The 144,179-nt window shown below is 45.9% G+C and overlaps 1 protein-coding gene and 1 long non-coding RNA gene across 3 annotated transcripts; one reads left to right on the top strand and one right to left on the bottom strand.

Moving 5' to 3' along the window:
- The first annotated feature begins 13,915 nt into the window (after positions 1 to 13,915).
- Positions 13,916 to 87,933, top strand: PRKCI (protein kinase C iota). 2 transcript variants are annotated; one of them, XM_029064226.1, is made up of 18 exons: positions 13,916 to 14,085; positions 25,616 to 25,737; positions 52,354 to 52,443; positions 57,952 to 58,002; positions 59,892 to 59,977; positions 60,848 to 60,988; positions 61,769 to 61,859; positions 64,950 to 65,008; positions 69,352 to 69,528; positions 70,005 to 70,102; positions 71,980 to 72,066; positions 74,493 to 74,628; positions 77,390 to 77,477; positions 78,077 to 78,202; positions 78,439 to 78,518; positions 82,009 to 82,098; positions 83,252 to 83,367; positions 85,228 to 87,933. In XM_029064226.1, the coding sequence occupies exons 1-18, from the start codon at positions 13,952 to 13,954 to the stop codon at positions 85,313 to 85,315; spliced, it is 1,860 nt and encodes a 619-aa protein (XP_028920059.1). In that variant the 5' UTR covers positions 13,916 to 13,951; the 3' UTR covers positions 85,316 to 87,933. The 2 variants fall into 2 exon arrangements, with proteins under 2 accessions (XP_028920059.1, XP_028920060.1); XM_029064227.1 differs by having other exon boundaries at positions 61,769 to 61,823.
- On the bottom strand, positions 16,950 to 29,093 carry LOC114811429. The gene is made up of 2 exons (XR_003759136.2): positions 29,023 to 29,093; positions 16,950 to 17,282 (listed from the first exon to the last, which is right to left on the bottom strand). It is a non-coding gene; the product is annotated as an uncharacterized LOC114811429 (long non-coding RNA).
- Positions 87,934 to 144,179: the final 56,246 nt, after the last annotated feature.

Here is a 144,179-nt window from a genome sequence, read left to right on the forward strand (position 1 = left end):
CGCTCCGGTCTATTCTTCACTCCGCTGCCCGGCTCATCTTCCCGCAGAAACGATCTGGGCATGTCACTCCCCTTCTTAAACAACTCCAGTGGTTGCCCATCGACCTCCGCTCCAAACAAAAACTCCTCACTCTAGGCTTCGAGGCTCTCCATCACCTTGCCCCTTCCTACCTCTCCTCCCTTCTCTCTTTCTACCGCCCACCCCGCACGCTCCGCTCCTCTGCCGCCCACCTCCTCGCCGTCCCTCGGTCTCGCCTATCCCGCCGTCGACCCCTGGGTCACGTCCTCCCGCGGTCCTGGAACGCCCTCCCTCCTCACCTCCGCCAAACTGATTCTCTTTCCCTCTTCAAAACCTTACTTAAAAATCACCTCCTCCAAGAGGCCTTCCCAGACCGAGCTCCTCTTCCCCCTCTACTCCCTCTGCCATCCCCCCTTTACCTCTCCGCAGCTAAAGCCTCATTTTCCCCTTTTCCCTCCGCTCCTCCACCTCTCCCTTCCCATCCCCACAGCACTGTACCCGTCCGCTCAACTGTATATATTTTCGTTACCCTATTTATTTTGTTAATGAATTGTACATCGCCTTGATTCTATTTAGTTGCCATCGGTTTTTACGAGATGTTCTTCCCCTTGATGCTGTTTAGTGCCATTGTTCTTGTCTGTCCGTCTCCCCCGATTAGACTGTAAGCCCGTCAAACGGCAGGGACTGTCTCTATCTGTTGCCGACTTGTTCATCCCAAGCGCTTAGTACAGTGCTCTGCACATAGTAAGCGCTCAATAAATACTATTGAATGAATGAATGAATCAAGTAGCCACAATGCACTACGTGCTATCGAGAACATTCTAAGATAATTAGGCGCTTAATACAGGCCTCTGCACATGGTAAGCACTCAATAAATATCACTGATTTTTTATGGTATCTGTTAAGCGCTTACAATGTAATACTAATAATAATGGTATTTGTTAAGCCTTCATTCATTCATTCAATCGTATTTATTGAGCGCTTACTGTGTGCAGAGCACTGTACTAAGCGCTTGGAAAGTACAGTTCGGCAACAGATGGAGACAATCCCTGCCCACTGACGGGCTTACAGTCTAACTGGGGGAGAAAGACAAAAACAATAGCAATAAATAGAATCAAGGGGATGTACATCTCATTATAACACTGTTCTAAGCTCTGGGGTAGAACAAGCTTATCGGGTTGGATATAGTCCCTGTCCCACATGGGGCTCACACCCAGCTCTGCCACTTGTCAGCTATGTGACTGTGGGCAAGTCACTTCACTTCTCTGGGCCTCAGTTCCCTCATCTGTAAAATGGGGATTAAGACTGTGAGTCTCACGTGGGACAAGCTGATTCCCCTGTATCTACCCCAGCGCTTAGAACAGTGCTCTGCACATAGTAAGCGCTTAACAAATACCAACATTATTATTAAATAGGAGGAAGAACAGGTATCGAATCCTTATTTATACAATGGAGGAAACTGAAATAGAGAGAAGTTTAAGTGACTTGCCCAGGGTCATATGGCAAACAAGTGACAGAGGTGAGGATAGAGCCCAATTCCTCTGACTCCCTGGCATGCGCTCTTTCCACTATGCCATACTGCTTCTGTATTTAATAATAATGTTGGTATTTAAGCACTTACTATGTGCAGAGCACTGTTCTAAGCGCTGGGGGAGATACAGGGTCATCAGGTTGTCCCACGTGAGGCTCACAGTTAATCCCCATTTTACAGATGAGGGAACTGAGGCACAGACAAGTTAAATGACTCGCCCACAGTCACACAGCTGACAAGTGGCAGAGCCGGGATTTGAACCCATGACCTCTCGCTCCCAAGCCCGGGCTCTTTCCACTGAGCCATGCGGCTTCTTGAGTTGCTTCCCGCCCCAGCCTTCGTTGCAGGGGATAAAGGTTTAGGTCAAGCGGGGCTGACATTCGATATGGAAATACAGGAATTCGATAGGAAGTAGTTGGAGAGGAATTGGAGGAAATGAGGCAGGCCTCCTGGGAGAGAGAGAGTCTGCTGCCATTCTCCCTCGACTGTAAACTGCTTGTGGGTACCCATTCTGTTGAACTGTACTTTCCCAAGCGCTTAGTAATAATAATGTTGGTATTTGTTAAGCACTTACTATGTGCAGAGCACTGTTCTAAGCGCTGGGGGAGATACAGGGGAGTCAGCTTGTCCCACGTAGGGCTCACAGTTTTAATCCCCATTTTACAGATGGGGTAACTGAGGCCCAGAGAAGTGAAGTGACTTGCCCACAGTCACCCAGCTGACAAGTGGCAGAGTCGGGATTCGAACCCATGACCTCGGACTCCCAAGCCCGGGCTCTTTCCACTGAGCCACGCTGCTTAGTATTCATTCGGTCATACCTATGAACGCTTACTGAGTTCAGAGCACTATACTAAGCGTTGGGGAGAGTACAATATAACGTAATAAACAGACACATTCCATGCCCACAACAAGTTTAAAGATCAGCTTCTCAAACAGTAAATGCTCAATAAATACCATTGATTGATTAAGAATAAATCCCGTTGATTGATTGTTTGATGAAGAGGCCCTCTTCAGTGAGGCTTAGTTGAAATATGTGTACAGATCTGTAACTCTATGTATTGAGAAGCAGCGTGGCTCAGTGGAAAGAGCACGGGCTTGGAAGTCAGAGGTGATGAGTTTGAATCCCGGCTCTGCCACTTGTCAGCTGTGTGACTGTGGGCAAGTCACTTAACTTCTTGGTGCCTCAGTTACCTCATCGGTAAAATGGATTAACTGTGAGCCTCAGAGCCTCACATAGGACAACCTGATGACCCTGTATCTACCCCAGCACTTAGAACAGTGCTCGGCACATAGTAAGCGCTTAACAAATACCAACATTATTATTATTATTATTATTTATTTTGATGCTATTGATGGCTGGCTACTTGTTTTGTTTTGTTGTCTGGGTCCTCCCTTCTAGACGGTGAGCCTGTTGTCAGGTAGGGATTGTCTCTAGCTGTTGCCAAATTGTACTTTCCAAGAGCTTAGCACAGTGCTCTGCACACAGTAAGGGCTCAGTAAATATGATTAAATGAGTGAATGAATGAATGAATGAATGAATGAATGAATGAATGAATGAATGAGCACAGGATTGGGAGTCAGAGGATGAGGGTTCTAATCCCGGCTCCACCACTTGTCTGCTGTGAGACCATGGGCAAGCCACTTCACTACTCTGTGCCTCAGTTCCTCATCTGTAAAATGAGGATTAAGACTGTGAGCCCCAAGTGGGACAGGAACTGTGTCCAACCTGATTAACTTGTATCTACCCCAGCGCTTAAAAAGTACTACTATTATTATTGTTATTAAGCAGCATGTCTTAGTGTGAAGCAGCATGACCTAGTGGCAAGAGCATGGGCTTGGGAGTCAGAGGATGTGGGTTCTAATCCCAGCTCCACCGCTTGTCTGCTGGGTGACCTTGGGCAAGTCACGTCGCTTCTCTGTGCCTCAGTTACCTCAACTGTAAAAATGGGGATTAAGACTGTGAGCCCCACGTGGGACAACCTGATTACCTTGCATCTACCCCACCGCTTAGAAAACTGCTCGGCACATTGAAAGGGCTTAACAGATTGATTAGACCGTAAACCCGTCAAACGGCAGGGACTGTCTCTATCTGTTGCTGACTTGTTCACTCCAAGCGCTTAGTACAGTGCTCTGCACATAGTAAGCGCTCAATAAATACTATTGAATGAACAAATACCACATTAATAATTATTATTATTATTCCCCTTCTCAGCATTAACGTAACACATCCCAAACTGAAGTCCTCATGTTCCCACTCAAACCCTGTCCTCCCCCTGACTTTCCCATCACTATAGACAACACCGCCACCCTCCCTCTGTGACCATCTTGACTCATTTCTCTCATTCGACCCACTTATTCCATCTGCCCCCAAAGTCCTGTCAACTCTACCTTCACAGCACCTCTAAAATCTTTTCTCTCCATCCAAACTGCTCCTACACCATTCCAAGCACTTCGTATCCCACCTTGACTAACGCATCAGCCTCCTCAGTGTCCTTGCTGCCTCCCGTCTCTCCCCTCTCCAGTCTTCACTTCACTCTGCTGCCCAGGACATTTTTCTAAAAACAAAACAAAAACAAATAAACGAAAAAATACATTCAGTCCACATGCCCCCACTCCTCAAAAACCTCCAGTGGTTCACCAGCCACCTTCCACGGGAAATAGAAACTCCTTACCGTCAGCTTTAAAGCACTCAGTCAGCTCTCCCCCTCCTACCTTACCTTGCGGATTTTCCACTACATCCCAGCCCATGTCCTCCCTCTGGCCTGGAATTGCCTCTCTCTTTATAACCTTTCCCCACCTTCAAAGCCTTATTAAAATCAAATCTCCAAGGGGGCTTCCCCAATTAAGTCCTCATTTCCCCTCCTCCCTCTCCCTTCGGCATTTCCTACGCACTTAGATCCGTATACTTTAAGCACTTGATATTTACCCCACCCTCAGTCTCACAGCATTTATTTATATATCCATAATTTATTTTAATGTCTGTCTCACTCTCTGTCCTGAAACTCCTTGTGGGAAGAAGATGTGTCTACCAACTCTGTTGTATTGTACGCTACCAAGCGCTTACTACGTTGTTCTGCACACAGTAACCACTCAGTAAGCACAACCGATCGACATTTTTACCCACCGCTCTCCAAGGAGCTTTTATTTCTACTCCTCACAGGGACGAGTTCTTTAGGGAACATGGGAGAACAAGACACAATCTCAGAATGTTTTGTTTAAACCCGCTTCAGTTTCCTCATCTTGTTAAGCGTACTTGTTAAGCATTTACTTTGTGCCAGGCACTGTACTAAGCACTAGGGAAGGTACGAGATGATCAGATCGGACACCATCACTGCCCCACGTGGGGCCCGCAATCTAAATCGGAGGGAGGAGGATTTAATTTTTATCCCCATTTTGCAGAGGAGGTAACTGAGGCACAGAAAAGTAAAGTGGCTTGCTCAAAATCAGCAAGTGGCAGACAAGTGGTAAGGATAGAATTCGAACCCAGGTCCTCGGACTCCCAGACCCGTACTCTTTCCGCTAGACTGTGCTGCTTCCCATTTACTCGTAGGGATAACTCGTGAGGTGAGCTGCAGGCTGGGGACGCTCTTCAACTTGTCTGCTGTGTGACTTTGGGCAAGTCACTTCAGTTCTCTATGCCTCAGTTACCTCATCTGTAAAATGGGAATTAAGACTGTGAGTCCTGTGTGGGAGGGGACTGGGTCCAACCTGATTAGTTGGTATCTGCCCCAGGGCTTAATACAGTGCTTGGTACATAGTAAGCGTGTAATAAATACCATTTGTCATTATAATTATTACTCCTTTGCACAATATCGTTATTATTATCATTATTTCACCTGGAGAAATTCGAATATTCCTAAAGTACCATGCGACTGAGGCAATTTAGTCAGTAATCCCCCTATTGTCATAAATTCTCTGATGAGGGAAGAGCATTCAGGAGGGAAGTCCCTGAGCATAGTAATGGATCAACAATAGAGTTTTGCTTTGTTTTTCTTGTTTCTTTAGTTTCTGCAGCATGGTGTAGTGGTTGGAACAGGAGCCTGGGAGCCAGAGGATCATGGGTTCTAACCCCAGCTCTGCCTCATGTGTGCTGTGTGACCTTTGGCAAGTCACTTCACTTCTCTGGGCCTCAGTTCCCTCATCTGTAAAAAGGGGATTGAGACTGTGAGCCCCACCTGGTATAGGGACTGTATCCAACCTGATTAACCTGTATCCACCCTAGTGCTTAGTATGGTGCTTGGCACATAGTAAGTGCTTAACAAATACCATAATTATTATAATATTATATTAATTGTATTGATATATTATAACACTATAATAATAATGATGATGATTATAAGTGAACCTCACTGTCAGTGGTGTTTTCAAATATGAAGGACATACATGTGTACATACATGTATGTATGTATATTCATTCATTCAATAGTATTTATTGAGTGCTTACTATGTGCAGAGCACTGTACTAAGCGCTTGGAATGGACAAATCGGTAACAGATAGAGACAGTCCCTGCCCTTTGACGGGCTTACAGTCTAATCGGGGGAGACGGGCAGACGAGAACAATGGCGATAAATAGAATCGAGGGGATGAACATCTCATTAAAACAATAGCAAATAAATAGAATCAAGGCGATGTACATCTCATTAACAAAATAAATAGGGTAATGAAGATATATACAGTTGAACAGACGAGTACAGTGCTGAGGGGATGGGAAGGGAGGGGGGAGGAGCAGAGGGAGATAGGGGAAAAGAGGGAGTAGAGGGAGAAGGGGAGCTCAGTGTGGGAAGGCCTCTTGGAGGAGGTGAACTGTAAGTAGGGTTTTGAAGAGGGGAAGAGAATGAGTTTGGCAGAGGTGAGGAGGGAGGGCGTTCCGGGTCAGCGGGAGGACGTGGCCCAGGGGTCGACGGCGGGATAGGCGAGAACGGGGGACGGTGAGGAGGTGGGTGGCAGAGGAGCGGAGTGTGCGGGGTGGGCGGTGGAAAGACAGAAGGGAGGAGAGGTAGGAGGGTGCAAGGTGATGGACAGCCTACACATAATATAAATATAGTGTACATATATATACAATATCATTATTATATATACCTATATCATGATCAATTAATGGTACTTATTGGGCACTTACTAAGTGCTTGGGAGAGTACAAGTGGGTAAGCTCATTGTGGGCAGGGAATGTGTCTGCTTATTGCTATATTGTTCTCTTCCAATCGCTCAGTACAGTCTTCTACACACAGTAATCACTCAATAAAAATGACTGAACGAAAGTGGGTAGAAATATTCCCGCTCACAAGGAACTTATTACAATCAAGGAACTACATAAACAGGCACATTCCCGCCCACAACGAGCTCAGTCTAGATGGTCTAGGGTCACGGACAAGTGCACAGACAAAGCAGAAAGGAAAGGGAGCTGGGGAAAAGAGGCCTAAATCAGGGAAGGCCTCTGGGAGAAGATGTTACCTCAATAAGGCTAGGAAGATGGGGAGAGTGGTGTCCCGGTACATGTGGAGGGGGAGGGGGTTCCAGGCTACGGGGAGGATGTGGGAAAGGAGTCGGTGGTGAGATAGACGAGACTGTGGCACAGTGAGCAATCTGGTGCTGGAGGAGCAAAAATGTGTGGTCTGGGCTAAAGTAGGAGATCAGGGAGGTGAGGCGGGTGGGTGCAATCCGAGGGAGAGCTTTAAAAGCGTCGGTAAGTAGTTTCTGGTTGATACAGGGGCGGATGGGAAACTGGTGGAAGATCCTGAGGAATGGGAAGACATGGATTGAACTGTTTTTAAAAAATAGGGATAGGATAAGTGCTTGGAATAACATCCCAACATCCCATCTCTCATAATATCCCGACTGGATTATTGCATCAGTCTCCTCTCTGATCTCCCATCCTCCTGTCTCTCCTCACTCCAGTCTATAATTCACTCCGCTGCCCGGATCATCTTTCTACAGAAACGCTCTGGCCAAGTCACCCCCCTCCTCAAAAACCTCCAGTGGTTGCCTATCAACCTTCTCATGAAACAAAAACTCCTCACTATTGCCTTCAGAGCTTTCCATCCCCTGGCCCCCTCCTACCTTATCTCCCTTCTCTCCTTCTCCAGCCCAGCCCGCACACACCGCTCCTCTGCCGCCGCTAACCTCCTCACTGTCCCTCATTCTTGTACATCCCACCGTCGATCCCTGGCCCACGTCCTAACTCTTACCTGGAATGTCCTCTCTCCTCACATCTACCAAACTCTCTTCCCCTCTTCAAAGGCCTACTGAGAGCTCACCTCCTCCAGGAGGCCTTCCCAGCCTGAGCCCTCCCTTTCCTTCTGCCCCTCCTCCCCTCTCCACTGCCCCTACTCCCTCCCTCCGCTCTACCCCCTTCCCCTCTCCAAACCATTTGTATATATTATTTATTACTCTATTCTATTAATGTTGTGTACATATCTATGATTCTATTTATCTACTTTGTTTTGTTTTATTGTCCGTCTCCCCGCTTCTAGACTGTGAACCTGTTGTTGGGCAGGGATTATCTCTATCTGTTGCTGAATTGTACCTTCCAAGCGCTTAGTACAGTGCTCTTCACACAGTAAGCGCTCAATAAATACAAATGAAAGAATGAATTACATGGTAGCAGTTTGGATGGAGAGGAAAGGGTGGATTTTAGCGATCTTGTGAAGATTGAAATGACAGGATTTAGTGATTGAATATGTGGGTTGAATGAGAGGAGTCAACAGGAATAGAGTGAATAGGCAATAAGTCTATTTGTTATTATTATTAACAATGATAATAACATTAGTAATAATCATGTGGTATTTGTTAAGTGCTGACTAGGTGCCAAACACTGTACTAAGCTCTGGGTCATATAAAAGATAATTAGGTCCCTCATGGAGCTCACAATCTAAGGAGGAGAGAGACCAGGCATTGAATTTCCATCTTGCAGATGAGGGAAATGAGGCACAGAGAAGCCAAGTGACTTGCCCTAGGTCACAGAGCAGAGAAGTGGCAGAGCTGGGATTTTTCATTCATTCATTTAATTGTATTTATTGAGCGCTTACTATGTGCAGAGCATTGTACTAAGTGCTTGGAATGTACAATTGGGCAACAGAAAGAGACTATCCCTGCCCAACGACAGGCTCACAGTCTAAACGGGGAAGACAGAGAGCAAAGCAAAACAGAACAAAGCAAAGGAAGACAACATCATCGAGATAAATAGAATCATGGAGCTATACACCTCATTAACAAAATAAACAGAGTAATAAATAATATATACAAATGAGCACAATGCTGAGGGGAGGGGAAGGGGGAAGAGCAGAGGGCAGGAGAGGGGTAATGGGGGGAGCAGCGTGGCTCAGTGGAAAGAGCCCGGGCTTGGGAGTCAGAGGTCAGGGGTTTGAATCCCAGCTCTGCCACTTGTCAGCTGTATGACTGTGGGCAAGTCACTTCACTTCTCTGGGCCTCAGTTCTCTCATCTGTAAAATGGGGATTAACTGTGAGCCTCACGTGGGACAACCTGATTACTCTGTATCTACCCCAGCACTTAGAACAGTGCTCTGCACATAGTAAGCGCTTAACAAATACTAACATTATTCCTACTGAGGGCTCACCTCCCCCAAGAGGCCTTCCCAGACTGAGCTTCCCCTTTTCCCTCTGCTCCCTCTCTGCCCCCCCTTCACCTCCCCTCAGCTAAGCCCCCTTTCCCCCCCCTTTCCCTCTGCTCCTTCCTCTCTCCTTTCCTCTCCCCTCAGCACTGTGTTCATTTTGCTCATTTGTATATATTTTTATTACCCTATTTATTTTGTTAATGAGACATACATCGCCTTGATTCTATTTATTGCTATTGTTTTTGTCTGTCTGTCTCCCCCGATTAGACTGTGAGCCCGTCAATGGGCTGGACTTGTCTCTGTTTGCCGAATTGTACATTCCAAGTGCTTAGTACAGTGCTCTGCACATAGTAGGCACTCAATAAATACTATTGAATGAATGAAAGGTGGAAGAGAGGGAAAGGTGGAGGGCTCACACTGGAGGACGTGAGCTCTCACGAGGGCTTTGAAGAGGGGAAGAGAGTTAGTATGGCGGGGGTGAGGAGGGAGGGCGTTCCAGGCCAGAGGTAGGACGTGGGCCAGGGGTCGACGGCGGGACAGGCGCGAAGGGGGGACCGTGAGGAGGTGAGTGGCAGAGGAGCGGAGCGTGCGGGCTGGGCAGTAGAAAGAGAGAAGGGAGGAGAGGTAGGAGGGAGCAAGGGGATGGAGAGCTTTGAAGCCAAGAGTGAGGAGTTTTTGTTTTGTGCGAAGGTTGATAGGCCACGACTGGTGATTTTCGAGGAGGGGAGTGACATGCCCAGAGCGTTTCTGGAGGAAGATGATCCGGGCAGCAGAGTGAAGTACAAACTGAAATGGAGAGAGACAGGAGGAAGGGAGATCCGAGAAGAGGCTGACACAATCCAGTCAGGATATTAGAAGAGCTTGTACCAGTTCGGTAGCAGTTTGGATGGAGAGGAAAGGGCGGATCTTGGCGATATTGTGAAGGTGAGACCGGCCTTGGTGACGGATCGGATGCGTGGGGTGAATGAGAGAGCCGAGTCAAGGATGACACCGAGGTTGCGGGCCTGAGAGACGGGAAGGATGGTCGTACCATCCACAGTGACAGGGAAGTTAGGAAGAGGACAGGGCTTGGGAGGGAAGATGAGGAGCTCAGTCTTCCTCATGTTGAGTTTTAGGTGGCGGGCCGACATCCAGATGGAGACATCCTGGAGGCGGGAGGAGATGTGAGCCTGAAGGGAGGGGGAGAGGACGGGGGCGGAGATGTAGATCTGCTTGTCATCTGCGTAGAGACGGTAGTCAAAGCCGTGAGAGCGGATGAGTTCACCGAGGGAGTGAGTGTAGATGGAGAACAGAAGAGGACCGAGAACTGACCCTTGAGGAACTCCAACAGTTAAAGGATGGGAGGAGGAGGAGGCTCCAGCGAAGGAGACCGAGAATGACCGGCCAGAGAGGTAAGAGGAGAACCGGGAGAGGACGGGGTCCGTGAAGCCGAGGTGAGATAAAGTGTGGAGGAGAAGGGGATTAGAACGCAGATCCTCTTGCTCCCAGGCCCATAATCTTTCCAATAGACCACACTGCTCCTTAAAGACTGGTGGCTGTTATCATACCTGAGAGTATCTTTTTCGAAGCTCAGGTCATTTTAAACTCCTCCGGAGAGAAGATACTTAATACAGTATCTTCATGCTTTTGACCGTTCAGCGTGATGGACTCCGTTCTACCGATTGCCTTCTTCCCCTATTGGGACTTGAAGAAAGTTTCCTTTTCAGAGTGATTCAGAATCAGCTCCGAAGACTCGCCAAGCAGCTTTCATTTTCAAGCCAATTCACCAAATCGGCCCTCAATTCCAATCATCTCATTTATTATTAACGATTATTTAGACAGTACAGTTCACTGATTTTGGCACAGTAGTGAGGCTTCTGAATCCCAACCTACCACTGCTAATCAACGGATTCTTCTTCTTTTACTAGAAATAGGAGCAGCATCGATTGAGCATCTACTTCATAATAATAATGATGGCATTTGTTAAGCGCTTATTATGAGCTGAGCACCGTTCTAAGCACTGGGGTGCATAGAAGGAAATCAGGTTGTCCCACGTGGGACTCACAGCTTTAATCCCCATTTTACAGATGAGTAACTGAGGCACAGAGAAGTTAAGCTGCTTGCCCAAGGTCACACAGCACACAGGTGGCAGAGCCGGGATTAATAATAATAATAACGTCGGTATTTGTTAAGCGCTCACTATGTGCCGAGCACTGTTCTAAGCGCTGGGGTAGACACAGGGGAATCAGGTTGTCCCACGTGGGGCTCACGGTCTTTATCCCCATTTTCCAAATGAGGTCACTGAGGCCCAGAGAAGTGAAGTGACTTGCCCACAGTCACACAGCTGGCAAGTGGCCGAGCCGGGATTCGAACCCATGACCTCTGACTCCAAAGCCCGTGCTCTTTCCACTGATTAGAACCCATGACATCTGACTCCCAAGCCCATGCTCTTTCCACTGAGCCACGCTCCTAAGTGGTTTTCAAAGGGGAAGGCACACAATCGAAATCTGTCCCATCTTCAAGGATAGACTATTTCTTCTAAAGAGCCCGGGCTTGGGAGTCAGAGGTCATGGGTTCGAATCCCGGCTCAGCCGCCTGTCAGCTGTGTGACTTTGAGCAAGTCATTTCACTTCTCTGGGCCTCAGTTACCCCGTCTGTAAAGTGGGGATTAAGACTGTGAGACCACGGGGGACAACCTTATCACCTTGTATCCTCCCCAGCGCTTAGTACAGTGCTTGGCACATAGTAAGCGCTTAACAAATACCATCATTATTATTATTTATTATTATCTAGCAGGAAATAATCACAAACTGCACAAGTCTCACAATTCTGCCCAGTCTAGAAAGCAAAGCAAAAAAAAAACCCACCTAAAACCTTATAATCTACATTCCTGAAGGCTTTTCCATTTTGTGCTCCTTCAACTCAAGTGGGCAACTTTGAGGCAGCCTGATCTAGTAGCAAGGCGCTACAAAAAGGACCAAAAGCATAACAAGCAGCATGGCTCAGTGGAAAGAGCCCGGGCTTGGGAGTCAGAGGTCATGGGTTCGAATCCCCGCTCTGCCGCTTGTCAGCTGTGTGACCTTGGGCAAGACACTCAACTTCTCTGGGCCTCAGTTCCCTCATCTGTAAAATGGGGATGAAGACTGTGAGCCTCACGTGGGACAATCTGATTACCCTGTATGTCCCAGATACACGCACTGTTCTAAGCGCTGGGGAGGATACAAGGTGATCAGGATGTCCCACGTGGGCTCACAGTTTTAATTCCCATTTGACAGACAGGGTAACTGAGGCTCAGAGAAGTGAAGTGACTTGCCCAAAGTCACACAGCTGGCAGGTGGCAGAACTGGGATTCGAACCCATGACCTCTGACTCCCAAGCCCAGGCTCTTTAGATGAAATAGTCTATCCTTGAAGATGGGACAGATTTAAATTGTGCGCCTTCCCGTTTGAAAACCACTTATGGGCGTGCTGCCAGAGAAGCAGCGTGGCTCAGTGGAAAGAGCCGGGGCTTGGGAGTCAGAGGTCAGGGGTTCAAATCCCAGTTCTGCCGCTTGCCAGCTGGGTGACTTTGGGCAAGTCACTTCACTTCTCTGGGCCTCAGTTCCCTCATCTTTAAAATGGGGATGAAGACTGCGAGCCCCATGTGGGATGACCTGATTACCTTGTCTCGCCCCCCCAGCACTTAGAACAGCGCTTTGCACATAGTAAGCGCTTAACAAATGCCATCATTATTATCATAATTATTACCCCAGCCCTTAAAACAGTGTTCTGCATATAGTAAGCGCTTAACAAATGCCAACCTTATTATCATAATTATTACCCCAGCCCTTAAAACAGTGTTCTGCATATAGTAAGCGCTTAACAAATGCCATCATCATTATTATGATTATTACCCCAACGCTTAGAACAGTGCTCTGCACATAGTAAGCGCTTAACAAATGCCATCATTATTATGATTATTTCCCCAGCGCTTAGAACAGTGCTCTGCACATAGTAAGTGCTTAACAAATGCCATCGTCATTATTATTATAACAATCCCCCGCGCCTGACAAGAGTGCTTGTCTACAGCGTGGCTCAGTGGCAAGAGCCCGGGCTTGGGAGTCAAAGGTCATGGGTTCGAATCCCGGCTCTCCCCATTGTCAGCCGGGTGACCGTGGGCGAGTCATTTCACTTCCCCGGGCCTCAGTGGCCTCATCTGTAAAACGGGGATGAAGACTGGGAGCCCCACGTGGGACCACCTGATGACCCTGCCTCTCCCCCAGCGCTCAGTACAGAGCTCTGCACGTAGTAAGCGCTTAACAAATACCAACATGATTATTATTAGATGGAAAGCGTTCAATAAATAGGTCCGGTGGACGGCAGGCCAGCGGGCGAACGAAGCCTCGAAGGGCGCCTTCCCCCGCAGCCGCGTCCCGCCCAGGACCGGCCCGAGGGACTACAATTCCCAGCATTCCGCGGGGGGAGGGTCGGGGACTCCATCTCCCACAATCCCCCTCGCGCGGCCCCGACCCATTCCCGGGCGGGGCCGGCGTCAACCATCTGGGGCGCGGGGGGAGGGGGACCGACGCTGCGAAGAGCCGCTCCGGCCACGGCCCGCCGGGTGACAAGGGTAGATCCGCGAGGACGGGGTGGAGAAGACGGGACAGGGGACGGGGCCGCTTTTTCCCGTGCGCGCGGAGCGGGTCTTAAGGGCGTGTCGGAAGGTGGGGGAGAGGGGGATCCCCCCCGTGATGGAGATGGTGTGTCCCCGGCCGCCCCCCGCCGGTGGAATGTGCGGGCGGAGGGGGGCGGGGCTGCGGAGGCGGCGGCGGGCGGGCGGGCGGAGCGCGCTGCGGGCCGGGGGCCGGGGGCCATGCCCACCCAGCGGGACGCCACCGCCGCCGGCACCATGACCCACCCGGCCCCGGCGGGAGGAGGAGGAGGCGGCGGCGGCGGCGGCGGGGGTGACCACACGCACCAGGTCCGGGTGAAAGCCTACTACAAAGGGTGAGTGCACGGCCCGCCGCACCGCTTAGGGCACTGCTCTGCACCCACGGGCTGCGCTCGGTCTTGATGGGGGCGGGCGTGAGCCCCGGCCCCAGCGTTGAGGGCAGGGCTCTGCACACTGAGCCCGGGAAGGGGCATGGAGGGGGAGCGGGGGAGAGTTGGAAGGGAGGACTCGGTGGGGAGGTGGAAGGGTGGGGGAAGGACTGGGTGGGAAGGAGGGAGGCTGGGGGAAGGACTAGTTGGGAAGGAGGGAGGCTGGGGGAAGGACTGGGTGGGAAGGAGGGAGGCTGGGGGAAGGACTGGGTGGGAAGGGGGAAGGTTGGGGGAAGGACTGGGTGGGAAGGAGGGAGGCTGGGGGAAGGACTGGGTGGGAAGGAGGGAGGCTGGGGGAAGGACTGGGTGGGAAGGAGGGAGGCTGGGGGAAGGACTGGGTGGGAAGGTGGGAGACTGGGGGAAGGACTGGGTGGGAGGCCAAGGGAAGGATTGAGTGGGAGGGTGGGGGAAGGATTGGGTGGGAAGGTGGGAGGCTGGGGGAAGGATTGAGTGGGAGGGTGGGGGAAGGATTGGGTGGGAAGGAGGGAGGCTGGGAGAAGGATTGGATGGGAAAGTAGGAGGCTGGGGGAAGGATTGAGTGGGAGGGTGGGGCAAGGATTGAGTGGGAAGCAGGGAGGCTGGAGGAAGGATTGGATGGGAAAGGAGGAGGGTAGAAGGGAGAATTGGGTGGGAAGGTGGAAGGGTGGGGGAAGGACTGGGTGGCTGCTTATGAGAAGCAGCGTGGCTCAGTGGAAAAGCCCGGGCTTGGGAGTCAGAGGTCATGGGTTCTCATCCCGGCTCCGCCACTTGTCAGCTGTGTGGCTTTGGACAAGTCACTTCACTTCTCTGAGCCTCAGTTACCGCATCTATAAAATGGGGATTAAGACCGTGAGCCCCATGTGGGACAACCTGATCACCTTGTATTCCCCCCCGGAGTTTAGAACGGTGCTCTGCACATAGTAAGCGCTTAACGAATGCCATTATTATTATTACTGGGTGGGAAGGAGGGAAGCTGGCGAAAGGACCGGGTGGGAAGCTGGAAGACTGGGGCAAGGATCGGATGGGAAGGTGGGAGGCTGGGGCAAGGATTGGATGGGGAGGTGGTGGTGTGGGGGAAGAGTTGGGTGGAAAGGTGGGGACGTGGGAGCAGAGTTGGGTGGAAGGGTGAGGGCTGAGTTGGGTGTAGGGAACCCTAGGTGGGATCGTGAGGGAAGGGGAATGCTGTTGAGCGGGAGCCACATCATGGGGAAATGTGGGAGTTGGGATGTGTGAGGGCGTGGCCTTGAGTGCAGGGGTATGGAGGGTGAGCCCCTAGTTTGGCAGGAACTGGAGCTGACATTAAAGCCAGGAAATTAGTGAGCGGGCAGTGAACTTCTCAACCGGACAGGCTGGGGGAGGCTTGGGGACAGCTCCAGGTCAGAGCAACTTTTTGGGCACGCAGAGCTTCTTCTGGGGACCGGTGAGGTGGACTGGAGACTACGTACGGCGGGTATTGAAAAGGACCGATGAAGATAGATGGGGATTATCTTGATCTACCCCAGTGCTTAGAACAACACTTGATACATAGAAAGCGCTTAACAAATGTAATTATTATTATTATCATGGCCACTGAAATTGGCTACCGGGGTATAGAGTGAGAAGAGGAGTCGGTCAGGCTCCATTCCAGAGACTCTTAGCATTCGTCCCTCGCTAGACGATGGTTTCGGCAGGAGTATGGCCTTGAAGACATTTTGATAACTTACTCCTGCAACTCCTCTTTATTGTATTTACTTCTGATCTGACCTTGGAAGATTGAGTGAAGTGTGCTTGAATGCCTTTCTCTGGTAACCTTTTCAGCAACTTTGTTTTCATGTGAAACGATTGAGTTTTCTCATGTGTTAGATGTTTGAGTCTCCTCACGGTTCCTCTCTCCCCTGATTTTAGTGAGACCCTCCCTGGCACTGTTATGATTCAGGGCTTTGGGATGAGGAACCACAGGGTAAAAAGGAGAACAACAGATATGCCTGGTGTGGGATGTAAATTCAATGTCTTGTTTGCAATTTTTTTGTCTGGGTTGGCATCCTAAGTGCTTCCTTACTTTCAAGAAAAAAAATCCTTATTCAATATATTTTATTAGGGGGTATTTTTACATATTATGTAGATTTATGTGTAGGTTTTTTTCCTTCTCTTAAAATGGGGACCTTCCCACAATTTATCACCTTTCTTCAGATGACAGTTTTGATGTTTTAGAAATTGGAAACTTTAAGAGTGTCATACAGTGACATAAATTTAAAATATTTGCCGAGTGCAAAGCGCTGTACTAAGTGCTTTTTTTCATGGTATTTATGTGCCAGGCATATGGGATTAGTTGATCTACCCCAGTGTTTAGAACCCTGAGGTAGATACAAACTAATCAGGTTGGACACAGTCCATGTCCCACATGGGGCTCAGAGTCTTAATCCCCGTTTTACGGATGAGGTAACCGAGGCACAGGGAAACGAAGGGAGTTGCCCAAGGTCACACAGCAGAAGAGGTGGCGGAGCCGGCATTAGAACCCAGGTCTTTCTGACTCCCAGGCCCATGCTCTATCCACTAGGCCACACTGCTTCTCAAATGCGTGAGAGAGTAGTACAGAGCCAAAGTACACATCCCCTGCCCTGAAGTAACTTAAATTATTAGGCTAGGGAAGCTTATAACTTACTGTAGAAGTTCATTGGAAGGCAAAAAAAACCATTGAAAGTACACTGCATGGCCCCACATTCCTGAACAGTTCGGTCAAAGTAGAAGGGAACTTAAAGTGCACAGGAGAATCTCAAGTTGCCTATTATAAAATAAATAAGAAGCAATCAGACTCCTCAGGAAAGGGAGTGGTTTAATATTCAGTAATCCTTCATTCTATCATTTTGCGTGATTGCCCGTTGATCCCGAGTTTGATTGTCTTTTGTTGCGGGGGGGGGGGGTAGTAACTGGATGGACAGTTTGATGACTTTTCTGTCTTCGGCATTGGGAGCTGCCGGCCTTTAGTTCCATTCGTAGAGAAGTATGCCAATGCTTATCCAAGAAGCCAACAGCCGCATGTCTTCAGTGATGTCTATACCTGACCTGAGGGCTTGGTGCCTACATCCAAAACGCAGATGTTTCAGAGTCTAGTCTTGGTCACGTAGCAGTTTGGGCAGTTCTTGGATCTAGAACACAACAGATTTCCTGAAAACTACATCTTAAGTCAGAAGTCAGAACCAGGTTACTCATAAGAACAATGTTACATGTAAGGGATCCGGTCTGTAAACCCATTAAATGGGTTCCTACCGACTGCTCAATGGTTCTCTCCCCAGCACTCAGTACAGCCCTCTGCACACTTAAGAGCTCAGTAAATACCATTGAGCGACTTAACGAAATGTCTTATGGGCATATTATTAAGGATTCTCGTGCCTACAAGTGGTTGCCATCTAGAGGGATGGGGGTGGGTCCTGATGAAATTTCCCAGTCCTTCTGGCGATTGTCATTGGTTTCCCTCCAGACTGTAAACTCGTCGTGGGCAGGGAATGTGTCTACCAACTCTCTTCTATCGGGCTCTCCCAAGTGCTAAGTACAGTGTTCTAGACACAGTAGTGCTCCTTAAATACGGTGGACTGTACATGTCTACCAACTCTGTTACACTGTAATAATAATTAATCATGGTACTTGTTAAGCACTTACTATGTTCCAAGCACTGATCTGAGTGCTGGGTTAGATACAAGTTAATCGGGTTGGACACAGTCCCCGTCCCACATGGGGCTCCCACTCTTAATCCCTATTTAACAGATGAAGTGACTGAGGCCCAGAGATGTGAAGTGACTTGCCCCAGGTCACAGCAGAACTGTGGCAGAGCCGGGATTAGAACCCAGGTCCTTCTGACTCCCGGGCCCGTGCTCTCAAACGCTTAGTACAGTGCTGTGCACCCAGTAAGCGGTCAGTAAATATGATTGATATTTTCATATTTTCTTTTTTTTACCAAAACTTTATAGAACTTTATACTCAATCACAGATGAGAGCTACTTTAATGTATTTATCGATTCAGAAAGGTTCTACGGTAGTGTAGCCAACTTTTACTTCATTGGAAAGTAGATAGATTTGACCCTCCTGATCGTTCTTTCAAATTGTTTCCCCTTTTCCATGGCACTGATGTGGCTTTTCATATTTAGAAAATATGCCTAGAGAAGCAACGCCGCTCAGTGGAAAGAGCCCGGGCTTGGGAGTCAGAAGTCATGGATTCTAATCCCGGCTCCGCCGCTTGTCAGCTGTGTGACTTTGGGCAAGTCACTTCACTTCTCTGTGCCTCAGTGACCTCATCTGTAAAATGGCGATTGATACTGTGAGCCCCATGTGGGACAACCTGATTGCCTTGTGTCTCCTCCAACGCTTAGAACAGTGCTTGGCACACAGTAAGCGCTTAACAAATACCATCGTCATTATTATTATTATTTCCCTGCAGCTCCCATGAACCTCCCCATTCTTCATGCCCCTAGAGCTAGTACAGTAAAGGAGGCCAGTCTTGTAAAGTTGAAACTGTTGTGCGGTGAAGTCCAAACAGGGGGTAAATTTAGGAACCTAAATCCACTTTTCTTTTGAAAAGAAACAAGACGTGTGTTCTTTCATTTCAGTTACTATTCTTGTATGGTGTTGGGTTCAGGGTGTTCGTTTATGAAATGAAGCCATTAAAGTTCAAGCTCTTTAATAAAAGTTAAATTTCCTTTCCTCATACTATGTTGTAGTTGTGAATTTTTTGCTTAGGACAGAAGCGACCAGTGCAGTCTTGAGCTTGGCGTTTTGGTCATTGATTTCGTTCCTTGACATCAGATTTAAGATAAATCAGAATCCGAAAAGACTGAAGTCGAGGACGGCCTGTATGGAAAAGATTCGCCCCCTTTTCTTTAGCTGTTCACTCGACTGATGAAATCCCGCACTCCATTTTATGTAGCAGTCAGTGAATGAAGTTTAAAGAGCATGAAATGAACCCCAGTAAATGGCCATTTTGAAGAGGAAAGCTGATGAGTAACATTCAGATTTTATATGCTATCACTTTTCTTTTGAAAAGAAACAAAACGTGTGTTCTTTCATTTCAGGTACTATTCTTGTATGGTTTTGGGCTCAGGGCGTTCCTTTATGAAATGAAGAAGCCATTAAAGTTCAACCTCTTTAATAAAAGTTAACTTTCCTTTCCTCGTACTGTTTTTTAGTTGTGAATTTTTTGCTTAGGACAGAAGTGACCAGCATAGACTTGAGCTTGGCGTTTTGGTCGTTGACTTCATTCCTTGCCACCAGATTTAAGAATCGTGCTGTTCTTGTATTTTCAATTTTAAGATCCATGTGTTCATGTATTAGTAGTAATCTATCTGAACCCGGGATTTTGCTGTTTCATAGTCAGCTGTTTGTTACTACTGATGAAACTAAAATGAGTCATGAAGGGAGTTGGTTAATGATCGCAGCATAACAGGTTGGCTAAGTAGAACACCTTTGACCTCATTGTAATGTAATGAATTCTTCCTGTAGGAAGAAACATTATTTGAATGAGCACCCGTATTCGCATTTCTTCTCCCGAACCCCAAAGGTTACTTTTTTTAAAGGTAACTTTCTTTCCAGTATCTGTTCTTGCTCCTGGTAGAGGGAGATGGAAAAGGGGGAGGAAAAAGACAATTGAAAAGGGACAGTCACCTTCTTTCCCAAAGCAATTAAATTAAATTCAAGCTTCTGTCAATTGGGACTTTGTGGAAGTCTCTCTATACTGTAATCTCACTGTGGGCAGGGAATGTGTCTGTTATATTGTAATACCATACTCTCCCAAGCGTTTGGTACAGTGCTCTGCACACAGTAAGTGCTCAATGAATTCCGTTGATTGATTGAAGTGTTTTAATCACAGATAGATAAAAAGCATCTCCAACACTCTTGCCCTGGATTATTTTAGAGATTCAAATAGGCGACTGTAAAAATATTCCGGTGAAATTGCAGAAGTCTGCCTAGAAGTAGTTTTCCTAGTCGTAGTTTTTTGGGTTTTTTCCCCCCTCCTTAGATAAGAGCATTTCCAGAGAGTTCTTTCATTATTTTAGGGTAGGGTAGGGTTTCTAGGAAGGGAAACAAGTCATTTGAGTTAGTGATATATTACCAGTGTGTACATGTCAGTGGTAGGCCTTATCAGTAAAATTCCTGTAGAACTATCAAATTTATGGGAACTCACAAAAAGCCTGCAAAACTATTTCTCTGGACACCGTTTAAATAGTCAAAGTGGGCTGAGAATTTAAAAACTGAAGAATGAGAGAAATTGGTGTGCTTTAGGCCAGGGGGACTGATCTTGGAGAGAAATATGACAAACATTTGGTAGTTGGCAAGTCTCGGCAAGACTGCTTTTTAAGGTCCTTTCTAGAATATTTTGGAGTTGTCCTCTCGAGATAGGAGAAGCAGAATTCTGTCTTATGAATGAATCTTGAGTGAATTTAACACAGAACATATAGAACACGCATAGAACTGTTCGTGCATGTAACTCAATCAGTAGTATTTGAGTGCTTACTATGTGTGCAGAGCACTGTACTAAGCACTTAGGAGAGTACAGTGCAACAGAATTAGCAGAATACAGCAGAATACAGGCCTGAATAATATGGTATGTAGAAATACTATACATTTATTTTTATTAATATCTGTCTCCCCTTCTAGACTGTAAGCTTTGGGTGGGGAGGGTGTCGGCTAACACTGTTGTAATGTACTCTCCCAAGCGCTTAGTACAGAATTCTGCACTTAGTAAGAACTCAATAAATGCCATAATTAATAGGTAATCAGTGTGGTTGAATCCTTTTTCCAATTAGGTCATTCCAGGACTATCATATCTTCATCAAATTGCATCTATGAATGACCTGGATGTTAAAACTATATTGCCAAACTGTTCTGCCATTTGAATATTGATACATCTTGTCATGTATTGCCAACTAAAACCTACCACATAAAAGTTCTCTGTATATCTGAGTAAAAAGTAATCAATTTTAGAAGGAATTCTTTTTCTTTATGTATTTCAGAAATATGTTGCAAAACCTTTCCTGAGCAGAAGGTTTCTCTGGAACAAATCACATTAGATACTACCATAAATAGAGATTTCTTTGATATTTGCCTTTGGCCATGTATCAGATTTTTCAGTGAAACAGTTTTGTACTATAATGGAGCAGCGTTTAAGGATAGAGAAAAGTGAAACTCGTCAGTGAAACTTGTCAGATTTCCTTACTCTTTGGAAATCTGAAGACAGATACTTGTTCAGTGGGGGAAAGCAGGAATGGTCTCTAGATGAGGCAACTAATGAGGGGAGGGTATTCAGGGTGATTATCTTGTGTGCTAATTATTTTATGGTACTTATTAATAATTGGGGTTTTTGTTAAGCACTTACTATGTGCCAGGCACTGTACTAAGCGCTGGAGTGGATAACAAGCTAATTGGGTTGGACACAGTCCCTGTTATTCATTCGGTTGTATGTACTGAGTGCCTACTGTGTGCGAAGTACTGTACTGAGCGCTTGGGAGAGTTAATTGTGCATATACATATGCTCAGTATTGAACACAGCGAATACCACAGTGCAAGTTTTCCGTAAAATAGGGGTTTGCTAGAATGCCATTCCCACATTCTAGGAGAGAACTGTTCAGGCATGTAAATCAATCAGTGGTATTTGAGCACTTACTGTGTGTGCAGAGCACTGTACTAAGCACTTGGGAGCGTACAATACAACAGAATTAGCAGGCTTGTACCTTGCCCATCCCGAGCCTAAAGTGGTAGAATACCATAAATAGAAACTTATTCTCGGTATTCTAATTTCACTTTTAGTCATAAGGATCCGATGATAGTGAGGTTACAAGCATATCTTCTGCCAACTACTCTGTGCAAATGTTTATATAAAACACCCTTGAATGTTTTCATTCCTGGAACTTAAGGAGTGGCAGAAGAGATAAACAGAACCTCTGCAGTCCGGGTTGGCAACTTTCATAAGCCTCTTAGGGGGTTACTCAGACATGATTTTTCTTTAGGTTCTTGGATTCCAGTAATCATGGTGGTATTTGTTAAGCGCTTACTACACGCCAGGGTAGATACAAGATAATTAGATCCCACATGGGGCTCACAGTCTGAGTAGGAAGGAAAACCGGTTATTGTAGCCCCATTTTGCAGAGAAGGGAAGTGACTTGGCCAAAGTCCCACAGCAAAGTGGCAGACCTGGGATTAGAACCCAGATCCTCTGACTCTCAGCACCGTGCTCTTTCCAGTAGGCCAAACTGTTTCCCTTGAAATGGGTAGATTTAGTCCCTTTTACCCTTATCATCAGTATTTGGTTATTTTTTCTTTGCACTTCTCCCATTTGACTTAAATGCCTTATGGGCAGGGGGCAGGTCTACCAACTGTATTATATTGTACCCTCCCAAGTGCTTAGTACAGTGCTCTGTACCCACTAAGTGCTCAATAAATACCAAGGATGGATCAATTTCAAAGAAGGTATGATGGACTGTAGCCTTATAGAAAGGGTGGCTGTCTAGGGTACCTCAACAGTAGGTAAATGCCTTCCTCTGACTGATGCTTATTAAATTTGAAAAAAGAAGCCCCCTCCTCAAATCCCTTTCCTTAAAACACACACACATACATATATATATATATGGGATCATACATAAAATCTCCCACCTAGTGTTTTTGGACAGAGTCTTTCTGAGTACCACACAGATTTCCCCCTTCCCCCCCATTAAATATTAAAGGATATGAAAGCACTGCATTTAGAAAGAGATAGCAATATAAGGAGTTGTTAAAATAATATCGCTTGTCTCGTAGCAGCCACCCAATACCTTGTGGATATAGCTCGTTTCAAAAGTTGGAGTTCATTTTTAGTATCCATGAGAAGTTTTTGCCTCCCTTCAACTCGTTTATTCCTGTGAAATATTTTAGGTTTTTAAAGAGAGAAAATCTTTATTAATATCATAGTCTTTTATAGGAATGAATGTGTCTCATTGCTTGAACTGTGAGAAATTTTTTAAAAAATCAAGCGTTAGTGATTTCCTAATTTCTTTGTTAAAAATTTTGCATTATAGCTGTTATTTTTCTGGAAGGTGAAATTCAGTAAAAAGAAATCTAACCAAGTTTTTTGGGGTTTTTTTACTTAGAATATTCTCTCCAAAATATTCATTCATTCATTCAATAGTATTTATTGAGCGCTTACTATGTGCAGAGCACTGTACTAAGCACTTGGAATGTACAGATCGGTAACAGAGACAGTCCCTGCCCTTTGACGGGCTTACAGTCTAATTGGGGGAGACGGACAGAAAAGAACAATAGCAATAGCAAGAACAATCCCCAAAATATTTGGGATTAGCCCACACTTGTCAGTAAAGCTACCCAAACTACTGGGGAGTATTTGAAGAAATACATCCAGAATTTTTAAAAAATACCCTGAAACATTGGAAAAATTATTCCTCCAACTTTTGTCCCCTTTTGTAAAATAAAAATAATGCTGTGCAAGATGAGACTGAGGGTGTTTTTTGAAAATGGCATTTAAATAATTACTATGTGCCAGGCACTGTACTAAATGCTGGGGTAGATACAAATTAATCAATTTAGACATAGTCGCACATGAGACTAACGGTATTAATATTTGGAACCCCTTTCCTTTAAAATAAAATGCTTCCCTTTGTCTCAGTTGAAAAAAAAATGTTTCATTTATGTCACATTTTGGGCCTGAAAGTTGAAAGGACACGGGTCCAAAGCCGCTCCACTTGTCTGCTGTGTGACCTTGAGCAAGTCACTTAACTTCCCCGGGCCACTTCTCCATCTGCAATGGTTCCGGTAGCGAATCCGTAGAGTTTTCTTGGTAAAAATATGGAAGTCATTGAAGTCTGTGCAGTAAACTTGAGTCTCCACCCTCGACTCTCTCCCGTGCCGCTGCTGCCCAGCACAGGGGAGTTTTGATTTGTAGCAGGTAGCCTGCTGCTCGCTAGCCACTGGTCAAACTGGGAATGGAATGGACAGGCCTCTGCTTGACTCTCCCTCCCGTAGTCGAGACTGGTCGTGTCTTGGAAACTCTCCAGGTGCCACCCTGAGAGGGGGATTTGAATTAGACCTAGTTGTTTTATTTAAAAACAAAACTTTGTAATAATTATAATTGTGGTATTTGTTAAGCACTTACTATGTGCCAGGCACTGTACTATGCATTGGGGTAGATACAAGCTAATCAGGCCAGACACAGTCCCTGTCCCACATAGGATTTATCATCTTAATCCCCATTTTACAGATGAGGTAACTGAGGCCCAGAGAAGTTAAGTGACCTGCCCAAAGTCACTTATTGAATTATTTATTGAACACTTACTGTGTACAGAGCACTGTACTAAGCGCTCGAGAGAGTTCAGTATAATGGAGTTAGTAGACCCGTAGAGAAGCAGCATGGCTCAGTGGAAAGAGCCCGGGCTTGGGAGTCAGGTCATGGTTCGAATCCCGGCTCTGCCACTTGTCAACTGTGTGACCGTGGGCAAGTCACTTCACTTCTCTGTGCCTCAGTTACCTCATATGTAAAATGGGGATTAACTGTGAGCCTCACATGGGACAATCTGATGACCCTGTATCTCCCCCAACGCTTAGAAGAGTGCTCTGCACATAGTAAGCGCTTAACAAATACCAACATTGTTATTATTTCCCTCCCTATCTCCTCCATTGTTAAGTGATTAGTACAGTGCTCTGCACACCTAAAGGACTCAGTAAATACAATTGAATGAATGAATGTAAAGGAATATATTTAAGCACCTGGAAAATCGGATGCATTAACCAGTTTCCCTAAATTTAGTATTCTTATTTGAATACAGCTCCCGCAGATCTTTTCTCATCACCCTTTTCAGCTCGAGCCCCATTTTTAGGTTTCTGACCAGGAAATAACTTCACTAGGTGTTGACTTAAAAAGGAAAAAAAAAGTCAAAAGCACCAGACTCCTCCCCAGAGCACTAATGCTTTTTTATCCATGGGAAAACAAGAAACTCCTTATATGGGCACCCAGCCTACACTTTTAAGCTGCCAGATCTATTACTAATTAAAGCAAAATGCTTAGGTGTTTAGGTAAATGTAGTTGGACAGGTCCATTTGACTGGATAAGGAACTCACAATCACTGGTAGTAAATTAAGGCAGGTACAGATTAAATGGAAGTTAGATTCTCCGTTTCAAAACCCTTTTCATACACCTTCATTCGCTCAATCGTATTTATTGAGGGCTTACTGTGTGCAGAGCACTATACTAAGCGCTTGCAAAAGTTCAATATAACCGTAAATAGACTCATTTCCTCCCCAGAGTGAGCTTACGGTCTAATTCTGAATTTTGAGATAAAGTTCCATAATTATCATACTTTTGTCATAACTTTCTGACTGCATTATGAACAGTATTCTAATTATGGAATTGCAGCCATGAGCCACTTATGTTTTCACTTGTATTCAAAGGATATGCCGCAATAGAGAGATAAAAATCCAAACTAATAATTCTTTTATTCTTTCCCAGGGACATCATGATCACACACTTCGAACCTTCCATCTCCTTTGAAGGGCTTTGTAATGAAGTTCGAGACATGTGTTCCTTTGACAATGAGCAGCTTTTCACCATGAAGTGGATTGATGAGGAAGGTGAGATGGGATTATCACTTCGTTTTTTGATGGTCAGATGTAGTGTTTCTATTTTCAGCGCAAAATTTATATCCCACTAGGGAATCGAAGAAGAAAAAGTGCATTGGGAGTTTATGTTGACTGCAGTAATTTAAAGTTGGCCTACGCTCCAAAACGTGAATGGCCTTTGTGTCGCAGGTACAGTCTCTATTTCCACCAGTTGTCCCATGCCTGTTACATCAGGAAACTCAAAAATGTTGGACGGGAATGATGAGGAGTAGCACAGGGGTTAATCCAAAGTGAGAACCTTTCGTGTTCCGGAATATATGTTTTCGGATTGCACTTTGGGTAGAATGTGAGACACAAGTAACGATCATTCTTCTGACCGTGTACTCCTTTCCGGATGGAACGCACCGTGGTGTTCAAAGAAATGGTTGTGTTCTTGAGCACGGCTTCAGATTCAGGGTGATACACAAAATGTGAGTTTTCCATAATGTAAGAGTTCAGGAACAGCAAACTGTGCATTCTAAGAGAAATGGCTGTGTTCTCGTAATCGGTTTCTATAACTAGCAGAAAGAACTCAGCTTCATATGCATGTGTTTGGCAGAAATTGTGTTTTTTTAAAGATATTTAAGTGCTTACAATATACCAAACACTGTACTAATCGCTGGGGTAGATACAAGCTAATTAGGTGGGACACAGTCCATGACCTACATGGAACTCTCAGTCTGAATTCTCATTTTGCAGATGAGGTAACTGAGGCACAGAGAAGTTAAATGACTTGCCCATGGTGACACAGCAGACAAGTGGTAGAACCAGAATTAGAACGCATGTCCTTCTGATTCACAGACTCATGCTATATCCACTAGGCCATGCTGCTTGACAAGTTTTATTTATACACACACACACACACACACCTGTATATAAATGCATATATCAATGGAAAGAGCCTGGGCTTCGGAGTCAGAGGTCATGGGTTCGACTCCCGGCTCTGCCACTTGTCAGCTGTGTGACTATGGGAAAGTCACTTAACTTCTCTGTGCCTCTGTTACCTCATCTGTAAAATGGGGATTTAACTGGGAGCCTCATGTGGGACAACCTGATTACCCTGTATCTACCCCAGCGCTTAGAACAGTGCTCTGCACATAGTAAGCGCTTAACAAATACCAATATTGTTAATATATATATATACACACACACACACACTATAAGGGATAACTATGTATATGTGTGTGTGTATACAAATGCATATATATAAATATATGTATATATGTATACACACAGTCTATAAGGGATAACTATAGATTTATATGCACACACTCCATAAAAGGGATAAGTATGTATATATTCAAGCGCTTAGTACAGACCTCTGCATACAATAAGTGCTCAATACATATGATGAATGAATGAATACACACACAAACACACTATAAGGGATATCTGTATATTGATGTACACACACTATAAGGGATAACTATATATACTCACAGTATAAGGGATAACTATATTTATACACACACTATAAAGGATAACTGTATTTTTACACATACACACACACACAGTAGAAGAGATAACCATATATTTATATACACACACTATAAGGGATAACTATATTTTTATACACACACACACACTATGAGGGTTAACTACATATTTATACACACTTTATGGAGGATAACTATATATATATATGTTGAAGATACCCCTAGAAGTGATATTCCCACATGACTACATTTGTAACCAAAAAGACCAATGCAGTTCCCACAGCGTGGCAGTATTTTTCCCACACGGAGTCTGTCTCATATCATGTTACCACGTTTGATGTTTGCAGCACCTGGCATTATCTTCTCTTTCGCCTCCTCGACTCTCATGCCCCAAAAAGCCTTTGCTCGAAAAGAGTCATAATAATGTTGGTATTTGTTAAGTGCTTACTATGTGCAGAGCACCGTTCTAAGCACTGGGGGAGATACAGGGTCATCAGGTGTGTCACGTGAGGCTCACAGTTAATCCCCATTTTATAGATGAGGTAACTGAGGCACAGGAGTCATCCCTTGCTTGTCGGCAGTACGTCCGTCCCCGCCAACTGACTCCCGGTTTTCCTCCGGGATGCAGCATTGTCTAAGGATATTTTAACAGTGACCTTAAAGCCCTTCCTTGGCCCTGTTTTTGGTTTCCAGTTGGAGTTCTCCATTCAGCAGCTCTCTGGGTATCCTGCTGTCGTCCGCTGTCCTCACGTGCCCCACCCAGAGCAGCTGGTTGAGGTGAACGTAGCCGGGACGTTAGAGACCGGCTACGCTCCAGAACTTCATGGTTTGCGGACCAGGCCTAGTTGATAGAGCATGGGCCCGGGAGTCGGAAGGATCTGGGTTCTAATGCCAGCTCTGTCACTCAACAACAATAATAATAATAATAAAAATGTTATTTGTTGAGCGCTTACTGTGTGCCGAGCACTGTTCTAAGAACTGGGGTAGATACATGTTAATCAGGTTGTGCCGTGTGGGGCTCACAGTCTTAATCCCCATTTTACAGACAAGGTAACTGAGGCCCAGAGAAGTTAAGTGGCTTGCCCAAGGTCACACAGCAGGCAAGTGGCGGGGCCGGGCTTGAAACCCACATCCTCTTATTCCCGTGCTTTTTCCACTAAGCCATGCTGCTTCACTTGTCTGCTGTGTGACCTTGGGCAAGTCACTTCACTTCTCTGGGCTTCAGTTACCTCATCAGTAAACTGGTGATTAAGAATGTGAACTCCACGTGGGGCAGGGATTCTGTCCAACCTGCATATTCGTTCATTCGGTCGTATTTATTGAGCACTTGCTGTGTGCAGAGCACTGTACTGAGCGCTTGGAAAATACAATTCAGCAACAGATAGAGACAATCCCTGCCCAACAGCGGGCTCACAGTCTGAAAGACTGCATATCATATATTCACCCCAGCTCTTACTACAGTACTTGACATTAGTACATACAGGTATTATCATAATCATCATTATTATTATTACTATTACTACTACTACTAATAATAGCGGTATTTGTTAAGCGCGTACTCCGTGCCAAGCAAATACTTGGCAGAGCCAGAATCAGAACCTAGGTCCTTCTGATTCCCAGGCCTGTGTTTTTTTCATTAGACCAGGCTGCCTCTTTTTACCTAGTCCATAACACATGGTTCAGAAGTTGAAGAGGAAGAGACCTCCCTTCTAAACTGCAAGGTCATTATGGGCAGGGAATGTGTCTGTTATATCGTACTCTCCCAAGCATTTAGCACAGTGCTCTGAACACAGTAAGCGCTCAATAAATGCAGTTGACTGACCTGCCGATGAAAGAACACGGAGGAAAAGATAGCTGCCGCCGACGGAAGATCCGTTGCTTTTGCTGCCGTTTCTTCGCTCGGAACCTCGAGCTGGCCACCAGCCTTAGGAAACCGTCCTGTTCTTTTAACATCTGCGGGAGGCAGATGGGAGGTGGGGGTCCGAAAGAAGCCCCCCGCTGATTCCCCCCCCCCGTGGGAGGGATGTGGCTCCAGCAGATTATTATGGTACTTTGATTCAGTCTTTGAGTGCCTCCAGAGCGCTTGGGAGAGTCCGATACAACATAAAGCAGGCACATTCCCTGCCCACAAGGAGCTTACTTACTATGTGCCAACACTATTCTAAGCACTGGGGTAGATACAAGTCCATCAGGTTGGACACAGTCCCTGGCCCACATGGGGCCCACCCTCTTAATCCCCATTTTCTAGATGAGGTAACTGAGGCCCAGGGAAGTGAAGTGACGTCCCCAAGGTCACACAGCAGACACGTGGGGGAGTTGGGATTAGAACACAGGTCTTCCTGACTCCCAGGCTCGTGCTCTATCCACTAGGCCACACGGCTTCTCAGAGACCTACGAGGAAGGGAAAGGACTGGCTCTTGTTCCATCAGGGCCATTTTCACTGTAGTCTCACCCCTTCTTGAGGCGGGAGGCAGCAGGTCGGCAACAGTGTAGCCCCTGGGCCTTGGCGTTCATTCAGTCGTATTTATTGAGCGCTTACTGTGTGCAGAGCATTGTACTATGTATTAGGGAGAGTACAGTGTAACAATAAACGGACACATCCCTGCCCCTTACGAGTTTACAGTCCAGAGACATCGTCTTATGCCGTCGAGTCATCTCCGACCCATAGCGACGCCAGGGACGCATCTCTCTCAGAACGCCCCACTCTCCATCTACAATCGTTCTGGTAGTGGATCCATACGGTTTTCTTGGTCAAATTACAGAGGTGGTTTACCATTGCCTTCTCCCGCGCAGTCATTTTGAGTCTTCGCCCTCGACTCTCTCCCGTGCCGCTGCTGGGCAGCACAGGGGAGTCTTGACTTGTAGCAGATTGGCCTCCACTCGTTAGCCACTGGCCAAGCCAGGTTTGACTCTCCCTCCCGTAGCCAAGACCAGTAGAGTACTGAAAACTCTCCAGGTGCGACCCTGAGAGGCGTCTAGAGATATTACCCCTGGCCAAATGGGATTATCTCTGAGGCAGTCCCGATTCTCAAAGATGGTCACAAATCTCAAACACTCAGTACAGTATTCTGCATACAGTATTCCCCCTCAAGACTGTTAGCTTGTTGTGGGCAGGGAACATATCTATTTATTGTTGTAGTGTACTCTCTCCAGCGCTTAGTACAGCGCTCTACACACAAAGTGCTCAATAACTCCGATTGACTGCATACAGTGAACGCTCGGTAAATACCATTGATGTGCACGCGCATATGTGTAAATTCATAGCTCAAACATTTCTAAACTCTTACTAAATGCTTGTTTTTTTTGTTTAACCCAAACTATTATACCCAAGTTCTGACCCTTGGAGAAAAAGGAGATAATTTTGTGGCTATTATGTGTTTAGATGTTTCATTCATTCAGTAGTATTTATTGAGCGCTTACTATGTGCAGAGCACTGTACTAAGCTCTTGGAATGTACAAATCATTAACAGATAGAGACAGTCCCTGCCCTTTGACGGGCTTACAGATCTTCCACTTTATTCACTGGAAATGTGTGCCTACTGTTTATTACTATTATTATTTTGGTATTTCTTATGTACATACAGTGTGTCAAGCAATCTTCTAAGTGCTCGGGTAGATAGAAGTCAATCAGGTCAGACAGTCCTTGTTCCACACGAGTTTTGCAGTCTAGGGACTTAATATCGAGCATTGGTATTTATTAAGTTAATAGTTCGACTTGCTTAGTTTTCTTAACATGCTGGAAGCACAGATGTCACGGATGTGGGGATACCATCCTGGAATAATTATTTTTCTGCCCCAGGTACTAATGCAGTTTGTAACTCGTGCTGAGAATAAAACATTTCTAACTAGAAGAGGAAGTGACAGTGAAGCGGTAGGCTTTCCTAGACCTCTCCCTCTTACCCCACAGTTGAGTTCAGACCAGTTCCGGCAAACTTCCAATCCTGATTTTTCCCTTTCTGTACAGGTTGTGCAGGTGAAATTAGGTGACACAGTTGGGAAATGTTTAGGAGGCGATTTGTCCTGTGAAATATTTCCCCCAAGAGGGCAAAGGAGATCTTAGGTATTTGACTTTTTGACCCATGTGGGAAAGTTACTGTGAAAGCTAAGTATCTCACTCTGGTACTGCATTAAAATAAACGAGGGTTATAGAGCTATGTGATCTTTAAACATATTTCAGAACATTTGCCCGTGTTCCGTGTATATGTTTGAAACCTGTTTTGAGATTTGTCTTCAGGTGAATGCTGAAAAACTGGTTTCCTAATCTAAGCAAGCAATTGAGAAGGAAAATAGGTGCTCCATTTTTTTTTCCCTGAATACCTGCTATTGTGTGGGGTGGGTATTTTCTGGTTTTTGGGGGCACTGAATAGCAAAATGACTAACTTGTTATGGGCAGGAAATGTGTCCGTTTGTTATATTGTACTCTCCCAAGCACTTAGTACAGTTCTCTGCACATAGTAAGCGCTCAATAAATGATTGAATGAATGAATGACAAACCCTGATCTTTTCCCAGAGCATTGATAAATACCTTAGTGATAAAATAATCACTGACCTAGGGGTAGAACTATGGTAATTGTAGTATTTAAGAGCTTACCCTGTGCCAGGCTCTTTACTAAGCGCTGTGGTGGGTAGAGAAGCAGCGTGGCTCAGTGGAAAGAGCACGGGCTTGGGAGTCAGAGGTCATGAGTTCAAATCCCGGCTCTGCCACTTGTCAGCTGTGTGACTGTGGGCAAGTCACTTCGCTTCTCTGTGCCTCAGTTCCCTCATCTGTAAAATGGGGATTAACTGTGAGCCTCACGTGGAACAACCTGATTGCCCTGTATCTACCCCAGCGCTTAGAACAGGGCTCTTCACATAGTAAGCGCTTAACAAATACCAACATTATTACCAGCAAAGCAAGTTGGACACAGTCCCTGTCCCACATGAGGCTCACAGTCTTAACCCCCATTTTACGGATGAGGTAACTGAGGCACAGAGAAGTGAAATGACTTGCCCAGGGTCATACAGAAGTCAAGTGGCAGAGCCGGGATTGAACCCAGGTCCTTCTAAATCCCAGACCCGTGCTCTATCCACTAGGCCTTGCCACTTCTCTGTAATGATTGTTTTTCGAGTGATGAGGTCTTCAACTGGGTCTAGTGCCCTGCAATTGAGAAATTTACCAAAAGTATAATTACTGTCAATTCTCAGTTCCTTTAGTTACGCTGCGGTTTGTGTCCCTGTCATCTCTCCCAGCTACTTTATAGACACTGTTTCTAGTTGTGCCTTTTTTCAGAGGGCGACCTAGGAGAAAGCAGAGACAGCAAAACTCAAATTGATTTGTTTGGAAGCTTGTTGTCGGCATTGATAAACAGATGTGCTGGAGATGAAGGTGGTTGAATGTAAAGGTTTTTTGGAAGATTAACGTGAGGTCAAAGAAAGCTCCCTCAATCAGTCAGTTGTACCTAATGGGTGCTTATTAAGTGCAGGGCACTATACTAAGCTCTTGGGAGAGTACAAACAACAATATAACAGACACGTTTCCTGGCCATAACAAGCTTACAACCTTGAGGACTCTAAAGAACTCTAGACTGTAAACTTGTTTCAGGCAGGGAACTCCACACAGTAAGCGCTCGATTAATCTGATTGATCGATCGATTGAAAGTCAGAACTGGGTCACCCTGGTGATGGACCTGTCTCAGTATTCTGATTCTGAAGGGGACACGATCCTGAGGGCTCCTGAAGGATCAGTGTGAGAAATGCCATCATCTATGTCCCCCATCCACCCCTTGATTTTTTTTTAAGTGTTTTTTAAGCGCTTAGTATGTACCAGGCAAGTGCTAGGGTAGATACAAGCTAATGAGGTTGGACACAGTCCCTGTCCCTGGTGGGACTCCCAGTCTTAATCCCCATTTTACAGATGAGGTTATTTTGTTAATGAGATGTACATCACCTTGATTCTATTATTTTGTTAATGAGATGTACATCACCGTGATTCTATTTATTTGCTCTTGTTTTAATAAGATGTTCATTCCCTTGATTCTATTTATTGCTATTGTTTTTGTCTGTCCGTCTCCCCCAATTAGACTGTAAGCCCATCAAAGGGCAGGGACTGTCTCTGTTACCTATTTGTACATTTCAAGCGCTTAGTACAGTGCTCTGCACATAGTAAGTGCTCAGTAAATACTATTGAATGAATGAATGAGGTGCAGAGAAATGAAGTGACTTGACCAAGGTCACCCAGACAAGGAGCGGAGCTGGGATTAGAACACAGGTCCTTCTGATGCGCAGGCTCTATCTACTAGGCAATGATGCTCCATTTTGTTAAGGATAGTGCTATCTAAACACGTGTAGCATTTCTCTCTAATAATTTTTCCATAGATCTATAGAGTACATAGTGTCCATATTTTGAATTTGTTATTCATGCCCTTTTTGTTGGTTCCCTCGAGGGGGAAAAAAGATCTTTATAAGCCTGAACAGAAGACATTTCCAATTTATGAATGAGTTAAAATTGGTCAGCGGTATTGAGCACTCACTGTAGGCAGAAATCTTTACTGAGAAGCAGTGTGGCCCAGTGGAAAGAGCCTGGGCTTGGGAGTCAGAGGTCATGGGTTTGAATCCTGCCTCTGCCACTTGTCAGCTGTGTGATTGTGGGCAAGTCACTTCACTTCTCTGTGCCTCAGTTCTCTCATCTGTAAAATGGGGATTAACTGTGAGCCTCACGGGAGACACCTGATTACCCTGTATCTCCCCCAGCGCTTAGAACAGTGCTCTGCACATAGTAAGCGCTTAACAAATACCAACATTATTAAGCACTTGGAAGAGTAGAGTACATTGGGTGGACACGATCCCTGCCCACAAGGAGTTTACAGTCTTGTCAGGGAGACAGATGTGGAAATAAATTCCAGATGAGGGAAGCAACCGAGGAGGACAGCTGCGAGTGACGATGATGGCATTTGTCAAATGCTTTCTATGTGCCAAGCACTGTTCTAAGCTCTGGGGGCCATACAAGGTAATCAGGTTGTCCTACGTGGGGTTCCCAGTGTTAATCCAAATTTTACAGATGAGGTAACTGAGGCACAGAGAAGTCAAGTGACTTGCCCAAAGTCACACAGCTGGCAATTGACAGAGCTGGGATTAGAACCCACTCCAAAGCCTGGCATCTTTCCTCTGAGCCAATCTGCTTCTCTGCAAATGCTTAGAACAGTGCTCTGCACGTAGTAAGTGCTCAGTGCATACCATTGATTGATAAGGATATGGACAGAAGTGCTGTGGAGGTGGGGGATGGGTTGAATACCTAAATGCTTAGGGGGTAGGGTTAAGTACTAATAATGTTGGTATTTGTTAAGCGCTTACTATGTGCAGAGCACTGTTCTAAGCACTGGGGTAGATACAGGGTAATCAGGTTGTCCCTCACAGTTAATCCCTATTTTACAGATAAGGTAACTGAGGCCCAGAGAAGTGAAGTGACTTGCCCACAGTCACACAGCTGACAAGGGGCAGAGCCGGGGGTCGAACCCATGACCTCTGACTCCAAAGCCCAGGCTCTTTCCACTGAGCCACGCTGCTTCCCTTAGTACATGGGTGAGGCAGTAAGATGGGTAATTAGTAATAAAACAATAATTCATTAATTCATTCATAAGTATTTATTGAGTGCTTACTGTGTGCAGAGCACTGTACTAAGCGCTTGGAATGTACAATTTGGCGACAGAGACAATCCCTGCCCAACTACGGGCTCACAGTCTAAAAGGGGGAGACAGCAAAACAAAAGTAGTCAGGCATCAATACCATCAAGATAAATCGAATCATAGATATAGACACATTAATAAAATAGAGTAATAAATAATATATACAGATAGACACAAGTGCTGTGGGGAGGGGAAGGGGGTAGAGCAGAAGGAGTGAGTGGGGCAATGGGGAGGGGAGGCAGAAGGAAAGGGAGGGCTCAGTCTGGTAAGACCTCCTGGAGGAGGTGAGCTCTCAGTAGGGCTTTGAAGGTGATGGTATTTGTTAAGCGCTTATAATGTGCCAGACACTGTACTAAGCGCTGGGATGGATACAGTCAAATTGGGTCGGACCCAGTCCCTGTCCCACGTGGGGCTCCCAATCTCAATCCCCATTTTTACAGCTGAGGTAACTGAGGCCCAGAGAAGTTAAGTGACTCGCCGAGGTCACAAGGCAGATGCGAGGCAGAACGGGGATTAGAACCCATGATCTTCTGACTCCCAGGCCCGGGCTCTATCCACTAGGCCGTGCCGCTTCTCGTCAGTAGACTGGGGAGATGAGGTTAGTTAGGGAAGGCTTCCTGGAGGAGATGTGATCTTCGTCGGGCTTCGAAGATAGGGAGAGTCCTGGTCTGTCAGACCTAAATGGAGGGGGAGTTCCAGGCAAGAGGGAGGGTGTGGGCAAGCGGTCAGTGCTGAGAAAAAAAGAAAGTATCTCAGGAAGGAGCAATTGTGAGTGAAGGTGGCACTGTGAGTCATTGGTATTTGGCGGAAGCATAATCAGGAGGGCTGATTCTCTGGAGAAGACACTAATCCCGGGAAAAGTCCAGGGAAAACGTGGAGGAGGCAGACCGGCAGCTAGGTGGAGAGGACGTTGTGGAGAAAATATATCACAAAAATCACTCTGAGCCGGGAACGACTCTGCGGCATTTGATGATGATGGTGTTTGTGGGGCGCTTACTGTGTGCAGAATTCTGTACACTTAGCGTGCAGAAGAAAGTCAAGCACTTGGGAGAGTTAATCGACAAGAGCCCCAATCTCACCGCCGACCCCATCCCGTGTCCTCGTAGCCTGGAACTCCTCTCTTGTCCTCTTTTGTCAGACGCCAGACCACCATACTCACACTCCACATTCAAATCAAAGCGTGCCTTAGTGGAAAGAGCCCGGGCTTGGGAGTCAGAGGTTGTGGGTTCTAATCCCGGCTCCGCCGCTCATCAGCTGTGTGACTTTGGGCGAGACACTCAACTTCTCTCTGACTCAGTTACCTCATCTGTAAAATGGGGATTAAGACCGTGAGCCCCACCCGGAACAACCTGCTTGCCTTGTAACTATCCCAGCGCTTAGAACAGTGCTTGACACACAGTCAGCACTTAGATGCCATCATCAACATCTCGGTAGACTGAAAGGTGGTTGTGGGCCCGGAACATGTTGGCTAATTCTGTTGTACTCTCCCAAACTCTTAATACAGTGCGCTTAGTACAGTGCTCTGCACCTAGTAGTAATAATTACAGTACTTGTTAAGCGCTTACTATGTGCCAAACACAGATCTAAGCGCTGGGGTAGATAATAATAATGTTGGTATTTGTTAAGCGCCTACTATGTGCAGAGCACTGTTCTAAGTGCTGGGGTAGATCCAGGGTATTCAGGTTGTCTCACGTGAGGCTCACAGTTAATCCCCATTTTACAGATGAGGGAACTGAGGCCCAGAGAAGTGAAGTGACTTGCCCACAGTCACACAGCTGACAAGGGGCAGAGCTGGGATTCGAACCCATGAACTCTGACTCCCAAGCCCGGGCTCTTTCCACTGAGCCACGCTGTTTCTCATCAGGTTGGACCAAGTCCCTGTCCCACATGAGGCATTAATCCTCATTTTACAGATGAGGAAACAGAGGCCCAGAGAAGGTAACTGATTTGCTCCGGGTCACACAGCAGACGCGTGACGGAGCCGGGATTAGAACCCAGGTCCTTCTGACTCTGGGGCCAAATCGCTCTCCATTGAATTGTGCTGCTTAGAGGTCAAAAAATGGTGTTGATTGATAGATTGAGCCCTATCCTCAAGGAGCTTACATTCTTGAGAGCTTTCTCTTTCTGCTTGCTTTGACTTATCATCCCCATTAGCATCAAGAAATATAGCGGCATAGTGCCGTACTAAGCAATGGGTTAAAGCAACCAAGGAATTTACAGTCCAATAAAGACAGCAAGGATGCACATAGTATTTTATCAAATAAAAAGGGGTTTTTAAAAATCAGTTTCTTTTTTTCTTTATCGCATCTTATTCACGAGAGCTTATGGGTGAGCCGCAACTCAGCACTGGGCAATGACTAGATTAAAACTATTATTTTTAAGTTTGACAATATAGGCGAAGATCCAGTTGGATGGAATGGGTTTATGTTTTCTGGAGGCAACAGAGAGAACTTAATTCGTTCAAGTAAACGTGTTGCTTCTTTTCCTTTTTTCTTTTTTTTCCCTTTATTGTCTTCATCCCTTTCTCCCAAGGGATTGTGGACAGGGAACTAATGTACCAACTCTGTTAAATTATACTCTCCCAAGCGCTCAGTACAGTGCTCTGCACACACAGTGCGTTCAATAAATACCATCGATTATCTGGGAAGTGCCTTTAGAATAGATATCAAAGCAGCATGGCTCAGTGGAAAGAGCCCAGGCTTGGGAGTCAGAGGTCACGGGTTTGAATCCCGGCTCTGCCACTTGTCAGCTGTGTGACTGTGGGCAAGTCACTTAACTTCTCTGTGCCTCAGTTACCTCATCTGGAAAATGGGGATTAACTGTGAGCCTCACGTGGGACAACCTGATGACCCTGTATCTATCCCAGTGCTTAGAACAGTGTTCTGCACATAGTAAGCGCTTAACAAATACCAACATTATTATTATTATATCGTAATCCACCTTGACTACCGCGTCTGCCTCTTTGCTGACCTCCCTGCCTCCTATCACTCCCCTCTCCATTCCCATACTTCACTCTTCTAATCCCGGCTCCGCCATTTGTCTGCTGGGTGACCTTAGGCAAGCCACTTGACTTCTCTGTACCTCAGTGACCTCAGAGAAACAGTGTAGCTCAGTGGAAAAAGCCCAGGCTTGGGAGTCAGAGGTCATGGGTTCGAATCCCGACTCTGCCACTTGTCAGCTGTGTGACTGTGGGCAAGCCACTTAACTTCTCAGTGCCTCAGTTACCTCATCTGTAAAATGGGGATGAAGACTCTGAGCCTCACGTGAAACAACCTGATGACCCTGTATCTCCCCCAGCGCTTAGAACAGTGTTCTGCATATAGTAAGCTCTTAACAAATACCAACATCATCATCATCTGTAAAATGAGGGTTAAGACTGTGAGCCCCACATGGGACAACCTGATTACCTAGTATCTACCCTAGCACTTAGTACAGAACCTTGGCACATTCATTCATTCATTCAGTAGTATTTATTGAGCGCTTACAATGTGCAGAGCACTGTACTAAGCACTTGGAATGTATACAAATCGGCAACAGATAGAGACAGTCCCTGCCCATTGATAGGCTTACAGTCTTATCGGGGGAGACGGACAGACAAGAACAATAACAATAAATAGAATCGAGGGGATGAACATCTCATTAAAACAATAGCAAATAAATAGAATCAAGGGGATGTACATCTCATTAAAATAAATAGGGTAATGAAAATATATACAGTTGTTAAGCACATAGTAAGTGCTTAACAAATACCAGAATTAAAAGAATGTGCAGTCCAAATTTCCCCTCTCCCAAGAAACCTTCAGGTCTGGCCTGTCCATCTCCGCATCAGATGGGAACCCATTACCGTCGGCTGTAAGGCACTCAATAATCTCTCCTCCTCCAATTTTACCTCACTGACCTTACCTCACTACACACCAGCCCGCACACTTCGCTTCTCTAACGCCACTTTCTCTGTACCTCCGTCATACCTTCTAGACTGTGAGCCCGTTGTTGGGTAGGGATTGCCTCTATTTGTTGCCGAATTGTACTTTCCAAGCTCTCAGTGCAGTGCTCTGCACACAGTAAGCGCTCAGTAAATATGATGGAATGAATTAATATTCTCGCCACCATGGGTTCTAGTCCTGGTTCCGCCACCTGTCTGCTGTGTGACCTTGAGCGAGTCCCTTACCTTCTCTGGCCCTCAGTTCCCTCATCTGTAAAATGGGGATTGAGACTGTGAGCCTCTTGTGGGACAGGGACTGGGTCCAACCCAATTTCCTTGTATCGACCTCGGCGCTTAGTACAGTGCCTGGCACATAGTAAGCGTTTAACAAATACCATCATTATTATTATTATTACCAACCCCTTGGAAGACCCTCCCTCCCAACACTCTTCGTATTTGACATAACACCCCTCTCCCCACCTACAAAGCCTTCCTAAAATCATATCCCTTCTAAGAAGGCTTCCTCGACTTACCTCTCTTTTTCCCACCGTATTTGCCCTCCCTTCTGTGACACCTATGCACCTGGCTGTGTACTCGGCAAGCGGTTGGATATTTACCCCCCACTTACGTACATACTCATCTGTAATTTATTTTAATATCCTATCTCACCCTCTAGTCTGTAAACCCACTGTGGGCAGGGATCGTCTCTACCGATGGCCTTGAACCTTTATCAAAGGTTTCATTTATTGAGAAGCAGCAAATAGCTCAGCTTTTTTTTAAAATCATATTTGTTAAGCGCTCGCTATGTGCCAGGCACTCTACTAAGCGCTGGGCTGGATGCCAGCTGGTCAAGTCGGACACAATCCCCGTCCTGCATGGGGCTCAGAGTCTTAATCCCCATTTTACAGATGAGGTAATTGAGGCACGGAGAAGTGAAGTGACTTGCCCGTGGTACCCAGCACTTAGAACAGTGCTTGGCACACAGTAAGCACTTAGCAAATGCCATCATCATCACATACTTGTCAGCTGTGTGACTGTGGACAAGTCACTTCACTTTTTTGTGCCTCAGTTCCCTCATCTGTAAAATGGGGATGAAGATTGTGAGCCCCACGTGGGACAACCCGATTCCCCTGTGTCTACCCCAGCGCTTAGAACAGTGCTCTGCACATAGTAAGCGCTTAACAGATACCAACATTATTATTAAGTGACAAAGTAGAGATTAGAACCCAGGTCCTTCTGACTCCCAGGCCTGTTTGCTCTCCACTAGGTCACATCGCTACTTGTATCGACCTCTTTGATCCGGTTCCCCAAATGGATACTTCCGTTATTGGATGGGGAAGCTACTTGGGATACCGTCCTGGAACATTGCAATCGATTTGGCTCTCCTTCAGGATTTGTTTCCCGCCTTAAATTATTCATATCTCATACCCTCAATAGTATTTGAGAGCTTACAGTGTGCGTGAAGCTGTAACAGGTGTTACAGCATAGTATCTGCACTCTGTTATTGTCACTTTGGCCAAAATTGGATTTGGTATGTTAAAGGAGAAGCGGTGTGGCCTGATGGATAGAGCACTGGCCTGGGACTCAGAAGGAGGGTTCTTCTTTATCTCGACTGTATATATCTTTATCACCCTATTTATTTTGTTTATTTTGTTTAATGAGATGTACATCACCCTGATTCTATTTAGTTGCCATTGTTTTTATGAGATGTTCTTCCCCTTGACTCTATTTGTCGCCTTTGTTCTCGTCTGTCTGTCAGACGGCAGGGACTGTCTCTATCTGTTGCCGACTTGTACATTCCAAGACTTAGTACAGTGCTCTGCACATAGTAAGTGCTCAATAAATACTATTGAATGAATGAATGAGGATCCTGATCCTGACTCCCCTGTGTGCTCCGTCCGCTGTGTGACCTTGGGAAAGTCACTTCATTTTCCTTCCTTCATTCATTCAGTAGTATTTATTGAGCGCTTACTATGTGCAGAGCACTGTACTAAGCGCTTGGAATGAACAAGTCGGCAACAGATAGAGACGGTCCCTGCCGTTTGACGGGCTTACGGTCTAATCGGGGGAGACGGACGGACGAGAACGATGGCGATAGAGTCGAGGGGAAGACTATCTCGTAAAAACAATGGCAACTAAAGAGAATCGAGGCGATGTACATTTCATTAACAAAATTAACAAAATAAATAGGGTAATGAAAATATATACAGTTGAGCAGACGAGTACAGTGCTGAGGGGATGGGAAGGGAGAGGGGGAGGAGCAGAGGGAAATGGGGGAAAAGAGGGTGAAGCTGCGGAGAGGTGAAGGGGGGGTGGTAGAGGGAGAAGGGGAGCTCAGTCTGGGAAGGCCTCTCGGAGGAGGTGAGTTTTAAGTAGGGTTTTGAAGGGGGAAGAGAATCAGTTTGGCGGAGGTGAGGAGGGAGGGCGTTCCGGGACCACGGGAGGACGTGACCCGGGGGTCTACGGCGGGATGGGCGAGACCGGGGGACGGTGAGGAGGTGGGCGGCGGAGGAGCGGAGCGTGCGGGGTGGGCGGTAGAAAGAGAGAAGGGAGGAGAGGTAGGAAGGGGCGAGGTGACGTAGAGCCTCGAAGCAGAGTGAGGAGTTTCTGTTTGGAGCGGAGGTCGATAGGCAACCACTGGAGGTGTTTAAGAAGGGGAGTGACATGCCCAGATTGTTTCTGCGGGAAGATGAGCCGGGCAGCGGAGTGAAGAATAGACTGGAGCGGGGCGAGAGAGGAGGAAGGGAGATCAGAGATCACTTCTCCGGGCCTCACTGACTTCATCTGTAAAATGGGAATTAAAACTGTGAGCCCTATGTCCAACACAATAATGATACTAACTGTGGTATTTGTTAAGTACTTACCATGTGCCAGACACTGTACTAAGCGCTGGGGTGGATACGAGCAAATTGTGTTGGACACAGTCCCTATCCCACATGGGGCTCACAGACTCAATCCCCGTTTTACCACTGAGGTAACTGAGGCCCAGAGAAGTGAAGTGACTTGCTCAAGGACTCACAGCAGACAAGTAGCGGAGCCACATGATTGCTTTGTATCTACCCAGCGCTTAGTACAGTGCCTGGCACATAGTAAGCACTTAACAAATACCATAATTATTAATGGTTTTTATTACTATTACCCCAGTGTTTAGAACGTATCTCATGTCCTTGTGCATATCTCATGTTCTCCGTAGTATTTGAGAGCTTTCAATTTGCATGATGCTGTAGCAGGTATTTCACGATAGTATCTGCGTTTTATTATTGTCACTTTGTACGTAGTAAGTACTTAGCAAATACCTTAAGGAAAAAAGCCCATAAAAGTCTGGTCTGCAAATAATAATAATAATTTTGGTATTTGTTAAGCACTTACTATGTGCAGAGCACTGTTCTAAGCGCTGGGGTAGATACAGGGTCATCAGGTTGTCCCACGTGGGACTCCCGGTCTTCATCCCCATTTTACAGATGAGGTAACTGAGGCCCAGAGAAGTGAAGTGACTTGCCCACAGTCACACAGCTGCCAAGTGGCAGAGCCGGGATTCGAACCCATGACCTCTGGCTCCCAAGCCTGGACTCTTTCCACTGAGCCACGCTGCTTCTCTGTAAATGACAGTGTGGTGTCCCACATGGGGTTCACAGTCTAAATGCCTGTTTTACAGATGAGGTAACAGAAGCACAGAGAAGTGAAATGAAGCAGCGTGGCTCAGTGAAACGAACCCGGGCTTGGGAGTCAGAGGTCACGGGTTCAAATCCCGGTTCTGCCACTTGGCAGCTCTGTGACTGTGGGCAAGTCACTTCACTTCTCTGTGCCTCAGTTCCCTCATCTGTAAAATAGGGGTTATGACTGTGAACCTCACGTGGGATAACCTGATCACCCTGTATCTACCCCAGCGCTTAGAACAGTTCTCTGCACATAGTAACCGCTTAACAAATACCACCATTATTTATTATCATTAATTGCCCAAGAACACACAGCAGAGAGGTGGCGGAGCTGTGATTAGAACCCAGGTCCTTCTGATTCCTTAGGCCCATGCTCTATCCACTGAGCCATGCTGCTTCTCTATTCGGTGACTCTCCTTCCCTGCAACTCTTAGAACTTCTGGGTGAAAGGCCTGAATTGAGAAAGAATTGACCTCCATAAGGCTTTTTCTTACCCTTGCTCTATAGGTTCATGCTCTTTTCTTCACTTAATTGTATTTGTTCATTCTGTGTCTATTCCGTCAATAGCTCTCTTGTACTGTTTCGATTTGAGTCGGGAAGATTACCCGAAAACAGCCAATACACCTCTGTTTACAGAGTGCCTGACTCCCAGGCGCTCTGGAGATGTAATCTAACTAATCCTTGAAACACCTCCGGGAGTCAGCTGAAAGGAAAATCGTAGCGTATAATAGAGAAGCAGGATGGCCTAGTGGAAAGAGCACCAGTCTGGGAGCCAGAGGGCCTGGTTCTAATCCCAGCTCTGCCAGTTATCGCTGTGTGACCTTGGGCAAGTCACTCAGCTTCTTCCCTGTGCCTCAGTTCTGTTCTCCCTCCTAGTAGGGAGTTCTCCTACTCCCTCTCCCACGCTGGGGAAGCGGCTTGGCTCAGTGGAAAGAGCCTGGGCTTCGGAGTCAGAGGTCATGGGTTCGACTCCCAGCTCTGCCACTTCACTTCTCTGTGCCTGTTACCTCATCTGTAAAATGGGGATTAACTGCGAGCCTCACGTGGGACAACCTGATTACCCTGCATCTACCCCAGTGCTTAGAACAGTGCTCTGCACATATAAGCGCTTAACAAATACCAACATCATTATTATTATTATTATTACTTAGACCACGAATCCCCCCGAGGGACAGGGGACTGTGTCAAACGTAATTAATCGGTACACTGGTAAGAAATGTGGTATTTGTTAAGCGCTTACTACGTGCCAGGCCCAGTACTCAGCACTGAGGGAGATAAAAGCAAATGGGGTTGGATGCAGGCTCTGTCCCACGTGGGGCTCACGGGCTCAATCCCCGTTTTACAGATGAGGTCACGAGACCCAGAGGAGTGAAGTGATTTGCCCAAGATCACACAGCGGGTAGAGAAGCAGCTTAGTGGATAGAGCATGGACCTGAGAGTCACAAGGACCTGGGTTCTAATCCTGGCTCTGCCACTTGTCTGCTGTGTGACCTTGGGCAAGTCCCTTCACTTCCCGGGGCCTCAGTTTCCTCTTCTGTAAAATGGGGATTAAGACTATTAGCCCCAAGTGGGACAGGGACTGAGTCCAACCTGATTAACTTGCATCTACCCCAGAGCTTAGAAAAGGGCATGGCACATAGTAAGTGCTTAACAAGTACGATAATAGTAATTATAATGATAATAAAATGGCAGAGCTGGAATTAGAACCCAGGTCCTTCTGACTCTGACACCTGGGCTCTATCCACTAGGCCACGCTGTTTCCCGTGTTTGAAAACGTAGTGAGCACTTAACATATGCCATTAAAATATAAAGACCTGGCCCGTGTCCTCCCTCTGGCCTGGAACGCCCTCCCTTCCTCACATCTGACAATCACCCTCCCCCCTCAAAGCCTTATTGAAAGTACGTCTTCTCCAGGAGGCCTTCCCCAATTAAGTCCCACATTTCCTCTTCTCCCACTCCCTTCTGCGTCACCCCGACTTGCTTCCTTTATTCATTCAGCGTGGCTCAGTGGAAAGAGCCCGAGCTTGGGAGTCAGAGGTCATGGGTTTGAATCCCAGCTCCGCCTCTTGTCAGCTGTGTGACTGTGGGCAAGTCACTTCACTTCTCTGGGCCTCAGTTCCCTCATCTGTAAAATGGGGATTAACTGTGAGCCTCACGTGGGACAACTTAATTACCCTCTATCTACCTCAGCGCTTCGAACAGTGCTCTGCACATAGTAAGCGCTTAAATACCAGCATTATTATTCATTCAATAGTAGTATTTATTGAGTGCTTACTATGTGCAGAGCACTGTACTAACCCCTTGGAATGTACAATATCCCCCCCTTCCAGCCCCAGAGCACTTAAGCACACAGCTGTCATTTTTGTATATTAATTGTCTGTCTCCCCGTCGTGACTGTAAGCTTGTGGGCAGGGAATGTATCCATTAATTGTTATATTGTACTCTCCCCAGTGCATAGGACAGTGCTCTTACACAGTAAGCACTCAAAAATGCAATTGAATGAATGAATGAATGAATGAATATATAGGAAGCACCATGGCATAGTGGGGAGAGCACGGGCCTGGGAGTCAGAAGGCCATGGGTTCGAATGCGGGCTCCGCCACTTGTCTGTTCTGTAGCCTTGAGCAAGTCACTTCACTTCTTTGCCTCAGTTACCTCCTCTGTAAAATGGGGATTCAGACTGTGAGCCCCATTTGGGATGGCCTGGAGCCAAAGCTTCCTGAGTTTAACCCAGTTCCAGCTCTCTCTGGACTGTAAGCTCTTTGTGGCTGGGCAATGTACATGTTTATTATATTCTCCAAATAGCACTGGACACAGACCCTGTCCCACATCGAGCTCCTAGTTGTCGTCGTCTTTTTCTTCTTCCTCCTCCTCTTCTTCTTCCTCCTCTTCTTCCTCTTCTCCTCCTCCTGTATTTGTTGAGTGATTACTGTGTGCTAAGCAGTGTAATAATAATAATAATGTTGGTATTTGTTAAGCGCTTACTATGTGCAGAGCTGTTCTAAGCGCTGGGGTAGACACAGGGGAATCAGGTTGTCCCACATGGGGCTCATAGTCTTAATCCCCATTTTACAGATGAGGTAACTGAGGCACAGAAAAGTTAAGTGACTTGCCCACAGTCACACAGCTGACAGGTGGCAGAGCCGGGATACTAAGTGCTTGGGAGAGTACGATGTAACAACAAACAGACACATTCCTGCCCACAACAAGCTCACAGTCCAGAGGGGGACACAGACATTTATATAAATAAATAGATATATAAATGAATAAATAAATTACAGATATATACGAATACATATGTGGGGGGTGAGGTTGGGAGGGAGGGTGAATGAAGGAGCAAGTAGGAGCGGCACAGTGGGAGGAGAGGAGGGCTTAGTCAGGGAAGACTTCTTGGAAGAGATGGGCTTTCAATAAGGTTTTGAAGTAGGGGAGAAGAATTTTCTGTCTGATGTGAGGAGGGAGGGCGTTCCAGGCCAGAGGTAGGATGTAGGCAAGAGGTCGCCGGTGAGATAGATGAGATCGAGCTACAGTGAAAAGGTTAGCATTAGAGGAACCAAGTGTGTGCGTTGGGTTTTAGTAGGAGAGGAGCAAGGTAAGATAGGAGAGGGGGTAAGGTGATTAAGTGCTTTAATCCCTATTTCCAGAGGAAGTAACTGAGGTTTAGAGAAGTGATTTGCCCAAGGTCACACAGCAGACACGTGGCAGAGCTGGGATTAGAACCCATGACCTTCTGAATCCCAGGCCCATGCTCTATCCACTATGCCATGCTGCTTTAGCCTCTGGTGTATATGTGTGTCTTTGGGTGTCTGTTGCGAGAAGCAGCGAGACCTAGTGGGAAGAGCTCAGGGCTAAGAGAGGACCTGGGTTCTAATCCCAGCTCTACTGTGTGCCTTCAGGCTTAACTAGAACTCTAGACTGTGAGCCCGTTGTTGGGGTAGGATTGTATCTATCTGTTGCCAAATTGTACTTTCCAAGCGCTTAGTACACAGTAAGCACTCAATAAATACGATTGAATGAACTTGATCAAATCCCTTCACTCCTCTGTGTCTGTTTCCTCATCTGTAAAAAAAGGCATTCAGTACCCCTTCTCCCTCTCCCTTTAACTGTAAACTCCATGTAGGACGAGGACTGTGTCCAACCTGATTACTTTGTGTCTGCCCCAGTGCTTAGCTCAATGCTTGGCACATAGGAAGCGCTTAACAAATGCCACCGTGGTATAACCCCATTTTTCAGATTAAGAAATGGCACCCAATTAAGGGAGGAAATTTAGCCAAGATTGTGGCAATAGGACACTAGAGCGCTAATAATAATAATAGTGATTTTTGTAAGTGCTTACTATGTGCCAAGCATTGAGCTCAATCCTGGGGTAGATAGAAGATAATCGGGTGTCCCACGTGGAGTTCACAGGCCAAGTAGGAGGGATCTTCTCTTCCAACGTCAGTGGAATCATGAGGTCTATTCACACACATTCCTTTCCTCCTTATGTGCCTGAACCTTCCCAAGTCTGTGCAAAATGATTAGACTGTAAGCCCGTCAAACGGCAGGGACTGTCTCTATCTGTTGCCGACTTGTTCATTCCAAGGGCTTAGTACAGTGCTCTGCACATAGTAAGCGCTCAATAAATAAATACTATTGGTTACCACTGATCGAAGTGGTGTTAATTGCCATTGCTTGTACTGGAGCATGAGTGATTGCAGAATCTTTGGACATGAAACGGTTCTCTTGAGTAATAATAATAATAATGATGTTGGTATTTGTGAAGCGCTTACTATGTGCCGAGCACTATTCTAAGCGCTGGGATAGATACAGGGTAATTAGGTTGCCCCACATGAGGCTCACAGTTTTAAATCCCCATTTTAAAGATGAGGTAAATGAGGCACCGAGAAGTGAAGTAGACGGGTTAAATTGGATGACGACTTATTTATATCCAAGGTCTTTTGAGGTGCTTAAAAATCAAGGAACCAAAATATTGAACAAGGCTCAACTCCATTTATTTGGTCAAATGCACAGATATTTTAAATTTTGTTTTTAATGCTCCATACTGCGTTACTTTTCTGCCAAGGAAGACAGTCCATTTTTCAAGCTGCTAGATTTTCATGGTTCTTTATGGTGTTTCAGGCTCTATAGATTTTCTTGGTATACTTCTGCAAAAGCAGGAGAGTGTTGGTTTTTTGAGGTTGGGTTTTTTTGCCTTGAGATATCATGAATATTTTACAAGAAGAAAATATAAGGAGCTACCTAATTATATGACCTTGCATACGTGCAGCAGAATTTGCCAAGTAACTAGTGGATTACTAGTGGTTTAACACAGGCCTGGGAGTCAGAAGGACCTGGGTTCTAATCCCTGCTCTGCCACTGGTCTGCTATGTGACCTTGGGCAAGTGACTTTACTTCTCTGGGCCTTCACTTACCTCATCTGCCAAGAATTTGCCTCTGTATAACTAAAAGCTTCTGTTTCCTTTGGGTCAAGAAAAAATGTTGAAAGCTTTGGCTGCTCTCACGCCTTAGCAGGGTTACTACCGCAAAGGATCACCATAGCGTTCTCTGCTTTCCGTCTTGGGGTAAGGTTGTGGTCCATTTATTTCCAGGATCAGCTTCATTCATTCACTTGTATTTATTGAGCGCTTACTGTGTGCAGAACACTGTACTAAGCGCTTGGAAAGTACAATTCAGCAAGCTTCATGGTTTCAACATCTCGATAAATGCTTTCTTAAAAGATTCTAACAGAGTCGGTGTTTCTCACTGACCGAGTTGGTTTCTCTTAACAGTTTTGAGCCCCGCTTTTCCAAAGTGGTGTGGTTTTTCAGGTGTGAAAAGTTACCTCCACAATCTATCCAACTTTCAGCCAATAAAAAATTACAATATCATAGATAGGATCGTGTGAATGTTCCATTCTAGATATTTGCAAAGGGATTTCTGGTTTAAAATGTCATCCCCTAATAAAATTATCATACATTTTCATGTCTCCCATACCCTAAAAAAACCACTAAAAACACTCCCTTGGTCTCATGACTCTGTTACCTCCTACCATTCCTCTCCAAACTCACTGAGGGAGTTGTTTGCACCCGCTATCTTTTCTTCCTCTCCTCTAATTCCCTTCTTGCCTCCCCTCCAGTCTGGCTTCTCTCCTTCCTTCACTCCACTGAAAATGTCCTCTCCAAGGTCACTAGTGAGCTCCTTGCCAAATCCAGTATCTTCTGTTCCATCCTGATTCTCCTCAACCTCTCAGCTGCCTTTCTCCATGTGGACCACCCCCTTTCTCCTGGAAACATTATTCCACCCTTGTCTTCACAGACACTGACCTGTCCTGTTTCTCCTCCTGTTTCTCTGGCCACGCCTTCTTAGTCTCTTTCACGGGTTCCGCCTCTGTCTCCCACCCCCTAACTGCGGGGGTCCCTGGATTCTGGGCCCCTTTCAATTTTCCTTCTACACCAAGAACATGAGAACTAGAAGCAGCGTGGCTCAGTGGAAAGAGCCCGGGCTTGGGAGTCAGAGGTCATGGGTTCGAATCCAGGATCTGCCACTTGTCTGCTGTGTGACCGTGGGCAAGTCACTTCACTTCTCTGTGCCTCAGTTCCTTCCTCTGAAAAATGGGGATGAAGACTGTGAGCCTCACGTGGGACAACCTGATTACCCTGTATCTACCCCAACGCTTAGAACAGTGCTCTACACATAGGAAGCACTTAACAAATACCAACATTATTATTAATTCAATCCCATGGTTTTAACTGCCATTTCCATTTTTTTTATTGTGTGTGTTAAATGCTTACTGTGTACTGGACAATGTGCTAAGCTAATTGGGTAAGAAACAGACCATGTATTGTGTGGGACTCACAGTCTTAATCTTCATTTTACAGATGAGGTCACTGAGGCACAGAGAAGTTAAGTGATTTTTGCCCCATGTCACACAGCGGACAAGTGGAGGAGACAGGATTGGAAACCAGGTCCTTCCGGACTCCCAGGCCCGTGCTCTATTCCTTAGACCGTGCTGCTTCTTGGCACCATCTCTATGTGGATGATTCTCAAGTCAGCATCTCCAGCCTGACCTTTCTTGATCTCCTCTCTGCAGTCTCATATTTCTTCCTGCCTTCAGGACATCTCTACTTGGATGTCCTGCTGATACCTCCAAGGAAACATTTCCAAAACAGAAGTCCTCATCTTCCCACCCAATCCCTGTCCTCCCCGTGACTAGTCCGTCACTGTAGACGGCACCGCTGTCCTCCCTGTCTCACAAATCTGTAACCTTGGCATTATCCTTGATTTATGTCTCATTCAACCCACATAGTCTGGAACCAAATCCCATTTGTTCCACCCTCACAACGTCGCTAAAATCCACCCTTTCCCCTCCATCCAAACTCTACCTTGTTAATACGATTACTCATCCCATCCTGCTTGGATTCCTGCATCAGCCTCCTTACTGACCTCCCTGACTCCTCTCTCTTCCTCATTTCAGTCCATATTTCACTCTGCTGCCCAGATCATTTTTGTATAAAATTGTTAAGGTCACGTTTCCCCACTCCTTAGAGAACCTCCAGTGGTTGCCCATCCACCTCCGTACACTTAGCTCCTCTAATGCCAGCCTACTCACTGTACCTCGATCTTGTCTAACTCACCACTGATCCCTCCCCCACCTCCTGCCTCTGGCCTGGAACCCCCTTCCCCTCCGTCTCTGGCAGGCGATTTACTTTCCCCATCTTCAAAACCTTATTAAAAGCACATCTCCTCCAAGAGTCGTTCCCTGACTGAGCCCTCATTTCCTCTTCTCCCACTCCCTTCCGCATCACCCTTGCACTTGGGTTTGCGGCCTTTTATTCACCTCATCCTCGGCCCCACGGCTCCTCCGCTCGTCTGCTGTGTGAACTTGGGCAAGTCACTTACTTCTCTGTGCCTCAGCGACCTCATCTGTAAAGTGGGGATTGAGAGTGTGAGCCCCTTGTGGGACGGGGACTGTGTCCAACCTGATTTGCTTGTATCCACCCCAGTGCTTAGTACAGTGCCTGGCACATAGTAAGCGCTTAGCAAATACCATTAATATTATTCTAGCCATAATTTGTTTATATTAATGTCTGTCTTCCCCTCAAGACTGTAAGCTCCTTATTATTCTTGGCAGATGTCATGTGTACCAATTCTGTTGTAGGGTCCTCTCCCAAGTGCTTAGTACTGTGATCAGCACTGTGATCCTCCAAGAGGCCTTCCCAAACTGAGCTTCCTCTTTTCCCTCTGCTCCCTCTGCTGCCTCTCTACCCCCGCCTTCATCTCCCCTCAGCTAAGCCCGCTTTCCCCCCGTTTCCCTCCGCTCCTTCCCCTCTCCTTTCCCCTCCCCCCAGCACTGAGCTCGTCTGCTCATTTGTATATATTTTTACTACCCTATTTATTTTGTTAATGAGATGTGCATCCCCTTGATTCTATTTATTGGTATTGTTTTTGTCTGTCTCCCCCGATTAGCCTGTAAGCCCGTCAGTGGGCAGGGACTGTCTCTATCTGTTGCCGATTTGTACATTCCAAGCGCTTAGTACAGTGCTCTGCACATAGTAAGTGCTCCATAAATACCATTGAATGAATGAATGAATTGGCACACAGTTAAGTGCTTAATCAGTTTATTGTTTGTAGGTAGTTTGCAGGTTGTCCTGAATATGAACAAGCAGAAATTGCAGAAGCCAAGAAGGTTCAAGAGAGATGTAGGTCTCAAACGGGACACTGGGGAAAAAATGATTAGCCAAGCATCTAATCTCTCGATTTTATAATCCCCCTACTTCCATTTAAGCACTTAAACTCATTATGGGCGGGAAACCTGTCTGCTAATTCTGGTGTAATGTAGGCGCCCAAGTGCCTAGTTTACAGTGCTCTGCACATAGTAAGCACTCAGTAAATACCACTGATTTAATTAGGTTGTCACATACACCTCCAAACAATATAACATAAGGCACATGGTCTGCCCACAGTGAGTTTACAGTCTACAGGGGGAGACTGTCCGAGCCTGCGTCTGTCAGGTTCTTGCGTGTACTCTGTCATGTTGCAATCGTGCCTGTCTTATCTCTTGTTGCACCCACTGCCCTGCACACAAGTGGCAGAGATGAGAGCGAGGGAGAAAGCACTGTGCACTCCCGTAACATGATCATCATGGCCTAGTGGATAGAGCACGGGCCTGGGAGTCAGAAGGTCGTGGGTTCTAATTCTGGCTCGGCCACTTATCTGCTGTGTGACCGTGGGCAAGTCACTTCACTTCTCTGGGCCTCAGTTACCTCATCCGTAAAATGGGGATGGAGACTGTGAGCCCCACGTGGGCCAGGGACTGTGTCCAACCGATTCGCTTGTATTCATCCCAGCGCTTAGTACAGTGCCTGGCACATAGTAAGCGCTTAACAGATACCATCATCATCAGTATTATCCTTATTATTATCATCAATTCCTGTAAGCAGCGGCCCAGACCAAGGAGTCTTTCGGACTAATGGTAATAATGGCATTTGTTAAGCGCTTACTGTGTACCAGGTATTGTAGTAAACAATGGGGTGGGTACAGATCGGGTTGGACAGAGTCCGTGTCCCACGTGGGGGTCACAGTCTCCATCCCCCTTTTACAGATGAGGTAACTGAGGCACAGAGAAGTGAAGTGACTTGCACAAGGTCACCCAGTAGATAAGTGGTGTAGCCAGGATTAGAACCCATGACCTTCTGACTCCCAGCCCCATGCTCTATCCACTACACCATGCTGCTTCTACTGACTAGATTGAGCAAGCCTCATCCGTTCTTCAAAACAGGAAATGCCTTTCGTATTTTTTTTTAAATTAAAAACAGGGTTCCTTGCGAGGCCTCTCTACTGTGAAATTTTCTTATTACCATGGTCCACTTGTCTTGTTACGTGTTTTCACGTAGAGCTAACTTTAAATGTGCACTTTTTTTTTTCCACCTTTTTAGGAGACCCCTGTACAGTTTCATCTCAGTTGGAGTTAGAGGAAGCCTTTCGGCTGTATGAACTAAACAAGGATTCAGAGCTCTTAATTCATGGTAAAGTAATCGTAATTGTTTATACTCAAGAATGTTTTACATTCCTGGAATAGCCCCAAGAATTCTTCTTTTTTAAAAAATCCCCTTAAATCAATCTCTCTTCTCTCCCATTCTTTCTCCTCTCTGTCCCCTCGGTCAGTGAATGCCCATGAATCACTTCAAGGGAATGGTTAGGGTGAGGTGTAGGAATTGAATCAGGTAGTGTTTTTCAACAGACAAATGAGAATCTCCATAATTAAACTTCTACTCCCACTTAAATCCTGAAATAGGTTCCCTTCCTTTCTTTTGTTCGACTTGAGCAAGGCTTTTAGCTGCTTTTGTTCAAATACAGATCACGTAGTACTCTCCGTGCCACAAAACCCAGTCGGCTTAAATTATAATTCCAGTACTTCCTCACTGGACTCTATCCTGGCTTCAAGACACCGAGATGAGGAAACTCACTTTGGAGTACACTCAGTTCTGCCACAGCCCATGTTTCATTCCATTACGTGTTTTGGCACGAACGTTATTAGAAAAATAAGGAGGATTCATCCGGCAGCAAGAGCCTCTTTGGGTACGGTGCTTCGTGGTATTGGAGGAAAGTGTGAACGTGCACTCTGTGTTGGAGCAGAAAAGTATTTCAGGGCAAGTTCTTACCTTGGAATTCTGCAAAAACACCACCCCCTCCCATTATTGGAGAATTGGGTGTACTGAAAAAACTTCCAGTAATGTTGGCATTTTACCAACTTAATAAAACTCACCTAAAAATCTTGTGGCCTAACACAGTTATATTGCTTTGATTTTTATTGATCACCTCATTTATTCCCTTTTCCCAAACTGCATTAATGTAGATCACCTGTCATGCAATCTACATTTCACTTTTCTGAAGTGGTCAGTGGACAGAGTTCTCAATCATTCCTGCTGAAGTCTTTTTGATCAAAGGTCAAACTGAGAGGATCATAGTTTTTTGTGTATGTGTGTGGTTTTTTTAAAAAATGGTATTTAAGTTTTTCCTAAGTGCCAGGCACTGAACTAAGCCCTGGTAGATGCAAGGAAATCAGGTTGGACACGGTCCGTGTCCTATGTGGGATTCACAGAATTAATCCCCATTTTCCAGATGAGGGAACTGAAGCACAGAGAAGTTAAGGGTCTCAAGTCCGAGGTCACACAGATGTGTGGAGGAGTCAGGATTAGAAACCAGATCCTCTGACTCCCAGGCCTGTAATCTTTCCACCAGGCCATGCTGCTTCTGTAGATTTATGAATTATCTTCTTCTCTCTCCCATTCGTTTTTTGTTAAGCACTTACTATGTGCCAGGCACTGTTCTAAGTGCTGGGGTAGATAAAACAAAATCAGGTCGGACACAGTCCATGTCCCACCTGGGGCTCACGGTCTTAATCCCCGTTTTCCAGATGACGGAACTGAGGCCCCAAGAAGTTAAGGGACTTGCCCAAGATCGCACCCAGACTGAGCTCCCGCTCCCTTCTCCCCCATCATCTACTCCTCCCCCTTCCCCTCCCCTCAGCACTGTGCTCATTTGTATACATTATTTATGATCCTATTTATTTTGTTAATGAGGTGTACATCCCCATGATTCTATTTATCTTGATGATGTTGTCTTGTTTTTATTTTGTTCTGTTTTGCTCTGCCATCTGTCTCCCTCGTTGAGATTGTGAACCCATCATTGGGCAGGGATTGTCTCTATCTGTTGCCAAATTGTACATTCCAAGCGCTTAGTACAGTGCTGTGCACATAGTAAGCACGCAGTAAATACGATTGAATGAATGAATGAAGAAGTGGAGCCAGGATTAGAACCCAGGTCCTTCTGGTTCCCAGGCCCGTGCTCTATCCATTAGGCCACACTACTTCTCTACTACTCCTACTACTAATTATGGTATTTATTAAGCGCTGTGCCAAGCACTGTTCTAAGCGCTGAGGTAGATACAAGGTAATCAGTTTGTCCCACGTGAGGCTCACAGTCTTAATCCCCATTTTACAAATGAGGTAACTGAGGCACAGAGGAGTGAAGTGACTTGTCCACAGTCACACAGCTGATAAGGGGCAGAGCTGGGATTAGAGCCCACAACCTACTAGTCTCCTCATTCTGCTGTTCTCCAGTCTAAAAGAAGCCTTGGCAGTGCCCAGGGTGGGCTGGGGTGCAAATGCTGGTTGAGGTGACCCCAATATATGACACTGTCCAGAGCCCCCTGTATCCAGAAACCATTCATTCAGTCGTAATTATTGAGAACTCACTGTGTGCAAAGCACCGCGCTCAGCGTCTGGGAGAGTACAATATAACAATAAACAGACACCTCCACTGCCCACAACGAGCTAAAAGTCTAAAAAGGAGCTTCCAGTCTAGAAGCTATCCCAGACCCACCTGACGCACGCACAGTTCAAACGTTGTACACCGCCTCTTGTTCTCAAGTGGAGGTCAGCCGCCCAAAGCAGCTAAAGTGTTTATTTCAGAGCCAGGTGGTTTTTGTGCTTGCTCTCAGAAAACTCTGTGACAGACTGCCTCAAGTCTTCCTTTCAAACTCAGCTTTCTGCCTTTGGCTTTTGGCTAAATTAGGTCACCAAATCCATTTCTTTGCAGTTAGGTTAAATGATCCTAAATTTTCAGATCTTCAACTCCGAGTTTATTTAGAGAGGGGGTATTGATAGATGTATCCTCATATACTTTAACTAGGTTAGTTTCCGTATAAATACGGTACGGCCCCGCTGTGCCCTACTTTCGGTGCAATTATTATTTTAGAATTTCTATAACAGATTTCAGCAACGTTTTTGTGTTTGCGAGCCTGAACCAAGATGGGGTGAGGGAGAGTTGGCTGAGTAAGGGATTTATGGGAGCTGGAGCTTTTGTGCTGCCCTCTCTACTACTTTGAGATCTAAACTCCAGAGTTCCTGATGATAATAATAATATTCATTAAGCACTTATTACGTGCCAAGCACTGTGTACTGAGCGCTGGGACAGAGTCAAGATGATCGGGTCAGCTGTAGTTCCTGATCTAGGAACTAGATCCTAGTAGGGAAGCAGCATGGCTCAGTGGAAAGAGCCCGGACTTGGGAGTCAGAGGTCATGGGTTCTCATCCCGGCTCTGCCACTTGTCAGCTGTGTGACTGTGGGCAAGTCACTTCACTTCTCTGGGCCTCAGTTACCTTATCTGTCAAATGGGGATTAGGACTGTGAGCCTCACGTGGGACAACCTGATTACCCTGCATCTACCCCAGCGCTTAGAACAGTGCTCTGCACATAGTAAGCACTTAACAAATACCAACATTGTTATTATTATTATTAGTTCCTGTCACAAATGGGGCTCACAGTCTTAGTAGGAGGGAGAACAGATATTTTATCCCCATTTTACAGATGAGGAAAAAAAGGCACGGAGAAGTTAACCGACTTGCCCAGGGTCACAGAACAGGATTAGAACCCAGGTCTTATGACTCCTAGGCCCACGCTCTTTCCAGTAGGTCACTCTCCTCAGTCAGAAGGAGACTGAGACCATGTTAAGCCAAGCACATATCCTAACCTGCCTTGATTACCACATCAGCCTCCTTGCTGACCTCCCTGCCTCCTGTCTGTTCCCATTTCACTCTCCTGCCTAGATCATTTTTCTCTAAAAACACTCAGTCCATGTTTCCTCACTCCTCAAGAACCTCCTTCATCATTATCTTTAAAGCTCTCAATCACCTTGCTCCCTCCTACCATACCTTTCTGATTTCCTACCACAACCAACCTGCACAGTTTGCTCCTGTAATGCCAGCCTACTTACCGTACCTCCATCTCGTCTGTCTCGCCGCTGCCCTCTCGCCCACGTCCTGCCTCTGGCCTGGAACACTGTCCCCCTTCATATCCGAGAGACAATCACTCCTTCTACCTTCAAAGCCGTATTAAAAGGCACATCTCCAAGAGACCTGCCCCAACTAGGCCCTCATTTCCTCTTTTCCCACTCCCTTCTGGGTCGCCCTTGCTTGGATTTGCCCCCTTTATTCACCCCTCCCTCAGCCCCACAGCTCTGATTATATATCCATAATTTGCTTATATTAATGTCTGTCTTCCCCCCAGACCAAAAGCTCGTCGTGGGCAGGGAACGTGTCCACCAACTCTTATATTTTCCCAAGTGGTTCAGTGCTCTGCACGTAATAAGCACTCAGTAAATGTGATTGATTGAGTCAGGGATTGACTAAATTCTGCCAAGGATTGCTGAGCCTGTTATGCTGCATTTTGTATTTTGCAAAACTCTTCATTGTTCTTTTTCTCCCTTTGGATATTTTGCAAAGCACGTCTAGGCTGTTGCTTTCGTTTTATGGATGAGGAAACTGTGGGACCCTGAGCGTAAATGATTGCCTAAGAAGTCAGAGAAAATTAGTGATGTGATGGGGTTGCCAGTTTGAAAATTTCCAATCAAACGTCACGTTCTGGTGGAAAGAAAACAGACCTGGGAATCGTAGGATCTGAGTTCTAATTTAAGCTCCACCACTGGCTTACTATGTAACCAGAGAAATCATTTAACTTCTCTGTGCCTCAGACTGTAAGCTTGTTGTGGGCGGGGAATGTGTCTGTTTATTGTTATACTCTCCCGAGCACTTAGTACAGTGCTCTGCACACAAGAAGTGCTCAGTAAATATATTGAATGAATGAGATGGGAAGTTAATACCTGCTCTTCTTCATCCTTAGACTCTGAGCCCCATGTGGGACAAGGATGATTACCTTGTATGTATCTACCTCAGGGCTTAGTACAGTGTTAGATAATAATAATAATGTTGGTATTTGTTAAGCGCTTACTATGTGCAGAGCACTGTTCTAAACGCTGGAGTAGATACAAGGTAATAGGATTGCCCCACGTGAGGCTCACAGTCTCCATCCCCATTTTACGTATGAGGGAACTGAGGCCCAGAGAAGTTGTGACTTGCTCGCAGCCACACAGCTGACAAGTGGCAGAGCTGGGATTCGAACCCATGACCTCTGACTCCCAAGCCCAGTCTCTTTCCAGTGAGCTACGCTGCTTCTCTACATAGATACATAGTAAGTGCCTAACATAGCATATTTAATATTATTATTATTAATACTACTACATGAAAACCTCTTGAATGACTTTGGGCAAGTCACTGAACCTCTCCAAGGATCAGTTTCTTCTTCTGTAAAATGGGGATAAGATGCCTCTTCTCCCCTACCTCTCAGATTGTTAGCTGCTAGTAAGGCAAAGACTGTGGCTGGTCTGATTGCCGTATCTTCCTCAACGGTTGGCGTAGAATAAGTTCTTAGTTTCATAACTGAGGGCAGGGGATGTGTCTACCAACTCTGTTATATTGTACTCTCCCAAGTACACACGGAAAACGCTCAAAAATCATTGATTGATAATAAAGTCATTAAATACAAAATGACCGAAAGCCAATTATCTTCTAGTCAACCGAAAGGGGAGTAAAGTGGAATCCCCCCAATCCTTAAATTCTCAAATCCCTTTTTTGAATAAAGTATATAAACTTAAAAGAATGCTGGTTAATCTATTTTTTTTTTCTTTTTTGTAGTGTTCCCTTGTGTCCCAGAAAGGCCTGGAATGCCCTGTCCGGGAGAAGATAGTGAGTGGATGTCTTTATGTCACTTATACCTCATGTGAAAAGTAATTTCCCATTTAACAACAAGCAAGCAGTCATATATATAGCCCTGGAATTGTTCAGTAGACTGGAAGCCACCTCAAGGGAGCCCATCTGCCTCCTGCAGCAAAGGAGATTTGCCATCTCCCTTGATCTTCTTTTCAAGTGTTTAATCATCCTTCCAGGCCCAAAATTCTTCTTATCTAGAATCATTAAGCTGAAAGCATTTTAAGAGGTCATTCAGTTCACCCAGCCTGCCTCCGGGCAGGTGAATTTGCAAATTGTCTCAACTGGTATTTTTTTTGAGAGAGCTGCAGGGCAGAAATATGAGAACATACGAAATGCCATCTTGAGTCAGATCAATGGTCCTTCCAGTCTCATTTTCTCTCCTTGACAAGTCCCTCCTACTTATCCTGTGAGCCTCACATGTGGCAGGGACTGTGTCCAATGTAATTAACTTGTATCTACCCCAGCACTTAGAACGGTGCTTGACATGTAAAGAGTACGTAACAGATGCCATAAATTTAAAAAAAAAATCTGACTCTATCCTCTAATAGTTTTAACTTTGTTTCTATCACCTCTGTCTTTCTCCTAGTAAACTTTCTCCTCCTAACTCACTCTGCCTGCTTTGGTTAACTTCAGGTGGACTGTAAGATCGTTATGGGCTCTCTCAAGTGCTTAAAACAGGGCTCTGCACACAGTGCTCAATAAATACGATTGAATGAGTGAATCCTCTCAGCCGTTGTGTGTCAGAATGAAGGGTACTTTTTATTCCCACTCATATCTTCAGAGAGAAAGATGCAATTCGGAGAGTAATAATGATAATAATTATGATATTTGTTAAGCGCTTACTATGTGCCAAGCACTGTTCTAAGCGCTGGGGTGGATACAGAGTAATGAGGTTGTCCCACCTGGGGCTCACAGTCTTAATCCCCATTTGACAGATGAGGTAACTGAGGCAGAGAGAAGTGAAGCAACTTGCCCAAGATCAGACAGCAGATGAGTGCCAGATTCGGGATTAGAATCCATGTCCTCTGACTCCCAAGACCATGCTCTTGCCACTAGGCCAAAGTTCAAGCCTGACCGCAAGTTATGATCTAAAGATGGGAGAGTTTGGAGAGAATGTTCCCTGGTTTTAAACGATTTACAGAAATAAAAGTTGACCATTCTAATGAGTGACTGACTCTCTGCCTTTGGATATTTATTTGAAGACGTTTTCTTAAGGGATTGCTGACCAGATCAACTGAGGCAGGGAGAAGAGGAAGTGAGCTTCAATTAAAGAGGGGGAGAAAGAACACTGAATGGGCTTCTCATTTCGGTAGTTTCCACCCCAAAGGTTTTTTAAGAAAAGAATAATCAGCCATCTGTCCTAACCGGCTGAGTCATTTCCCTGCCTGGGGGTACAGAGCTGAACCTGATGATCTTTTGAGGTCCCTTCCAGCTCCTTAGAGTGCCTTTTTAGACTGTTTCAGCTTTTACAGCTCCATTTCCCCAGTAGAAAACGGTAGCATCAGTTTTAATCGTTACAGAGAGTCTGGCCGAGTTTGGAAATGTGTTGTGTGGTTCCAGAAACCCCTAAACTATGGAGGTGGGCTTAGTAGATTTAATCTTCCAAGGGTCACTTTCTTCTGGTGTGTTTCGAGAAAGGCAGTAATGATGTTTTCAAACACTTAGGCTCAAAGGGTGTCATTTGTTCTGGCTCCCTTGAGAATTTTCTGCTCTCCCGGGAGCCAGTAATTGCAGCAAAGCGCTAGTTTTTCTTTATCCTTTGCCCCATGAAAAACCAACTGCCAGAGCGAAAGGGACAGTCATTTTGAAATGTTTATTTTCTCCCGACCAGTCCATTTTTTTTGGCATTTTACGTCTCTTTTCAGAATCCATCTACCGCCGAGGTGCTCGCCGCTGGAGGAAGCTTTATTGTGCAAATGGCCATACTTTCCAAGCTAAGCGGTTCAACAGGGTAAATCAGCCCTTTTTTGTGTTGACTGTACTATTGATAATTTGAGTGAAGTCGGATTTTGCTCTGCACAGTGACACATAGAGGTAGCTTTGTTGCCAAGAGAAATGGACTTTGGCCTTTGTTTGAGAAGAAATGACAGTGGTTCTTTTGTCACTTCCACTAACCAAAAAATAAATCTTCAAGATGTGTGTGTATCAATATATAAAACTCTTTGTAATTGAGTTGAAAATGAATGGTTTCTGTGCTCTTTACTGCGGCGGAAAGTGTTGAGAAAATTGTAAGTTCATTAGTTTAAAAAGAAAACCCTGCACCGTCAAGTATTTCCCAACCCTTTTTGTTTGTTTCCTGTGGAAAGACAGTCACAGCGTTACTGAAATGGCTGGGAGCAGGAAAGGGACATTATGTATTGATCTGCCAAAGAACACCGCTATTGTTTGACCTCTGGACAACCTGTAGGTTTTGTGTAATTGGAATTCTCGTTCTTAATGCTTAATTAAGGTCCCCCAAAATCGTAAGACTTGTAATAAAACACCGATATAGTGGTGAATCTTTGCCATTTTAAAAACTGAATCCTCTTCAACTCTATTTCCCCACTAGCTTTACCCGGGCTGCAGAAGTGAAGATATGGTTTGACATAAAATGTTGGAAATTTGAACATAAGTCAGAGGCTATGACATGGGGTGGAGAGACTCATTTTATATTAGAGTTTCTTTATGCTGTAGAATCCCATTTATGTAGGGTGGCTTAGTCATAATGAGGTCATTGAGTTTTTGTACTAATCTAAATAAGAGTACATTAAAATTATCAATGTTGAATATAAATACATGAAATATAATGATAATAAATCTCTTGTTGAATTGTCCTCTTCAGCGAGCACATTGTGCCATCTGCACTGACCGGATCTGGGGACTCGGACGTCAGGGATATAAGTGTATCAACTGCAAACTACTCGTTCACAAGAAGTGTCACAAACTTGTCACCATAGAATGCGGACGGCATTCTTTACCACCTGTAAGACACCATTAACTGCTAACCCATTTGTAAAAGGATATGACTAATAACACCTGTTTTGGAGTAAATGGGGGGTGTTCCCTCAGAGGCAGTTACTTGTGATCTCGGAGTACGAAGAGGACACAGGAAATAGTACCGTTAAGGGTAGTTAGTTGGAGCTGATTAAAATTTTTGATCATGCCCAGACTCAAAAATTACAGTGATTCATTTTGTTGTTGACTGCAGCTGCGGCTGCTACAGTCCCACGTCAGATTTAAGCGCTTAGTACAGTGCCCTGCCCACAGTAAGCACTCAGTAAATGCGACTGAATACAATACGATTGAATGACTGTCCAAGATTCTTACTTGTTGAAAACTGGTATGGATGGACTACGCTGTTCTTAAGATAGTTGTCAGCCAGTGGTGGGAAGAAGCTTTTATGACTTCGCAGGTTCCATTTGTTCCTCGCTCTTACCTGAAATGAGGACATCAGAGCACAGAAATTGAGAAATGACTTGAACACAAATGAAGAATTTAAAGCTCCAAGATTTCACGTCAGTTCTTAACTTACTTGCCTTTGGGCTCATTTTCTGGTTTGTGAAATAAGAAGGGCATCAATGATCTCCAAAGAGTGTTGGGCGACCTATCTCAGTATTGCAGCAAAATGCCGTGAGAAAGATTTCAATGTTAAGAATTAAGAATTTATTCCAGCTTCTCCCTGCTTTTCTGCATTTAGGCAGTTTCAGGATTTAAGTGATAGCATTTTTAAAACAAAATATTAAATCTTTCGAAATGTTTACAGGAGCCATTGATGCCCATGGATCAGTCATCCATGCATTCAGACAACGTGGAGCCAGGTAAAAATGGTTCTTTTTCATGCCGAAGGGAATCAGGTAGGTGGTAGAAAAACTTCCACAGGCGTTTGTCCAAATGACCTGTTGTAAATAATTGTATCATTTTAAGATGTCCATGAAAATTCTCTGATATGTATGGCTGAGCATTTTAGAAACTCACTAATCGTTTAATTGAGGAATAGTGGTTGTTTGTGTTGGGAGGTACTTTCATTCTTTCAGGCCAACTGGAACTTAATGGTTCTTATATGATATGTAACTAGATCTTTAAATGTTTCAGACAAATTAATGGGCAGCTCAAGTAAAAACAAATTAGTAATTTTCTCAGTGGAAGGTTCAAGCTCAGTTGACTGAAGTACTGTGAATTTCTTTTAATGAAGAAGACAGCTGTCTGCACCTTTTCTCTGTCAGATAGTAATTTCTGTAACTCAGAAGTACCACCAATAAGAAGAATTGTGGTATTTGTGCTAAGCACTATGGTAAATGTTGTGGCAGATACAATACAATTAGGTCAAACTCAGTTCCTGTCCCATGAGGGATTCAGGCTATCATTCTTTTACCCTTTCAAGTAAGTGAAAACACCGAGAACAAGTGTAATCAGACAATTGGTAATTCTTAGATAGGGAGAGTAAAATGTGTGTCCCACTGGAGACTTGAAATTAGTGGACTAGAAAGGAACGATCCACTGATGGTATTTATTGAGTTCTTATTGTGTGCAGAGCACTGTTGTGAGGGCTTAATAATAATGTTGGTATTTGTTAAGCACTTACAATGTGCAGAGCACTGTCCTAAGCGCTGGTGTAGATACAGGGTAATCAGATTGTCCCACGTGAGACTCACAGTTAATCCCCATTTTACAGATGAGGTAACTGAGGCACAGAGAAGTGAAGTGACTTGCCCACAGTCACACAGCTGACAAATGGCAGAGTCAGGATTTGAACCCATGACCTCCGACTCCCAAGCCCGGGCTCATTCCACTAAGCCATGCTGCTTCTCAGAGTACAGTAGAGTGAGTAGACAGCCCTGCCCTTCAAGCTGTATGACAATCAGAAACAGACATTAAATGAGAGGTAATATACAGTTACGTGGGAGCTGGGTTTGTATGAGTACCTACTAAGTGCTTGGAGTTCCAGACTCAAGTGCCTAAGTGACACAGTAGGGAGGAAGAGTTAAAGTGGGGAGATGAGAGACTAGTCAGGGAAAGCTTCCTGGAGGAGATGCCATTTTAGTTGGGCCTCAAAAATGGGGAGAGTGGCGATCTGTCAGATGTGAAAGGGGAGAGAGTTCCAGACAGGAAGGAGGTCACAAGCAAGGGATTCATTCATTCATTCATTCAATCGTAATTATTAAGCGCTTACTGTGTGCAGAGCCCTGTAACTGAGCGCTTGGAAAGTACAATTTGGCAACAGATAGAGACAATCCCTACCCAGCAACGGTCTCACAATCCAGAAGGGTTGGCAATGAGAGACACAAGAGGAAGGGAGAGAGTGGGGCTGGGGATAGAGAAGTGAAGTGTGTGGGCTGGGTGTATAGTGGGAGAGGAGTGAGGTTCAATAGCAGGGAGCGAGCTGATTCAGAGCCCTAAAACTGGTGGTCAGGAGTCTCTGCCTGATGTGGAGATGGAAGGGCAAACATTGGAGGCTTTTGAGGAGCGGGATGACACACGTAGCAGGGTGTTTTAGAATAATGCTCCTCCCAGCAGAAGGAAGTAGACTGGAAAGGGTCAAGATGGGCTATACCCAGTCCTTGGACCAGTGTGCTGGTGGTCTCGATGGAGTAAATTCTGGAGATGTGAAGCTAGAACTGACAGGATGTGATGACTGACCGAGTATGCCAGTCACGAAGTGAAAAGGGTCATGGATAATGCCAGGGTTCCGGGCTTGTGACAAAGGGACGATAATGGTGTTGTCAGAATTGATGGAAAAGTCAAGGGAGGGAAGATGAGGAGTTCAGATTTAGACATGTTGAGGTGCTAATGGAACATCCTGAGAGAAATGTTTCGAAGGCCGGAGGAGTTGTGACCCTGCAGAAGAGGACAGAGGTGGGGGCTCGTGTGGGTAGATTTGGGAGTCAGTCATGTAGAGTTGATAGTTGAAGCTGTGGGAGTGGATGAATTCTTCAGGGGAGTAGGTATAAATGGGAACTAAAAGGGGACCCAGAACAGTGCTTTGGGAGGCCCAGCAGAAGAGTTAGCCACAGAAGAGGCACCATGGGCTTGGGAATCAGAGTGACAAGGGTTCGAATCCCAGCTCCGCCAGTTGTCTGCTGCGTGACCTTAGGCAAGTGACTTAACTTCTGTGTATCAGTTATCTCATCTGTAAAATGGGAATTAAGACTGTGAACCCCATGTGGGACAGGGACAGTGTCCAACCTGAGAAGCCTGTATCTGTCTACCCCAGCGATGAGTACAGTGCCTGGCACCTAGTAGGTGCTTTAACAAATACTGTTTTTTTAAAAAAAAAACTAGCAAAAAAGACTGAGCAGAAGCAGCCAGAGAGGTAGGAGAATCGGGAGAGGACGGCTTTAGAGAAACCAAGTTTGAAGGGTCTGGGAGAAGGGGAGTGGTCTTCAGTGCTCACAGTGGTCAAGGAAAATTACGATAGAGTAGGGTCCCGTGAATATGACAAGGATGAGGTCATTGGCGATTATGGAGACCTTCCAATTTTTCATGGGCCCGTATCCTGAGGAGAAAGAGATCCAAGTATACTTTAACTTGGCATCAAGATGCTTCTCAAATTGAGCTTCATTTTCCTTCTAGGAAGACCCAGAGGGATTTATTTCTAATGTGTAAATGTTTTGCTGCATACTAGTAGCGTACTTTCTCATTATTCTTTCCTAATACAGTAATTATTTTCTATGCATAGGCACAAAAGCAATATTAATCAGTATAGCAATCTAGATGACTTCTACCTAGATAATTTTGAATAATCAAATCAGTCTTATTTAGACAGAACATAAGGAATGAAAATTCAAAAATTAAAGAATACTGGCAGACTCTTACAGTGGAAAATTGTTTTTTTTTAAAATAATGCAGAGTTCTCTATGATTAACATTCTTTCAAAATGTTAATGGTAGTTTAGATGTTTTTCCACTTAGATTGGTGATGGGTTTTCTTGTTGTTGTTTTTTTTAGTGATACCATATAATCCCTCAAGCCATGAGAGTTTGGATCATGTTGGCGAGGAAAAGGAGGTAAAATAATTTGTCTTGCTTTTCGAAGTCCTAATAATTCTATGAAAAGTAATTTTAACTTTTTAAAAAGGTGTTATATGTTTTAAAGCATTTTGAACTGACTAAGTGCTTAGTATCAGTGGTATTTCTTGAGCATTTGTTGTGTGCAGAGCACTGTACTCATATTTTTAGGGAAGCAGATTGTCTTCTTGTTTTTGTTTTTTTTGGTTAGTGCTCATTTGAGTGATTGTCCCTAAAGGACAGCATGACCCAAAAAAGAAATTTGTGAAATCAAGTTAAAACAATATGATTCCTTACTGTCAAGGAGCTTTCAAACAAAGACAATAAACAATGCAGATGGAAAATTTAGGGACTGTTAGAGTCCACTGAGACTTTTCCCTTAAGGAGATCGAACTCTGGACCACTTTGCTGTCTAGCCACAAATGAGGATTGAAATCAGCCCTCCTATATTTAGTTTTACTAAAGAAAGATGTGGAATTAGGAGGTCTGCCCAGGAGCCAGTTGCTCGGGCTGGGTTGGCTGAAGCAGAATCCCAGACAAGACAAGACCAAAGCCGGGATTTAGTTAGTACCACAAGTGGGAAAAGATCACAGCAGAAAATAATTGTGGTATTTTCTTAAGCACTTACTACATACCAGGCACTGTTCTAAACGCTGGGGTGGTTACGAGCAAATCGGGGCGGACACGGTCCCTGTCCCACGTGGGGACCTCTACCACTACGCCATGCTGCTTCTCATTCTAAATGAAGATTTGCCGGGGAACATTTTTAAAGCACTGAAGTCAGTCGTTATGTGGTTGGCTGGCTGAGAGCTTCGCTAAGGGACAAGTCTGGGAAATTAGGGTCTGGCCTATAATACTGTAACCACACTGTGGGCAGGGAATATGTCTGTTTATTGTTGTATTGAACTCTCCCAAGAGCGTAGTACAGTGCTTTGCACAAAGTAAACGCTCAATAAATACAATTGAATAATACCCTCTAGGTTTAGACCAAATTTAGTCGGTTTTTATTGAGCACTTACTGTGTGCAGAGCACTTTACTAAGTGCATGGGGAAAATACCATGCAGTTGTACAGTTGGTTGGCACACTCATGCCCACCAGGAGCTTACAATCTAGAGGGGGAGACAGACATTAAAACAAGCAACAGAATGAAAGGATATGTACATAATAATAATAATTATGGTATTTGTTAAGTGCTTACTGTGTTCCAGACACTGTACTGAGGGCTGGGTATGTACAAGCAAATCGGGCTGGACATAGTCCCTGTCCCACGAGGGGCTCACAGTCTCAATCCCCATTTTACAGATGAGGTAACTGAGGCCTAGAGAAGTAAAGTGCCTTGCCCAGGTCACACAGCAGACAAGTGGAGGAGCGGGATTAGAACCCCTGACCTTCTAACTCCCAGACCCATGCTCTCTCCACTGCGTCATGCTGCTTCTCTTAAGAGGTGTGGGACTAAGGTTAGGGTGATTATCAGATACTTAACTGGAACAGATCCAAGTGGATAGGTGATGCGGAGGGGAGGGGGGAATGAGGGTTTAGTTAGGAAAAGCCTTTTTATCCCAGGTCTACCTCAGGTAGAGAGAGGAGTTTACGACTTGAAGATCTCTTTTGGCTAGGTCTCAGGGAAAGAGGCAGGCAGCACACCTCCCAGCCGGCAGGAAACTTCCTATTCCCTGTCTTCACTTCGCTGTGCCCTTAATACACCTTGGCCCCACCCACGAACATGAGCTCGCCCACCCTTGGCAATGGGGCCAGCCTCCTTCCAGAATGTTCCAAGTAATTCTGGTGAGGAACTCTGCCCTTCTGCCAGGCCCGGGACCTTCCTGCCTAGTAAGCACATACAGGGAAGTGTAAACACATTGTCCAAATACATAAATAGCGACTGGGTTGTGTTCAGGGTTGATGAGTGAAGGAGTTGTGGGAGGTGAATATTGGGAAGAATTGTCACCTTCTGCCCAGGAGACTCCAAGCAACACCCTTTCCTCTCAAGACATTTTTCACCCAGGTCCAGTTTAGCATCTGCTAAACCAGAGATCCATCAATCATTAGTACTGTGTCAGCCTTCTCTCTGACCTCCCTTCCTCCTCTCTCGCCCCGCTCCGGTCTATTCTTCACTCCGCTGCCCGGCTCATCTTCCCGCAGAAACGATCTGGGCCTGTCACTCCCCTTCTTAAACAACTCCAGTGGTTGCCTATCGACCTCCGCTCCAAACAAAAACTCCTCACTCTAGGCTTCGAGGCTCTCCATCACCTTGCCCCTTCCTACCTCTCCTCCCTTCTCTCTTTCTACCGCCCACCCCGCACGCTCCGCTCCTCTGCCGCCCACCTCCTCACCGTCCCTCGGTCTCGCCTATCCCGCCGTCGACCCCTGGGTCACGTCCTCCCGCGGTCCTGGAACGCCCTCCCTCCTCACCTCCGCCAAACTGATTCTCTTTCCCTCTTCAAAACCCTACTTAAAAATCACCTCCTCCAAGAGGCGTTCCCAGACTGAGCTCCTCTTCCCCCTCTACTCCCTCTGCCATCCCCCCTTTACCTCTCCGCAGCTAAAGCCTCATTTTCCCCTTTTCCCTCCGCTCCTCCACCTCTCCCTTCCCATCCCCACAGCACTGTACTCGTCCGCTCAACTGTATATATTTTCGTTACCCTATTTATTTTGTTAATGAATTGTACATCGCCTCGATTCTATTTAGTTGCCATTGTTTTTACGAGATGTTCTTCCCCTCGACGCTGTTTATTGCCATTGCTCTTGTCTGTCCGTCTCCCCCGATTAGACTGTAAGCCCGTCAAACGGCAGGGACTGTCTCTATCTGTTGCCGACTTGTTCATCCCAAGCGCTTAGTACAGTGCTCTGCACATAGTAAGCGGTCAATAAATAAATACTATTGAATAATAATCCCCATTTTGTAGATGAGGTAACTGAGTCCCAGAGAAGTGAGATGACGTACCCAAGGCTCTCGTTCACCCCACACATCCTATCCGTTACCAAGACCTGCCGGTTTCACCTCTACAATATCGCCAAGATCCGCCCTTTCCTCTCCACCCAAACGGCTACCTTACTATTACGGGCTCTCGTTATATCCCGGCTAGACTACTGTGTCAGCCTTCTCTCTGACCTCCCTTCCTCCTCTCTCGCCCCGCTCCGGTCTATTCTTCACTCCGCTGCCCGGCTCATCTTCCTGCAAAAACGATCTGGGCATGTCACTCCCCTTCTTAAACAACTCCAGGGGTTGCCTATCGACCTCCGCTCCAAACAAAAACTCCTCACTCTAGGCTTCGAGGCTCTCCATCACCTTGCCCCTTCCTACCTCTCCTCCCTTCTCTCTTTCTACCGCCCACCCCGCACGCTCCGCTCCTCTGCCGCCCACCTCCTCGCCGTCCCTCGGTCTCGCCTATCCCGCCGTCGACCCCTGGGTCACGTCCTCTCGCGGTCCCGGAACGCCCTCCCTCCTCACCTCCGCCAAACTGATTCTCTTTCCCTCTTCAAAACCTTACTTAAAAATCACCTCCTCCAAGAGGCCTTCCCAGACTGAGCTCCTCTTCCCCCTCTACTCCCTCTGCCATCCCCCCTTTACCTCTCCGCAGCTAAAGCCTCATTTTCCCCTTTTCCCTCTGCTCCTCCACCTCTCCCTTCCCATCCCCACAGCACTGTACCCGTCCGCTCAACTGTATATATTTTCGTTACCCTATTTATTTTGTTAATGAATTGTACATCGCCTTGATTCTATTTAGTTGCCATTGTTTTTAGGAGATGTTCTTCTCCTTGACTCTATTTATTGCCATTGTTCTCGTCTGTCCGTCTCCCCCGATTAGACTGTAAGCCCGTCAAACGGCAGGGACTGTCTCTATCTGTTGCCGACTTGTTCATCCCAAGCGCTTAGTACAGTGCTCTGCACATAGTAAGCGCTCAATAAATACTATTGAATGAATGAATGAATGAATTAGTATTTATTGAGCGCTTCTTATGTGCAGAGCACTGTACTAAGTGCTTAAGAGATGACCTCTAAGAGGAAAGCCAGGCATCTAGACTCCTCGTGCCCATTTCCACTGGGGATCAGCCATTTCCTCACTGGGCTCTTCTCTGTATTGTGCATCTGGACTCATCTTTATTTTGTTAGCTTCTGTACTCTGATGAGGCCTTTTTTGCCTAATTGAGCCAATTTTTCTGAGCCCTCAGTCCCATTCCCTGGGTTTGATATTCTTCTAAACTGAAGGGGGTTCAATATCAGGAAAGTCAAATAATGGGGAAGTCTGCTGGAATGAAAAATAGTAATAAATGACATCTCTAGTTCCAAAACAGTGTGTTCTGCTAATGTTTCCAATCTGTAATAAAATATCACTGACAGGCAATGAGCACAAGGGAAAGTGGCAAAGCTTCATCCAGTTTGGGCCTCCAGGATTTTGATTTACTCCGGGTAATAGGAAGAGGAAGTTATGCCAAAGTACTTCTGGTGCGATTAAAGAAAACTGAAAGAATTTATGCAATGAAAGTTGTGAAGAAAGAGCTCGTCAATGATGATGAGGTAAGCAGCATTCCATCTTTCTTTTCACTTCAAATTGAGGAGAGCAGTATTTAGACCTGGATTTGGAGTGCCTAATGAAATACGAGAATATAGTATCTCTAAATATGTGGTTTTAAAAAAGTGCATTCTACATAGTTCTCTCATTTTTACATGAGATGCTAGATTTGTAGGTTTAATCTACAAACTAAACCATTGTGACAGTAAATAAATAAAAACAACTGAGCCTTGGGAAGAAAGTTGAAATTTATTATAGACTGTAGACTCTTTCCTAGTATAATAACATTTGCTGGTTTGGCATGACTCCTGCCTAGTAATTGTGAACTAAACCAATTTGGGATAAGCTAAATTGCTAAGAAATTAAATTTACCATTTGCATTCGGCAATCTGGTTTGACTATTTTCTATCCAATGCAGAGAATGACGTTCTGTGTGAGAGATCTTAGAATTCTCCTGTCCTTTTTTTTTTTTTTTAATTAGGATATAGATTGGGTGCAAACAGAGAAGCATGTTTTTGAGCAGGCATCTAACCATCCCTTCCTCGTTGGACTACATTCTTGCTTCCAGACAGAAAGCAGGTAAAAATGGAAGATGCTATGAAGGACTTGGTCTCACACATTTCTGGAGTGTTTCTTATAAGTCGTCCCCGAGTTTTATGGTTGTGGTGAACATCAGTTCTGGTTTTGCCGTCTCCAGGCCATTCAGGATTTTGCAAGGCAATCCCTTGTCTACGTCCTCCCTCAGGCCTGGAACTCTCTCCCCCTTCACATGTGTCAGACCACTCTCCTCATCTTCAAAGGCTTATTAAATCATATCTCCAAGAGTCCTTCCCCAACTAAGACCTCATTTCTCTAACTCCCTCTCCCTTAACGCCTGAATCTCTGCACTTGGACCTGTGCACTTTAAGCACTTAATATTCCTTCCCTCCTCCAGTGCCTCATCACTTATATATATATATCTGTAATTTATTATAATGTCTCTTTCCCACACTGAACTGTGCAGTTCATCGTGGGCAGGGAACATGTCTACGAACCTGGCTTTGGAGATCCATGTTAGACTAATGTTTTGGCCTCCTCATTGCCTCCAGCCTCTCCCCACTTGAAACTGCGGTACATTGCTCCTCCAGTCATTCATTTAGTCATATTTATCGAGTGCTTACTGTGTGCAAAGCACTATACTAAGCACTTGGGAGAGTACACTACAACAAATACAGTTTGAATGAATAACTGAATGAATGAACAGACACATTTCCTGCCCACGGTGAGCTCACAGTCTAGAGGGGGAGAGTCATCTTCCCAAAGCACCCATCAGCACTTATATATCCCCCTCAGATGTACCAGTCCACTGCTCCTCAATGTGAAGCAGAAGATCCTTACCATTGGCTTCAGGGCCTCCACCAGCTTTCTCCGTCGTATAGATCAGTCCTGTCTACCCCCTTAGCTGGCATCCGTGGCTTTCCCCAAACTCATTCTTAGCAGTGTGGCTTAGTGGAAAGAGCCCAGCAGGTTTGGGAGTCAGAGGACGTGGGTCCTAATCCTGTCTCTGCCACTTGTCCGCTGTGCGACCTTGGGCAAGCCACTCAACTTCTCTGGGCCTCAGTGACCTCATCTGTGAAATGGGGGTTAAGACTATGAGCCCCACGTGGGACAACCTGATGACCCTGTATCTATCCCAGTTCTTAGAACAGTGCTTGGCACACAGTAAGCGCTTAACAAATAACATCATTACTATCATTATTATTGAGGGTGGCCAGCTACATCAGGAAACCACTTTTTGCCTCATGACGAATTTCCTCCACCCAAATTCACCAGACCATGGTTCCCTGCATCTTCCAGAATCTCCTAAAATTCCACCCTCCTCTGGGAAGACTTCCCTGATTAGTTCTCAGTATCCCATGCATATCAACCTACCACCACTGTTAGCACTGACATATTTCATTGCTTGCATTCAATAAATACTATTGAATGAATTCATCTGTAAAATGGGGATTAACTGTGAGCCTCACGTGGGACAACCTGCTTACCCTGTATCTACTCCAGTGCTTAGAACAGTGCTCTGCACATAGTAAGCGCTTAATAAATACCAACATTACTGTTATTCCTATAGTCAGCAGTTATGTAAACATGTGTATTTTTATCCAGGTATTTATTTTGAACTCTTTCGTCCTGTTACATTTGAAGTACTTCCTGTAATACCTGGTTTCTTCCTTCTGCTCCCATTACCTGTAAATAAGTTTTGTCCATCTGTCCACCTTATTAGATTGTAAGCTCCTGGTAGGCAGCAATCATATGTCGTGTTTCTGCATATTCTCCCAAGCACTTAATATAGTGTTTGGCCTAGAGCAGGTGCTCAACAAATAGCATGGATGATGACGATGAAGTAATGTCAAAAATATATATCCTACAGTCTAGTTCAGAAATGTGGTCTCATGGGTTTTTTAATTTTTATGTTTCAGGCTATTTTTTGTCATAGAGTATGTAAATGGAGGAGATCTAATGTTTCATATGCAGCGGCAAAGGAAACTTCCAGAAGAGCATGCCAGGTAAAGATAGTATGCTTCTTCTCCCCCCTATTAAAGAGCTTTCTCATTTCTCCATTTCTGTTAGCATCTACTTATCTCCAGATCCTTTCTCCAAATAGATGGGAAGACACAGATACTTTTCTCTTGATAACCATAGTCTGTATGATGAGATGATGGCATGATCTGTGTGCTCTTATCCACTTGAAAAGGGTGAGAAAAATAGTCCTATCATTATCGTCCCAGGTCCCCTCCCCACCACCAGTATGGTAACATGGGACCAAGTTGGGGGTGGTTTTGAGCATCGGGAAATAGTGACTTGCTGCTTCCGTTGCCCAGAAGTCAACCTCTTCTCCTAGATATAGATCAGATAATAATAATAATAATGTTGGTATTTGTTAAGCGCTTACTATGTGCCGAGCACTGTTCTAAGCGCTGGGGGAGACACAGGGGAATCAGGTTGTCCCACGTGGTTTTCACAGTCTTCATCCCCATTTTACAGACGAGGGAACTGAGGCCCAGAGAAGTGAAGTGACTTGCCCACAGTCACACAGCTGACAAGTGGCAGAGCTGGGATTCGAACTCATGAGCCCTGACTCCAAAGCCCGTGCTCTTTCCACTGAGCCACGCTGCTTCTCCATAGAGCCAAAGCCATACAGTCTTTTCATCTGGCTGTAAGATCTGGAAATCAATTTTTAGCTCTTCTCCCCTATCTTGGGTGATCTCGGCCAGTTGATCCTGTGTAGAAAAGGAATGAGAAGCAGCAGGGCCCAGTGGTTAGAGCATGGGCAGTCAGAAGGATCTGGGTTCTAATGCCGGCTCTGCCACTTGTCTGCTGGCCTTGGGGAAGTCACTTCACTTTTCCATGCCACAGTTACCTCATCTGTAAAATGCGGATTAAGACTGTGTGAACTCCATGTGGGACAGATATTGTGTCTAACCTGATTTTCTTGTATCTCCCCCAGCGCTTAGTACAGTGCCTGGCACAGAAGCACTTAACAAATACCATTAAAAAATGAGCTGTCCAATATTTGATACGCAGCTTCTCTGTGCAGTTCCCTGCCAGTCAGTGATATCCCTCTCCCTCTTCTCTCTCTCCCTCCATCCCCATGCCCTGTTTCTACAGGAATTTCTGCATAAACTCCCCACAGGATAAGGTTTGCTCTTAGGTTAACAGTTGTAGTAACTAACAATAGGAGGTACCAGCTTTTCATTTTAAGTGTGAGGGCAAACTTTGGGATTGATTTCCAAGAGGTGGGGTGTGAGAAATGATGAGAGGAAGGCATGGGCATATATGGGCCGGGAAGTCGGGTATGCACCCATACACTATAGGGCAAGGGAAGTGGCAAGCGAGACAGACACAAGGCTAGGGAGACGCACACAGAAAGTGGCCTGCTCAGAGCCAACTTGCCATATGGCTGATGGCTGGGCTCCACTGGCCATTCCTTCCTGACGGGGTATGGGACTGGGGGGAGGAGAAGTAACCTACTGGACCTACCACTTTGGATGAGACCCCTCCATTCTGAGAGGAGCCAAGTGGACAGGTCAGAAAGCAAAGATAACTATTTTCTCCCTTCCCATTGTCCCAGTTTTATGATGATCCCTGCTGATCCTAACTTCAGCACAGGTGATCTCCTAATTTTTTTTTTTATGACATTTGTTAAGCGTTTACTCTTTGCCAGTCGCTGTACCAAGCCCTGGGGCAAGTCTAAGCTGATCTGGTTGGACAGTCCCTGTCCCACATAAGGCTCTCAGTCTTAACCCCCATTTCACAGAGGAGGTAATTGAGGCATAGAGAAGTGAAGTGACTTGCCTAAGGTCACAGAGCAGGCAAATGATGGTGCCAGGATTAGAATCCAGGTCCTTCTGACTCCCAGACCCGGGATCTATCCCCTAAGCCGTTACTGCTTCTCAGTTGATCAGCCAACTGTGCTTTCTGAATGTACGTAGCCCTAGCTCACTGGCCCTGTGTTATTATGTAAAGTAAGAGTGGAATGACCACCAAAGAGGCTGGGAAGCAGCTTGGGTAATCAATACAGTGCCTGGCACCTGGTAAGTGCTTAACAATTACCAGAATTATTATGTAGCACCTATCCTGTAGCCAGACTGAACTTTCTGGTTGTCAGCATTGAGAAGAGAGTGGTTAGTCAAATTCATGGCTAGTAGCAGGTAGCTTAAAAGAAACCTTTGAGAACATACGAATGAAAAAAGTGTGGTTTACTGCATGGTGACTTGATGGTTTAAAGAAAGCGATTTTAGATCTCAAAGATGTAGAGTGGTTAATTGCTTGGGATTTTGAATATCAACATACTTGAGCGAAGTCTTTCAATGAAATGTTATGGTATTCTTTAGTAATAGGAAGGGATTGATTTTTGTATCGAACTGTTCCTGTTGGGGACTAAACATTTAGTGTAAGCAAATCAAATGTGACCTCATTTTTTCTCTCCTAGATTTTATTCTGCAGAAATCAGCTTAGCATTAAACTATCTACATGAACGGGGCATAATTTATAGAGATTTGAAACTGGACAATGTATTATTGGACTCAGAAGGACACATTAAACTTACTGACTATGGCATGTGTAAGGTGAGGGGAAAAATGATCAAAATGAATTTTCAGCTTTGGATTTTTCAATATATTGATTTTGTTCCCCAAGTCAACTAATACTCCTGTTGCCTACTGAGAGTCTAGCCCAGTAGTATACGCCGCATTTATTTTTAGTCAATTCTTATCAAATACCAAGTTGTCTATATGTAATAGATCAGTGATAAACACATTTAGATGAAAGTGAAGAAAGAAGACAACGCAGAAAATGACCTTCAGCCAGAGGCAGTTCTGCCATCTTGGGTGGCCACTTATCCAATTGCACAATCATTTTGAGGTCCTGTACATCATAATTGTGGTATTTAAGTGCTTACTGTGTGCCCAGCACTGCATTAAGCCCGGGGGTACATACAATTCAATCAGTTGTATTTTTTTGAGCGCTTCCTGTGTGCAGAGGACTGTACAAAGCGCTTGGGAGAGTACAGTATAACAGACACGTTCCCTGCCCACAATGAGCTTATAGTTAGAGGGGGAGAAGATAATCAGTCCAGACACAGTCCCTGTCCCTGGTCTAAGGGCTAGGGACAACAGGTATCTCAACCCCATTTTACAGATAACAAAGAAATTGAGGTACAGAAAAGTCAGATGACCTGCCCAAGGTCACAACAGAAACACAGCAGATCTACCTCTTCTCCCTCTTACTTAGACTGCGAGCCTGACGTACAACAGGGGCCATATCTGACCTGATTAACTTGGTTTATGAATTTCGGAAAATATCTGTGCTTTCAAGAGGTGACAAGTGAATTTCAAACAAATAAAAATACACAGCATCTCACAAAGCAAGTGCAGTTGCCAACATACCACCACAGACCCTTGCCCAACACAATCTGACCTGATTCATAAATACTATTAACTAATTGATTAATTATGGCAAAGCTGGGAATTGAACCCAGACCCCAAACTCCTTGACCCATGCTGCTTCCCAGTTGCCACGGGGAGTAGCTGGGCGAGGAATGGGGGTTTAAGCCTTGGAAATAGTTGTATTTCTGTCCCGGTTGCTCCCAACTAATCAATCAACCGTATTTATCAAGCGTTTATTGTGTGCACTAAGCACTTGAAAGAGTACAAATACAGACTCTGAGCCTGCTGGGGGCTTTTGAAAGGAGTATTTGTTAGACTTTCAGTATGTGCCAGGCACTGCTCTAAGCGCTGGGCTAAATACAAAGTAATCAGGTTGAACCTACTCCCTGTCCCACATGGGGCTCACAGCCTTAATCCCCATTTTACAGATGAGGTAACTGAAGCACAGAGAAGTTAAGTGTCTTACCTAAGGTCACAGAGCAGACAAGTGGCAGAGCCAGGATTAGAACCCAGGTCCATCCGATTCCCAGGCTTGTGCTCTATCCACTAGTCTGCACTCCTTTTGGGTTGGATACAGGGTGTTGTTGACACCTTTAGGCCTTAGGGCTGCTCGTATTGATTGGAGCACATCTTTTGCTTTAGGGTTAAAAAAAGCAGCATGGCCCAGTGGGAAGAGCATGGGCTTAGGAATCAGGAGCTGGGTTCTAATCCTTGGTCCACCACTTACCTGCTGGGTAACTTTGGGCAAGTCCTTTAACTTCTCTGTGCCTCAGTTCCTTGATCTGCAAAGTGGGGATTCCATACCTGTTCTCCCTCCTACTTAGACCACAAACCCAATGTAGGATCTGATTATCTAGTATCTACCTCAGCACTTAGTAAGTGCTTGGCACTAATAAAACACTTAACAAACACCATTAATTATAATAATAAACAGACTTAAAACTCTGCTTTTTCTTTTTCCGATCTTAGCCTAAGTAATATCCAAGTATTGTTTTTCTAATTTGAGTGGGGTCTTCAAATAGTACAGTGCGTGGCACTAATAAAACACTTAACAAACACCATTAATTATAATAATAAACGGACTTAAAACTCTGCTTTTTCTTTTTCTTTTTTAAAAACTTCAGAAGGTATTAAATTCAAGAAATCTCCAACAGTGATTAGTCTTCTTGTCTTTATTTCCATTTTTCTCTGGAGAGTAAAATTTTTACTTGAATGTTCTAGCTCCTTCCCACCACAGTTGTACGTAGCTCCCACTTACCTCATTGAACTAGCTTCACCCAAGATCATCTTCACAGTCGATAGTAACAGCCAACTTGTGAATCGCATTCCCCATTCACCTAAGTGTTAAAACCTCAGAGCCTACTTGAGAACATTAAAATGCTGACATTAAGCAAGGCAGTCTAATAGTTTTCAAAGAACTTTTTTTAACTGTTTAATTTCCACGATAGAAGAGTATCCTGGAGACACTTTTTAAAAATTTAAACGTGGTATAAACTTCTTTCCGTCGTTCCCCCATAACAGTTCTGGGACATTTGATTCCTTAAGAACAGGAAAAATGCCATTTTGGGTCAAACTCTTGTCTCCTCTCTCCCAGCCCCACAGCATTTATATACATATCTGAAATTTGTGTTTATATATTGATGTCTCCTTGTGAGCAGGGAGTGTCTGTTTATTGTTGTATACTCTCCCAAGCGCTAGTACAGTGCTCTGCACACAGTAAGCGCTCAATAAATATGGTTGAATGAATGTAGCAATTGAATGCTCACCAACATTCAGTTTTGGAAAGGTGGAAGGGACTGGAATACCAGCACACTTAAGGGAGTGTAGGATTTCAGGTGCAGATGTCGGGAATCCCATATGATAGATGAAAATGTTAGCAGAAGATTTTAAAACTGAGTTGGGAATGTGTCACATTTTTTAATCTGTCAATTGTTTTCTTAAGGAAGGATTAAGGCCAGGAGACACAACCAGCACTTTCTGTGGAACTCCTAATTACATCGCTCCAGAAATTTTACGAGGAGAAGATTACGGTGATTATCCGATGGATTATGTTTTGGCTGGGCTGTGTTGGGTTGAAGTTATATTTGAGTCCTTAAACAATACACTAGTAATAGTAATAACAATGGTATTTGTTAAGTGCTTACTATGTGCCAAGCACTGTTTTAAGCACTGGGGTACATACAAGGTTATCAGGTTGTCCCACATGGGGCTCACAGTCTTAATCCCCATTTGACAGATGAGGTAACAGGTACGGAGAAGTGAAGTGGCTTGCCCAAAGTCACAGAGCTGAAAAGTGGCAGAGCTGGGATTAGAACCCACTTCTTTTGACTCCCAAGCCCGGCTCTTTCCACTAAGCCACGCTCCTTCTCTGTAAGCTCCTTTCGGGTTGAGGACGGGTGAACCAGCTCTGTTGTACTCGCAAGCGCTCATCACAGTGTTCTGCACACCATAAACACTCCATAAATACCTTTGGTGTATTGTAATATCGGAAAAGTTAATTTTGAATATTCTTCTATTCCTAATGAGTGAAATAATTCCTGTGGCTTCTACGATGACCCTTTTTTGTTGCATTCTGACTCATTATGTCACTGGATTTAATTTTGCCTGGTGTTTTTATCCTTTTCCAAAGGGTTCAGTGTTGACTGGTGGGCTCTTGGAGTGCTTATGTTCGAGATGATGGCCGGGAGATCACCCTTTGATATTGTTGGGAGCTCTGACAATCCGGATCAGAACACAGAGGACTATCTCTTCCAAGGTGATTAGTATTATTTTGCCCTCCAAATATAACTGACGATCTTGCCCAGACTCTCGGGTATAATTCAAGTGGGTTCTCACAGGATCTCGATCTGGTGCCATTTTTCGATAAGGCCAAGGAAAAGCAACCTGGTCAAATGTGTGGTTTAGGGGAGGGAATGTTGATCCAATATCTGCACTCATGTTTTTCAAAAAAAAGACCCTAATTTTTAATACCATAAATTCTGTCCTTCATAGTAATATTGGAAAAACAAATTCGGATACCACGGTCTCTCTCTGTAAAAGCTGCAAGTGTTCTGAAAAGTTTTCTTAACAAGGTAAGAGTGTGTGTGTGTGTGTAATTTCATCTATATTATTATGACAAGAGCTTGAAAGAAAAAGTGTCTGCAGCTTAAATAAATTTTCCTGCCCATCTTTTCCTAGTACATCAGGAACACAGTTCTTAACTAGAAACTGAGACAGTGCTAGGCAGTTGAAGATCCCACCCTTCTCTGGATTTTAATCCATCCTACTCCAAAACATTTGAAGACAGACACTTTTCATATGTAAATAAGGGATGTGAGACACTCCAGAGAGAGAATAAATTCCCGCAGTGAGCGGAAGAAATTGCCTCGTAGCATGAACCGCAGATACTTCCTGCCCCGTTTTTGATGAATTAATTCCTGGTAATATGCCGCAAGGCATAGTAAAACCTAGTTATAGCGACATGCATGGGATCAAGAAATCAGAACTGCGGGCCAGGAGCCATCATCCCCAAGCGGTTAATCTGTAAAATAATTCTTCCCCCTTTCAAAGCCGTAATGAGGGCACATCTCCTCCAAGAGGCCTTCCCTAAACCCTCTGTTCTTTTTCTTCCACTCCCTTCCACGTCACCCTGACTTGCTCCCTTTATTCATCCCCATTCCCAGGCCCACGGCACTTTTGTATACATCTGTCATTTATTTATAATAAGGTCCGTCTCCCCTTCTAGACTGTAAGCTCATTGTGGAAAGGGAATACGTCTGTTATATTGTACTCACCCAAGTGCTTAGTACAGTGCTCTGTGCACAGTAAGTGCTCAGTAAATACAGATGATTAATTGCCACTTGTCACCCACTGCCACTTCCTTTCCTCTCAGTTTTTCCTTGTCAGACAACTTCCCCCTTCCCCTTTTCCTTCTGTTGCACCCCCTTGGTCCTCTGGATCATGGCAACTATTCCTTGGCAGTGGTAGCCACCATAGTGACGGGAAGAGGATTCAGCTGGGGTGAGGAGAAGGAGGGAGACAGAAGAGACAAAGGGGAAAAGGGACTGGCAGAGATGAGGAGCAGCAGCGGTGCTGGGAAGAAGAAGGGCCAACGGGAATTGAGAGGAAGAGGCAGCTACCAGAGGAAGAGGAGACAAGGAGGTGCAAAAGCCAAAATAAGAACCACGGCTATGCGGGATCACACATAGTTGCGGTAGATTTTTCTGGTGCTTGAAACCAAGCTGCCCCTAAAACAGGATGCTTTGGAATATAAAATAAAGGAGTAAAAATAGCATGCATCTAAAAGGGAATTTAACTAGATCCTGACAATGGGTGGTATTCTGACCAAGCTGAAGGCCTAACCGAGGACGTTCAAACAGGACACGCACACAGACAGACAGTCGACCATATTTATTAAGCACTTACTGTGTGAAGAGCACTGTGCTAAGCGCTTGGGAGGGTACAATATCACAATAAATAGAAACATTCCCTGCCCACAACGACCTTAAAGTCTAGAGGGGGAGAGATCAAAAAACAAATACCAGCCTGGGCTTCTAGCTTTTTTTTTTTTTTTTTTTTTAATCTGCAAGTGGAGCTAAGCCCAAATACAGAAGTAAATGCATTTTAGCGGAAATTAGTACATCAAGACTTCCTGTAATCTGGGTGTTGTGTTTCTGGAAAACTCTCCATGTAGCATTCACCATATCAGTAGCTAATGTACTCGCATAACCCGTTGCTTCCATTTCCACGATGGGCCATATCTAAATATCAGGCAAGTCAGGATACCCAACAGGTGTTTTAATAAAAACACATAGTGGAAGCACGCAGCTTGACAGAACTAAGAGCCCCAGTTGTCTGCTTACTTATGTGAGATAGATAAAATGGAAAGTGTGGCCTTCTTTCCTTGGAATTTGTAGATAGGTAGGCCCTGCGCAAGGGCGACGCTCAAATTCGTGAAGCATTCCGTATTTTTTATTTATAATTCCATTTATTTATACTGATGCTACTTTTTTTAATGGTATTTAAGCGCTTTCTATGTGCCAAACACTGTTCTAAGCACTGGGGGGATACAAGGTGATTAGGTTGTCCCATGTGGGGCTCACAGTCTTAACCCCATTTTAGAGATGAGCTAACTGAGGCACAGAGAAGTGAGGTGACTTGCCCAAAGTCACACAGCTGGACAAGTGGGGGAGCCGGGATTAGAACCCATGACTCCCAAGCCTGGGCTCTTTCCACAGAGCCACGCTGCCTGTTTACTTGTTTTGATGTCTGCCTCCCCCCTTCTAGACTGTGAGCCCATTGTGGGCAGAGATTGTCTCTGTTGCTGAATTGTACTTCCCAAGCGCTTAGTACAGTGCTCTGCCCACAGTAAGCGCTCAATAAATACAATTGAATGAATGAATGAATAGGTTGAAGGCCAGCGGCAAGGAAAATCAAGTAGCGTTTATGTTTGAAGGGGCCGGGCAGAGAGGGAAGGCCATATGATAGTCTCTACCAGGGTAACAGAATTGTAAGATAGCCAATCAGTGGTATTTATTAACCACTTTTGGTGTGCGGGGCACTATTATAAGCATTTAGGAGAGTACAGAACAATAAAGTTGATAGGCATATTCCCTATCTAGAGGAGGAGACAGGTGTTAAATAAATTATGGCTATGTGCAGAAGTGATGTGGGGTTGAAGGTGGAGGGGAATATTAAATGTTTAAATGCTGCATATCCAAGGGCAACACAGAAGGAAGAGGGAGTAAGGGATATGAAGAGTTGGGGAAGACCTTTTGAAGGAACTGTGATTTTAATAAGGGTTTGGAGATGGGGAGAGTCTGTCATATATGAACGGGGAGGGAGTTCCAGGCCAGAGCAAGGATGTGGGCAAGGGGTGAGATAGATGCTAAGAAATCGAGTCTGTGAGCTTTTATATAAATACATCATATGAGGAAAATCTAAAATTGAGTCTTAATTGTTCATACAGTGAAAAGTGAAGGTGAGACGTGTTAATATGTAAATCTGAACGCCTTTCACCAGAAAGGTGAGAACCGGTTCTCATTCATAGTGGTGATTTAGCTAAGTCTATTCACAGATGGTAGCGTTATCTCAGACCTAATGAATTAGACGAATAAAGTCCCACACCGAGAAGAATAGATGGTTGATGTGTACGTGTATAAATAAATAGATGCAGTATTGGGGTCTGCTATTTGGTATGAGCCCATTTTATAGGTAGATTGGTGAAATAGAGGTCAGAGACAGACTCTGTGGAGTGACAAATGTCTATTTGAAGGGGAGGGATAAAGTGTATGGTGCGGGGCACCTGGGGGGGGAAATCAATGCTTATTAAAGTGGCCCAAGATAAGGAAAGGGAAAATCGAGTTGGAATAGGCATTTTGGCATGTCCTCCTGCTCTCTTTCTCCTACTTCATCTGAGGCAGCAGATAAGACTGTTGGGGAAGGAACTGTGGTGGAATGTTGGCAATTGTACTTGGTTTTTGCTTGGTGGGATGCTCTGTATTTTTGTTTGAAATGAACTTGTCACCTCTCGAAAGCATAAACGTTTTCTGAAATTTTGAAACCATTCATTTCCCGCTTTAGGACCCAAAGGAACGTTTGGGTTGTCATCCTCAAACTGGATTTGCTGATATTCAGGGACATCCATTCTTCCGAAACGTTGACTGGGATCTGGTATGTTAGATGACCGATTTGTGGAGCTGTAGAAACATTTTCCGCTCCAATTTTTAGTTCAGGAATAATGATAATAATAATTATGGTCTTTATTAAGGGCTTACTATGTGCCAGGCACTGTACTGAGCGCTGGGTTGGATACAACCAAATCACGTTGGACACAGTTTTGTCCCCTGTGGGACTCCCAGTCTCGATCCCCATTTTACAGATGAGGTAACTGAGGGCCAGACAAGTTAATCGAGTTGCCCAAGGTCACACAGTATACAGGTGGTGGAGCTTGGATTAGAACCCCGGCCTTCTGATCCCCACACCCATGCTCTATCCGCTACACCATGCACAAAATTTGTACTTAAGTGTACCTAAACCTTCAGAAGGTTCTAGAATGGTTCTAGAGTGGGTATGTATAAAATAAGCCATCATCCCCCCCCCCCCAGATTTGCATGTGCATTTTTTTAATGGTATTAAGTGCTTACTGTATGTCAGGCAATGTATTGAACCTGGGGTAGATACAAGATAATCTGGTTGGATACAGTCCATGTCCCACATGGGATTTATGGTCTTCATCCCCTTTCTATAGATGAGTTAACTGGGGCGTGGAAAAGTGAAACGTCTTGCCCAAGGTCACGCAGCAGACAAGTGGCAGAGTCAGGATTAGAACTCAGGTCCTTCTGACCCCTGGGCCTGTGCTCCATCCACTAGTCTGTTCTGTAGGCTGCCCTTATCTGGGGACCTCGATTTTGGCCACATAAGGAAATACTTTGGATAATGTCAGAGGGCAAGAGGGGCAGAAGCAAAAATAAAAGCTAAAGAGATCATTTGAAACACTTCCGTTGGCCTTTCCTGAAAATGCAAGATAATTATTGTTGTATCCAGCACTTCCTGTGTGCCAAGCACTGTACTGTGCACTGGGATAGAGATACGAGATTACCAGATTGGTCACACAGTCACGGGTCACAGAGTCGCTGTCCCACTGTCTAGGAGAGAGGGAGACCAGCTATTTAATACCCATTTTACAGATGAGAAAACTGAAGTACAGAAAATTCAAAGTCACTCGCCTAAGATCCCACAACAAGTGAATGGTGGAATGGGGAAGACTTGATTTCGTTGTTGGAAATGTGTCAGTATTTAACTGTTGACAAACATTTCTTTGTAGATGGAACAAAAACAGGTGGTCCCTCCCTTTAAACCAAATATTTCAGGGGAATTTGGTTTGGATAACTTTGATTCCCAATTCACTAATGAACCTGTCCAGCTCACTCCAGATGATGAGTAAGTAAATACTCTTTTTTATGAAATGGTAAAATTGCTGCTTACATTTTATTCATTCTTGAAGTCTAGCTCCGGATGCCGTGGTGGTACACCTGGGATTGAGATTAACATCCCCCTCAGATTTGAGAGTCAAAGTAAATTTCCCACTAGAATGTAAGCTCATAGTGGTTAGGGAACATGCCAAGGCTTTATTTTGGGTTTCCTAAGCGCCTAGTAGAGTGCAGTGCACCAAATAGGTGCTCAAAAAATGCTCATTCTACTTATCAACTCGGTAATTGTGGCACATCTCCAACCTCTCTCTTCCCCATCCTTTGAAGGCCAGAATTCCCCTCTTACTAGATCTCTTGTAATGACCACCAGTGGTGCTAACTCCAAGTAATAATGGAAACCATTGTCCCCCAGACTTTCCCATCTGTTGATGGTGGGGAAGGGAGTGGAGGCCATGTTGCGGTTTACGCCACAGCTTGTTAGGGGTTGGCCCCTGGTCTTCCTCATTCTATATCTCCAGCAAGACCCAAGAGCTTCCAAGCCAGGCTGAGAAGTCCAAAATTGGTCCTTTCCAATCTGTTTACGCTTCGAAGCGTGCCAATGCAAAACTCATTTTACTTGCACTGGGCCCCCCCGGAGGACCCTTTCATGCCCTCTCCATCTGCAAACAGTCAAAATGAAAATTGGGCATCTGTGACCAGTAAGTGGTAGTAATAATGGTTTTTGTTAAACACTTACTTTGTGCCAAGCACTGTTGTAAGCACTGGATAGATACAAGTTAATCAGGTTGGACACAGCCCCTGTCCCACATGGGGCTCACGCTCGTAATCCCTATTTTACAGATGAGGTAGCCAAGGCCCAGGGAAGTGATGTGACTTGCCCAAGGTCACACAGCAGACACGTGGCAGAGCCGGGGTTAGAGCCCAGGTGCTTCTCTCAGGCCCGTGCTCTATCCACTAAGCCACGCTCTTACATCCATTTTACTTCTCAATCCCAGTCAGTCGGTGGTATTTACTGAGCACCTAGCACGTCGAAAGCACTGTACTAAACACTTGGGAGAGTACCGTACAATAGAGTTGGTAGACATGATCCCTGCCTACAAGGAGCTTGAGGTCTAAAGGCGGGAGGGGAAATGGCAGAGCTTAAACATCTGGACATATGTGCTGTGGAGCTGGGAGTTGGATTAAAATCAAAGGACTGATTCCTTTGATATTCCTCATTCTCAATGGTCCTCTTCATCATCTGCCCCGGCTTCTAAGCTGTGCGGTTGGCTATTAGCCCCGGCTATTTTGGGAGCGGCGCCTAGCCGCTCATCACCAGCCTAGCAGCTGATCACCAGCCTTGACCTTGAGCAAACCTGAAGGCTCTGCTCTCATCAAAGACTAGTGTTGGACTCTGAGAAATGAAACCATGTAGTATGAGTCGAGATGCAGAATACTCCACTTCTAGCTAGATCAGCATAAAATATTTCCCATTGGATTTCATTCATTCATTCAGTCGAATTTATTGAGCGCTGTGTGCAGAGCACTGTACTAAGCGCTTGGAAAGTACAAATCGGCAACACGTAGAGAGCTCTTACCCAAAAACGGGCTCATCGTCTGGAAGCGGGGAGACGGACAACAAAACAAGTAGACAGGCATCAATAGCAACAATGGGTTTCTGTATTTTATTTGTAGGCTTTTGTTTTGGCTACCCCTAGAACTGTTATCAGATGCTATTTGAAATTCGTGCCGTCACACTGTAATTTTTCCCTTGTCATTTCAATTCCTTTAGCTTCCTGTACCCTTGTTTACTAAACTTTACAATACGGTGCAATTAACGATTTATCGCTGAACACTCTCTCAGAAAATGAACTTGTTTTTCTTCCGCCAGTGATATCGTGAAGAAGATCGATCAATCTGAATTTGAAGGCTTTGAGTATATCAATCCTCTTTTGATGTCTGCAGAGGAATGTGTCTGAGGAGGCCTCATTTCTGGACTGCAGCCTTGTTGCTTGTGTTGTTTAATGCATGGAAAAGCGTTAACAATTTGGATGCAATCATAGAATAAGTGACTGAACGTTTTCAAGTTGTCATCTGCTGTGGAGTACGCAATATCTTTTGTCATCGTTATGGCCAGTTAATCCCATTTAACTGCAAGAAGAAGAGGAAAAAAACCTTGAAACTGTAGCTTCCAGAGAAACTTGCCAAAGTTGAGTTATAGCATCTGCTGGGGTTAAGGTGCCTGATTGTAACGTAGTGGACCTTGTATAGCCTGCTGGTATGTAATGTAGTCGTGGCTTTTTTTTAATATATATATATATATAAAAGGAAACACTTGGTATACTTTTAAACAGTTCCTGTTGCATTAAAGCACATAGTCAAATAGTGACATAAGATTCTACTAAGTACAGTTTTCATGGTACAGTTAAGAAGAGACTTGTAGTTAAAGGGTGGCGACGAATATCAGACGCAGTGTCTTCCCTCAGTTTTCTTACCCTCACTCTTCAGGGTTTTAGTATTGCCCCATGTTATCAGTCACAAGCAAACTTAGGCCAGCAGTTTTGATATTGGATAATCAGAGGTAGATGCCATTTCCTTAGCACTGGGAAACATTGGTTTCCACTCCTGAAAGAAATCAGACACATTGCATTAAGCAATCATCGGACTCCAATCCTGACCTGTTTTTGAGAACCAGGGGTAGAGGGGTCATAGTATGTGAATAGAGTGCCTTTCTGAGCCTATCCTTTTCAGACAGAATTGTAACGCGTGACAGTTTAATATGCTAAATAGGAGTTGGAATTCAACCGAGTGTGGGAAAAACTGCCAGTGTATGAGTAAAGGAAAAAATACTCTCTAGTAAAAAAAAATGAATAGCTCAATTTAAATAAGGTAGGACCTTGTAATATTTATTTTCTTGAAAAATGCTATGGCTGCTTTTTGCGGGGGGGCGGTGAAAGTAATTATCTTTGACAGTTTATATAACAAGGAGAGACTATTGATGTAAGACCACCATCCCAGTGGAAGCAGAACAGGTGATTTTTTTTTATATATAATTTAGACTGTAGCAAAGAGGTGATCATCCAGGTATGGCATGGTGATTCTTTCTTAATTGTAATGAATTATATTCGACCAGATCAATGAAGTCTTCAGTGGATTCCAAGAAAAATGAAAATAGCACTACAAGAACCAGAGGAAAATCATAAAGTCACCATAATGCCAACTCACAGTATGGGTTTTACAAATGTTTGTCATGTAGATAGCAAATGTAATATAAAGCACAGAGGAGGCAGAATCTTCAGACTATTTTTGAATAGCTATTGATGAGGAGAATTTATTCCTGAAAAGATGCCAAATGTGTCATTTCATTCCTCGTTTTAAGTGGGTGGTTGGGTTTTTTGGATTTTTGACGGAGGAAAATTGGTAAGCCATTTGAAATAACCGTAGCCCTCTGCATCCGAAGTCCCTAGGGATGTTGGCCCAAATTTAACAGAACTAAATTAAGAAAGACCAGGTGATGGAAGGAGGTAAAGAACTGACCCAATCTTAAATTCAAAAGTATTTAGAAATTGTTCATCTATATTTAGATTAATTCCTCTACCCCTCTTCCTTTTTCTTTTAAAGTTGCCTTTCTCTAGAATCATCATTTCACTCAATCCTGTTGTTTGCACAATTTCATTCTTCACCTACTCTCTTATCTTGGCTTTTGTTGAAAAAATTCAAGAGAAATGAGCAAAAGTGTTTGCCACAATCATGTGTAAATGATCAAAACTTTACTATTTTAAAAACAAGTATCGTTTTCGCCTCACATTTTTAACCTGTGGGGAATAATGAAATCTTATGCCAGGAATTTATTTGTGATCTCAAATTCACAGTGATGCTGTTCCCCTAGGGATATGCACTCGGTCCTGTGGATTAATTTCAGAAAGGGTGTTAATATGAAATGGTTTGGGGAGAAAAATCAGCAGTTAGGTCATTTTCCTCAACCAAACACTTACAAATCTATTTGCGTGAATGGACTCTTCATATTCAGATGTCTTATCTTCAAAGGAAAAACGATCAACTTTCTACTAATAATGTCACAGGTGATATGCATTTTTTTCTATGTAGGTGGCTTTAACCTCAAGGGTGGCCTTTTGTTTTAATCCTTTTTTTAAACTAAATGTGATGTGGGAATTTTATACGGAATTGTCATTGCAAGTATATTTTTTCTTACACATTGAATTTTTTGGACTTTTTTTTAAGGCCATGACAAGATGTGGACTTTTTTTTTTATTATTATTGTTGGCCTAAAGGCTGTCTTAAAATGTTCAGCAGGGAACTCAGTAATCGGGCAGTCAAATTAGGTGGGTTTTTGATTTTCCAGGAAATACGTGATCTATTTTGCGAAAGCACGATATATTTATGTGGAGAAATCTCCTTTTATTTGTATAAGAACTGGACTGTGGATACTCTGCTAGTTCAATACTAATGCAATTGCATTTTTCTTTCACGTGGAATACTGTCTTGGACATCGTTGTGTCTAATCATGACCTGTATTTGTGCACCTTTTTTACTTTAAATTTAAAAACTTTAAATAAAATGTTTCTAATAGCCTGTAGACTGGTGGATTTTAATATGTCTTAGACTTTGTAAGAGGAGAATGAAGGCTTGTGTTCAATCAAAAGGAAAACCTGTTGTTTGAGATTTTAGTATGCCTGTGACTGTTGCAAGCTTTTACTTGAATATTGGATATTTACATGAATATTCTGAAAATCCCTTCGGGCCTGCAGTGCAGCCATACATAAATGGAATCCAGAAATGTTCACTGACGCGCGGAAAACTTGTAATTTCCCAACATCTCTCTTATCAGAATGTGAGTTGGATTTTATTAGAGGGTGTCAAAACAAAGTTCAGGATACAGTACACGACTTGATTGAAAAGGCAGTGTTAAAAATGACAGTGAAACTAAACCATTTAGTGCGTTAGCTTGTTGAAATTTGGGAATTTTTTTGTCTTTGAAGGTGTCATTCAATCAGTAGTATTTATTGAGGGCTTACTGTGTGCAGAGAACACTGTACTAAGTGCTTGGGAACGTTCAAAAGACAACTGGCTAGACTGTAAGCTCGTTATCAATCAATCGTATTTAGTGAGCACTTACTACATGCAGAGCACTGTACTAAGTGCTGCTTCAAATGCCTTCGAGTCGTTCCGATTCACAGCTATTTTATGGACTATTTATCCTTTGAGTTTTCTTTGTAAAAATATTCAAGTGGTTTACAGTTGTCGTCTTGGTTGCAGTTAAAAACTTAAGTCTCTGCCATTTTCTTTGATGGACATTTTGATCATCCGCCTTTGACTCTTTCCAGTACCGCTGCTGCCCAGCACAGGTGAATCAGCTTTGACGCTTCGACTTACACCTCTCCATTATGAGTAACCCTGATGAGAGAGAGTATCTCTCAGGGGCATGGCTCTAAGCTTCATTGCCGCACGCAAACTCTGCTACGGTAAGGCGTCGGTTCACGGGAGAGAATTACAGGAACGTGCTGCTGATTCTGTTGTGCTCTCCCAAGTGCTTAATACAGTGCTCACATAGTAAGAGCTCAATAAACATGATTGATTGATAGCGTTGACAGACGTGATTCTTGCCCTCGAGGAATTCTAGTGGTGGAGCTTTCCATCCAATTACTAGGTGAATTTGGTTCATTCTGCTTGTTATACGGACTGAAAAAAATAATCTCACCTGCCCACGTAAACATAAACGCTACCCAGGTGTATCTTTTCAGGCTTCGTTCCCAGGCTTCACTGCCTTTTGGAGTATAATTTTCTAATTCCAATTATTCCCAAGAGCACATTTCTCAGCCTCATTGCTCTCTGCCCCCCAAGGGGGAGATATCATATAGAGAATCTGTGCTCCCCTGCTATTGAAGCAGTGTGGACTGTCGGAGAGAGCACAGGTCTGGGAGTCAGAAGGACTTGGGTTCTAATCCTCACTCTGCCAATTGCCCACTGCGTGACCTTGGGCAAGTCACTTCACTTCTGTGCCTCAGTTACCTCTTTTGTAAAATAGGGATTAAGACTGTGAGGCCCATGTGACAGACTATCCGACCTAATTAACTTGTACCTACTCCAGCGCTTAGAACGGCACTTAATACCAGAAAAAATCATTTTAAAAAAAAATGGAAGCCCTTCAAGTACAGGAGTACTCCTCGTAATGCATTCCTTGGAAAGGTAGATGTATCGAGAATTGCAACATGTTAAATCTGTTAGAAATGGGGATGAAACACTTGTTCTTCCTCCCTCTAAGGCTATGAACTCCATGAGGGCCAGGGACAGACTCAGCCCGATCATCTTGTAGCTACCCCAACACTTAGCTCACAGTTAGAAGCCTAACTGTGGATGGAGCACGGGCCTGGGAGTCAGAAGGTCATGGATTCTAATCCCGGCTCTGCCACTTGTCTGCCGTGTAACCTTGAGCAAGTCACTTTGCTTCTCGGTGCCTCAGTTACCTATAAAATGGGGATTGACTAGGAGCCCCATGTGGTTCTTTCATTCATTCAATTGTATTGAGTGCTTACTGTGTGCAGAACGCTGTACTTCGTGCTTGGAAAAGTACAGTACAACAATGAACAGTGACATTCCCTGCCCACAAAGAGCTCACAATCTGGAGTGGGGGAGACAGACACCAATACAAATAAATAAAATGACAGATATATACGCAAGTGCCGTGGGGCTGGGAGTGGGGAAAGAGCAAAGGGAGCAAGTCAGGGCGATGTAGAAGGGTGTGGGAGATGAGGAAAAGTGGGGCGTAGTCTGGGAAGGCCTCTTGTAAGGGATGTTCATGGGCTGTTCCAACCTGATTAGCTTGTATCTATCCCAGCACTTAGTACAGTGCCTGGCACATAGTAAGTGCTCAACAAATACCATTTAAAAAAAAGAAAAAACTGTCCTGGGGAATATTGAATGTTTTCCCATAAACTTATATGTAAGTCCATTTTTTTCCCTAAACCTGGAAAAATGATAGGAAATTCCTCTATTACATTAAGCTTCACTAAACTAATATTTTTGAAGTAATTCCAAGCTCAACGTTAACTTTCCGACTGTGAGCCCGTCGTTGGGCAGGGATTGTCTCTATCTGTTGCCGAATTGTACATTCCAAGCCCTTAGTACAGTGCTCTGCAATAGTATGTGCTCAATAAATATGATTGAATGAATAATAATGGTGATATTTGTTAAGCACTTACTATGTGCAAAGCAATGTTCTAAGTGCTGGGGGGGATACAAGGTGATCAGGTTGTCCCACATGGGGCTCACCGTTTTAATCCCCATTTTACAGATGTAACTGAGGCACAGAAAAGTTAAGTGACTTGCCCAAAGTCGCACAGCTGGCAAGTGGCGGAGCCAGGATTAGAACCCATGACCTCTGACTCCCAAGAATAATTGAACTGCAATAATGAATCTTTGCAAAAGGCTTGTTCTGCAGATTGTGGCAGGGGTTTTTTAACTTTGGTGAAGAATGTGCTCATTCGAGATTGAACAACAGCCACCTTCATGAAGTACCTCGGCCGGTTCTTCCTTCACACTTTTAAACTCCTTTCCTGTCAGGTCTGCAGTCATTCAGCGCTTAGAACAGGGCTCAGCGCTTAGAACAGTGCTTGGCACATAGTAACTGCTTAACAAATACCATCATCATCATTAAGCCTCTTTTCCTTAAAATTGAGATGAGGCTTCTTAATCTCGTAATCATAGCTGATAGTGAAGAAATCATAACTTCATCTGTGTAGGCATCTTGCAATGATGTCTTGGATTATTGCAGTATTTTTTTTATAGCATTTAAGTGCTTCCCGTGTGCCAGGCTCTGTACTAAGCGCTGGGGTAAAGATAATCAGGTTGGACACAATCCCGACCCAAACAGGGCTCACAGTTGTAATCTTCATTTTACAGCCTAGGAAACCAAGGTGCAGAGAGGTGAAATGACTTGCCCGGGGTCACACAACAGACAAGTGTCAGGGCAGAGATTAATTTATTAATTATTATTGTGGTATTTGTTAAATGCTAACTTCAGGCCAAGCACTCTTCTAAGCACTGGGGTAAATACAAGGTAATCAGGTTGTCCCACGTGGGGCTCACAGTCTTAATCCCCATTTTCCAGATGAGGTAACTGAAGCAGAGAGAAGTTACTTGTCCAAGGTCACACAGCAGGCAAGTGGCGGAGTCAGGATTAGAACCCAGTTCCCTTGACTCCAAGGCTTGGGCTCTTTCCACTAGGCCCCGAAACAACAACAGCTCTATCTCCAGTTTGTAGCTATCACGTAGTGAATATGTGTAGTACCGGGAAGCCTGTACTATATTGGTTTGGATCGGCAAAAGGTTCTTCAGGTAGTATTTCTTCGATTCATTTCTTCAAGCATCTAGATGGGCCAAAATCGTATTGATTTTAGGATAGAATGGTCTTTGCAAATCCTCGTATGGAAATTTAGGGCTGCAAGCACTTTCTACTAATCAATTTTCTCACCTTGTCCTTCTATTTTATAAATAGCCTATTTCAACTTGTATGCCGCAGGTACCGGGGACAAATTGTAGTTCATTTGTAATTCATCAGAGGACATTTTTCAGAGATGGAACTACGTATTTGAAAGAATCGCTTTCTTTGCAGTGCACGCCCCATTGACTGCAGCTTGTATATTAGACATGAGGGATGCATTCTCTCCTTTGACTAAAGTTTTAGTTTGTACAAGGTATGCACCTAAGTGCCATTCTAGCCATCACTAGAAAAGTGTATTCCTAGGAGATTTTTCTCATATATATGTGTGTGTATATGTGAGCGTTATATGGTATTTAGCGGTTACTATGGGCTAGACACCGTTCTAAGTGCTGGGATAGACACTAGCTAATGAGGTTGGACACGGTCCCTGAGCCATTAGGGGCTCGTAGTCTTAATCCCCATTTTACAGATGAGGAAACCGAGGCTCAGATAAATGAAGCGACTTGCCAAAGATTGCACAGCAGACAAGGGTGGTGCTGGAATTAGAACCCAGGTCCTTCTGACTCCCAGGCCCGGGCTCTATCCATTAGGCCACGCTGCTACTCCATCTGAATCTGAGTTCTGAATCGATACGGTTGTTTCCATCCGTTTGGGCCAATTTCCGCGGGCCTTGTGTTTCCCATCGATTCAGGCTCCGGGTATTCATTCATTCATTGAATATTGAGGGCTTACTATGTGCAGAGCACTGTACTAAGCGCTTGAAATGTACAATTTGGCAACAGATAGTAACAATCCCTGCCCAATGACGGGCTCACAGTCTAATCGGAGGAGAATCTAGCTCTAGGTAGAGCTAGATTTCAGCTTGCAGAGTTGGGAGTCAGAGTCGGGAGTCAGAAGGTCATGGGTTCTAATCCCGGCTCCGCCACTTGCCTGCTATGTGACCTTGGGCGAGTCATTTCACTTCCCTGGATCTCAGTTACCTCATCTGTAAAATGGGGATTGAGACTGTGAGCCCAACGTGGGACAGGGACTGTGTCCACCCGATTTGCTTGTAGCCACCCCAGCGCTTACTACAGTGCCTGACAGTAAGCCCTTAACAAATACCGTTATCATTATTATTATTATTTTGACATTTGAATGAATTAAGAGCACAAGACTTTTCTTTGGCAAATCAGAATCAAAGATAAATTTCAGTTAGTAACTTTGTTTTCCCCCTCTAGATGTGAAGCTCATTGCAGGCAGGGAATGTCTCCGTTTATTGTTGTACTGTCCCGAGCGCTCTGTACAGTGCTCCGCACGCAGTAAGCCTCAATAAATCCGATTGAATTGAAATGGCGACGCCAGCCGGGGTGAGCCGGGGTCAGCGGGGTTGAGGCCCGGAGGTAGGCCCCGTCCGGGGCCGGCTCTGCCGGTTGCTTCGTCCCGAATTTCCGGTTGAACGGGAAGGAGCTGTTGGCGGGCGGGCTGCCACAGGATTCCCAACCTAACTCTGGGCTCCACATGTTCCAGTTTCAGGGCCAGGAGGTGCAGCTGCCCTCGGATCCGACTGAGTCCGACCCGATTACCTCCATCTACCCCAGCGATTATTACAGTACCTGGCACAAAGTAAGTGCTTAACAAATACCACAGTTAATATTATTGTTGTTGTTCATTCAGTCATATTTATTGAGCACTTAACTTTGTGCTGAGCACTGTTCTAAGCACTTGGAAAGTACAATTCGGCAACAGATAGAGACAATCCCTATCCAACAGTGGGCTCACAGTCTAGAAAGGGGGGAGACAGACAAAAAAACCCAAAACAAGTAGGCAGGCATCAATAGCATAATGTTATTATCTCCCCATCCTCCTCCACTGGAAATTAGGGGCAAGGCAGTCTGCAAGGTCTAGTGGGTTGAGCACAGACCTGGGAGTCAGAAGGACGTGGGTTCTAATCCCCTCTCCGCCATCTGTCTGCTGGGTGACCTTGGGCAAGTCACTTCACTTCTCTGGGCCTCAGTTACCTCATCTATAAATAATACTAATAATATTGGTATTAAGCGCTTACTATGTGTCAAGTACTGTTATAAGCGCTGGGGTAGATAGAAGGTAATCAGGTTGTCCCATGTGGGGCTCACAATCTTCATCCCCATTTTTACAGATGCAGTAATTGAGGCACAGAGAAGTTAAGTGACTTGCCCAAGGTCACCCGGCAGACAAGTGGCGGAGCCAGGATTAGAGCCCATGACCTCTGACTCTAATGATAATGGTATTTGTTAAGCGCTTACTATGTGCCAAGCACTATTCTAAGCGCTGGGGTGGATATAAGGTAATCAGATTGTCCCCCTTGGGGCTCACAGTCTTAACCCCCACTTTACAAATGAGGTAACTGAGGCTCAGGGAAGTTAAGTGACTCGTCCAAAATCAAACAGCTGACAAGAGGTGAAGCTGAGATTAGAACCCGTGACCAAAAAGCAAATAAAACTGTGAGCCCCATGTGGGATATGGATTGTGTCCAACTTGATTAGCTGGTATCTACCGCAGTGCTTAGTACAGTACCTGGCCTATGGTAAGAGCTTTACAAATATTAAAATAAAAGGGAGTTGTGGGGAGTGGCAAATAGGTAGGACTTTGCCCTCCCACCCAAGATGTAAATTGGAGAGGGGTCTAGGGGGTTGGGTGCAGCGGTCACAGGAAGCCACTCTCTGCTCCACAGATTTGTAGAGATAGTTCAATAGTGTTTTCATTCAATAGTATTTATTGAGCGCTTACTATGTGCAGAGCACTGTACTAAGCGCTTGGAATGAACAAGTCGGCAACAGATAGTTAACTTCCAGGTGTCATTTGTGCAGATTCGAAATGCAAAAAGAAACTTTTGGGGTCATGTCATATGTCCAACGATTACCTCGTGTCTACCTCTGTGCTTAGTACAGTGCCAGGGGCATAGTAAGTGCTTAAGTACCATTACTATTATGACATTATTATTATTCATTCAGTCAATCAAATTTATTGAGCACTTACTGTGTTCAAAGCACTGTACTAAGCGCTTGGGGGAGTACAACGCAACAACAGACACATTCCCTGCCCACCACGAGCTCACAGCCTGTTATTATCTGGGCACCTTGAATGATCTTGGTATGAATGTCTAGAGTTGCCAAAATCTCCTTGGACGTGTTGGCATCTCACTGGGCCACTAGAAATTAAACAGACAATCCTTGTGAGGAGACAGGAAAAGCAGACACAATATATTAACGAACGCTAACTGGGTATCAATTCCCATTAGAGCCAAGATTTGGTTATTTGGGGTTTTAAAGGCGGCAAATGTGGGTTGGACACAGAAGCGGAGGGAAACAATAGTCAATCAGTAGAATTTACTGAGCTCTTATTCTGTGCGGAGCAGTAAGAATGATGAACTAGTTTGGACATGGGGAGGGGGGGAGGAAATTCTAATAGTAAAAGACTTGACTTAAGAGGGCAGTCTTGTCTTACGCCGTCGAGTCGTCTCCGAGCCCCATAGCGACACCGCGGACACGTCTCTCCCGGAACGCCCCGCTCTCCTTCTGCAGTTGTTCTGGAAGTGGATTCAGAGAGTTTTCTTGGTCCAAATCCGAAAGTGGTTTACCTATGCCTCTTTCCGTGCCATAAATTCGAGTCTCCACCCTCGACCCTCTCCCGTGCCGCTGCTGCCCAGCACGGTTGAGTTTTGACTCGTAGCAGGTGGCCTGCCACTGGCTAGCCGCCGGCCAAGCTAGGAATGGAATGGACAGGCCTCTGCTTGACTCTCCCTCTCGTAGCCGAGACTGGTAGGGTACTGGAAACTCTCCAGGTGCCACCCTGAGAGGGGATAGAGAGCAGTACTGGGCCTTATTGGCCGTCACTAGATCGACCGGTGGCATGAATGAGCCTCGGCCTGTAATGTGAGCAGAGCTCAGACGTCCTCGACACTTATCATTAAAATGATAGATATTTAGGGGCTAAAATATAATTTAAAGACACTTAAACCCTTGTGGATGAGTCTTAATTTCTACCTCCTTAGACAAAGTTACCAATTGAAATTTATCTCTGATTCTGAGAGCTGTCCAGGTTCTTATTAAACATTTTGTCCTCGGGAAACCTGTGTCTGTCGCCTTTTAATAATAATAATAATAATAATAATAATGTTGGTATTTGTTAAGCGCTTACTATGTGCAGAGCACTGTTCTAAGCACTGGGGTAGATACAGGGTAATCAGGTTGTCCCACGTGAAACTCACAGTCTTAATCCCCATTTTACAAATGAGGGAACTGAGGCACAGAGACGTGAAGGGACTTGCCCACAGTCACACAGCTGACAAGTGGCAGAGTTGGGATTCGAACCCATGACCTCTGACTCCCAAGCCCGTGCCCATTCCACCGAGCCACGCTGACGCCTGAAAGAAAGAATAAGAATATTTGCATAAAGAGGGCATTGATAATTTACACTAGCCCATTCAGAAACAAATATCTTTAGAGGGTTGTTTGGTTTTTTTAAAATTATTCACTACCCTAATCAGTATATCAAAGATTTGACTCTGAGATGGAATAGCTAGTGCTTTTTGTAAACGAAATTGTTTTCAAGTGGAAAATTCCTAACTATTCTTGGTGATCTGGAAAAGCACAATTTAAAATACGATGCTAGTAAATTTTTGTTGTAGTGGCCAGCAAAAATTCAATATTCTGTGCTCTGCACACACACACACAGTAAGGGCTCGGTAAGTATGATTGAATGAATGAATTCAGTACCTAAAGATTTTAGAAGCTAATGGTTCTAGTTAGAACTTGCAATTACATATGTGAAAAGCCTGAACTAAAATGAAAATCAGTGGTATTTATTGAGTGCTTACTGTGTGCAGAGCACTTAGAGCCTTGGAAAAATGCAACACAATAGAGTTTATAATAATAATTATTCTTATGGTATTTGTTAAGTGCTTACTATCTGCCAAGCACTGTTCTAAGCACTGGGTTAGATACAAGGTAATCAGGTTGTCTCACTTGGGGCTCGCCGTCTTAATCCCCATTTTACAGATGAGGTCACTGAGGCCCAGAGGAGTTAAATGACTTGCCCAAAGTCACACAACTGACAAGTGACGGAGCCAGGATTAGAACCCACGTCCTCTGACGCCCAAGCCCGGGCTTCTTCCACTAAACCATGCTCCTTCTCACAGTATGAGACACAACTCCTGCCCACATAGTGGATAGTCTAGAGGGAGACAGACATTAAGATAGATTAGTATTAGGAGAAATTGAAGAGTATAAGGATATTTATATCCTTATGAATAGTAGGGACCTGGGGTGCGTATCAAAGTACTTCAGGGACTCCCCTTCTTAAACAACTCCAGTGGTTGCCTATCAACCTCCGCTCCAAACAAAAACTCCTCACTCTTGGCTTCAAGGCTGTCCATCCCCTTGCCCCTTCCTACCTCTCCTCCCTTCTCTCTTTCCACCGCCCACCCCGCACGCTCCGCTCCTCGGCCGCCCACCTCCTCACCGTCCCTCGGTCTCGCCCGTCCCGCCGTCGACCCCGGGGCCACGTCCTCCCGCGGTCCCGGAACGCCCTCCCTCCTCACCTCCGCCAAACTGATTCTCTTCCCCTCTTCAAAACCCTACTTAAAACTCACCTCCTCCAAGAGGCCTTCCCAGACTGAGCTCCTCTACTCCCTCTGCCACCCCCCCTTTACCTCTCCGCAGCTAAACCCTCTTTTTCCCCTTTTCCATCTCTCCTCCACCTCTCCCTTCCCATCCCCACAGCACTGTACTCGTCCGCTCAACTGTATATATTTCCATTACCCTATTTATTTTGTTAATGAATTGTACATCGCCTCGATTCTATTTAGTTGCCATTGTTTTTACGAGATGTTCTTCCCCTTGACTCTATTGCCATTGTTCTCGTCTGTCCGTCTCCCCCGATTAGACCGTAAGCCCGTCAAACGGCAGGGACCGTCTCTATCTGTTGCCGACTTGTTCATCCCAAGCGCTTAGTACAGTGCTCTGCACATAGTAAGCACTCAATAAATACTATTGAATGAATGAATGAATTTCCTTAGTTGACGCAGAGTTCCATGTTTATCGTGGACTGTAAGCTTCCTCTAGAATATAAGCTCGTTGTGTGCAGGGAATGTGGCTGTTCATTGTTCTGTTGTAGGCTCAGTGGAAAGAGCCAGGGCTTGGGAGTCAGAGATCATGGGTTCGAATCCCGGCTCTGCCACTTGGCAGCTGTGTGACTGTGGGCAAGTCACTTCACTTCTCTGGGCCTCAGTGACCTCATCTGTAAAATGGGGATTAACTGTGAGCCTCACGTGGGACAACCTGATTACTCTGTATCTACCCCAGTGCTTAGAACAGTGCTCTGCACATAGTAAGCGCTTAACAAATACCAATATTATTATTATTATTCTCCCAAGTGCTTAGTACAGTGCTCTGCACACGGTAAGCACTCAATAAATACAATTAAATGAATGAATCAATCAATTATTTTTACCGTGACAGCCCCGGAATTAAGTAGAACCTTTCTGCCCCATCCCCTCAAAAATCGTTGCTTCAGACTACATTTTATATATCAGTTCACATTCACTGCTTCCATATGCTGGGCAGGGATGGTCTCTATCTGTTGCCGAATTGTCCATTCCAAGCGCTTAGTACAGGGCTCTGCACATAGTAAGCGCTCAATAAATACTATTGAATGAATGAATGAATATGTTCACTCTCACACACCTCCAAATTGACCCTTTTCCTTATCTCAATCTGTGATTCCTCAGGTCTGTGAGGGGTGGAGGGAGGGTTTGGATGGAAGTGAGGGGAGGGGACATCCTACTTTCCTTCCTGCAATCAATCATTCATATTTATTGAACACTTACTGTGTGCTGAGTCAGTCAATTATATTTATTGAGTGCTTACTGTGTGCAGAGCACTGTACTAAACACTTGGGGGAGTACAATGTAAGAAACACATTTCCTGCCCACAAAGAGCTTACAGTTTAAAGGAGACGACAAGTATTAATATAAAATAGTAACAGTATTATATCATTGATATAAAACATTATAAAATATACTAATATATTAGTATAATATAAAATACAGCACCGTGGCTTAGTGGAAAGAGCCCGGGTTTGGGAGTCAGAGGACGTGGGTTCTAATCTCAGCTCCACCACTTGTCTGCTGTGTGACCTTGGGCAAGTCACTTCACTTCTCTGGGCCTCAGTTACCTTACCTGGAAATGGGGATGAATACTGTGAGCCCCTCGAGGGACAACCTTGTAATAATAATAATGTTGGTATTTGTTAAGCGCTTACTATGTGCAGAGCACTGTTGTAAGCACTGGGGTAGATACAGGGTAATCAGGTTGTCCCACGTGAGACTCACAGTCTTCATCCCCCATTTTACAGATGAGGTCACTGAGGCACAGAGGAGTGAAGTGACTTGCCCACAGTCACACAGCTGACAAGTGGCAGAGCCGGGATTCGAACTCATGATCTCCGACTCCCAAGCCCGGGCTCTTTCCACTGAGCCACACTGTATCTACCCCAGTGCTTAGAACAATGCTTGCCATAAAGTAAGCGCTTAACAAATACCATAATTATTATTATTACGGTAATGAGGGTGATAAAACGAGCAAGTCAGGGTGGTGCAGAAGGGAGTTGAAGAAAAGGAAAAGAGGGCTTAGGGAAGGCTTTGAAAGGAGGGGAGAGTAATTGCTGGACCACTGTATTAAACGCAAGGGAGATTACAACAGAGTCGGTAGACACGGTCCGTGCCCGCAAGGAACTTGGCTTCTAGAGGGAGAGAGATAAATTAATATACTTAAATAGATTATGGATAAGTACTTAAATGCTGTGGGGCTACAGTTCAGTCTTCACTGGGGACCTGTCAGCCCCAGCAGAAAGTTGCTGCTTCTGACTCTAACAGATTAGAAACGGTCTTTGAACTCTAGGGTGTGAACAGCTGTCAACCATTTCAGTTCCCCAAGTTCCTTCAGGGATTATTTGGGTTCATAGGCCAGGCAGCACGGAGCGGCTCTGGAAAAATAAACCCACTGAGCCTCAAGGTTAATGGGGAGTTGGGCCAGGAAGGAGATAGGGTCCTTTCACGTAGCCAAATGACCTTTGGGTCTGGGGCATTGTCTTAAAACTGGTTTTAAGATGGGAGGATGGAGGGGGAAGCTTAAAAGTAATTCCAAGGCCTCTTCTTGGTGTCAGAGCATTAAGGTAACTGCCCTTAAGGGCAGTTTTTTTGTTTTTTCTAAAGGACACGGAGTCTCGTAAAATCCATCGATCAAGCTTCCGTAGAAAGCACATTTTGTGTTTTCTCCAAATATTGAAAAAATGGTAATAATTCATTTATTCACTCTGGGGAAATGTCTGAATCGCAGGTAGCCATTTATTACCCTACCCGAAATAACTGACTGCGTAAGGTGCCGTGTTACAGTATGCCTGCCTCACAGGTTTCTCTTCACAGATTTTTCATCGACAACTTTTTCAGATCTGTCGTGTTGACACCGCTTTAGAGTCTGCACATTGTAGTAAGAGTGTAAGCAGGAGCTATAAAATCTGCCCACTTTTTAAGCAGTTAAGGGCAGGAAATGATTTTGAAGAGACATAGACTATTTCGAATAGTTTGTAGTGATGATAATGGGGAAGAATACCTTACCTCTGGCGTGCAACAGCAGTTCGAATGCAAGACTGGAAGGACTCATTTTTGTTATCCCACGACCTTTGTTTTGCAACCCTGCTGTTGTTTCAAGTGAAAAGAGCACAGCTCTTTGAATCCGGTGATCCGAGTTCTCGTCCCAGCCCTGCCTGTGGTAGGCTAACGTGGTCAAAGACTGCATGTAAAAATAATTGTCGTACTTGTTAAGTACGTGCCGAACACTGTTCTGAGCACTGGGGTTGATATAAATCAATCCGGTTGGACACAGACCCTGTCCCCCATGGGGCTCACAGTCTTAACCCCCATTTTACGGAGGAGATCACTGAGGCCCAGAGAAGTGGAAGTGACTCGCCCAAGGCCAAACAGCAGACAAGTGGCAGAACTGAGATTAGAACCCAGGTCCTTTTGACTCCCAGGCCTGGGCTCTATCCACAAGGTCACGCTGCTTCTCAGTACGCTTGGCAATGTGGTGCAACTCAGTCTGCCCACTTGTCTGCTCATTGCCCTCTGTGCACCAATGGGAAAGCGATGGGCAGGGAGGAGGAGTCGCCAATGGCACTGGGCAGGCCATTATCACTGTAATCAATTCCTCTGCACAGGTTTTCAGTCCTGAAGTTCAGGAGTCCCTGACAGGAGGTTCTGTCATCAGTCAAGATGACAGAGCAAAAACTCCTCACTCTTGGCTTCGGAGCTGTCCATCCCCTTCCCCCTTCTTACCTCACCTCCCTTCTCTCCTTCTCCAGCCCAGCCCCCACATTCCACTCCTCTGGTGCCACTAACCTCCTCACCGTCCCCCGTTGTCGCCTGTCCCGCCGTCGACCCCTGGCCCACGTCCTACCTCTGGCCTGGAATGCCCTCCCTCCTCACCTCCGCCAAACCATCACACTTCCCCCCTTCAAAGTCCTAATGAAAGCTCACCTCCTCCAGGAGGCCTTCCCAGACTAAGCCCCCCTTTACCTCAGCTCCCCCTCCCCTCCCTTTGCTCTACCTTCCCTCCCCCCCACCACAGCACTTGTGTGTATATATATATATATTTATAATTCTATTTATATTAATGATGTGTATATATCTATAAATCTATTTATTGATATTGATTCTATCGATGCCTGTTTACTTGTTTTGTTGCCTGTCTCCCCCTTTCTAGATTGTGAGCCCATGGTGGGCAGGGATTGTCTCTGTTGCTGAACTGTACTTTCCAAGTGCTTCATACAGTGCTCTGCACAAAGTAAGCGCTCAATAAATACAATTGAATTAATGAAGATAAAACAGAGTCTTCCTTCTGTACGGTACTCTCCCAAGTGCTTTTTAAGTCCACAAAAATGCTATCAATTGATTTGAATAATAGCCCCAGTAAGGAAGCAGTGTGGCCTACTGGATAGAGCAGGGGCCTGGGAATCAAAAGGACCTGGGTTCATTCATTCAATAGTATTTATTGAGCACTTACTATGTGCAGAGCACTGTACTAAGCGCTTGGAATGAACAAGTCGGCAACAGATAGAGACAGTCCCTGCCATTTGACAGGCTTACAGTCTAATCGGGGGAGTTGGGTTCTAATCCCAACTCTGCCAACTTAATAATAATAATGTTGGTATTTGTTAAGCGCTTACTATGTGCCGAGCACTGTTCTAAGCGCTGGGGTAAACACAGGGGAATCAGGTTGTCCCACATGGGGCTCACAGTCTTAATCCCCATTTTACAGATGAGGGAACTGAGGCACAGAGAAGTTAAGTGACTTGCCCACAGTCACACAGCTGACAAGTGGCAGAGCTGGGATTTGAACTCATGAGCCCTGACTCCAAAGCCCGTGCTCTTTCCACTGCGCCACGCTGCTTCCTGTTTGCTGTGTGACTTCGGGCAAGTCACTTCACTTCTCAGTGCCTCAGTTACCTCATCTGTAAAATGGGGGTTGAGACAGTGAGGACATGGGACAGGGACTGTTCCATCCCCATTTGCTTGTATCTATCCCAGCGTTTAGCTCAGTGCCTGGAACATGGTCAGCCCTTAACAAATACCAGCATCATTATTATTATTGAAATTTACATATATGCACAGATGCTTAGGAAGGTGGGTATAAATAGTCATATAGGCACAAGGCGGGTCAGTGGGTATGGGACGAAACGTTGAGAAGGTGAGATTTTGGAAGAACTTTGAATTTAGGAAGAACTGAGGCCTGGAGGATTTTTTTACATTATTTGTTAAGCCCTTACTAAACAATGTCAAACACTGTTCAAAGCACTGGGGTAGATACAAGTGAATTAGGTTGGACACAGTCTCTGTCCCACGTGGAGCTCAAAATCTAAGAAGAAGGAAGAACAGGAGAACCAAGGCACAGAGAAACTTAGTGACTTGCCCAAGGTCCCACATCAAGCATTCGGCAGAGCTGGGACGAGAACCCAGATCCTCCCAGGCCCGTGCTCTTTCCACTAGGCCACACTGCTTCTCCTTGTGGGAGATTTGTGGGAGAAGGTAGTTCTACGTCTGGGGGAACAGCGTGAGCCGGGGCTCAGAGTTAGGCGAGTTAGAAGGGAAGATGTTGGGAGGATGGTGGGAAGGAGGTCGACGAGTGCTGAAGCGTCAGATGGAGAAAGCTTGATGGAAAGCTTTGATGTTGGGGGGAGATGGGCAACCGTTGGAGGTCTTCGAGGGGGGCAGAGACGTGTACGGAGCCAGATTTCAGGAAGATGATCCTGGCTGCAGCACGAAGGATGGACCGGAAGAGGGAATGGAAGGAGTCGAGGAGGCCGGAGAGGAGGCCGGTACAGGAAGTAGCCTAACTGTGACAGGAAGAGTGCTTGAACCACGGTGGAGGCTGTTTGGACCAATCAGTCAGTCGGTCGGTCAGTCACTTGTATTTACTGAGTCCTTACCGTGTACAGGGGACTGTACTAAGCGCTTGGGAGGGTACAATAAAACAGTATAAAAGACACACTCCCTGCCCACAATGAGCTTACGGTCTAGACAGCCAGTAGTATATATAAATAAGGCACGGCTATGATAAATGCTGTGGGGCCGGGAGGGGGGAAGAAATAAGGGAGCGAGTCAGGGCGACGCAGAAGGGAGTGGAAGATGAGGAAGAGAGGGCTTAGTCAGGGAAGGCCTCTTGGAGGAGATGGGCCTTCAATTAGGCTTTGAAGCAGGGGAGAGTCACTGTCTGGCAGATATGAGGAGGGAGGGCGTTCCAGGCCAGAGGCAGGATGTGGGCGAGAGGTTTGAGGTGAGATAGACGAGATTGAGGTACAGCGGGTAGGTTAACATTAGAGGAGTGAAGTGTGAGGGCTGGGTTGTCGTAAGAGAATAGCGAGGGTCTCCCCCTCTAGACTGTAAGCTTCTTTGTAGGCAGGGAATATGTCTATGAGCTTTATTGAATCGTACATTCCTAAGCACTTACTATAGTGCTTTGCACTCAGTAAGCACTTGAAAAATAACACTGATTGTGGCAAGCTTTCCTTAAAGGGAGGTTAGTGGGGTTGTCAACGCAGATGGGAAAGGGGTGGAGGGAGAGGCTTAGGAGGGAAGTGGAGGTCAGTTTTGGACCTACTTGAGGTAGTTATTCCCATTCGGATGGAAGCGTCCTGGAAACACGAGGAGACGTGTTAGCTCCCCTCTAGACTATAAACTCACTGTGGACAGGGAATGTTTCTGTTATACTGATGTGTTGTACTCAGATAGAGACAGTCCCTGCCGTTTGACGGGCTTACGGTCTAATCGGGGGAGACGGACAGACGAGAACGATGGCGATAAATAGAGTCGAGGGGAAGAACATCTCGTAAAAACAATGGCGACTAAATAGAATCGAGGCGATGTACATCTCATTGACAAAATAAATAGGGTAATGAAAATATATACAGTCGAGCGGACAAGTACAGTGCTGAGGGGATGGGAAGGGAGAGGGGGAGGAGCAGAGGGAGATGGGGGGGAAAAGAGGGTTAAGCTGCGGAGAGGTGAAGGGGGGGCGGGAGAGGGAGTAGGGGGAGAAGGGGACCTCAGTCTGGAAAGGCCTCTTGGAGGAGGTGAGTTCACTACATTAGTTCAGTGCCTGGCACATAATATTATTATTATTAGAGGCGGGTGCTGGGAAGGGAAGGCAGGGATGGGCTGATTGGGGGGAGGGGATTGAGGGGATCTGGTGGGGTCAGAGAAGGTGAAAGGTTATAGGGGAAGTCCTCAACAGCAGTAGCTGCTTAATCCGGTGGTTCTGTTGATTAATCGCTGAACTGAATGCGAATGCTTGGGGGTAAACAGAGGGCAGGGTTGATACAGGCAGCTGTTGAAATGTAAAAATCCGCATCGTTGTTAGACGGCCACACCTGTTCTGTGTTCTCCACTGTGGATTGAGGCCCGCGTGAAGGAATGGATGCTTCCAGCCCGCTTCTCTCTCTCATTCAATCCGCATAGTCAATCTACCATCAAATCCTGTCAGTTCTACTTCCACAGCGTAACACTTCATAATAATAATAATAAAACAATATATATAAAGTAATTCTATAAAATAATAGTAAGCATAACATTGGAAGCAGCGAGGCTCAGTGGAAAGAGCCCGGGCTTGGGAGTCAGAGGTCATGAGTTTGAATCCCGGCTCCGTCGCTTGGCAGCTGTGTGACTTTGGGCAAGTCACTTCACTTCTCTGTGCCTCAGTTACCTCATCTGTAAAATGGGGATTAAAACTGTGAGCCCCACTTGGGACAACCTGATCACCTTGTATCCCCCAGCGCTTAGAACAGTGCTTTGCACATAGTAAGCGCTTAACAAATACCACCATTATAATAATAATAGTGTGGCCTGGTGGAAAGAGAAGAGCACCGGCCTAGAAGTCTAATCCCGGCTCTACCACCCGTCTGTTGTGTGACCCTGGGCAAGTCATTTCACTTCTCTGGACCTCATCCGTAAAATGAGGATTAAGACCGTGAGCCCCGAGTGGGCCAGGGACTGTGTGTGACCTGATTAACCTTGTATCTGCCACAGTGCTTAGAACAGTGCTTGGCACCTAGTAAGTGTTTGACAAATACTATAATTATTATTATGATGATGATTTTTGTATGTATTAAGTGCTGGGGTAGACCCCTCACAGGGCTCAGAGTCTAAGCAGCATGGCTCAGTGGAAAGAACCTGGGCTTCGGAGTCAGAGGTCATGGGTTCGACTCCTGGCTCTGCCACTTGTCAGCTGTGTGACTGTGGGCAAGTCACTTAACTTCTCTGTGCCTCAGTTACTTCATCTGTAAAATGGGGATTAACTGTGAGCCTCACGTGGGACAACCTGATCACCCTGTATCTCCCCCAGCGCTTAAAACAGTGCTCTGCACATAGTAAGCGCTTAACAAATACCAACATTATTATTTTACAGATGAGGTAACTGAGACACAGAGGAGTTAAGTGACTTGTCCAAGGTCACACAGTAGTTTATTGGTTAGAGCCAGGATTAGAAACCAGGTCCCCCGAAGCTCAGGCCCAAACTCTTTCCACCGGAATCTGTTCTTTCCTCCATCCTTATGGCAACACACTGATCCAAACTCTTTCTGTATCTCCCCTTGACTTCTACAACAGCCTCCTTCCTGACCTCCCTGCCCCCAGGCTATACTTTAATCTGCTGCCTGAATCATTTTCCTAAAAAAAAAAATTCAGTCCATGTCCCCCCCCTTCTCCCCCCCCCCCCCCGGCAAAAATGTCTAATGGTTTTCCATCCACCCCTGCATCAGAGCAGACCTGGGAGTCAGAAGGTCATGGGTTCTAGTCCCAGCAGCTCCGCCACTTGTCTGCTATGTGACCTTGAGCAAGTCACTTCACTTCTTTGTGCCTCAGTTCCCTCATCTGTAAAATGGGGATTGACACTGTGAGCCCCTCTTGGGACAGGGACTGTGTCCAACCCGATTTGCTTGTATCCACCTCAACGCTTAGTACACATAGTAAGTGCTTCACAAATACCATAATAATTGTTATTATTTGCTTTAATGCACTCCATCCGCTCGCTCCCTCCTAACTAACCTCACTGATTTCCTTCTACAACCCAACCCACACACTTCAGTCCCCTAACACCAACCTACTTCCTGTACCTCGATCTTGCCTGTTTTACCACTGACCCACATCCTCCCTCTGGCCTGCAACTCCCTCCCTTCTCATGTCTGACAGACCAAGTCTCTCCCCACTTTCAAAGCCCTATGGAAATCACACCTTGTCCAAGAGGCCTTCCCTGAATAAGCCCTCTTCTCCCCAACTCCCACCCTTGCTATCACTCTCCCTTCTGTGTCAGCTATGCAGTTGGATCTGTGACCTTTGGACATTTGATATTTGCTCCACCCTCAACCCCACAGCACTTGAGTGCATATAATAATAATAATAATAATGATGATGATGGCATTTGTTAAGCACTTACTATGTGCCAAGCACTGGGGTAGATACAATGTAATGAGGTTGTCCCACGTGGGGCTTACAGTTTAATCCCCATTTTACAGCTAAGGTAACTGAGGCACAGAGAAGTGAAGTGGCTCACCCAAGGTCACACAGCAGACAAGTGGCAGAGCAGGGATTAGAACCCACATCCTCTGACTCTCAGGCCTGTGTTCTTTTCACTAAGCCATGTTGCATATGCACCTAAGGTCTCCCCTTCACTCAGTAATTAATTTTATTGTATGTCTCCCTCTTTAGACTATTAGCTGCTCTATTATAGTGGGGGTTTTTTAAATGATATTTCTTAAGCACTTTGAGCCAGACACTGTACTAAGATCTAGGATAGATATAAGCTAATCGGGCTGGACTGGGGCTCACAGTCTTATTTCCCATATGACAGATGAGGTAACTCAGAAACAGGGAAGTTAATAACTTACTCAAGGTCAAACAGCAGACAAGTGGCAGAACTAGGATTAGAACCCAGGTCTTCTGATTCCCAGGCCCTTGCTCTTTCCACTAGGCTGCATAATAATAATAATAATGACATTTGTTAAGCACTTACTATGTGCAAAGCACTGTTTTAAGCTCTGGGGGTGGTACAAGGTAATCAGTTTGTCCCACATGGGACTCCCAGTCTTAATCCCCATTTTACAGATGAGGTAACTGAGGCCCAGGGAAGCAAAGTGACTTGCCCACAGTCACACAGCTGACAAGTGGTGGAGGCGGGATTAGAACCCATGACCTCTGACTCCCAAGCCCAGGATCTTTCCACTGAGCCAGGCTGCTTCTCCTAATTGTGGTATTTAAGTGCTTCAGATCTTTGGAAGGCCAAATAACTGGATTTAGATTAGCATATTTGGGACCCATAATCAGAAGGACTAATTCTCTGGAGAAGATACTAATGCTAGGAAAAGTCCGGGGAAAACGTGGAAGAGACAGACCGGCAGCTAGATGGAGAGAGACTGTGACAACGGTAACGGAAGAACCATTAGCAAGGTTACGGATTATGGCAGAAGACAGGACGTTCTGGAGAAAATATATCCATAGAGTCGCTATGAATCGGAAATGGCTCGACGACACTTAATAATAATAATAATAATCACTAGTAGCACTTGATTGATTGATGGTTCTGGGGCTGACTGTAGGAGAATCCCCTACTGTATTACCCATGCATCTATTCCCACCCCCCACTGTACTCGTGCACATATCCTCAGTCGTGTTTGGCTCAGTGGAAAGAGCCCGGGCTTGGGAGTCAGAGATCATAGGTTCGAATCCCGGCTCCACCGCTTGTCAGCTGTGTGACTGTGGGCAAGTCACCTTACTTCTCTGTGCCTCAGTTCCCTCATCTGTAAAATGGGGATTAACTGTGAGCCTCACTTGGGACAACCTGATTACCCTGTATCTACCCCAGCGTTTAGAACAGTGGTCCGCACATAGTAAGCGCTTAACAAATACCAACATTATTATTTCACTTCTCTGGGCCTCAATTCCCTCATCTGTAAAATGGGGATTAAGACTGTGAACCCCACGTGGGACAACCTGATCACCTTGTATCTTCCCCAGTGGTTTGCACATAGTAAGCGCTTAACAAATGCCATCATTATTATTGTCTCCCCCGATTAGACTGTAAGCCCGTCATTGGGCAGGGATCGTCTCTGTCTGTTGCCGAATTGTCCATTCCGAGCGCTTAGTACAGTGCTCTGCACGTAGTAAGCGTTCAATAAATACTATGGAATGAATGAATCAAGCTCTGCTACTTCCCCTATCTGTAATTTATTTTCATGTCTTTCTCCCCCATTAGACTGTAAACTCCTTGAGGTCAGGGATTGTGTCTACCAACTGTATTGTGCTCTCCCAAGCTCATAGTACTGGGTTCTGCACAGAGCAAGCCCTTAATAAATACCTCAGATGGATTGATTGCTCTTTTCCCACTGCCGTTTCCTGGAAGTGGAGGCTAAGCCCTATTTATTTAGTTAATGAGATGTGCATCACCTTGATTCTATTTATTTGCTATTGTTTTAATGAGATGTTCTTCCCCTCGATTCTATTTATTGCCATTGTTCTTGTCCGTCCGTCTCCCCCGATTAGACCGTGAGCCCGTCAAAGGGCAGGGCTGTCTCTATCTGTTACCGATTTGTCCATTCCAAGCGCTTAGTACAGTGCTCTGCACATAGTAAGCGCTCAATAAATACTACTGAATGAATGAAAAGAGGACATAAGATGGGTCAGACTGAGGAATAGGAGGGAGGGACGGAGCTTTGTGAGTCAAATGTTTGTGTGTCTGCTAGAAGCAGACTGCCCTTTTGTCTCAGGAAAATCAAGAGGTGAATGTCAATAGCTTTCCCCTTCGCCGGCTAAAGACTGAAATTTAGCACAATGTACCCAGGTCAGATGGTGCTTAACCCATGGATAAACTGAGTCTCGGGGGAAGAGTGCCTAGGGTCAGAAAAAAAACCAAAACAGGTCAAGCAGGAATTGGGGGGGTCATTAGGAAACTGAAATCCCAGCCATCTCCTGGAGAATTGCAAGGAAGATTTGATCTCTCCCATCCCATGAGACCCTGCCCCGGGGGAACAGTTTAGGACTACGTTCCCTGGGTAAAGACAGTATAATAATAATAAATAATAATGGAATTTGTTAAGTGCTTATTATGTGCCAAGCACTGTTCTAAGTGCTGGGGGAGATACAAGATAATCAGGTTGTCCCATGTGAGGCTCACAGTCTTCATCCCCGTTTTACAGATGAGGTAACCGAGGCACAGAGAAGTTAAGCGGCTTGCCCAAAATCACGGAGCTGACAAGTGGCAGAGCCGGGATTAGAACCCGTGACCTCTGACTCCTAAACCCGTGCTTTTTCCACTGAGCCCCGCTGCTTCTCATCCCAAAGGAGTTGGGGCTCTGTTCTGGCTCTTTTTTTAAAAAATAATATTTGTTAAGCTCTTATTATGTGCAGGGCACTGTACTAAGCCCTGGTGTAGATACAAACTAACCAAGTTGGACACAGTCCCTGTCCCACATGGGGCTAGCAGTCTTAATCCCTGTTTACCAACGAAGTAACTGAGGCCCAGAGAATTGAAGTGACTTGCCTGAGGTCACACAGCATGCAAATGGCAGAGTCAGGTTTAGAACCCAGGTCCTTCTGACTCCCAGACCTGTGTTTATCCACTAGGACACGCTGCTCTTTTCATTCAGCAGTAGCAAAGTGACTTGCCAGAGGTCACACAGCAGACAAGTGGTGAGTCGAGACTAGAACCCATGACCTTCTGACTCCCAGGCTCATGCTCTATCCACTACCCCAAGCTGCTTGTTTTATTGCCATTGTTCTTGTCTGTCCGTCTCCCCCGATTAGACCGTAAGCCCGTCAAACGGCAGGGACCGTCTCTATCTGTTGCCGACTTGTTCATTCCAAGCGCTTAGTACAGTGCTCTGCACATAGTAAGCGCTCAATAAATACTATTGAATGAATGAATGAATGATCTGATCCCGGTTCTGCCACTTGTCAGCTGTGTGACTGTGGGCAAGTCACTTAACTTCTCTGTGCCTCAGTGACCTCATCTGTAAAATGGGGATGAAGACTGTGAGCCCCACAACTCCTCACTCTAGGCTTCAAGGCTGTCCATCCCCTTGCCCCTTCCTACCTCTCCTCCCTTCTCTCTCTCTACCAACCACCCGGCACGCTCCGCTCCTCCGCCGCCCACCTCCTCACGGTCCCCCGGTCTCGCCCGTCCCGCCGTCGACCCCCGGGCCGCGTCCTCCCGCGGTCCCGGAACGCCCTCCCTCCTCACCTCCGCCAAACTGATTCTCTTCCCCTCTTCAAAAGCCTACTTAAAACTCACCTCCTCCAAGAGGCCTTCCCAGACTGAGCTCCTCTTCTCCCTCTACTCCCTCTGCCACCCCCCCCTTTACCTCTCTGCAGCTAAACCCTCTTTTTCCCCTCTTCCCTCTGCTCCTCCACCTCTCCCTTCCCATCCCCACAGCACTGTACTCGTCCGCTCGACTGTATATATTTCCATTACCCTATTTATTTTGTTAATGAATTGTACATCGCCTCGATTCTATTTAGTTGCCATTGTTTTTAGGAGATGTTCTTCTCCTTGACTCTATTTATTGCCATTGTTCTCGTCTGTCCGTCTCCCCCGATTAGACTGTAAGCCCATCAAATGGCAGGGACCGTCTCTATCTGTTGCCGACTTGTTCATCCCAAGCGCTTGGTACAGTGCTCTGCACATAGTAAGCGCTCAATAAATACTATTGAATGAATGAATGAACAACCTGAATACCCTGTATCTACCCCAGCGCTTAGAAGAGTGCTCTGCACATAGTAAGTGCTTAAAAATACCAACCTTATCGATTAGCCTGTAAACCCATCATTGGGTCTCTATCTGTTGCTGAATTGTATATTCCAAGCGCTTAGTACAGTGCTCTGCACATAGTAAGTACTCAATAAATACTATTGAATGAATGAATGATCTGTCTACCCCCTCTAGACCATAAGCTCTTTGTGGGCAGGGAACATGTCTACCAACTCTTGCTATATTGTTACTCCTCCAATCACTTAGTACAGTGCTCTGCATACACTAAACACTCAGTAAATACCATTGATTGATTGATTATGCGCTTACTGTGTGCAGAGCACTGTACTAAGTGCTTGAGAGAATACAGTACAACAATATAACAGAAGTAGACACGTTCCCTGCCCACAGTGAGCTGATAGTCTACAGGGAGAGAATGAGAATTGGGTGTGTACATCTTCCGGAACCTCCTCTGAAACAACTGTCTGGTGACTTGAATGTTGGGTTTTGTGCTGGCTAGAGAGACTGCCCCCCGCCTCCCCTCTTCTTCCATCATTCCTTTGTTCAATCGTATTTATTGGGCATTTACTGTGTGCTCAATAAATACGATTGAATGAATTTACTGTGTGCAGAGCACTGTACTAAGCCCTTGGGAGAATTCAATAAACAGGGACATTCCACTAAGGAAATCCATCCATCCCTCCATGCATCCAATCCCCAGGAAGTATTGGGAACCCAGTGAGGCTCTGTGGGCTGTTCTCTAGCCCCCAGAGTAATAATGTTGGTATTTGTTAAGCGCTTACTATGTGCAGAGCACTGTTCTAAGCACTGGGGGAGATACGGGGTAATCAGGTTGTCCCACGTAGGGCTCAGTCTTCATCCCCCATTTTACTGTAAGCCCGTCAGTGGGCAGGGATTGTCTCTATCTGTTGCCGAATTGTCCATTCCAAGCGCTTAGTACAGTGCTCTGCACATAGTAAGCGCTCAATAAATACTATTGAATGAATGAATGAATTTTACAGATGAAGTCACTGAGGCATAGAGAAGTGAAGCGTTGTCCAACGCCACACAGCTAAGTAGCAGAGTACGGGGAAGACCTCCCCAAACTGGCTTGCAGGCACAGACTCAGGTGTCCGACCTCTGAACTTTAAGCTCGTGGAGGGCAGGGAATGTGTCTGTTGTATTGTTGTACAGTACAGTGCTCTGCACACAGTAAGCTCTCGATGAGGACGATGGACTGCCCGACTGACCGAAACACCTGACCGGAGGAAGGTTCCCTATGCTTCCACATTCACTAAGCAGCAGCATGGGGTAGCGGATAGAGCATGGGCCTTTGGAGTCAGAAGGTCATGGGTTCTAATTCGGGCTCTGCCGCTTGTCTGCTGTGTGATCTTGGGCGAGTCATTTCACTTCTCTGACCCTCAGTTACCTCATCTATCCAGTGAGGATTGAGACTGAGAGCCTCACGTAGGATAAGGACTGTGTCCAATCTGATTTGCTTGTATCCATCTCAGCACTTAGCGCAGTGCCTGCCACGTAGTAGGAGCTTAACAAATACCATTATTATTAATAATAATAATAATCCTCCAGTTTCCTATGCTGCCCCACCTCAGCCTCCTTCCCAGTAACCTGACACTGCCTCACTGCCCATACCAGGTCCCCCGCCATTCGCCCTCATGGGTGGTGGACCTTGTAATAATAATAATAATTAAAATCACACTTGCTTACTTTGTGCTAAACACTATACTAAGCACTGGGTTAGTTACAAAACCATCAAGTCAGAGAGTCCCTGTCCCACAGGGGGCTCAGAATCTAAGTAGGAAGGAGAGTGGGTATTGAATCCCCCTTTAAGAGATGAGGAAATTGGGGTAAAAACCTTAAGCTTGTTGGCAGGGAACATGTCTGCCGACTCTGCTATATTGTGCTCTCCCAAGCACTTAGTACAGTGCTCTGCACACAGTAAGTGCTCAAAAAATACGACTGAATGATCGAATGCTTTTTGATACAGTGTTCTGTATACAGTAAGCGCTCAATAAATACCATTGTTTGACTGGATGACAGCAGTGTTCCCTGCCTCTCCCCTTGCTGACTGTTCCGCTGACTGTTCCACTTCCTCGACATTTTTTTTTTTATAGTATCTGTTAAGCACTTCCTACGTGCCGGGCACTGTTGTAAGTTCTGGGATAGATACAAGGCAACTAGGGTGGACACGGTCCATGTCCCACATGGGGCTTCTTCCCCATTTTACAGGTGAGGTAACTGAGGCACAGAGAAATGAAGTGACTTGCCCAAGGTCACACAGCAGAGAAGGGCAGAGTTAGGAGTATTCATTCCTTCATTCAGTCATTCGATCGTATTTATTGAGCGCTTACTGTGTGCAGAGCACTGTACTAAGCGCTTGGAAAGTACAATTCGGCAACCGATAGAGACAATCCCTCCCCAACGACGGGCTCACAGTCTATCCTTCCGACTCCCAGAACCATGCTCTATCTATTAGGCTCTGCTGCTTCTCATATTTTTCTGACTTGGGCCACAGCGTGGATCAAAAATTTCCTATTTTAGGATAAGACCTTCCTTTGGAACGTCTCCTGCTAAACTGGCTGTGGACAGGGAACGTGTCTACTCTAGAATATTGTACTCTCCCAAGCGCTTAGTACAGTGCTCTGCATACAGTAAGTGCTCAATAAATGTGAATGATTGAGAGAGGGAGGAAGCAGAGACAGGGAGGTCTGGATTAAGGAGATTTATTTAATCAGCAGACATGCCATCAGATCCAGGGATTTCGTCCTTCTCCCCAGTTCAGCCTTCAGCCTGACTTTTTTCCAACTTCTTTTCTGGGGCTGGGGGAGCAATATAGTCATAAACGGGGTCACTCAAACACTCAAATTGCTGTTTATTACTTCTCCGTAACCAAGTAACTAATTTTCCCGGCTGCCTACTTTGGACTGCCAACTGTCAGTAGAACATGTACTTGGTGAGCGATTGTTTAATTTTCCGGAAATCATGATGGGTTGGGCTGGAAATCCCTCCCCCTTCACATCTGGCGGATCGGGGCTCTTCCCATCTGCAAAGTCCTTCTGAAATCACTTCTCACTTTCAAGCCACCTTCTCACTTAACCCTCACTCCCCTTCTCAGCACGTTTGTACGTGAACACCGATCTATCAACTATGTTGCTTTTCCCTACCTGTTATTGATTGATCAGATTTATCGAGCATTTACTGTGTGTAGAGCACTGGACTGCGCGCTTGGGAGAGTACAGTGCAGCAGAGTTGTTTGACATGTTCCCTGTCCACAAGGGGATTACAGTGTAGAAGGGGAGACAGTAAAATGAGTTATAGGTATGATCATTAAGTGCTGTGGGGCTGAGGGTGGTGTGAATAAAGGATACAGATCCTAATGCAAGGGTGATTCAGAAGGAAGAAGAAGTAGGAGAAATGAGGGATTAATTGGGGAAGGCCTCTTCCGGGAGATGTGATTTTAATAAGTTTTTGAAATGTGGGAAGAGTGATCATAAATAATAATAATAATAATAATGTTGGTATTTGTTAAGTGCTTACTATGTGCAGAGCACTGTTCTAAGCCCAGGGGTAGATACAAGGGAATCAGGTTATCCCACGTGAGGCTCACAGTTAATCCTCATTTTACAGATGAGGGAACTGAGGCACAGAGAGTTAAGTGACTAGCCCACAGTCACCCAGCTGACAAGTGGCAGAGCTGGGATTCGAACCCATGACCTCTGACTCCCAAGCCCGAGCTCTTTCCACTGAGCCACGCTGCTTCTCATTTTGCCCATCTACTTTAGCATCAAAAAGAAACTCCTTACCATCTCTTTAAAGCACTCAATCACCTTCCTCCTTCCTACCTCACTTCTCTGATTTCCTTCTACAACCCAGTCTGCTCATTTTGCTCCTCGAATGCCAACCTACTCACTGTGCCTCCATCTCCTCTATTTCACCGCCAGTCCCTCGCCCGTATCATGCCTCTGGCCTGGAACATCCTCGAAGAGAAGAGCGGAGATAGGCTAGACGAGGACATGTAAACTGATGAAAACCCAGTAACTAAAAGAGCATGAGAGTAGAAACATGAATAATTAACACAGGGGGAGAAATAAGTAATCGACATCTAGGGCTGCCGCTTGGTTGGTATGAGACTGATGGAGGGACAGGTGAATGAAGGAGTTCATTCATTCATTCATTCAATCATATTTACTGAGCGCTTACTGTGTGCAGAGCACTGTTCTAAGTGCTTGGGAAAGTACAATACGACAATAACAGTGACAATCCCGCCCACAATGAGCTCACAGTCTAGGGTGGGGGAGGCAAACATCAATATAAATAAATAAAATTACAGATACACATAAGTGCTGTGGGGCCGGGAAGGGGGAAGAGCAAAGAGAGCAAATCAGGTGACGCAGAAGGGAGTGGGAGATGAGGAAAAGTGGGGCTTAGTCAGGGAAGGCCTCTTGGAGGAGATGGGCCTTCAGTAAGGCTTTGAAGCAGGGGAGAGTGGATGTCTGTCGGATGCGAGGAGGGAGGACGTTCTGGGCCAGAGATAGGACGTGGGCCAGGGGTCGGCGGTGAGACAGGCGAGATGGAGGCACAGTAAGAAGGTTAGCACCAGGGGAGTGAAGTGTGTGGGATGGCTTGTAGAAGGAGAGAAGCGAAATGAGGTAGATAGAGAAGTGGAGAGGGAGAAGGTGAGGATGTCGAACTGTGAGATCAGTGTAGGGATGAGGAAAGAGAGAAGGAAAGTGAGAGAGATGCCAACGTGGTTCAGCAATTTGGAGGTGGGGCCTGGGAGATGGTAGAAGGCAGCAACCAGTAACTGGAGTGGGTGGTGGAGGTGGACGATTTGGGCTTCAAAAGAAAGGAAAGAGAGGGATGTAGGGGGTGGGATGGTGTGAAAGCCGCATTAAGAAGGAAGCCAACTCCTCCCTCTTGCCCAGTGAGTCTGGGGAAGCGAGAGAAGATGAGAGAGCGGCAGGGGAGACTTTAACTCAGCACCTGGAAGAGTGCAATAGAGTTGGCAGACACGATCCCTAGACTTTCTAGTAAACACCACTTTGATCAGGAAGCAATGCCAACATCTAATTAACCCCTCCACTTTCACAGTCGGGCCATCCCTTCAGTCTCTCACGTATTCTTTTGTTCACTTACTCATAAATGATTTGTTATTCATTTATTCGATTACTTATTTCCCCCCCTGTGTCAATTATTCATATTTCTACTCTCATGCTCTTTTAATTACTGGATTCTCATCAGTTTACGTGTTCCCGTCTAGCCTATTTGATCGGTAGCTCCAGGGGAGGCCTAGGCTTCTGTGTGTTCTCAAAAACGTAGCACAGTGCTCTGCACATAGTAAAATCTGCTGCACGTTGTCACGCACGGATAAAGAATCAGTTCCTACTAAAACAGAATCAGGAAACAGTAGAAAACAGAAAAGCATCCTCCCTTCAGAAAACCAATTTGGTTTGTTTATTTACTTATTAAGCAATCCAACAATCGTGTGTATCGAGTGCTTACTCTGAACAGGTCACTGCACTAAGTGCTTAGGAGAGTACAGCACGTAACGGAATTTTTTAAGTGTACGCTACATACCAGACGCTGTACTAATCGCCGGGGTAGATGCGAGATTATCAGATTGGACACGGTCCCTGTCCCGTATAGGGCCACACAGTCATAATTCCCATTTTTTAGAGGAGGTAACTGAAGCCCAGAGAAGTTAAGTGATTTGCCCAAGGTCACGCAGCAGACAAGTAGTGGAGGCAGGATTAGAATCCAGGTCTTCTGATTCCCAGGCCCACGGTCTTTCCACTTAGACCACGCTGCTTCTCTTTGGTTCAAAAGATGCAACCCGAATTGAATTCTTTCTAAACGAGGCTTATTCATAAAATCGTAAAACACATTCTTTACACATTTAGCAGTTTGAGAAACTCAGGTTTAGGAGATATGTTAGCAAGACCCACACAGGATGGTACTTTCAAAAATTTTAGTCAAACATCGCTCGACGCCTCGTCTACCACGCAGGAACTGAAAACGCGAGATTTTCGGGTTTTTTGTTGGGTTTTTTTTCTCACTCGGGCGCGTTGAAAATGCAGCTCAGTCGTTTCCCTCGCCCACTCACTGAGCAAGGGGAGAAGTCACCCATCTTTTGCAGTATATGAAGAGGGTTTAGGTCTGATTTGGAAGAAGGAAGGGAATTTGCAATGGAGGTTGTTCTCCCAGTCCAGACTACGGCGAATTGACTTTGGTGGGGAGAATTCTGTGGTGTAAATGTTGGAAAACGGTGTCAGCTGTGAAATTCTTTGGTTCCTACCGCCAAATGTAGATTCCCTTTCGTATAATAATAATGATAATAATATTGGTACTTGTTAAGCGCTTACTATGTGCCAAGCACTGTCCTAAACACTGGGGTAGATACGAGTTAGTCACGTCTCGCATGGAGCTCACAGTCTAACTGGGAGGAAGAACAGGCGAGAAGCAGCGTGATTTACGGACAGAGCGCCGGCCTGGGAGTCAGAAGGACCTGGGGTCTAATCGCGGATCCACCACTTGTCTGCTGTGTGACCTTGGTCAAGTCACTTCACTTCTCTGGACCTCAGTTAACTCATTTGTAAAATGGGGATTAAGATTGTGAGCCCCAAGAGGGACAGGGACTGTGTCCAACCTGATTAACTTGTATCTACATTAGAACAGGGCTTGGTACATAGTAAGCCGTTAACAAGTACTACACTGAATGCCCATTTTGCAGATGAGGGAACTGAGGCCCAGAGAAGTGCACAAGCTCACACAACAGGTACGTGGTGGAGCCGGGACTAGAACCCAGGTCCACGGACTCCCAGGCTCCAGCTCTTTCCTCTAGGCCACACTGCTTCTCTGTTGGAGGGCGACAGTCTCCTCTGCCAAATATAAATCTTCCTCGCTCTGTGTTCTCCTAGAGAAGCAGCGTGGCTCAGTGGAAAGAGCACGGGCCTTGGAGTCAGAGGTCATGGGTTCGAATCCCGGCTCAGCCACTTGTCAGCTGTGTGACTGTGGGCAAGTCACTTCACTTCTCTGGGCCTCAGTTACCTCATCTGTAAAATGGGGATGAAGACTGTGAGCCCCACCTGGGACAACCTGATTCCCCTGTGTCTACCCCAGCGCTTAGAACAGTTCTCTGCACATAGTAAGCACTTAACAAATACCAACATTATTATTATTATTATCGACCAAAGGTCAAGGGACAGTTTTAGGACATCTGAACAGTACCAGTTAACACTTACCCACCACTTTTCATCTTGCCTTATAAGCACAAACTTAATTAGGCTACGCGACACCCCTGGAAGGTATGTTACAGGATGTAAAAATGAAAATCTACCAGCAAGACAGTAGGGCTGCATAAATCACGAGGCGTTAAGTCAACATGACCTGAAACCCATGGAGGGCTCCTCTTCCCGATCATAGTCTGGAGAGAAGTGCGAGGTTAGGTAGAATTCCTGTGGGCTGGGAGAAGGTCCAGAGAGGAAGGGTGGGAGGGAAAATTTCCACCAACTCAGAGTGTGTCGGGGTCAGCCTGACTCTAGGGGAATGTAACCTCAATCCGGGATTTGTTTAATTCAGGCAATACGGAGGGAATGCCTGGGAATGAAGGGAGAAGGCTGAAAATTGCTCACAGATGGTATTCATTGAGAGCGCTTTCTGTGTGCAGGGCACTGTACTAAGCGCTTGGGAGAGTACGACACAACGGTAGAGAAGCGGCGTGGCTCAGTGGAAAGAGCACGGGCTTGGGAGTCAGAGGTCATGGATTCAAATCCTGGCTCAGCCACTTATCAGCTGTGTGACTTCGGGCAAGTCACAGCTTCTCGGCGCCTCAGTTCCCTCATCTGTAAAATGGGGATGAAGACCGTGAGCCCCACGTGGGTCAACCTGATCACCTTGTATCCCCCCAGCGCTTAGAACAGTGCTTTGCACATAGTAAGCGCTTAACAGATACCATCATTAAATTAATATAACACACACATTCCCAGCCCACAGTGAGCTTACAGTCTAAAGGATCCACTCACACTTTCCCTGATTAATATCCCAGCACCTCTTGACTCGAGCACTCATGACCCCCTTCTCAGCACCCTGGCTATCCTCATCATCAAATGCCGTCCACTCGTTTCCGATCCTCAGCGACTCCATGGACGTATTTTCTCCAGGAGTCCTATATTCTGCCACGTCTGCAGTCGTTCCGGTACGTGTATCCAGAGAGTTTTCTTGTGTAAATGTCTAGTCATTTTCTTTATTCTGACCCTCTAGTTGCATGTATTTTTTATGACCGTCTCCTCCCGTGAAGTGTAAACTCCTTGTGCCCAGAGAACGTCACTTCTTTATTCCGCAGGTCCCAAGAGCCTAGAATAGTGCCGTGCATCAAGTAGGGGCTCAGTCCTACTTACCCTGGGGGCCCCATGTGGGACAGGGACTGGGTCTGATCTAAATAACTTGTACCTACCCCAGCGCTTAGAAAAGTCTTAGTCACATAGTAAGCATTTGACAGATACCATTAAAAAAAAAGAGCACATGATTGGGAGTCAGAGGACCTGGGTTCTAATCCCGGTTCTGCCACTTGCCTGCTAAATGACTTTGGGCAAGTCACTTCACTTCTCTGTGCCTCAGTTTCATCATCTGTAAAATGGGGATTCAATACCTGATCTCCCTCCAACTTAGACTGTGAGCCCTGAGTGAGTGTGTCCAAAATGATTACTTTGCTCATTCATTCATTCATTCATTCATTCAACTGTATTTATTGAGTGCTTACTGTGTGCAGAGCACTGTTCTAAGCGCTTGGAAAGTACAATTCAGCAACAAAGAGAGACAATCCCTGCCCACAATGGGCTCACAGTCTAGAAAGGAGGAGACAGGCATCAAAACAGGTAAAGAGGCATCAATAGCATCATTGTAAATAAATAGAATTTTATATATATATATATATACATATATATATATATACACACATCAGAACAAGTAAAACAGGCATTAATATAAATAAATAGAATTATAGATACGGGACTGTATCCAACCTGTCTTGTATCAACCCCAGCGCATAGAACAGTATCAAGACTAGCACTTAGAAGAGCAGCATGGTTTAGAGGATAGAGCTCGGGTCTGGGAGTCAGAAGGTCATGGGTTCTAATCCCGGTTCCACCACTTCTCTGCTGTGTGACCTTGGGCAAGTTATTTCACTTCTCTGGGCCTCAGTTCCCTCATCTGTAAAACGGGGATTGAAACAGTGAGCCCTGAGTGGGACAGGACTGTTTCCAACCTGATTTGCTTGTAATAATAACTGTGGTATTCGTTAAGCGCTTACTATGTTCCAGGCACTGTACTAAGTGCTGGGCTGGATACAAGCAAATCAGGTGGACACAGTCCCTAACTCATGTGGGGCTCACAGTCGCAATTCCCACTTTACAGACGAGGGAACTGAGACACAGAGAAGTGAAGTGACTTGCCCAAGGTCACCCAGCAGACAAGTGGTGGAGACGGGAGTGTTCAGTATGGTGCCTGGCACATAGTGAGCGCTTAACAAATACCACAGTTACTATTATTGCTTGACACATAGTAAGCACTTAACAAATACCACAATTATTATATAATTAAACGATTCATATGTGAGCAAAAGCACATACGCATCCTTCCCCTCTAGACTGTAAACTCGTGGTAGGCAGGGAAACATGTCTGCTAATTATATTGTACTGTGCTCTCCCAACACTTAGTACAGTGCTCTGCACATAGTAAGTGCTCAATAAATATGATTCATTGATTGATATCAACTCTATTATATTGTATGCTACCAAGTGCTTAGTACAGTGCTCTGCACACACTAAGCAGTGTGACCTAAAGAGTAGCAGCGTGGCCTAGTAGCGTGGATAGAAGACGGGGCTGGGAGGCGGAAGGAACTGGGTACTAGTCCCGGCTCCACCTCCTGTCTGCTATATGACCTTGGGCTAGTCACTTCACTTCTCTGGGCCTCAGTTACCTCATCTGTAAAATGGGAATAAAGACTGCCAGATAAGTAAAAAGACAGATATATACATAAGTGCTGTGGGGCGCTGAGAAAGGGGAAGAGCAAAGGGAGCATGTCAGGGTGACACAGAGGGAGTGGGAGATGAGGAAAAGTAGGGCTTAGTCCGGGAAGGCCTCTTGGAGGAGATGGGCCTTCAGGAAGGCTTTGAAGGAGGGGGAAGAGTCATTGCCTGGCAGATTTGAGGAGGGAGGGCGTTTCAGGACAGAGGAAGGACGTGGGCCGGGGTCAGCGGTGAGACAGGCGAGATGGAGGCACAGTGAGAAGATCAGCACCGGAGGAGTGAACTGTGCGGGCTGGGTCGTAGGAGCGAAGGGAGGTGAGGTAAGAGGGGGCAAGGTGATGGAGTGTTTTAAAGCCGATGATGAGGAGTTTTTGTTTTATACAGAGGTTGCTAGGCAACTCCTAGAGATTTTTGAGGAGGGGGGTGACATGTCCTGAACATTTCTGTAGAAAGATGATCTGGGCAGTGGAGTGAAGTATGGACTGGAGCAGGGAGAGGCAGGAGGTTGGGCGGTCCGAAAGGAGGCTGATACAGCCATCTAGGTAGGATAGGATGAGTGATTGTACTAACGTGGTTTGGATGGAGAGGAAAAGGCAGATTTTCGTGATGTCGTGGAGGTGAGACCGACGGGATTTGGAGACGGATTGGATATGTGGGTTGAATGAGAGAGTGGAGTCAAGGATGATGCCAAGCTTGTGGGCTTGTGAGTCGGGAAGGGTGGTGGTGCCGTCTACAGTGATGGGAAAGTGCGGGAGAGGACAGGGTTTGGGTGGGAAGATAAGGGGGTCTGTTTTGGACATGTTAAGTTGGAGGTAACAGGAGGACATCCGAGCAGAGACGTCCTGAAGGCAGGAGGAGCCGCGATCTTGGAGAGAGGGAGAGAGATCAGGGGAGGAGATGGAGATTTGGGTATCATCCACGTAGAGATGGTAGTTGAAGCCATGAGAGCAAATGGGTTCTCCAAGGAAGTGGGTATAGATGGAGAATAGAAGGGGGCCCAGAACTGAACCTTGAGGGACCACCCCCCACTTCTCCAGTTAGGGGGTGGGAGGGAGAGGAAGAGCCTGCAAAGGAGACTGAGGATGAACAGCCAGAGAGATAAGAGGAGAAGCCGGAGAGGACAGAGTCAGTAAACTCAAGGTTGGATAACGTGTTGAGGAAAAGAGGAGGGGTCGACAGTTTCAAAGGCAGCTGAGAGGTCGAGGAGGATTAGAATGGAGTAGGAGCCATTGGATTTGGCCAGAAGGAGGTCACGGGTGACCTTTGAGAGGACGGTTTCAGTGAAGTCAAGGGGATGGAATGATAATAATGAAAATAATTTTGAGCATTTCACTGCAGACTTTAAGTTCCCTGACGGTAGGCATTGGATTTACCAACTAGAGTGCACTCCTAAGTACTTAGTACAAGGTTCTGCACAGAGTAAAATAAATGTTGGTATTTGTCAAGCGCTTACTACATGCAGAGCACTGTTCTAAGCGCTGGGGTAGATACAGGGGAATGAGGTTGTCCCACGTGAGGCTCACAGTCTTCATCCTCATTTTACAGATGAGAGAACTGGGGCACAGAAAAGTGAAGTGACTTGCCCACAGTCACACAGCTGACAAGGGGCAGAGTCGGGATTCAAACCCGTGACCTCTGACTCCCAAGCCCGGGCTCTTTCCACTGAGCCACACTGCTTCCCTACTGCTTCTCTGCTTCTCACAGTAGGCAGAGAAGCAGCATGGTCTAGTGGAAAGAACATGGGGCTGGGAGTCAGAGGACCTGGGTTCTAATCCCTGCTCCGCTACTTAACTGCTGTGCGACCTTGGGAAACTCATTTCACCTCCTCTGTTCCTCAGTTACCTCATTTGTAAAATGGGGATTAAAAGATTGTGAGCCCCACAGTCTATCGCAGTGCTGAGTCCAGTGCCTGGCACATAGCAAGGGCTTAACGGATATCATAGAAAAGGGCTCAATAAATCCCACTAATTGATCATTCTATTGCTTGATTCTATTTATTGCTATTGTTTTTGTCTGTCTCCCCTGATTAGACTGTAAGCCCGTCAAAGGGCAGGGACTGTCTCTATTTGTTACCGATTTGTACATTCCAAGCGCTTAGTGCAGTGCTCTGCACATAGTAAGCACTCAATAAATACTATTGAATGAATGAATCATTGATTAAATTTGGAGGTGGAGCATCAAAGGGTGAGGGGTTGGGAACAGGACCTTGGCAGAAGAGAACATTTAGGTACTTAAGGACTCATTTGAGTTTTCATAATGATGTGTATAAATCTATGATTCTATTTATCTTGATGGTATTGATGCCTGACTACTTGTTTCGTTTGGCCGTCTGCCTCCCCCTTGTAGACGTGAGCCCTTTGTTGGGCAGGGATTGTCTCTATCTGTTGCCCAAATTATACATTCCAAGTGCTTAGTACAGTGGTCTGCACACAGTAAGCGCTCAGTAAATACGATTGAATGAATGAATGAATGAAAAGCACTTATGTACATATCTTCCCATTTCTATTGCTTCCTCCTCTCAGTAATATATTTTAGGGTGGGCCTCCCAACTGGATTGTGAACTCCTTGAGGGCAGAGATCACGTCTACGTATTCTATCCTACCCTCCCAAGTGCTCGGTTTATTGCTCTTCACAGAGTAAGTGCTCAGTAAATACTATTGATTGATTCATGGCAGAAAACATAGACATGTAAACAGTCCCTTCCGTCAAGGGTCAGACCACGTGGACACACTGCAAATATTAAAAAAATGAAAGTCCAGAATCATGAAGACATGAAGATAAGGACAACATCTGTCTCCAAAATACCAGGATGGCCCAGTGGAAAGAACCTAGGACTGGGACTCAGAATACCTGGGTTCTAATCAAAACTCACTCGTGCTGGGCAGCAGCGGCATGGGAGAGAGTCAAGGGTGGATTCTCAAGTTTACTTCGTGGAAGGCGGCAACGGTAAACTATTTCCATATTTTTACCAAGAAAACTCTCTGGATCCACTACCAGAACGATTGCGGACGGAGGTGGGGCGTTCTGGGAGAGATGTGTCCGTGGCGTCGCTGCGGGTCGGACACGACGCGACAGCAAAAGACGAGACAAATCCCAGATCCACCATTTGCCGCTGTGTACCCTTGGGCAAGTCACTTTCCTTCTCCGTGCCTCAGTTACCATGTCTGAAAAATGGGGATGAAGACTGTGAGTCCCAAATGGGATATGGACTGTGTCCAACTTGATTAGCTTGTATCTACCCCAGTGCTTAGTATGGTGCCGGGTACATAGTAAACATTTAACAAATGACCTTTTTTAAAAAAAAGAATATGCAGAATATTTGGCAGGTGTCCATCAGGTAAGGTAACTGGAAACATGAGTTTAAAAATATTTAAAACTTTATTTGACAAGTGGAATTATTTTAAAACCTACTAAGGAGCTGTGGAATCTCAGGATCATAATTTCAACAGAGTTCCCATTTATATTAAAATGTAATGAGCCCATCTGGTTTCTGTCAAAAGCTGCACTGCCTAAGTAAAGGAAGTTTATTCAAAGCTCACAGTCTAAAAGGGGAGGGAGAATGGGCGTTTAATCTCCATTTTATAGATGAGAAAATGGAGGCCCAGAGAAGTTAAATAATCTGCCTTAAGTCACCCAGCAGGCAAAAGACGGAACCCGGAGGAAAACCAGATCTCCTGACAGCCAGGCCCTGCTCTTTCCACTAGGCCTCGCTGCTTCGCTAGGTATGTAGCCAATCTTATAAACCTTATATCTCCCCAAGTGCCTAGAACATAGTAAACAATGAATAAATGTCATTATTATGATGATTATTAGTTGAGCCTATCCTATCCATCGATGGTATTTATGGGGCAATTACTGTGTGCAGAGGAGTTGGGTGCTCTCCGAACTCCTTCTCCCCTCCCTGCCCAACCTCTTTCCCACAAGATTTTATTAATAATAATAATAATAATAACGTTGGTATTTGTTAAGTGCTTACTATGTGCAGAGCACTGTTCTAAGCTCTGGGGGAGATACAGGGTCATCGGGTTGTCCCACGTGAGGCTCACAGTTAATCCCCATTTTACAGATGAGGTAACTGAGGCCCAGAGAAGTGAAGTGACTTGCCCACAGTCACGCAGCTGACAAGTGGCAGAGCCAGGATTTGAACCCATGACCTCTGACTCCCAAGCCCAGGCTCTTTCCACTGAGCCACACTGTATTCTGGCCCTAATATGGGATCCAAGTTTCACCCAGGGCTTGACCCCTAGGTCGTAGCGTGGCTTAGTGGATAGAGCACGTGCGTGGCTAATTCCGCACTTGTCGGCTGTGTGATCTTGATTGGGTCACTGCACTTCTCTGTGCCTCAGTTACCTCATCTGTAAAATGGGGATCGAGACTGTGAGCCCATGTGGGACCGGGACCGCATCCAACCTGATTTGCTTGTATCCACCCCAGTGCCTGGCATGTAGAAAACGCTTAACAAATACCACAATTATTAGAGCTCAACCCTGTGGGACTAGAGAATGGAAAGGACAATGAAAAATGAGCTGGGCAGGGAATGTGCATATATCTATAATTCTATTTATTTATAATGACGCTACTGAGGGCTGTTTACTTGTTTTGATGTCTGTCTCCCCTCTTCTAGACTCTGAGCCCATTATGGGAGGGGATTGTCTTTATTTGTTGCTGAATTGTACTTCCCAAGAGCTTAGTAAGTGGCTCAGTGGAAAGAGCCCGGGCTTTGGAGTCAGAGATCATGAGTTCGAATCCCAGCTCTGCCACCTGTCAGCTGTGTGACTGTGGGCAAGTCACTTCACTTCTCTGGGCCTCAGTTACCTCACCTGTAAAATGGGGATTATGACTGTGAGCCCACGTGGGACAACCTGATTCCCCTGTGTCTACCCCAGCGCCTAGAACAGTGTGCTCTGCGCATAGTAAGCGCTTAACAAATACCAACATTATTATTAGTACAGTGTTCTCCACACAGTAAGCGCTCAATAAATACCATTGAGTGAATGAATGAATTATAAGTGGGAGACTGCAAGCTCACTGTGGGCAGGGAATGTGTTGACCTAACGGGTGGATTGTATTCTCCTAGTAGGGTGCTCTGCACACAGTAAGCGCTCAGTAAATACCATGGATGATGGTGATGGTGAGAATCGGGATCTTTTCGCTTCTTCTTTAACACCCAAACAAGAAACCAGCTCTGGTCGGGGAAGGGAAGGACGACTTAACAGACGCTCTGTGTCCTAACAGACGAGTGCTGTCTTTTGGGCGCAGAGTAACTAACTTACTGCTTGCTACCTTGGTTTGGAAAGACTCACTCCACTAGTGGAGGCGATGAGGTATTAATGAATTAAACATTTCCATCGTTTTTCTAGAAGCCTTGATCCGAGGCCCAAATCGACGCTTCCCAGCCCGAGGTCACGGAGAAACCTATAAGGCTTAATTTATGTCAGAGGGAATAGGCCTGGGCAAATGCAACTTTTCAGAAAAATAGAAGCTCCTTCTTGGAAAGAGAAGGGCACGTGAAAGCTCTCTTCATAAGAAACCGCAAGCCAATTACGTGCGCCACAGAGGATGACGTGTCATAGGCAGGCTGCCCGACTTGGGCAACTGAAATTCTTTATATACAGACCTGTCAAATGTAATATATTCAGTTACATTTCACCCAGGCTGCTGCTTGTCTCGTGTTGGATTATCTTCCAGCTCGAGTCCCTGGGGAAACTATACCACGCTGTAAAAATGGCAATCACGGGACTCACGTTAGAAAAATCTTAGTTGCTGCCTTTTAATGGGAAGCAGCGTGGCTCAGTGGAAAGAGCCCGGGCTTGGGAGTCAGAGGTCATGGGTTCGAATTCCTGCTCTGCCACTTGGCAGCTGTGTGACTGTGGGCAAGTCACTGCTGTGTGCCTCAGTTACCTCATCTGTAAAAATGGGGATTAAGACTGTGAGCCTCACATGGGACAACCTGATGACCCTGTATCTCCCCCAGCGTTTAGAACAGTGCTCTGCACATAGTAAGCGCTTAACAAATACCAACATTATTATTATTAATGACTATCAAATTGTAAATCTCAGAACAATCTTCGTTTGGACTCTCTAGGAGCAGCAGATTTCTCAACAGGCCCCAAAGACCTGGGCCTAGCCAGGAGAGTTTAGGGGCAGGGGGCCTTCTTAATTTGATTTTTCAAAAGGATGAACCAAATCAAAGGCTGCAAACTGGAAACTATAGATTTAAAGCTTGTTGTGGGCAGGGAATGTATCTACCTACTCTGTTCTACTGTACTCTCCCTAGCACGTGGCTTAGTGGATAGTGAACGAGCCTGGGAGTCAGAAGGACCTGGGTTCTAATTCCCGCTCCACCACTTTTCTGCTGTGTGACCTTGGTCAAGTCACTTCACTTCTTTGGGCCTCTGTTCCCACATCTGTAAAATGGGGATCAAGACTGTGAGCCCTATGTGGGACAGGGACTGTGTCCAACCCATTGACCTTGTATCCACCCCAGCTCTTAGTTCAGTGCCTGACACATAGTAAGGGCTTAACAAATACCATAATTACTATTATTATTATTATTATTGTTATTAAGCACTCAATTCCATGCTCTGCACACAGTAAGTGCTCAATAAATGCCACTGATTGATTGATTGAGTGATAGGCGGTGAGGCAGGCAGAAGTCGAAGCTGCAGCCCTCTCAGATCTCCCTTCCCTTTCGCCATCGTGAGGAGAACCCCCCAGTCTCCAGGAGGAGAGCGGGCAGAAGCCCCGTACCCGTCGTCACACCGTGAGGATTATTTTAGCTGCTGATTTAGTTGGCTCCCTGCCTAAATCAATCGATAGGTCAGTGCTAGGCACTGTTCTAAGCACTGGGATAGATGCAAAATAATCAGGCTATTCAATAATCAGTCCCTATCCCACATAGGACTCACAGTCTTAACCCCCCATTTTACAGACGAGGGAACTGAGGCACAGAGAAGTTAAGCGACTTTGCCCAAGGTCACACAGCAGATGAGTAGCGGAGTGGGGATTAGAACCCAGGTCCTTCTGACTCCTAAGCCCGTGCTCTATCCATTAGGCCATGCTGCTTTTATATTGCGTGTTTACTGTGTGCAGAGCACTGTACTAAGAGCTTGGGAGAGTACAGTACAACAGAGATGGTAGACACATTCCTTGCCGATAATGCCTGAAGAAGTGAGGAACCCCAGGATTCTTCCCTCCACCAAGAAAGGATGACTTTTCCAAGTAAATTCATAGACAGGGTGAAGGTGTGTAGACGGGGAACACGGGTCTTGATACAGCAGTATATTAATGCTATTTTTGGGGCACCTACAATGTGTAGAGTAGTGAAATAAGTGCTTGGCAAAATACAAGCCCTCAGTTTGTGGGGTGAGTATCAGAGTCCTTAAGGAATAAGCTCGTTATGGGCACGGAATGTATCTGCTAACTCTGTTGTATTGAGCTCTCCCAAGTGCTTAGTATGCTGGTCTGCTCAATAAATAAGTATTAAATAAAAATAAATAGTAAGTGCTCAATAAATACCATTGATGATGCTGCTGATGATATAGTCAACCCAGAGAAGAGGGTGGATGGGTAAATGAGGGTTTTGTCAGGGACGGCCTCTTGGAGGAGATGCGTAGTGGATAGGGCGCGGGCCTGGGAGTCAGAAGGTTTTGAGTTCTAATCCCATCTCCACCACTGGTCTGCTGTGTGACCTTGGGCAAGTCGCTTCACTTCTCTGGGACTCAGTCACCTCATCTGTTAAATGGGGATTGAGACTGGGCACCCCATGGGGACAGGGACTGTGTCCAACTCCGTTTCCTTGTATCCACCCCAGCACTTATTCATTCATTCATTCATTCAATAGTATTTATTGAGCGCTTACTATGCGCAGAGCACTGGACTAAGCGCTTGGAATGAACAAGTCGGCAACAGATAGAGACGGTCCCTGCCGTTTGACGGGCTTACGGTCTGATCGGGGGAGACGGACAGACGAGAACGATGGCGATAAATAGAGTCGAGGGGAAGAACATCTCCTAAAAACAATGGCGACTAAATAGAATCGAGGCGATGTACAATTCATTAACAAAATAAATAGGGTAATGAAAATATATACAGTTGAGCAGACGAGTACAGTGCTGAGGGGATGGGAAGGGAGAGGGGGAGGAGCAGAGGGCTTATACAATGCCTGACACACAGTAAGCACTTAACAAATACCACCATTATTATTATTATTAGAAGGGTTTTGAAAGCGGAGAGAGGGGTGGATGTGAAACGGGAGGGAGTTCCAGGTCACAGAGAAGATGTGGGTGAGGAGTCCGCAGCGGGATTGGCAGGAGAGAGGGGTACGGAGAGAGAGGTTGGAGTTAGAGGAGTGGAATGGGCAGGTTGAATTGTAGAAGGAGATCAGCAAGGTAGTGTGGAAGGGAGAGAACTGATTGAGTGCCTCATAGCCGGAGGTGGATGGGTAACTCCTGGAGGTTTTTAAAGAATGGGGAGATAGTGACTGAACAGTTTTTCAGAAAAATGATCCGGACAGCACAGTGAAACTGGGACGGGAGAAGGGAGAAACAGATGGCAGGGAAGTAAGCGAGAAGGCTGATGCAGTCCTTAATGCGCGATGTGGTAAGTAGTGTAGAAGCAACGTGGCTCAGTGGAAGGAGCACGGGTTTGGGAGTCAGAGGTCGTGTGTTCCAACCCCGGCTCCTCCACTTGCCGACTGGGTGACTCTGGACAAGTCACTTCACTTCTCTGTACCTCGGTTCCCTCATCTGTAAAATGGGGATTAGGATTGTGAGCCCCACCTGGGACAACCTGATTACCTGGTATCTTCCCCAGTGCTTAGAACAGTGATTGGCACATAGTAAGTGCTTAACAAACGCCATTCTTATTATTAATTGGATCAGAATGGCGGCAGTTTGGACTGAGAGAAAAGGGTGGATTTTAGCGATATTGTGAAGGAAGACCTGAGAGGATTCTGTGACAGATTGAGAAGGCAGATTGAATGAGAGAGATGAGTTGAGGATAATTCCAAGGTTAGGGGCTTGTGAGACGGGGAGGATGGTGTTTCTGTCTGTGGAAATTGGGAAGTCAGGGGGAGGATAGGGTTTGGATGGCTAGAGGAGGAATTCTGTTTAGTTCGAGGTATTGGTGGGACATCGACGTAGCGATGTCCTAATGGCAGGAGAAAACGCGAGGCTGCAGAGGAGAAAGACCAGGCCTGGAGAGGTAGATTTGGAAATTAGAGACGACCGTTGAAGCTGTGGGAGCGAGTGATTTCTCCGAGGGAGTGGTTGTAGATGGAGAACGAAGGGGGTCCAGAATTGAGCGTGGAGGTCCCACCACAGTTAGAGGGTGGGAGGCAGAGAAGGAGCCAAAGAAAGAGACTGAGAAGAGAGAGATAAGAGGGGAGAGAGGAGAGGACGGTGTCAGGGAAGCCAAGGCTGGATATCGTTTCCAGGAGAAGGGGAGACCATCATGTGGAAGGCAGCTGAGAGGTTGAGGAGGAGGAGGATGGAGCCTTTATTCATTCACATTTATTGAGCGCTTACTGGGTGCAGAGCTCTGTACTAAGCACTTGGAACGTACAGTTCAGCAACAGATAGAGACCATCCCCGCCTACAGCGGATTCACAGTCTAGAAGCGGGGAGACGGACATCAAAACAGTAAAGAGGCATCAATAGCATCAAAATATATAAATAGAATTATAGATTATATACACTTTGTTAATAAAAGAAATAGAATTAAAAATATGTACGTATATACACACAAGCGCCGTGGGGCGGGGAAGGGGGTAAAGCAGAGGGAGCGAGTCGGGGCGATGGGAAGGGGAGGGGGAGCAGAGGAAAAGAGGGGAAAGGTCCGGGAGTAATAATAATAATAATGTTGGTATTTGTTAAGCGCTTACTATGTGCAGAGCACTGTTCTAAGCGCTGGGGTAGATACAGGGGAATCAGGTCGCCCCACGTGAGGCTCACAGTTAATCCCCATTTTACAGATGAGGTAACTGAGGCACAGAGAAGTGAAGTGACTTGCCCATAGTCACACAGCTGACAAGTGGCAGAGACGGGATTCGAACTCATGACCTCTGACTCCCAAGCCTGGGCTCTTTCCACTAAGCCACGCTGCTCACCGGGTTTGGTAAGAAGGTCACCGGTGACCTTGGGGAGGGCATTTTTGGTGGCTTGAAGGGGAGGAAGCCAGCTTGGAGGGTATCAAGGAGGGAACTGGAGGAGAGGAATTTGAGATAGCAGGCGTAGGCAATTCGATCATGGAGTTTGGAGAGGAAAGCTAGGTGGGAAGTGGGGTGTAAACTGGAGGGAGTCATGGGGCAGAGGGAGGTTTGCATTTTTAGGAAAGGGGAGAAATGAGCGTATTTGAAAGCAGTGGCCAAAGAGCTATGGGAAAGTGTACGGTTGAAGAGGACGGTCAGGGAGGGAAGAAGAAAGGGGGCAATTGTTTTGCGAAGGTCAGAATAGAAAGCTCCCTCTGCTTTATTCATTCATTCAATAGTATTTCATTCAATAGTATTTACTGAGCGCTTACTATGTGCAGAGCACTGTACTAAGCGCTTGGAATGTACAAGGCGGCAACAGATAGAGACGGTCCCTGCCCTTTGACGGGCTCACGGTCTAATCGGGGGAGATGGGCAGACGAGAACAATGGCCATAAATAGAGTCAAGGGGAAGAACATCTCATAAAAACAATGGCAACTAAATCAAATCAGGGGCAACTAAATAGAATCAACTTTACCCCCCTCCCCGCCCCACAGCACTTGTGTGTATATATGTACATATTTTTCATTCTATTTCTTTTATTAATGAAGTGTATATATCTATAATTCTATTTATTCTGATGCTATTGACGCCTCTTTACTGTTTTGATGTCTGTCTCCCCGCTTCTAGACTGCGAGCCTGTTGTAGGCAGGGATGGTCTCTATTTGTTGTGGAATTGTATGTTCCAAGTGCTTAGTACAGTGCTCTGCACACAGTAAGCGCTCAATAAATATGACTGACTGACTGACTGAATGAATACTCCACCTTCATCCTCCTCAGATGGGGTCAGAAGCAGCGTGGCTCAGTGGAAAGAGCCCGGACTGGGGAGTCAGAGGTCATTGGTTCTAATCCTGGCTCCACCGCTTGTCAGCTGTGTGACCTTGGACAAGTCCCTTCACTTCTTTGGGCCTCAGTGACCTCAACTGTAACATGGGGATGGAGACTGTGAGCCCTACGTACCCCATTCATTCATTCAATAGTATTTATTGAGCACTGTACAAATGCTCAAATTTATTTGGACTGTACAAATCAGTAACAGAGACAGTCCCTGCCCTTTGACGGGCTCACACTAGCGCTTAGAACAGTCCTTGGCACATAGTAAGCGCTTAACAACAGTAGCAAAAAGTACAGGTGAAGGCTGCAGAATTTGGAAGGAGGTGGGAGATCTCTTGAGATACTTCCAGGAAGGATGGGAGAGACGAAGGAAGTGGAAAGGAATGGAAAGAAGGAGGGAGATTTTAGGGAGACCATGCCTGACGTTTTCAATTTTATAATAGTATTTGTTAAGCGTTTACTATGTGCCAGGCCTGTACTAAGTGCTGAGGTAGATAATAATAATAACGGTATTTGTTAAGTGCTTACTATGTGCCAAGCACTGTTCTGAGCCCTGGCAAACTATTCAGTTTGGACACAGTCCCCGTCTCACATGGGACTCATAATCTTAATCTCCATTTTCAGATGAGATAACTGAGGTGCAAAAAAGTGAAGTGACTGGCCCAAGGTCACACAGCAGACAAGGGGTGGAGCTGGGATTAGAACTCAGGTCCTTCTGGCTCCCAGACCCGTGCTCTATCTACTAGGGAACACCGCTTCTCTAGCAACAGATAATAATAATGTTGGTATCTGTTAAGCGCTTACCATGTGCAGCGCACTGTTCTAAGCGCTGGGGGAGATACAGGGTAATCAGCTTGTCCCACGTGAGGCTCACAGTCTTCACCCCCATTTTACTTCCCATGAGGGAACCGAGGCACAGAGAAGTTAAGTGACTTGCCCACAGTCACACAGCTGACAGGTGGCAGAGCTGGGATTTGAACCCATGACCTGTGTGGCTCCCAAGCCCCGGCTCTTTCCACTGAGCAGATCATGACTAAGTCACTAGATAAAAGAGCTGGAATAAGGTGATTTAGGGAGGGAATTGAAAGTTAAATGGAAACTTGTGAACGGTCTACAGCGAGCCACGACTGTTCACGCCACTGCACTTCGGGCCCCTGTATGTCTACGCCTCCAATTCCAAAAATCAATACCACTGGTTCCTAATGGACTGAAGCTACAGACAGATTCCAGCTCTTCCCATTTTCTTTGAGTGACCTAATGGGCCACATAAATAGTTGTTCCTTCATTCTTTCACTCATTACTGAGAGCCCCTTAACCCCAGAGTTAAAATATTCATTCATTCAATAGTATTTATTGAGCGCTTACGATGTGCAGAGCACCGTACTAAGCGCTTGGAATGGACAAATCGGCAACAGATAGAGACAGTCCCTGCCCTATGATGGGCGCACGGTCTAAGGCTGGGAGCCCCACGTGGGACAACCTGATTCCCCTGTGTCTACCCCAACGCTTAGAACAGTGCTCGGCACATAGTAAGCGCTTAACAAATACCAACACTATTATTATTATTAATCGGGGGAGAAAGGCGGACAAGAACAATGGCAATAAATAGAGTCAAGGGGAAGAACATCTCATTAAAACAATGGCAAATAAATAGAATCAGGGTGATGTACATCTCATTAAACAAAATAAATAAGGTGATGAAGATATATACAGTCGAGCGGACGAGTACAGTGCTGAGGGGGTGGGATGGGAGAGGGAAAGGGGGGAGAAGAGGGTTTAGCTGCGGAGAGGTGAGGGGAGGGGAAAAATACCCAATTGCGGACTGTCTTTGGAAGGTTGGTGAAGTAGATGCCGTGGCCTAGTGGAAAGAACACGGGCCTAGGAGTCAGAGGACCTGGGTTCTAATTCTGGGTCTGTCACGTGCCTGCTGTGTGACCGTGGGCAAAGTCGCTAAACTGCTCTGTGCCTCAGGTTACTCATCTATAAAATGGGGAATAAATCCTACTCTTTCCCCCGCGCTGCGATTTCCTCATCCGTAAAATGGGGATTAAATACTATTCCCTCCTACTTAGACTGCGAACCCCAGATGGGACAGGGACCGTGTCCAAGCTGAATATCTTGTGTTCATTCGTTCGGCCGTGTTTATTGAGCACTTACTGTGTGAAGAGCACTGTACTAAGCGCTTGTATCTACCCCAGGGCTTAGTACGGTGCTGACACATAGTAAGTGCTTGACAAATGTTATTATTACTATTATTATTAGATGGTTTCTTTAACTGGAGAAGCAGTATAGTAAGCACATAGTAAGTGCTTAACAAATGTTATTATTATTATTATTACTAGATGGTTTCTTTAACTGGAGAAGCAGTATAGTAAGCACATAGTAAGTGCTTAACAAATGTTATTATTACTATTATCATTAGATGGTTTCTTTAACTGGAGAAGCAGTATAGTAAGCACATAGTAAGTGCTTAACAAATGTTATTATTACTATTATTATTAGATGGTTTCTTTAACTGGAGAAGCAGTATAGTAAGCACATAGTAAGCGCTTAACAAATGTTATTATTACTATTATCATTAGATGGTTTCTTTAACTGGAGAAGCAGTATAGTAAGCACATAGTAAGCGCTTAACAAATGTTATTATTCCTATTATTATTAGTTGGTTTCTTTAACTGGAGAAGCAGTATAGTAAGCGCTTAACAAATGTTATCATTACTATTATTATTAGATGGTTTCTTTAACCGGAGAAGCAGCACGGCGTAGCAGATAGAGCACGGACCTGGGAGTCAGAAGCTCCGCCGCCTACCTGCTGAGTGGCCTTGGGCAAGTCACTTTGCTACTCTGTGACTCAGTTAGCTCATCTGTAAAATGGGAATTAAGAGTGTGAGCCCTATGCGGGACAGGGACCATGTCCAACCCGATTTGCTTGTATCCCTCCCAGCGCTCAGTACAGTGCCTGGCACTTGATGAGCACTTAACACATACTATAATAATAATAATTATTATTCAGAGTGGCATTCAGGAGGAGTGGCATAATCAATCAATGGTACTTATTGAGCGCTTACTGTGTTCAGTGCACTGTACTAAGGCATAAGCCTCCCTAGCATAATAATAAGAACAATAATAGTGTTTGTAAAGTGCTTACTATGTGCCCCCAGCGCTTGGAACAGTGCTCTGCACATAGTAAGCGCTTAACAAATACCAACATTGTTATTATGTGCCAAGCATAATGGCTCCCTACCTCCTAAAATGGCCACCATTTGGAACATTCAAGATGGCACCCGTATCAGACCCCATTATCAAGGTGGCTGGCACATACGCACAGAGTCACTACGACACCCCCCAACCTGTACCTGTGTGGAAGCCATCAATCGATCGATCAGTTGTATTTATTAAGCGCTTGATGGAGTGGGGAGGTGGAAGGGCAGCTCTCTGTGCTCAGGGAAGCTGCTTGGCCTCAGTTGTCCCTTCCCAGACTCGGCCGTTCCTTCCTGTCTGGGGGGTCTCCTCTGGACTGGGAATGTGTGTGGGGGGCAGGGGGACAGCTCTTGGTCTCCCTGTCCCCCTCCAGCAGAGAGGCAGCTGGGGAGAGCAGCGGCTAAGCCATCCTCAGTGGAAAGACGACGGGCTTTGGAGTCAGAGGTCATGGGTTCGAATCCCGCCTCGGCCACTTGTCAGCTGTGTGACTCTGGGCAAGTCACTTAACTTCTCTGTGCCTCAGTGACCTCATCTGGAAAATGGGGATTAAGACTGGGAGCCTCACGTGGGGCAACCTGATTCCCCTTTGTCTCCCCCAGCGCTTAGAACAGTGCTCTGCACATAGTAAGCGCTTAACAGATACCAACATTATTATCCGGCGCCCCAAGATCCGGCCCCGTGTGCCCTGCGATGGAACCCAGGGGCGGGGAGAGGAGGTTGGCAGGCGGCGGCCCCGGGCGGAGCCGGCTTTTTCCTCTGTCTGTGCCACCGGGATGGTACAGCAGGGCAGGCCTGTATTAAGCGCAAAGCGGCGGAGCCGGGATTAGAACCCATACCCTCTGACTTCCAGGTCCATGCTCTATCCACTATGCCGTGCTGTTATCTCCAACCTGCCCTGGCCTGTCCCCGTCTCCATTCCCATGGCTGGAACTTGGGACCAGAATTTAGCATCATGGGATGGCCGTAACTGCAGTCAGAAGAGTCTGGTGCTAGCATAATAATAATGTTGGGATTTGTGAAGCGCTTACTATGTGCAGAGCACTGTTCTAAGTGCTGGCGTAGATACGGGGTCATCAGGTTGTCCCACGCGAGGCTCACAGTCTTCATCCCCATTTTACAGATGAGGTCACTAAGGCCCAGAGAAGTGAAGTGACTTGCCCACGGTCACCCAGCTGACAAGTGGCGGAGCCGGGATTCGAACCCATGACCTCTGACTCTTTCCACTGAGCCACGCTGCTTCGATAATAATAATAATGATAGTGTTTGTGTAGAGCTTACTCTGTGCCAAGCACTGGGGTAGATACAAGGTCATCAGTTTAGACACAGTCCCTGCCCCACATTCGTTCAATAGTATTTATTGAGCGCTTACTATGTGCAGAGCACTGTACTAAGCGCTTGGAATATAGAAATCGGTAACAGATAGAGACAGTCCCTGCCCTTTGACGGGCTTACAGGCTCACGGTCTCAATCCCCATTTGGCAGATGAGGGAACCGAGGCCCAGAGAAGGGAAGTGACTTGCCCGAGGTCACACAGCAGACAAGTGGCGCGGATGGGATTAGAACCCAGGTTCTTCTGACTCCCAGTCTCTTGCTCTGTGCGCTAGGACACGCCGTTTGACCTCCAGCTACTTCAGCCCCGGTTTCCATTGCCCCCTACCCACTGAGAGAGGCCAGGAACGTGTTTTCCACTGGCCGCTGCCGGGAGAAGCAGCACGGCATAGTGGATAGAGCAGGGGCCTGGGAGTCAGAAGGTCACACGGGTCCCTGTGAGCCCCATGGGGGACGGGGACTGTGTCCAACCTGACTACCTAGTATCTACCCCAGTGCTTAGAACAGTGCTTGGCACATAGTAAGTACTTAACAGCTTGAGAAGCAGCATGGCTCAGTGGAAAAAGCCCGGGCTTAGGAGTCAGAGGTCATTCATTCGTTCAATAGTATTTATTGAGCGCTTACTATGTGCAGAGCTCTGTACCAAGCGCTTGGAATGGACAATTCGGCAACAGATTCTAATCCTGGCTCCACCACCTATCAGCTGGGTGACTTTGGGCGAGTCACTTCGCTTCTCGGTGCCTCAGTTACCTCATCTGTAAAATGGGGATTAAGACTGTGAGCCTCACGGGGAAATACCTGATTTCCCTGGCTCTGCCACTTGTCACCTGTGTGACTTCGGGCAAGTCACTTCACTTCTCTGTGCCTCAGTTCCCTCATCTGTAAAATGGGGTTGAAGACTGTGAGCCCCTCGTGGGACAACCTGATCACCTTGTATCCCCCAGCGCTTAGAACAGTGCTTTGCACATAGTAAGCGCTTAACAAATTCCAGCATTATTATTATTACCCCAGTGCTTAGAACAGTTCTCGGCGTATAGTAGGCACTCGACATATATCAAAATCATTTATTATTATTAACAAACACAATCATTTTTAAGACTGGAGCGGCTGGAGATCGAGGCCAGAGAAGCTGGAGGCTGAGGGTGGCGCGGCTGGGGGTTGAGGATGGAGAGGCTGGAAGTAGAGGAGGAGAGACTGGAGGTCGAGGTCGGAGCGGCTAGAGGTCGAGGCCTGATCAAATTCCAAAAGCACTGTTCAGTCCTCATTTTTCTTTTCCTCAAAGCCCTCCCCGGGAAGCAGGGTGGCTCAGTGGAAAGAGCCCAGGCTTGGGAGTCAGAGGTCATGGGTTCAAATCCCAGCTCCGCCACTTGTCAGCTGGGTGACTGTGGGCGAGTCACTGCACTTCTCTGGGCCTCAGTGACCTCATCTGTAAAATGGGGATGAAGACTGTGAGCCTCATGTAGGACAACCTGATTACCCTGTATCTACCTCAGTGCTTAGAACAGTGCTCTGCACATAGCGAGCACTTAACAAATACCAACATTATTATTATTATTTGCATCCAACAAAACATCCCCCTGTTTGGCTTCAAGGCTCTTCACCACCTGGGCCTACCTTTCATGCATTCATTCAGTCATTAGTATTTATTGAGCGCTTACTATGCAGGGCATTCATTCATTCATTCAATAGTATTTATTGAGCGCTTACTATGTGCAGAGCACCGTACTAAGCTCTTGGCATGTACAAATCGGTAACAGATACAGTCCCTGCCCTTTGACGGGCTTACGGTCTGATCGGGGGAGACGGACAAAAACAAGAACAGTAGCAATAAATAGAATCAAGGGGCTGAACATCTCATTAAAACAATAGCAAATAAATAGAATCAAGGTGATGTACATCTCATTAACAAAATAAACAGGGTAATGATAAAATAAACAGGGTAATAGGCAAGAGCACTGTACTAAGCGCCTGGAATGTACAATTCGGCAACAGATAGAGACAATCCCTGCCCAAGGACGGGCTCACTGTCTAATCGGGGGAGACAGGCGGCTTTCCTAATCTGCTCTTCTCTTCCGCTATTCCTCAACTCTCCATTTTTGCTCTTTCCAAGCCAAGCTTTCAGGTGTCCCTCACTCTCCACTCTCCCACCTTCATCCCCTGGCCGATGTTGTTCTCAGGCTTGGAACTCCCTGTCTTCTCACATCAGGTCGACCCCGGCTCTTGTGACATTCCAATCCTTCTGAAAATCCCACTTCTCCCCACAGACTTTCACTGATTAATTTCCCGGCACTCTAAATCATCCCCTCAAACGGCAAATGGATTCGGCCACTCCTTAGCACTCGTGTGGGCGTGTACGCCCGTACCTAATTATTTATTTAAACCATTCTAGTTGTAAACGATTTCATGTCTGCCTCCCCCGTGAGAACGTAAGTTCCTTGCAGGCAGGGAAGGTGACATTTGGTCATTTTATGGAAGCAGCGTGGCTCAGTGGCAAGAGCCTGGGCTTCGGGGTCGGAGGTCAGGGGTTCGACTCCCGGCTCCGCCACTTGTCAGCTGTGTGACTGTGGGCGAGTCACTTCACTTCTCTGGGCCTCAGTTCCCTCATCTGTAAAATGGGGATGAAGACTGTGAGCCTCACGTGGGACAACCTGATGACCCTATATCTACCCCAGCGCTTAGAACAGTGCTCTGCACATAGTAAGCGCTTAACAAATAACATTATTATTCTGTACTTTCCAAGCGTCTAGCACACTGCACCAGGCAAGTGCTCAATAAATGCTGCCACTTGACTGAGATTTGATGGTCGATACAAGGGATCATCATAGTGATAGAGGATCATTCTATATATATGATAGTGGATAGAGCACGGGCCTGGGAGTCAGAAGGTCATGGGTTCTAATACCGGCTCCGCCACACTTGACTGCTGTGTGGCTTTGGGCAAGTCGCTTCACTTCTCAGTGCCTCGGTTACCTCATCTGGAGAATTGGGATTAAGGCTGGGAGCCCCATGCGGGACATGGACTGTGTCCACCTCGTTTGCTTATTAATAATAATAATAATAGTGTTGGTATTTGTTAAGCACTTACTACGTGCAGAGCGGTGTTCTAAGCACTGGGGGAGATACAGGGTAATCAGGTTGTCCCACGTGAGGCTCACAATCTTAATCCCCATTTTAAAGATGAGGGAACTGAGGCACAGAGAAGTGAAGCGACTTGCCCACAGGCACACAGCTGACATGGGGCAGAGCTGGGATTGGAACCCATGACCTCTGACTCCCAAGCCCGGGCTCTTGCCACTGAGCCACGCTGCTTCTCTTCCCCAGAGCTCAGTACGGTGTCTGACACAGAGTAAGTGCTTAACAAATACCACAATTAGGATTATTAGTAATCGCAGTGAACCTACAGTAGATATCACAGTTTACTTCCTCACTGGCCGCAGGGTGAGCAGAGCAGTTCTCCCCCATCCGTCCCCGGTCCCCGTCTTCCCCCCATCCCCGGGATCTGTGGAGGCTAGCCCAGCCCTTCTCTGGCTCGGGGGGGGGGGGGGGGACGGGACCCTAGTGCTCCTCTGACCCCCCGCTTCCCGCCTACTTCTTGCTACAGCTGAGATTAAAGCACCTGTGTTCTACCCCTGCTTTTCCTAGTAAGAAACCATTTCTACTTTCACTCTTCCTCCCAAGTTTCCTTATTTCTTTATGCCCGATCTCTCGTTGTCTTCCCACCCCTCTCCTCCCTAACGGCCTTCGATTCCTTCTTCCCTCTCTGCCCCCATCTGGTCGCTCCGATTGCCTCGGTTTCCCCGATGCCGCCGGTTGAACCCTGGCCTCGGCCCACTCCAACCAGTTCGAAGCGGACCCCGGCCCACCGCGGTCCGTTTGGGCCTGGCCTCGGCCCGCCCGGCCTCTCTGGCTCGGTCCTGGATCGCGACGTTCTGTCCGGCCCTGGCCTCGGCCCACCCTGACCCGCTCGGTTCTGGCCTGCCTCGGCCTGTCCGGCCCCGGTCTCACCCCGCCGCGGTCTGCTGAGTCCTGGCCTTGGCCCACCCCGACCCGTTCAATTCATTCGATAGTATTTATTGAGCGCTTACCATGTGCAGAGCACTGTACTAAGCACTTGGAATGTACAATTCGATTACCAGTTCTGGCCTTGACCCAGCCTGACCCATTCGGTCCCGGCCTCGGCCCACCCCGACCCGTTGGGCCCTGACCTCAGCCCACAAGGAACTGTTCGGCCCCCGCCTCCCCACCGGGCCCGGTCGGCCTCGGTCCACCCCGACCTGCTTTGGCCCCAGCCTCAAGAGGTGCTCGGCAACTCCAGGTGGTTTTACGGTGGCCCACTGGCCTTTGGCTTGGTCCTCACCACACCTTGCCCAGTCTCTTTCACGCCCAAGCAACTCGGGCCTATCCAGGCTGGGAACAGTCTCGCCCGGTTCCGAGCTTCTGGTAGTGATGATGATGGTATTTGTTAAGCGCATACCATGTACCAAGCACTGTTCTAAGCGCTGCTGGTGGGGAGGGGTGGGTCTATGAATCAGGTCGGGGACTATGCAGAGTACTAGTGTCTGGGAGTCCAGCAGGAGCGGGAGGTGAGCAAAGTGTCATTCATTCTCCCCCGTGTTTTAATGACCATCAAAATCGATCAATCACTGGTATTTATTGAGCGCTTACTGTTTGCAGAGCACTTGGGAGAGTACACGATACATTAAAGTCGGTAGGCGTGATCCTGGCCCCCTTTGAGAGGCAGCAGAGAAATGAAATTCTGGCCAGAAACTGGGCTCTATCCACATTAATCGAAATGTCTTCTTTCCTCCTAATCATCAGCTTTGCTTTTCCCGATCTCCGAATCGTCACCGGGCTTAGAGGGACAAGAGTCAGACTACAGTCAATATATTGTCTTTGTCGGCGGATCATATTCCTATCAAAATGGTACTGAAAGAAGAGCGTCTTCCGTATATTTCGGGTCGTCCTCTCCGGTTTCATCTAGCTCTACGCTGCCTTCTTTCAGATCCCGGGGTGGGAATACGGTTAAGAGGACGGTTATCGCTGAGAGGAAAATTCAGTACCAACCGCAGTTTGGGAATTGTGCCCTTTCCTACCCCTCGAGCTTTCACAGATATTTCCCCGGTCGGCCCACGGATAGCAGCGGAATACACGCCAAGTCTTGTGTTGGTCCGTTCCCCCGCATTTCACATCTCCGGCCAGGACTGGTGTGTGTGTTTTCGGGCGGCTTGGAAAAAAAAAAATCTATCCCCGAAGGCTTACAGATGCTCTGAGTTCTCCCACTGGCCTCTGCACGGAACATCATTATCCTTGCAGAGCTTCTGTCTCTATGGTAATAACAGATGGGAAGTGCTGCAGAATTATTCATGTCGAGTAGGCAAGTGAAAGGGAGGGAAAATGGAAGGGAGGGAAAAGAAAGCCACCCCACCTTAGGGAAAGAAAGCAGCAGCAGCGACGGGGGGGAGAGATGGAAGGAGAAGGGCCACGGGAAAGGCAAGGAAGAGAACTTGGAGAGGAGTCGGAGGAAAAGGAAAGAGGAATAAAATCCCCGGTGGGAGCGGCACACAGCGGGCGACAAGAACACCGCTGACACGCTCCCAACTCGGGAGGGGTGTGGGAGGAGCCCATCTCGATCTCCCCCAAATGCCTGCATTCATTCATTCAATCGTATTTACTGAGCGCTTACGGAGGCAAGAGAAGAGGGATGGGAAAAAGGGGCAAGAAGAACAGCTGAGGCCCAGGGAGACGATCGAGGCTTTTCCCGGCTGCTCGGGGAAAATCGCGGTTCCGGCTGTCGGCAGCTGGCTGCGGCCCCAGGTCCGGCGACACCAAAGTCACCCTCCAGAGAAGCAGCACGGCCTTGTGGCGAGAGCCCGGGCTTGGGGGGGTCAGAGGCCGTGGGTTCGAATCCCACCTCTGCCCCTTGTCTGCTGTGTCACCTCGGGCAAGCCGCTTCACTTCTCTGGGCCTCAGTGACCTACGACGAGGCCACTGAAGACTTTGAGCCCCACGTGGGACAACCTGATCACCTTGTACCTTCCCCAGAGTGCTTGGCACATAGTAAGCGCTTAACAAATACCATTCAGTCAATCAATTGTATCTATTGAGCGCTTACTGTGTGCAGAGCGCTGTACTAAGCGACTGGAATGTATAATACCATCGTTACTGTTATTAGTACAGTGCTCGGCACATAGTAAGCGCTTAACAAATACCATCGTTATTATCGTTTAGACTGTGAGCCCGTCGTCGGGCAGGGATTGTCTCTCTCTGTTGCCAAATTGTACCTTCCAAGCGCCTAGTCCAGTGTTGTGCACACAGTAAGCACTCAGTAAATACGACTGAACGAAGGCCTGGATGATGATTATAATCAGTGCTCGGAAGCAAGGCCTAGCAACGGTTATTTCCCGTTAACGGGCCGGACAAATGGAGGCGGCGCCGACATCCCCGGGAAGGTCACCTTTCTGAAATCCGCCCCTCCTCACCCTGGGTCTACACGACAGGGGAATCTGGAGATAAAAAGAGAAAAGTCACGACAAAAAAAAGGGGGGGGGGGGATGTCCCTCCCTTCGCTCAACCGGCGGTTCTTAGCATCCTCTCCAAAGAGGGTCCGGACCGATTGCTCGCATCTCTATTTTGTTTTTTTCTCTTCGGCCACACAAATCGCCTCCTCGGCAAGTGCCAGGCTCATTGTGGCAACCCACCCCCCGCCCACCTTGTCATGTCTCTCCTTCGGGGGAGAGGTCTCTAGGACTCTCCGGCTGTCTCTGTCTCCAGTTCTCTGTCTCCCCCTCTCGGGCTCTGTCTCTGCATCTCTATCTCCGCGATCTCTGCCTATCTCTCAGTCTCTGTGTCCTTGTTTCTGAGTCTCTGCCTATCTCTCTCTGTTTCTGCGTCTGTCTCTCCGCGATCTCTCTGCCTATCTCTCCGTCTCGTTGTCTCCTATCTCTCGGTCTCTTTGTCTCTCTCCGCGATCTCCGCCTACCTTTCTCAGTCTCTGTGTCTCTGCCTATCTCTCCCTCTCTCGGCCTCTGCGTCTCCGTCTCTTCGTCTCTCTGCCTATCTCTCAGCCTCGGCCTCTCCGTTGCCGTTTCTCCGCCTATCTGTCTCTCGGTCTCTGCCTGCCTATCTCTCGGTCTCTGCATCTCTCTCTGTCTCTCGGTGTCTGCATCCCTTTCTCCGCCACTCTCTCGGTGTCTCCGTCTCCCTTTGCCTCTCTCTCTCCCTCTCTCGGTCTCTGCATCCCCATCTTTGCGTCTCTCTGTCTCTTCCACTCTCTCGGTCTCTGCCACCCTGTCTCTGGGCGCATCTCTCTCGGTCTCTACGTCTCTGCCTGTCTCTCGATCTCTGCCTCCCCATCTCTGCCCCTCCCTCGGCCTCTGCGTCTCTCTGCCTCTCTCTCTCTCGGTCTCCGCTTCCCT

This window comes from Ornithorhynchus anatinus, chromosome 1 (assembly GCF_004115215.2).
Source record: "Ornithorhynchus anatinus isolate Pmale09 chromosome 1, mOrnAna1.pri.v4, whole genome shotgun sequence".
In the NCBI taxonomy this organism is placed as follows: domain Eukaryota; kingdom Metazoa; phylum Chordata; class Mammalia; order Monotremata; family Ornithorhynchidae; genus Ornithorhynchus; species Ornithorhynchus anatinus.

Coding starts and splice junctions, on each gene's coding strand:
- PRKCI (XM_029064226.1), top strand. CDS start 13,952: ATGCCCACCCAGCGGGACGCCACCGCCGCCGGCACCATGACCCACCCG. Junction 14,086..25,615: donor GTGAAAGCCTACTACAAAGG/GTGAGTGCACGG, acceptor ATTCTTTCCCAG/GGACATCATGATCACACACT. Junction 72,067..74,492: donor CTTCCAGAAGAGCATGCCAG/GTAAAGATAGTA, acceptor TTTCTCTCCTAG/ATTTTATTCTGCAGAAATCA.